The sequence below is a fragment of the Dermacentor silvarum genome, chromosome 2, assembly GCF_013339745.2.
Source record: "Dermacentor silvarum isolate Dsil-2018 chromosome 2, BIME_Dsil_1.4, whole genome shotgun sequence".
Lineage (NCBI taxonomy): Eukaryota > Metazoa > Arthropoda > Arachnida > Ixodida > Ixodidae > Dermacentor > Dermacentor silvarum.
This window is the reverse complement of record NC_051155.1, coordinates 29,078,701-29,194,650: the sequence shown is the minus strand read 5'-3', so window position 1 is coordinate 29,194,650 and position 115,950 is coordinate 29,078,701. Positions and strand designations below refer to the sequence as shown.

At 47.9% G+C, this 115,950-nt stretch overlaps 2 protein-coding genes and 1 non-coding gene across 3 annotated transcripts; 1 reads left to right on the top strand and 2 right to left on the bottom strand.

Moving 5' to 3' along the window:
- Nucleotides 1–45,001: 45,001 nt before the first annotated feature.
- On the bottom strand, nt 45,002–51,225 carry LOC119441394 (10 kDa heat shock protein, mitochondrial). The gene is made up of 4 exons (XM_037706018.2): nt 51,068–51,225; nt 50,654–50,815; nt 47,282–47,371; nt 45,002–45,215 (listed from the first exon to the last, which is right to left on the bottom strand). The coding sequence occupies exons 1-4, from the start codon at nt 51,068–51,070 to the stop codon at nt 45,165–45,167; spliced, it is 306 nt and encodes a 101-aa protein (XP_037561946.1). The 5' UTR covers nt 51,071–51,225; the 3' UTR covers nt 45,002–45,164.
- Nucleotides 51,226–51,540: 315 nt separating this feature from the next.
- LOC119441393 (heat shock protein 60A-like) lies at nt 51,541–88,447 on the top strand. The gene is given in 8 exon segments (XM_037706017.2): nt 51,541–51,690; nt 60,229–60,406; nt 60,584–61,015; nt 72,358–72,620; nt 74,094–74,314; nt 74,317–74,456; nt 81,183–81,518; nt 87,658–88,447. Coding segments are annotated over 7 exon segments (1,719 nt in total). The 5' UTR covers nt 51,541–51,690; nt 60,229–60,241; the 3' UTR covers nt 87,820–88,447.
- Trnat-ugu (transfer RNA threonine (anticodon UGU)) lies at nt 56,388–56,460 on the bottom strand. Its single transcript has one exon. It is a non-coding gene; the product is annotated as a tRNA-Thr (tRNA).
- Nucleotides 88,448–115,950: the final 27,503 nt, after the last annotated feature.

Here is a 115,950-nt window from a genome sequence, read left to right as displayed (position 1 = left end):
GCGCACAAACAAACAGGAATAGATCACACTGAACGACTGCAGACAACGACTGTCAAAACGCTGGCAGCGAGCGTATATACGCCGCAGCGGGCGAAGGTACGTGCGGTCTATCGCTTCAACGGAAACTGAGCGGCGAATGCACGGCGCATAAAGGTCAGAGCCGTGTGGAGATACGAGACGGTGCGGACGAGCGACGAGCGCGGTTGTTGGCAGCGTAGAAGTGCGCCCCCCCCCTCCCCCCCCCCCCCCCGCGCTCCTCCGGCGCTGGCTTCCCGCTTCCTTGCTTGCGCGTGGGTGATTGAGTGCGTTCGCGCTCCGTGATAGCGCGCGTCCCCGCACGCTTCCGCTCGGGCATACGGCGCGCGGCGAAGATTTTATCTATAGGGAACCTCACGGCGACGGCGACGGCAGAAATCCGGTAGAAGTGTCCATATAATTGCTATCGCAATAATAAAAATAAACAAAAATAAGCTTATTATTTGGTATGCTGCTCCTGCTGCGCTGAGATACACTCGGCTTCACTCGGGAGAGTTCCCTGTTTAGTTCCCATAGGGTGCCTCGATGCCAGCGCCGCCCTTCAGGGTGGAGACAACCCCGCTAGCGCCGCCATATTGAATCACACGAGCTCAGACCCGGCTACGCTTGCGTTCATAAATAGTGTTACTCGCGGCGTACTTCCAAGTGCTTTGCCTTGATGATGATTTTTTTATCGGTATCGCATCTGCACATCTTTATAACTAATAGCCGTTAACTCGTGGAAGGTCGAAGACGTAAATGTATGGCGCCGGGAACATGCCCCAAGTTGCCTAATTCAATCACATTTAATATGCCATGTGTATGTTTGAAATACGCACTATTTATTTTTTGCGCTTCGATGCTTGGTACATAAGGTTTGCGACCCCCTGTGTGTGGAAGTTTTTCTTTTTCGCTGTTGTATTTTGGTTTACACGTCACGCCTCCTTTACCGTAGCCAGCCACGCGCACACGGCGGTTAGTTTCCCTTGCGTTGCGCGTGCTCTTCGCATTCGTTGCAATTATTTGACGATATCTACGCGCAATTTTGCTTTTTTTGCCCACAAAACTGTGTGCTGACAGGATTAAGCTGGTGTAAAAATAACTGCGATGTGAAAATAAGGTTTAGTTAGTGCTGTAGAGAAAAATGTAACGTAACTTGTCCTTGCCAATCTTGCGTAGTACACACAAGAAACCAAACGATGCACCAAATACATTTAGTAATGTCTAGTACAGTCAATCATGAAAAAGATATGTACATGTAAAATTATATGTACTGTGTGGCGCCTGAAGGTTATGTTGAAAGACGAGATAAAAAAAAACTCGCAAGGTAGGCTCGACACACACAATTCGGAATAGGGATAGTTTTTTTTTAATTTATTCATTACATGGGGGGGGGGGTTCAAGTGAGTACATCAACCTTATTACACACAATATAAATCGAAAACAAGAATACAAACAAGAAAACGCAACTGCGGGTAATATTAATCAAGATATCCAGCCAGAATACATCAGCTACCATCGAATACGTCGCATCAGCCAAACATATCGATGGCGAGTACAGAACATTTTATAAATAACCATTAGAACACTGATAACTACATTGAAAAAATAAACAACACTGCATACATATCGCGTACAAAAACCTTAAATGAAACTAAGACAGTCAAATACAGATTAGCAATGTTTTTCACTTCGAAAATATAGTCCGTGATGATGTAGGGCTGTTGGCTTTAACAGACGGCGCCCATCCTGTCGATTTTCCTCGTACTGGTCCTCTTCAAAGTGTTTCTAAGTACAAGTAAAACAACAAAAGTGATTATTGATATGAAAAGTTGCCTTGTAAATACAGAGAGCCCATTACAGTGCTTAATAAATTTTCGCAGAAGTAATGCTGTATTACCTCGCTTCACACGTTTCGAAGAAATGCACAGGCTACAACAGACACCATGCCAGAAAGCGCCGAAACATTTTGGTCCCATGATGCCCCTTAACTTTACTACACCTGGGCATACCGTGCACAGGCATTTAAAGACCGTCACAGTACCCACTACAATCGGGAATGAGCACGAATGACCATCGGCTTACGAGCACCACGCTACAAATATATTCGTCTAAAAAATCAGCTATATAACGTAACAACCTGATATCCGCAAGATATCTGCTGAGAAATCAGAGAAAATCACAATGCTTCGCTTGCCACGTACACAACAGCCGCTCTCCCCAGAAGAAGCACTGCGGTGTTATTTAGTCCCAAATAACCAGTAGCGAAAAAAGAAACTGAGGAAAAAAAAAAGAATCAAGAGACACACGATGTGTGCTTCCCTTGAAAAAGTAAATAGGTGGTTTACATGACGATTTGTAGATAATGTAAGACTATTTCGCGGCGAAGCATTTTCGTCAGTCCTTAAAATAGGGGTACTACTCGCATAGACTGCGCCGATCAAAACGGCAAAAGCCTATGTGACGCGCGCTCGCAAACCATAGGCTACTCAGACAGCATCGGTGCAGTGCTTAGTTCGTGAGCGAACGTAGGTACGTGAGCGAGGATCAGAGAATACTTTCTTATTTAAATGAAAACCGCGGTGCGATAGTCTGAACTTTCTTGACACTTATCTCGCAAATGTAGGAGCTATCCGTTGCCTTCCAGTGATACCGCTTTACTTGGGCTTCCCATCTCTTCCTTCGCTCTGGGTCCCGGGGAAGCGTAAACAACGAAGCCCTTTACGCGTCGATCCGGTGCACTTGGGAACACAACAGCCCGTCATGTCGACTCGATGCACTTGACAAGCTTGTCATTCATGCGGCTGAACACCGTCTAGCAAGTAGAAGCGTCAGCGAAGCATCCGCGCGCACTGTGTCTCGAACTAAGCACCGGCACCAAGCAATCGCTCGCTGTGATTCAAGATGGCGTCGCAGCGAGAAAGCGGCGGCGCGGGGTCGGTCAAAGGATTGCACCACCCTGAACGGCGGCGCTGGCATCGAGGCACCCTAAGTTCCCATAAAGTCCCTTGGTGTAGGAAAGTACCGCCACTCTTTGTACTCTGCCGCCGGCGCGCGACCTCCTCGCCTCCTCCTCGCCCCTCGCGAGTCCCCTCCGCGGCAGACTGTCTTGCGCCCGTTTTCCTGCACGATGATTGGTCTCCCTGCCGTTGCCCTTAGAAACGAGCGGAGCTTGCGTTTTGCTTGTGTTTTGCTTTTTCGTTCGCGCCATTTTGCGCCTCAGCTCGGCTGGCTCGGCGTATAGTGAACGTCGCACGCTTACACTGAACGCTGTTTCGTGCACTCTGCTGGCGCTATGCCGTGCTGCTGCGCATATAACTGTAGCAAGAAGCGTGATGATGGCTATGCAGTTTTTACGACACCGCAAGGAAGGCGTGATGGCTTGCGCAAGAAGCAGTGGCTGCACAATATTGGCCGGAAGAACTTTGTTTCGACAAAGAACAGTGTTGTTTGCAAGGTAAGGCGCCTTTCTTATTGCTCGTATTAAAGCATCGCCTAATACTGCATTTTTTCAATTCTTCCGGCCTGCTCATTAGCGTTTTTGCTGCGGCAATTTGTACGCGTTGCATAAAAATGGGGTTCTCCTCAGAATGCTGAATATTCTGCTGGGACTCCATCACCTCGCACGTCGTCAACTCTTATTCAATCGGAAATGGCATATTTGTACACTAGCATTGTTTCTCATTCTGAATATTATATGATACTCTTCTACGTTATCTGTATCTTGTCAAATAACGTTTTTTGCGCGTGCATGAAAATAAAGCATCTTACTGACCATTCTTTTTGTTTTTTGTGTGATAAAAATGTTTCTCTGATGTCTAATCAAAATCACAATTTTAACTATCCGCCTACTACACAATTTAACGGTATGTTGGTGTGAACTATCAAAATACCTTTTCCAGAGGCGTTTCTTTTGCCTAAAAATATAGAATGCTTTCTCCCATAGGTATACCGATTATTTTTTAAGCTTCATTCACACCGACGCCTAAAGAATAATCTGTAAGTACCTTTCCTCAGATTCTGTTATTGTGGGTGATGAGTGGCTGCCGGCACCGTTTCATCGCACTGAAATTGCGCAACCGTCCTATTCAATGCAGAAACCACAGCGCAAAAGCTACTTTGACATTGAGACAAACACGTGGACGGACGATGCTCTCGACAGTAATTCATTGTAAGAAGCCACACAGAATATAATACCTGCGGTGCACATGCGCGCACATACAAGAAGAAACTGCCAAACACAGAGCGATCTGCCACAAGCAATACTAGATCAGATGCAAAAAGTAAAACAGCGTATCGTGTTGCAGAAAAAATAACTGGAATATAGAACTCGCCTCAAAGCTCCTTTGACATCAGTGTGTGTCATTTATACGGCTTTAAGATAAAAAAAACCTCCTCATAAACGTTGCCTTCAGCATTCTCCCATGCTGTTATCACCATTTTTCAAAATATTCTACGCCACTGGGGCGCGCAACTGGCCCAAAATAATGCGCCTCCATCGAATTCTGCGGCCCGTTCGCGGGAGCCCAGGTGCAATAGCGTGCCGTGCGCAGCGCGCGCAGCCGGCGGGCGAGGAGAATTGAGGAGGAAAGCGCGCGCGCGGAGGAGAGTGTCGCTACTTTCAAGATCAAGGGGTTTTAAGTTCCCAGCTCTCAGCGCTCCATCTGGTGGCGCCGCCCGCAACCAACCCAAGGTAGGCAGCTGCTCAAGGGTCGCCTCCTCTCCTCCCCCTCACCTCTCACCCCTCCTCCCCCACCAGCACCGCCGACACGCAGGAACTCCGGCGCGAGCTCGCCCTCTTGCGAGCTCAAAACGAAAAATTAGCCAGCGAGCTAAACTCGCTCAGAACCCAATTCGGTACTCCGCTCTCCTCAAGCGAGGAAGAAAACATGACAGGGAGCTTCCTACTCCTATAGAGAGTCGCGTCGCGGCCCTGGAGACCCAGGTGACCGCGATTGAAACACAATTGGCTGACCTCCCCAAAATTATCCACGACACCATCGCCCGTCAGATGGACAGTGTTATCCCACAACACTGACACAAGCCGTAACTGACACAAGTTACGGCTAGTATCACAACACTGACACAAGTGACACAAGCCGTAACACGCATTATCCAAAAATGGATACAAGACAATCCGCGCGTCCTTAAGCGCGTAGGGCACATCATGCAGGGATGATAACCGCCCTTCAAAATTTAACAGGGTCATTCCCGATGAGTCTGAGTTTTCAGAAGACCCCTGCACGTATGCGCCGGGCACTAGCGGGCTGGGCAGTGTTAACAACGTAACCCCACCCTCCGTCTCCGACCATGGCCCCAACCCTAAGTCGCGAGCCATAGCAACTCAGCCGCTTACACTAGCACAGTGGAATTGCAGAGGTCTCAAGGACCGCAAGAAGCGGACTCATCTCCGCCTCTACCTTGAGACCCTTGAGTTCCTCGTCGCCGTGGTTGCCCTTCAGGATCCCGGCGCCGGCGTCACTCACCAACTACACTATATTTCAACACAACCCGCAGACATGTATACTTGTGCATAAGGAATATACTGCGCAGGAGGTCACACTCCCCACAACACCATCTTTCTCGTACCCGATGGTGTCGGTGCTGCCTCTAAAGCGGTCTGACCCACCTGTACACATTCTAAACATTTACTGCCCCCCGAAACTTAAGAGCGTTACGTTCAGCGAAATTTTCACGCAAGCCATGGAGGTGGCGGGAAGGGACCCCCTCCTGATCGTCGGCGATTTCAACGCCCCGAGCAGGCTCTGGTGGTACCCCCGGGAGGACACGCGTGGGAGGAAGCTTGCGGAACTTCTTTCCACACTTGGACTCACCCTCCACTCTCACCCCGCCGTGTAGGCAATTCGATTCAACGAGACACTTGCTCGGACCTCACAATAACACGCAACATACGCCATGCCGAATGGCTGAATACAGAGGACACTCTCGGTAGTGATCACTGTATAATCAGCACAACCATCTACATGCGTCCCCTGAAACGCCCACTAACACAAACTCGTGTGCCGGACTGGACGACTTTCCGCACCTCTCTACCTACGTAGACCCCCTCCAGTCGGGCTACGACACCTGGTCCAAATAGCTCATGTCGACACTCAGACAACACGAAAAGCAGATACAGCTCACGGACACATAAATGGACGTGGACAATCACCTCCTTCATCTTTGGGAGGCCCGCCGCAGCCCCACCAAACGATGGAGGAAACAGAAACATAACAGACGCCTCAAGAAGCGCATCCTCGAACTCACACAGCAGGCCGCGGAATATGCCGCTCAGCTAGCCGACTACTAACCGGGTGGACCGGTGCAACACGGCTGCGCACCAGATGTCTGGCCGCAACACGTGGCGCCTGTTACGCGCTCTCATCGATCCAACACAAACACGCACGGAAACCCAACGCCACTTACATAGGGTCATGCACAACTTTGCAGGAACGACAACACAGCTAGCGCATACGCTCAGGGATCGATACCTGTGCACCACAAAGAACCCCCGGACGGCCGCGTACTCGTATGCAGGCAAAGAGAACACGGAGCTGGACACCCCCTTCCAGCTACACGACCTCCGGGCGGCCTTAAGTAAGATGAAGCGCGGCACCGCACCCGGGCGCGACAAGGTTACGGTCAAACTCTTGGCCAACCTTCCCGACAAAGCCTACGCCGCGCTCCTCAAATACATCAATAACATATGGGACGGTGAGACTCCTCTCCCTCTCGACTGGAAGTGGGCTCTCGTGACCTTCATCCCAAAGCCCGGCAAACCTATTGATGTAGAGAACCTTCGCTCCATCTCCCTCACGTCTTGTGTCGGCAAGTTGATGGAGACGATGGTGCGAGACAGACTATCCGACTTTCTCGAAACACAGCACATTTTCGCGGACACCATGTTTGGTTTCCGCCCTCAAAAGTCAGCACAGGATATGCTTCTGCAGCTCCACCATGACGTCTTAGATCATGTCGAATGTGCCCACAATGACAAGGTGGTCCTGGCCTTGGATCTTAAAGGCGCATTTGACAACGTCAAGCACGAAGTAATCCTAGACCACCTCAGTTACACCAACTGTGGCCACAAAACATTCAATTACATAAGGCAATTTCTTACAGAACGCCAAGGCTACATATGTATACAAGATGCGGAACACGAACCATACATAATCAGCTCGAGGGGAACACCTCAAGGCGCGGTCCTGTCTCCCCTCCTCTTCAATTTAGCCATGCTTCATCTTCCCTCCAAATTGGCTTCTCTGCCTGGTATTCATCACGCTCTTTACGCGGATGATATCACAATCTCGGCCACGCAAGGTAACCTGGGCCACGTGGAGTCCTGCCTGCAAGCAGCAGCAACCGTAGTCGACGACTACGCAACCTACTGCGGACTCCAGTGCGCCCCAGCTAAATCTGAATTTGTGCACGTACGTTCCTCCCCTCGGGACACAACTCAGCTACGCATCATTCTCCCCTCGGGACCGATCCGGGTGGCCAAGGAGATCCGCATCCTTGGCTTCTTCATACCCCACCAACGCAGGACCGACACAACCCTGGCCAAACTTCGCAAGGTGGGAGACCAGGTGGGCCGCATGGGCCGCCGGGTCTCCAACAAGCGGGGCGGATTACGAAGCAAGGATGCATTGCGGCTTGCCCATGCTTTCGTAACGAGTAGAATCTTCTACTCGACCCCCTACTCGCACCTGCGCAAACACGATGATGACCAATTGGAGGTCATCCACCGGAAAGTCATCAAGCGGGCTCTCGACCTCCCGGTCACCACGTCCAACCAGAGACTTCTGCCCTTGGGCTTGCTGAACACTTTCCGGCATCTTCGAGAAGCCCACTTAGTCAACCAACACACGCGTCATGCACAGATCGACCCCGTCCGGTCGCCGCGTTTTGGACCGGCTACACATCAAACACGACTACCACATTGAGGAAAGGGTGAGAGTGCCAGAACCCTGGAGACGCGCACTCCGGGTCCGACCCCTTCCCCGCAACATGTCCATATAAGACCATACCGGTCGTCGCCAGGCGCGCGCGGAAGCCTTGCAGCGACACTATGGTCACCAACAACACGTGTACTACGTGGACGTTGCCGGCCCACACCATGGGGGGTGGCACACGGCCGCAGTCGTACACAACACTAACACAGTTAACCGGCTCACTTTCAAAGCCTACAGCGCAACACAAGCGGAGGAGATTGCCATCGCTCTGGCCATCACTAATCCCACGTCAAAACACATCATCACCGATTCACGAGGGGCTTGTCGGAACTATGAGCTGGGGTGCCCCCCCCCCCGCTTGCCCGGCGCATACTGCAATCTAGCTGCCTATACGTTGATCCAACTCCGCGTAACCTGATTTGCCCCCCCCCCCCCCCCAGTCACCAGGGACTCCAGGGAAACGAACAGGCCGATCAGGCAGCCCGCGCACTCTCTCCCCGGGCTGTCTCCCTGTCCTTGGAAGCCTACTCCCAATCAGAAAATCTGGCCCTTTCATTCAAAGAAATCACCGATTACTATAAGGAGGAACAGCGGCGTTGCCCGGCCCCTTGTAAGGGACTAGATCGCGCTGACGAGCGCCTCCTCATCAAAATTTTTACCAACACTGTACTGTGCCCGGCGGTGCTGAAGCATTTCAACCCATCCTTTGACGGCACGTGCCAGTTCTGTGGGGAGGTGGCTGATACCTTCCACATAGTATGGGCGTGCCAATCAAACCCATCTATCCCCCCCCAACCCCAACCCCACCAGAGAGGACTGGGAGGCAGCCCTGCTCGGCTGTCAAGACCTCAAGACCCAAATGGCCTTGGTTCAACGGACGCGGGCGGCGTTGTTTGCCAATGGGGCCCCGGAATAGGGGCTCCACCTAGTACTGTGAGGGGACGACTACTTTTCCCAGAAATATGCACCCAGTGCACAACCTGGAAAGAAGAAAGGCAAGGGCCAAAGCTCTCCTGCAGGAGATAGAACAGGACAGAGAACATGCGGCTTTTGTAGATGCTGCATGGGTGAGAGGAAAGAAAGCCTTTACGGCAGTAGTAGTAGATGCAGATATACTCACTCGGGATGCTATTACAATCATGACTAAAGAAGCGACAGTGGCAGAACAAGTAGCGATAGCATTGGCTTTAAGGAATAATAAGTGGACGCGAATTTACAGTGACTCTAAGATGGCTATTAGACATTTTACCAAAGGCTTTGTAACCAAAAGGGCTGGACAGCTGATCGGTGAGATGGACAGCCAAGGGATCGAAATCCGCTGGTTTCCTGCACACATGGGGTCTGTCGATCCATCTCGGAGGAATTTGAACGAGGTGGCTAACGCAGCTGCACGAGGATTTACTATCCGTGCACTACGCGACCAGGACCCCAATAATATGCTGGAGGAGAACAGGGACCGATTACTTACATATAATGAAGTCACGAAGTATTATTACATGAACAGAAGGGAATTCCCAGTGCCACATGCTAAGCTCAATAGAGCTCAAGCGGTGACTCTGAGATTGTTACAGACAAGAACTTATCCTAGTCCAAACTTTATTAACAAGCTATATCCAGAAAGAGAGGTACCAATCAATTGCGAGAAGTGTAATGGCATCATTACTCTGGATCATATGCTTTGGCAATGTCCTGTGGCTTTCACAGACTGCGACAAGGAAAGAGACTGGTGGCGGCGAGTGCTTCACAGTGGAGTGCCTTTAGATCAAGTACAGGCCGTCCAGAAGGCCCACGACACGGCGGTAAGGTTAAACCTTACTGTCCCGACGTGGGAGCCGCCTGCGTCATCCTAAGGGTTGATCTTCAGGACCTGAATAAAGTTTATCATACCATACCATACCATACCACCACTAAACACAGCGCACGGCAGAGATCTGTCCCCGTCGCAGATCGCTTTCAAGATGGGGCCTGCGCAGCCGCGCCATACGCAACAGCTGCCAGAGTAGAACCCCCCCCCCCCCTCACAGGACATTCACAAAACACGCGAACAATGTAACCAGAAGGAATCCGACCTTTTGTTATAGACAACCAGATGAATCCAACAGGAGACGAAGCCAAGGAAAGCCTACCAGAAATTACCTGTGGTTTTAACTGAGATGGAGAAATTATAAGCTAGAGGGAAATGAAAGTGGGGCAAAAAAACAACTTCCCATCGGTTGGAGCCGAACCCACTCTTTCCAATGCGATGCTGTGGCGGCTGTTCTGCCGTCAACTTCCTTGGGTATTTGTGTATGAGTAGAAGGACTGACTATGGCAGCCAGCGTCACTCATGGCTGTGACAGCGTATATATAGAACCTCCGTGTACGGTAAGTGAACGCTTGTGCGAAAATCCTTGCTGGAATTTTATGGTGACGCTGTCGCTTTCCTAGATGGGAAATATTAGCAACGAGGACGTCGCAGTAGCAGGAGACGACGACTTGGAGCGGTCGGCCCATTAAACCGGCGTCCGAAAAGAGACGGCGCGCGCCTTTCGGTATAATATCCGGCCTCACCCATTATACGAGGTCGCTTATCTCCGCGTGCTTCAAGTTGAGAACGCTGCTATCTGTGCACTTTGAACCTGATAAGGTCCCAACCTTATTAGTGGAAAGTGAAGGCGACCTTGTACTTGCTCGAGCGGATGTTTAAGGAAAGTTATCGAACGCACATGCCGTACGTCTGGGACTGGACCGATAAGACACCCGTGTAGGACACATTGCACCGGGGCTCAATAAAGTTTTGGGAACGTGGAAAGCCATAGGGAAAAAAATGACGAGCTTTTGGTATCCAGAACCATTTGAAGAAGCATTCTTGTGCTTCCAGAAAAGGATTTTATTTGTTTTTTGACAACCAATATGAAAAAGAAAACGGTAATCACTGATCATGCAGCTTTGTATTATTATTCTTCCTCGTTTTGCCGTTGCGTGCTTATTCGTCATTTTCACTGCGGGAGAGCAATTGGCTAAGTTTCTTTTTTTTTATTTCGCATGTATAGAATAACAACTGGAAACATTCCGCAAGAACCCATCTTGCCATGACTGTCCACGTCAATGCGATTAGCATTGAAACAATGTAGCGACACACAGTGTCGCTGAAGACACCTTTATTTACAATCTGTGCTGGTCATTCTGAGATTTACATTGCTTCGGCTATATGCGAGGATATACACGACTCCAGAATCGGCCCATTTTTTTTATGACACTTGTTCGTCGTACTTAGTTCGTCGGGGTCGGCCATGACGTCATGTCGACGACTGTATGACGATAACACACTAGCGACGATGGAATGACATTGTTGGAATGACGAATGACATTGTTGGAATGGGATGGCGACGAGTGTATGACGACGACTGTATGACGACGGGAAGCTTTAATTAAATATTTTTAATTGAAGAGATGTAAACGAGACAGACAGACAGACAGACGGACAGAAAGTGGCTGACGTAGGCTAAGAATGCTAATCGCATTGAAAAATTAAGCAGGAACCATCGGAGGATGATGTTAAAGTAAAGTGATATCTTCCCCGCAGATCCGCTGAGGTAGGTTGCTGCTAGTTGATGCAAAAAGGCGTGGGGGGTACTGTGACGTAGGGAAGTGACCATGCAACAAGACTAGAAACACGTAGCCGTATTCTCCCTGTATCTATGGTTAAATCAAGTATTAATATGTCCTGCTAGAGTGTACTAGAACCCTTTTCAGTGGCGCAACCGCGCCTCTCCCCCTAACGAGGTCCATTGAAACCACAGGTGAACTATTTAACAAACATTTTGCACGAGTATTTACAAAAGAGGCTCCACTACGCGAGTTACCCGACCAGTAATACTTCACCAATGCCAATCGATTATAATAAGCGAAGCTGGTGTTGCACGCGCAATCGAGAGACTGCCGTAGAATAGTAGTCCGGGCCCTGACGGTATCAGCAATAAGCTACTTAAACTAACATGCCACACGTCAGCCACTTTATTAGCACTCATATTCTAGTAGTCCTTGGAATCGGCTTGTCTTCCCGACGACTGGAAGATAGCGCACATCATTCCGATGTTCAAGTCAGGCGTAAGCTCGTGTTCTAACAATCATAGACCTATCTCGCTGACCTCAGTTTGCTGTAAGCTGTTGGAACATATCATTTACACGCACGTAATGTCTCACCTAAACGATAACAATCTGCTGCTTGAACAACAACACGGATTTAGATACAAGAACTCCTGTCAAACACAGTTATTTGAACTCTAGTAAGCGATCTTCATGACTCCTTGCATTCTTTGCACTACGATGATGCTATATTTGTAGATTTATCAAAAGTTTTTGATCGGGTGCCCCACAGAAGATTAAATAAGAAGGTTCGTAAACTGCAACTTGACGACAATACCACGTTTTGGATCGAAGAATTCGTGCACAGTCGCTTTGAACACGTCAAGATTCTAGAGACCGAATTATAGGCAAATGCCTTTTTTGTTCCTTGCACTCCTATCACCCCATTTTGATATATGAGAATAAATAGTATGGTTTTGATAGACAGGCGAACTCGTGCGAAACTCGTACATCGCGAAAGCCCCCTCGAGTTGAACTCGGGAACATGGCGGCCGCAGCCGCAGCCTGTTTCATCGCATCCAGCGGCAGCAAGCGTCAATATGACCGTCTGGACCCGTTTAACTACATGACGGACGTAGAGTTTCAGCGTCATTTTTGCCTTTCCAAAACGTCAGTGCGCTGGCTGTGTGACAGGTTAGGCGAAGGCCCTCGTCTTCGCCTATGCTTTCTGAGCACATACTGGTGTGATGAGGCGGCGGAGGAAAAGTTCGTGCGATCGTTTCGGCTCTCTCCAGCTTCAAGCGCTGTTCGTCCACCGCGCCCACGCCCCAGGCCAGGTCCGGCGGCGTCATCGGAGTACTGGGGCACCTGCGAGCACCTGGGGTTCAACCCGGATCAACCAACCTGCGAAGGCGAAGTGGTCACATTATATAGGCAGACTCAGAATGGACGCCGGGCTGCCTTCCGGTGAAACAGGTGCCGAAAGCAGTTTTCTCAGTTACACGGTACCGCTGCATGGCACGGGCAGAGAGGTGAAGGAAGTTACTTCGCCAACACGGACCGCCTCGGCTGTCCGAATGATCACCTCTCCAGGCGACAAATTATTTGGCTCACGTACTACGTGAGCAAAAGCATAGACATATGGCTGTTGAAGGAGATGACCGGCGACTTGTTTCCTCTATCGGAACACGCCATCGTCGACTGGAGGAACTACACCCGTGAGGTCGCGAGGGAGGAACTACTGGCGTGACCTCCACTCAGTGGCCCCGGGAAGATAGCGCAAATTGACGACTGCCTTCTTCGCGGCGAGCGAAAGTACAATGGAGGCTGCCTAATGACGGGCGACAACGTTCCGCCGAGCCGCCAAAATTACGGCGGTGTTAAAGATGGTGGCCCATGGGTCTTCGGCATGTTCTGCGCGACCAAAGGGGTGCTGCGACTTTTCGAGGTTGAACGAGGAAAGGCGGCGACATTAGGCGCCATTATTGCAGCCAATGTTCAACCGGGGACCATTAATATTGACGAATTGGCCGCATACAACTGCATCCCAAATTTAGTGGATGCTAATGGGGCTATGCATCAATCTGCATTAGGAGACAGTCAACCACAGCGTGAACTTTGTGTACCCTGTCACGCAAAGAATAGAAAGTTATTGTAAAAAAAAAAAAAAAGTGAAGCGCCACCTCGTCAGCGGTGGGTACACGGCAACTGTACCGATGCTGGAGTCCCACCAGAGATGGATGTGGTGGCACTCAACGGCCACGTGCGCTGCAAAATCCCTTTCTTGCGTTTGTTAGAAGCCACGGATCTCTCGGACTACCCAGTATAAAAATTATTTCTTTCCTGCGGTTGTTAGAAGCCATCGCTCGGCGCTATCCAGTATGAAGGTGCATCATAAAGTAAAAGAAAACAAAGCGTATTTTTCTGACCCTTGCATGAGTGCTTTCCGGCATTCCTGAGTGCCCGGTGCCCCAGTGTGCCACAACGGTAGCACGCTGGCACCGTCTTCTTGTACTCCCTGACGGTGCATTCACCGTCACCAGTACTCTACCGTTTTGACAGCGAGTTTCCGCAGTCATCGAGTGAGATGTGTTCATGTTTATCTGTGCGCGCGTGACACCGTGCTTGTTAATTTAGTTAGTAGATGAATTCTTACAAGTTCATGCGACCAATAAAACTACTATCCTTACTGCGTACATGCCAGATTATTTTAGCCTCGCACGCAGGCTGCGGGCGCGCTTCAATACTCTCAACACTAGGCGCCACCTCTCGGCATGGAATGCGGGTATGGTTGGTATCGGCGGACTAGCGTGTGTTTATTTGTGCGTGGCGCTTGTTTGTGTCGTTGCTACTCACGGTTTGAGTGAGTAGTAACCATGTACAAAAGCTACTCGTCAGGGCGGCATTGTGCTACGGTGGCAAGAAAGGGAGGTGTGAATACCGACGGCGCTTTCCTGCAGGCGCGCTGACCCCCTTGCGCACCGAAGCCACCAGGGGATATATGGCGCTACCGCTCGCGGCGCGGTAAAGCCCCTCGGCGCGGTAAGCATAGCCGCGCCGGCCTGCCGGCCTCGCCTTCGTGCCTTCGCCGTCAATTTTGGTCTCGTCGCCTTATTTGGGGTGTTTCTCGCGATACATAGCGTGTTGCACAGCGTCGTCGTGGCATTGCCAATTGCCATCCTAGTATTATTCACGAGGCCTTTCACGCTAGCTCAATCTGATCACCACCGCCTGTTTTCTTTTTTTTTTTTGCCTTAGGTTTATCGTTCGCGACATTTTTTTAATGGAACTGCAGTCTTGATACCACGTCGCATTCCTGCCCTCTTCGAAGATGCCGTGCCCACAGTACTTCCGAACTTACCAAAACACATTAGCAGGACTCTGACGAAAGAAAGAAAAAGAAGAGATGTCACACGCTCCACGGGTCCCAGGTTCGGCACGCAAACAACTCCGTTATAGGCAGTTCCGCCTGCTGTGACCCTGTATGCCTGGACCAGGGGCGGATCCAGGTTTTTTCTGAGGGGGGGGGGGGGGTCAGCTTCTGTCAATGATGATGATGATGATGATAGTAGCCTTTCTTATTTACCGTTTTTGCTCACGATAAACCCGCGTTTTATACGGCTAGAGCAACACCTGTAGCCCTCCGTGGTGGCTCAGTCAGCTCAGGCGTTGAGCAAGCGATCGCGGGATCAAATCCCGGCCGCGGCGGCCGCATTTAGATGGAGGCGAAATGCAAAAACGCCCGTGTTCTTGCGTTGTAGTGCAGGTTAAAGAACCCCAGGTGGTCAAAATTAATCCGGAGCCTTCCACTACGGCGTGACTCATAATCAAAATTGGTTTTGGCACGTGAAACCCCAGAAAGAGGAAGAAGACCTGTGGCGAAGCCAGGTATCGGTTTCTCCGAGCTTATAGGAAAAGGACGTTACCCAATACAACCATGTACTTGGCGGCTGCGCCTGATAATACAAGGTGTTCAAAACTAAGCTTTACGGTTTTCTTAAAATTAGGCACTGGGAGGCACGCGATGACCACCTGTGCAAATAAGTTGTGTCTAAGGGGGCACAAAGTGAGATGATAATTATCGCTGTGAGAAGCCCAACTAACTAAAATTGAACAATTATTTTTGGTTGACTGCAGTATGTGGGTATGTTTGTATTGAAAACTTGGAGACAGTCGTGTTTCTAAACGGTATCAGTCGGAAGAATTATTCTAGCGTGTCCGCGTGCTCCGAGATATCCGACTCCAAATTTCAATTGTCGTACTGCGCAGAGTTATCGAGTCGACGCGAGAGCGGTTTATGCCTTGCGTTGCTGTGGAAGGGAGGCATTTTGGACATTTTTAGGGCATTGACATCTTGATGGGTGGAATGTTGTCATGAGATTTGTGCATGACAATACCAAACTTAAAGCGGCAGTATGAAATATTCGTTAGCATAGCTAAAAAGGTTTCTGCTGTTGATGGTGCAGTTGTTGCTCTTGATTTCAATAAAACTTACAATACTTGGAAATCCGCAGTGTATTTATTTGCGTAGGCCAGACAAGGACCATGCCCGGTCGTCTAGTCACCATTACGCACGCGTACTGCCCTCCGGCTTCTCCGCTCGCGCCATTATCTCGGCATGGCAGCTGCCGCCATCTTTACCGGCTGCGCGGTCGCGTGTTACGACAGCGGTTACGGGTTCTTAGATTTTTTTTTTCATTTCGCCAGCCGTGAGGGGAAGGTGGACAGTTATTATCTTTGCCAATGCCTCCGCCCCGTTGTCAGACTAAACGCCGCACGCAACAGCCGCGTCACATCAGGGAGGAGCTTATTGCGCCGATCCTCACTCTCTTGCATGCGTAATCATGCGAACGACAATTAAAATTTGGAGTTGGATATCTCGGATCACAGACACGCTAGAAGAATTCTTCCAAGTGAAACTGTGTACAAACACGACTGCCTCTAACTTTTGAATACAAACATACACACTTACTGCAGTCAATAAAAAGTTAATTTTTAAATTTTGGTTAATTGGGCTGCTGACAGCGATAATTATCATTTCACTTTGTGTCCGCCTGGCCACATACCTGATTTGCGCAGGTGGTCTGCGTGTGCCTCCCAGTGCATAATTTTAAGAAAGCCATAAAGCCTAATTTTGAACACCCGCTATATCTAGCCTGTATTGTTTCTTAAAATAAAATTTGGGATGATCTTTTGCAGGTTCGTTATAAATGCGTAAGCACGGGTCCGTCTTTGGAGTTCTGTTGGGACACCTTGATTTCCTTAAGGAGATTCTTTGTGTTCGGCTGAGACACCTTCGTTTGCTTTGGAGGACTAACTCCCGTATTCTCAAACAGCCCTCGACTCGAAGCTCTTACTCCACTCTACCTTGTTGAGCACAGCGCCGCTTCTCGACTGATAAAGACGCGACCAGTCTCAAGAATTCCCGTGAATGATCATGAAGCTCAGTGACCACTTCTGTGGAGGGATGGCGGTGCCATCTTCTCTCTTGAGTCGTGATGGTGTGTTGACTAGAGGAACGTTCTTGAATACGGGCATAACGCTCCGCTCCAACGCAGCAACCACCACGCTGGTTGTTTACGATATGCGAATCACCGCGTATGAAGACTCACGACGCCACCTACAAGAATAACGATGTGGCGTAGTAGCCGAGAGCGCGAGCCAGCGTCTTCATGTTTTGTTTCCCACGCGACGTCATCCTTTTACACAAGGCGCGCATCTGCTCCCGTTTCTCTAACCACGCGACGCCATCCTAGGCCCGCGCACTGGCGTTGGCCGCTGACGTCACGCTCCCCCACTTCGCAGCCGCGGCTCTAGGCTTCGCCCCGCTCCGCGAGAACGCCCACTCAGATAAACGGATCCAGCGGGCTTGAGCCTCCTGTGCTTAATGTAGGACAATAAAACTGCGAAGTTACAATGAAAAACTTGTAGCGTACGAACTGCACTGTGCTCGTACTGGATATTGTCAACGTGTAACTGTGATCACAATGAGTGCTACAGTTAAAGAAAAGTTGCATATGCGTAGTTTTTAGTTTAGCTGTTAGTTATTATTTATATATGAACACTTCAGCGAGAGATCTCTTTCATTAGGCGGGTTGGTCGCGGAACCGATGACAGCCAATGAGGCAACCGTTGACACCCCAAGGGGAAACTAAGTTAATCAGGCGCGAAGGCGCTCGAGCGGACCTTGGCGTGCTTGGTAAAAGGGACGTCCCCTTGTTCATTCGACGCCACCGACGGGACGAGTAAGGCACGGCAGGCGCCAGGAGGTCCAAGGTGTTCATGAGAAAAAATAACTACGGCAACTTCCCGACACCACATTCCTATGGAATACAACTAAGCTTTTGAGCGAGCTATCCTTACTTCTACATGGCTGATAACACTGGTACTCGCGAAAAATACTTTTGAAGAATGCTGGTGGTCATATTTTTCTTTTGCGACAGGGCCGTCCCCCTGTCAGTGAGGGGGCGGGGTCAGGACATCCGGACATCCCCCCTGGATCCGCGCCTGGCCTGGACTACATATTCGACTCTCTGAGTACGAATAAAGTATTATTATTATTATCTTACAAGAGAAGCGGCGCTTGTCTGTTGACAAGACAGGGGAATGCATGCTCACCGGCAGACGTGGAGGCTGTAAATATACAGCAGGATGGAATGCCCAATCCAGTCGCAGAAGAATTGTTTATTATCGAACTTAAGCGACCTTTGGAACTGTGGTCACTGCAAAAGTTTAAACAAAACATTGCTCGTTACTGGACTGCAGAGTTTGCAATGAACGAAATGCCGCGCCTGTTGTGTTAACCAAAATGGTAGTGTTCTTCATTGGAGAAGGACTTGCCAGCTGTAGCATCTACTTGACTGGGCAGCTTCACAACGAAGCCGTTGTGGAATCTAAAGAACAAACAGAAGGGACCTTGGGGACCTTTTATATCTATCAGAACTATTCTACAAGCTGGTCAATGTCCTTGAAAACAAACTCACTCGTTTGCATGCCAAAGCTGTGGCAGAGTTTATGCAGTCGATCAATTGGTGATGTGCCAAAAATTGGTTACCTTGAGCATTCTGCTGCCCTGACAGCATCAGTTGTACGTTTTTATTGCGTAACAAGGATTCATTTTTTGCTTAAAGGTGTCATTCAGCAGGGCACTGAGAATAAACTAAAAGCACTGAAATATTGCGTGTTGTAGATCAAAATTTCCCATAGTTGTTTTCCTCACTTAAATAAACGATTTTATGACCAGATCTGTTGCTGTCTGCCATCATAGTAAATTGCTTATTTGAGCGTCGAAAGGACATGCTACAAGTCTGCAAGCGCTGGCACAAAGTGGTTTGTAGTACGTCGAGAAGTAATCGGGTAATGACTGCAGTTTACAGGTTGTACGTATGGCACGCATAGGGTGATTACTGCAGACCTCGAGGACGACGGTCGCATTTTGAGGGAGTCGAAATGCAAGGCACCCGTGTGCCGTAAGGTGTCAGTGCGCGTTATAGAACCCGAAGTGGTCGAAATTATTCCAGAGCCCCCAGCCCTGATCCTGATCCGGAGGGGAAAAAAAAGAAAAAAGACGCGTTTGAATCTATCGACGCAATGCGAACTGGGCCCGTAAAATCTGACAGGAGTAGTGATGTGGGCTGACAAAACGTTGATTTCATGATAAAGACGTATTCCATGACGCTCGCAGACAGCGTGCGATACCCGAGGCTGGCGATGCGCTCATTTCGGTTGCGTGCATTCCCGATGGATGGACGGACGGACGGACGGACGGACGGACGGACGGACGGACGGACGGACGGACGGACGGACGGACGGACGGACGGACGGACGGACGGACGGACGGACGGACGGACGGACGGACGGACGGACGGACGGACGGACGGACGGACGGACGGACGGACGGACGGACGGACGGACGGACGGACGGACGGACGGACGGATGGATGGATGGATGGATGGATGGATGGATGGATGGATGGATGGATGGATGAGGCTGAACCCTTTAAACCGGGCGGTGGCATACGCCACCTAGCCATGACTATTAACATATTTTGTACTTTGTGGTGGGTGAAATTTCACCCCTGCATTGATTTTATCCACCAATCAGATAACCTCCGTTTAGTTATTTCTACCCGCTTAAAGTCTATTTTGCCTTCACTGTCCCTAAACCCCAATGCTTTGAAAAAAATCAGCCCCGTTGCTTTGCACTGTAGGGTTAAGGCCTTTACAGAAAAGTATGAGGTATTCAGCCGTTTCCTCTTCCTCTCCATACGCACAGCACAACGTGTCTATACCTTGGTACTTGACTCGGTACATCTTAGTCCGCAATACTCCCGTCCTGGCTTCAAACAACAAAGAGCTTCCCCTAGAATTATCGTAGATGTTGTCATCGTCGGAAGAAACCTGCGACTCTACCCGCTGGTCTCCTTCAGCCAATTGACGTTCCAGCCGAGCCATTTTATCGAGTGGGCCTGGACTTGCTGGGTCCCTTTCCAATTTCCACGAAAGGCAACAACTGGATTGCAGTCGCTACGGATTATACCACTCGATTTGCAATTACTCGAGCGTTGCCAACCAGCTGCGCCACAGACGTAGCCGACTTCCTACTGTACGACGCCATCCTCCAACATGGTGCTCCACGTCACCTACTCACAGATCGCAGTCGCTGCTTCCTGTCTCGTGTGGTTGACGATCTACTTCGATCATGTGCTACTCATCACAACTTCACGACCTCATATCACCCTCAAACTAATGGACTCACCGAACGCTTAAACCGTACACTGACCTACATGTTTTCCATGTACGTTTCCGATGACCACCATGATTGGGACGTTGCGCTCCCGTTCGTCACATTTGCATACAACTCATCGCGTCATGAAACTGCCAGCTACTCACCCTTCTATCTTCTCTTTGGACGCCATCCCTTACTACCCTTTGACACCTTGCTCCCTTCTGATCCGGCCTCCACGTCCACGACTTCCTATGCGCAAGATGTCATCACGCGTGCGCTCGTCGCGCGCACAGTAGCCCGCGCTCGGCTCACGTCATCGCAGACCGCACAAAAGGCCATCTACGATCGTCGACACCGGGATACTGATTTTCCACCGGGCTCTCTCGTCCTCCTCTGGCTCCCATCTCGTCGTGTCGGCCTGTGTGAAAAGTTAATGTCGCGGTACGTCGGACCCTACCGCGTGCTGCGCCAGGTTACTCCTGTCACCTATGAGATATCTCCCTTGGCGTCCACCTCATCGACTGCCGCACCGCGAAGTGGCATCGTACATGTTTCCCGCCTGAAACTTGACAACTGTGATAATCCATTTTGATCACAACAAGCACCGGTACGTTGCTTCATCGGCCGGGGATAATGTCACGAGCAATGGCAAAGACAAAGACATTGTAGTGGGGCTGGGTCAGAGGCTCTCTTGTCAGACTGAAAACCTGCTGGAACCTGTGCGCTCTGTGCAGTCTTGACTAGGCAAGCGCTAGCCGTTCACGGTTAATTAAATACTCCCCGTAACAATATTTTCTTTGGCAATTTCTTGCTTGAAAGTTCTGTATGTTCCCAGTGCTGATTTCGTCTGCATCCCTGTTTTCCACAGACCCCTCTCTGTTTCCTTAACCTTTTTCTTAACCGCTGTTTCCTGGTTTGCCCCCCTCCTGCAGTCCAAATATTTGATTGACAGTTTTCTGGTCAGCTTCCTCCATTTTGTATCAACATTGCTCATGTACAAATAACTGAAAACTCTCCTTGCCCACCGCTTTTCTGCCATTTCTCTCAATCGCTCCTCAAGTTCTATCTTGCTGCTGGCTTCCCTGCCCTCGAATGACGTCCATCCCATGTCACCCTGTACCCCCTGATTTGGGGTATTTCCGTGTGCTCCTAGAGCCAGTCTACCTACCCCTCGCTGCTTAACTTCCAACCTTGCTCGAACCTCTTATCTCATGCACAGGACCGCATTGCCGAAAGTCAAACTAGGGACCATCACCCCTTTCCAAATCCCTCTCACCACTTCGTACCTATTGTAATACCACAGTGCCCTATTTTTCATCACAGCTGCATTTCTGCTACCTTTAGCCGTCACATATTTTTCATGTTCCGTTAGGTACTCAGCCCCATTGTTTATCCACACTCCAAGATATTTGTACTTATCCACCACCTCCAGCGTAACCTCCTGTATCCTATGCTCGCTGCCCTGATTATCATTAAAAGTCATGACTGCCGATTTTTCTTTACTAAACTTCAAACCTAAGCTATCTCCCTCTTTACCACAGATGTCCATTAATCTCTGCAAGTCTTCCTTGCTGTCAGCCATAAGTACAATGTCATCTGCACACATCAGTCCTGGTAATGACTGTTTAATCCATTCTAACGCTACTTCTTCGCCAGTAGTGCTCTCGCAGGGCACCGCTGTGACCTGCATTACTGACACCGAACTTCTTTCACTAGTACCCCTTCACACCGACTCACCAGCTTTGTCTACCACCACTGACGATCATGCTGCGTCCACTGCTTTAAAGGGCAACTCCGGCGATTTTTCGATGTCAACGTATGTCGATGAAATTCGCTGGGTCTGTTCCTCTGAATACCTCCGTCATGTCCTAAATAAAGCAGGCTTGAGAGTTGCACAGATTTTTTACAAATGAATTTAGTTTATTGCCTCGAGCACCCTACCTTACCCCCTCCTCAGTTATAGGCCACATTGTGTATGACGTCAGGAATGGTCCACGCAGAGCATGCAGACGACAGCGACGAGAGCGTGCAGGAGTCGACGATCGTTAGCTAGCGCTTGGCGTGAGATGTTGCTGTCGCGAGAAGTTGCATTCCCTGTGGACGGGCAAGTGATGCGGGGTGGCAAGCGGTGTTGCGTTGTTGGCTGCACGAACTTCAGCCCTCGCCATCCGCAAACACAGTTTGAGCCGATGCCGATCGCGTTCAACCGAGGTTAAGCCTATCACAGTGGCCAAGTTCGTGCGTCTGCTGCTGACGGACCAGACCCACTGATATGAAGGTAATTAAGCTATTAGGATGAGGAAAGCTGCTTCTGTAGTTCAGTTTTGACTATACGGATTTGAAATAAACCATTCCTCATTTCGTACAGTGCACACGCAAAAAGCGACAACACGACGCGCAATCAACATCCGTATACGTTGCCGTTCTCGAATGCGGTCAGTCGCACTCGCCGGCGCTTCCCTAAATGAAATGTGACTACGCAAATCTATGGGTGTACTATTACCTATTGTTATGCTGACATTATTTACCTTACGAGGTGCACTGTTTGCCTCGTATCCGAAATGGGCAGCAAGCGGAGGCCCCTTCGATACAGCATGCGTAAACAACCGTCTCATTCAGCTGCCAACGATGTCATACTTCATGACATCGGCGTTTCCGCGAGAAAACTATACATTCTCTAAATGAACGATCTTACGCGCAATGTCCCAATCTATATCTACTTTACGGAACACTAATTGTGTGCATGAAGAGAATACGAAGAATAAATAAGCAGGCTGCACAACGCTTCCCTACTATACGGTCTCCCGCTCGCTGTTTCGAAGGTGCGTGGTATCAGCGCGACCCAGAGTGATGTAACGGTGCTTACATGCACAAAATCGACGTGTTTTGATATGTTCTGACATTAACTGATGTCACCTATGAGCGGCTATCTCAAGCGAACGACGTACGAGTGGTCGCTGTACCTGCCGATGTAAACAAATGCACAGGTCGGTGCTTTGGACTGTCAGCGGCGTTCTTGTGGGATACAAATGCGGAAAGTCGTGCTCCACATCTTACAGTGAGCATGCGAAGCGGTTCCCTGAGAGGGGTAAAACACCTAAAATAGCAAGCAGCACGTATATCAGTGGTTAGGGCTACTCCGTGGTCTTCATGTCGCAGCGCGATATGTTGGGCGTGGGGGCTGGCTCTAGTGGTGGAGGACGGCGATTCGTGGCTATTGAATTCTTCTGAATCATAACTGCCACTATTTGACAGATCCGAATAGGTGGTGCAGCTTACATGCAATGTCACCCGAAGGTCCCCGAAGGTCCGGCGCGGTCACGAATAAGCTGAGCGTCTGCTCTTCGCCGGTTTCGTTCACCCCGCGGGCGAGACCGGCATGCATTGCGCGCCTTCCCCGCCGGGGATACATTCGTGACGTCACAGGCAGAGGTTCGCTCGGCTGCTTGCTCAGGTTTCGGTTTCGTTTTTGCGCTTTTTTGCTTATTTAAAATTATTTTCGAAATTGCGGAACAATTCTGCTATCAGGTGCGTCACAGGAGGGTCTCGGGAACCTAAATATTTTATTAGCTCGACATGGTCAAGAAATCGCCGGAGTTGCCCTTTAACGGCCGCGATAAATCCCGATCTGACTGCTGCGCAGAAAAAAGACCTTTTGGCCCTACTGCAGAAACACAGGGCCTTATTTGACGTTAACACCAAGATTCTGGGACGCACTTCCGTTGCTGTGCATCGCATCGAAACCAAAGGCACTTCGATTGTACGCCGTCGCCCGTATCGCGTGTCTTCCGCAGAACGAAAAATCATTGCGGACAACGTTGATGACATGCTTAAAAGAGACATCATTCGGCCATCGTCCAGTTCTTGGTCGTCTCCTGTTGTGTTGGTCCGCAAGAAAGATGGCTCTGTACGATTTTCCGTCGATTATCGAGCACTTAATAAGATCACGCGCAAAGACGTATATCCGATGCCAAGAATCGACGATGCCATTGACTCCCTGCAGGGCGCTGAATATTTCTGAAGTCTCGACCTTCGATCCGGGTACTGGCAAATACCCATGCACGAAGCGGACAAAGACAAGATAGCCTTTGCAACACCCGATGGACTTTACGAGTTCAACGTGATGCCCTTTGGTTTATGTAATGCTCCTGCAACATTTGAATGCATGATCGACACAGTTTTACGCGGCCTTAAGTGGAAGACCTGTCTATGTTATTTAGATGACATCGTTATTTTTTCTACAACTTTTCGTCAGCACCTTGAGCGTTTGGACGACGTTTTAACATGCATTTCTAACGCTGGACTCCAACTCAACACAAAGAAATGTCATTTTGCCCAAAAAAACATCAAAGTGTTGGGCCAGCTTATCAGTAAGGATGGCGTTCGACCAGATCCTGACAAGGTTGCTGCCGTGATTCACTTTCTTCGCCCGGAAAATCAAAAGCAGTTGAGAAGTTTCTTGGGCCTGGCTTCTTACTTCCGCCGCTTCATCAGTCATTTTGCTGCCATGGCGTCGCCGCTGCACAAGTTGCTGACGTCGGGCACTGCTCGCACTTGGACAGACGACTGCGAACGTTCTTTCCAAGCCCTCAAGCAAGCCTTGACATCCAACCCCGTCCTGTGTCACTTCGATGAGAACGCACCAACTTGTTTGCACACCGACGCTAGTGGCCATGGGATTGGTGCTGTCCTTCTACAGCGTGATACCACTGCACGAGAGCGAGTTGTTGCTTATGCCAGTCGCACATTAACGGCTGCTGAACAGAACTACTCGATCACGGAACAGAAATGCCTCGCAGTAGTTTGGGCCATACAAAAATTTCGATCTTATCTTTATGGACGCCACTTCACTGTCATAACCGACCATCACGCCTTATGCTGGTTGTCGTCACTGAAAAATTTGTCTGGACGCCTTGGTCGCTGGGTGGTCCGATTACAAGAGTACGATTTTGACGTTGTGTACAAGTCTGGGAAAAAACATCAAGATGCCGACGCTCTGTCTCGCTGCCCGCTTCCACTATTATCTTCGAGCACGTCTCTCCATTCCGCGCCACTTGATGAGACTATGTCTCCCCTTACGTTTATTACCGCTAGCTGTTACTGACACGACATCTTCTAATCGCGGCACGTTTGCCTCGTGTCAACGTTCTGATCCCTACTGCAGCAGCATCATCGACCGGCTGTGCGGTACTATTTCTGCACCGAATGCCCGATTACGTCGACAACTGCGACTATTTAAGCTCGAGAATGATGTGCTGCACCGCTACATTTACAACACTGACGGAAACCACTGGGTACCCGTTCTTCCACGTTCGCTGCGCACACAAATCCTTCAAGCCTTTCACGACGACCCATCTGCTGGCCACTTGGGTTTCCACAAAACGTACCACTGCGTTAGGAGCCGTTTCTTTTGGCCAGGCATGTCTACCTTTGTAGCCAAGTACGTCTTGCGTTCAGTGTCAACGGTGGAAACAACCGACTTCACCTCCTGATGGCCTTTTACAGCCCATCCCATGTCCCGAGACACCTTTTGCCATCGTTGGAATAGACTTGGTCGGACCTCTGCCCATAACGCCAGCAGGTTATCGTTGAATCGTGACAGCTGTCGGCCACCTCACACGGTACGCAGAGACGGCGCCTTTACGCTCTAGTTCGGCCTCAGACGTTGCCAACTTCTTTTTGGATGCCATTGTGCTGCGTCATGGTGCACCTCGTGTACTGTTGAGTGATCGCGGTAAGACTTACATGTCAACAATGATCGAAGAAGTACTCGGAGCTTGTGGCACAGTTCATAAGACGACATCCACGTACCACCCTCAAACAAATGGCTTAACAGAGCGATTTCATCGCACGTTAACGGATATATCAATGTATATCGGGCCAAGCCGCGACAACTGGGACAAACTTTTACCTTTTGTGACGTTTGCTCACAACACTGCTATCCCGCGAACTACAGGCTACTCACCCTTCTACCTCGTTTACGGCCGTTCGCCGACATTCGCCATCGACCCCACTGAACACAAGACGTTTTGTAGCCGTCTTGGACCAGCCAAAATGAACTAGAACGTCTACAACTATTCAAGACGGCTACAAGACGTCTTTATATGTACGTAATGAAGACGTCTTGCGAAGGATGGCTTGAAGGCGTCTTGTTAAGTTGTTTTAAGCTATCATCTTGCTAAGACGGCTAGAAAACGTTTTGTAAAAACGTCTGGAAGATATCTGTGCGGATCCTTATCCAGATATATGTATAAAATATGCATTTCAGTTCTTTCCGCAGCTTTATACGGTTGTTAGATATCTAGCACCCATACTGGTCACACAGCCGGTACTTAAAAACGTGCACATGCACTGCCTTTCTTTTGGTCTGTCATTTTACCATCCTGTAAGGTGTACATTTACATTAGCTGCACATGTGTCGTTGCACTGTAGGTCCAGTCGTAGCGTCTATACGTATTTCATGAAGAAAAAAAAAACATGATGCAAACGTAAAAAAAAATATGCTAGATTCAAGGCAGCATACATGCAAGACCCAAGGCCTTTAACCACGTTAATTGAGAAAACAGAAAAAGTGAAAAATAAATCCAACGGTTGTACGTGCCTAAACTATCAAGCATACCGTAGGTGGAGACTCCGGATTAATTCTGACCACCTGGGATCTTTAAGATACACATCAATCTAAGTACACGATCGTTGTTGGGTTTCGATCCTATCGTACCCGCGATCTCGAGCTCAGGAGCGCGATGCTATAGCCACTTAGCTACCGTGGCGGGTAACGGAAAACGTGTGCCTACGCTGAGCAGCTACGCAAATTTAGTGTGAGCGTTAATTTCAGATAGATGAATAGGTGAGTCCGATTATATATTTTTGTGGCAGAAGATCGCTCGAGTTATTACCTGCGCGGTTTTCTGCAGGCGGTCGCAATCGGCGTTTTTCGCACGATGCTAGTTCAACCTCCACGCCAGCGCGTTATTTGACAGTTTTTCGCTCCTACCGAAATCTGCACATTGAGCTGCATCACAATTCCGCTGTCAGCTGTTCAATCATGTAGTAAAAACTATAGTATCGCAAGTTCATCAATTCCTTATAACGCTTTTCACCGTCGTGTACTCCGAAGTTGTGAGACTGAATCGTTCATTTCATCGCTCTTTCAAATTAAATACCTATATACGCTCAAAAGCTATAGCTAAAATTGGCGGTATAAATAATTATGTGTACTTTGGGGGGAGAGCAGTATAGCATGGCATTTCACCTAGACGTGTTTCTTTTGCCCAATTATTTGCAACCACAGCACGGCGATTTTAGAAGTGCACCACATATTATAGTAAGCGTTCCTGGAATTTTAATACTGCAAAGTTTATTTGCGACCTCTTTGAAATGTTTTGAATGACCCTACTTTGTATATTTACTTGGAATATTTGTCACATACATAGAAGCGCTAAGTTAACCAATTGGTAACAATATGTAACAAGACCGATATTGCAGTTACCAGGCCCGAGCACGGTTGGTCCGCAGCTCATGATCAGTGCAGCCATATACAGCCGATGCGTGGCGGGGGTATTATGCAAGCGTCTACCAAGATCGGAGCGCTTAAAGCGGGCAAGCTGGCTTTAGCAATAAGTTTGCAGTCCACGTGTACTTATCACAACGCTTACAAGGACATTGCAAAAAAAGGCACATTCGATAATTAGCGGTATCTTTCAGAGCCGCGTATACTGCATCTATTTTGTCTGCTTTGGACGTGTTATTAGGTGCACATTACAAAATTGCGATATCGTTTAGTATTGCTATGTCGCAGAGTTGTAAACGTGATGCTTTCCAATTTTCGAGACTCTTTCGAAAGACAGCGCCGACATTAAATCAACATCTGCTTCCAGCCCATACATTATTTTACATTTTATTTTAAATGCTAGAAACGTCATCGAAATCGGTGTAGCGATTGCCGAGAATGTCGATTTCACCATTCCTAAGTATCCGGAGCTAACGCTGCAAGCATTCCGCATTTCAGTGCGAGCGCTCTGCTCGAGCGCGTTTCCGGAGTTTCCTTTCTCCGTGCAAACGAAAGGCTAACGGCGCCGCGACTGGCAGACATGGAAGGAGGAAGAGATTGGAATTTTCTACCTCCCCCATGCCCGGCGGCCCTGGCTGCATAGCGCCTCTTCCTCTTCACAACCACTCTCTCTCGGCGCCTCCAACTATCACGTGACGAAAGCCGTGAGCGAGGGCGTTGGTTTGGTCGCGTGAGCTCAACCTCCTTTTGCCGTTCTCTCTTGCGACCGTCCTTTCAATCTTTTCCGTTTCACATTTTTTCACGGCGGGAAGCGGCGCCGGTTGTTCGGGCAAGTCGGTTCGCGCCTGTTTTCGACTTTGAAAACTGGCCGAGCGTGCCGCATTTGTGTGGCATTTTGTGTCTTCGATGCGTTAACCAAGGACCCTTGCTGACCCTCGGAGTACGCGGCGTCGCTTCTTTGACTCGGAAAGCGGATCCTGCCTCGTCGATACGGAAAAAAAAAAAAAAAAAAAAAGTGAGTACCGCACGAAAGTGCCTTATTTCTGAGAATTGTTACCCCCAAATGCCCTTTGTATGGGCATGTCACGTTTGCGCGACGCGCTCGAAAAGTATACTGTGAGCTTGCCGCCGTCTTAAATTAAGCGTTGATACATGTTTGTCACAGATAAAATAATGCTTGCTTTTTCCACATTGTGAATAACTATTTTATGACGCGTTTTCGTGTTTTTCTCGATGATCCTTATAACGTGCGAGATGTAGCGCTGCACTGACAAATTTAATTCCTAATTATATTGCAGTCATCCATAGTCCGTGGAATGCGTTCGGGACAGTTAGTGACCCTGTGGGGGTGAAATGCTAAAACACCCGTGTACTTAGATTTAGGTACGCGCTAAGGAATCCCAGGTGGTCCAAATTATTCCGGAATCCCTCACTTTGGCGTGCCTCATAATGCAGATAGTGGTTTTGGCGCGTATAAGCCCCATAATTTTTGAACGTTAAGGAGAGTTAATTACTCTTGACAGGCTTATCACAGCTGCTGCTGTACGCATGCCGAAACTTTAGGGCTTCAACTAGTGTCGCTCGTTTGGCGATACAGAACTACGCTGCTTGCTCTTCCAGTGGCCCACCATTCCCGCATTAATATTGTTGGCGATCACGAACGCGATCAGGAAAACTTGCGTAGCCGACATGATTTGTTTGGCATGTTTATTGTTATTCAATTCCTGGTTGACGCGGTAGCGTCGTTCAAAAATATTTTGCCTCGAATCTTGATCCCCATTGTTCTCGCGTAAAATCGCGCGCTTGCTGTTGCGTGTTACTGCGCTTATTTGCAACGTGTTGTGTTTCAACTCGCATTGTACTGGTTGCGTGTGACTCACCTGTTTTATTCTTTTCATTTGCGTTTAGTGACGGTGATGTAACTGTGTACTGCGCATTTGGTCGAGCTACACTCACCCACGCTTCGAATCAATTGATTGCTGGTAGGCATTTCTAAAATATTGCGATCTTTGTGGGTGCCTGCTCATGGATGGAGACTCGGGAACACGCCGCTTTGCGCATAATTTTCTTTCGCGCTATCAATTTAACCCATAAATTGTGCATGGCTTAAATTCGCATCGGCGTTCCTACCGCAAGTCATAATCTGAATATGCTAAATCTCGCGGGCTGAAAACGAAACGTTAGGTGAACTCGTAACTAAAATTCATGAAAATCTGGGGCTTTACATGCCGGAAGCTTGATATGATTATGAAGCACGCCTTAGTAGGGGACTTCGGATGAGTTTTTACCACCTGTGGCTCTCTAGCGTGCACCCAATGCACAGCACACGTACATTTTTGCATTTCGCCCCATTCTAATGCGGCCGCCGCAGACGGGATTTGCGCACCTTCAGCATGCCCCATATCTTGTTTCCTTGTTTGTTTCTCTGGTTAAAGAAATATCGCCAGGCCATCTACGCGTTTCCACGCTGTTGTGTTCTTCTTTCGGGAGTTTTACGAGCCAAAACCATTTAGCCGACTAAGCCACCGCGGCGGGTCACGCTGTTGTGAATTGTTGCTTTGTTTGTTGTTTACCCGTTATTTTATCAGAGCTTTATGGGATCGCTGAACGCACTTCTCTGGAAGGGAAGGGAAATTGAAATTTTAGTGTTGTTACGAACGTTTAGCATAGCGCTATATATCGCTTTATACCGTTGCCGCGACGTTCTCAGGCACAAGTCTGGTTGGCGCATGCTCGCTAAGCTGCGCCAGTTGTACGCGTGGCGTGCTTTTTAGGCAATGCAAGCAAACCAACCGGTAGCTGGTGGATACGGTAGCGGCAATACTAGAACGGCATATGGTTAATGCTTGTTCATTTAATGTTCCAGTGGGAACCCTTGAGGTAACTGGATAATTAAATAAATTGAGGTATATGTACCTACTCGCCCGTAGCGTCAACCGTTGAGCAAAATCAGACACTTGCAGCGTTCTGTCAGCAAGCTGAAGCGCTGGAAAACAGAACGATGCATGAGAGAGTGGTTTCCTGTGATCCACATAACGATGAGCTTGTGTTATCGCAAGACTAATTATTTGCAACGCTGAAAAGGTCATTTCTTATTCCTCTTGTGCCCTAGACATGCGGAAATATAGTCTACAAGTCAGGCCGCCTTATTGTTCCAGAGCGGATTATGTGTCCATATACGTGGTGTCTTTTTTTTAGCTGTACCATTTTTTTTAAATTGCCTGTGGCAGATAGCACAATTATAAATCTTGATCAAAATTACTCGATAAGGCGGCCATTACGTTACGAGAAACCAATATGCTTTCCGAATAATTTACTTAATTGCGCTAATAAACAAACTACTTTGCAGCACATATTTTAATCGACGAATTGTAGCTAGTGGGTATGCAATGCATATCGACTTAGACCGAGATTTGAGGACTACGCTAGTTTCAATATGATAATTTTGAATGTGTCCACCTAAATGCATTGGCGTTCCAGTTAGTGTGTGCTTCGATGTATGAAACAGTGTTTTCTCAAAAATTAAGGTAAAAAACTGCATTTTTACTGCAAGTTTGATACCGCATATCTCGAAACCGCTGCCATCCTCAGAATTTGTTCCAAGTCGATATGCCTGGCATAATCACTAGCTACAATTAAAATATGTGCAGTGAGGTAATTAATAAAGTTAATTAGTGTAACTGTAAATTGTGCAATTAAACGTTTTGATTTTTCGTAGAATAGGCCACCTCATCGAGTAATTTAGAACAATTTGGACAGCACAATTGTGCTGTTTGCCACATGTTCTTAAAATTGTAGAATGTCAACCATGTAGAATGACAACATACCGTATGTTCTCATTCTACAAGGCTTTTTTTTTTTTTAGACTGAACCAAATTAAAAAAAAAAAAACATTGCATGTGGCAGATAGCACTTGGGCAAGCGCAATGGTCCATGTCATATCACATGCTTCAAACCATTTCGTTATTAAGCTGCTTGCTGTGTAACAAAGAGAGAGAGAAAAAGAATTATTCTTTATTGAGATGCTGGAGATGTTAGCCTGGCTATTCGCCTGACATGCTCTTCCAGGCGCCTAATAACGTAATGGTTTGAAGTAGTGATATGACTAGCCCATGGCGCTTGTCATGTAATTGTCATTTTAATTGAGTATGCTGTTACCGGTAAGCTGAACCAACCGCTGAGTAGGTTGAGCTTACCACTGAGGCGAGGATGACAGAAGGTGAATACGTCATTATGGCCTCAGTAATGACAGAACAAGATGTTGGCCTTCAGAATAACACACGGATGTAATGTCCTATCGTTTGCGCCTTTAAATAAATAAATTCTAAGTGTGACCTGTATGTGTGGCATATGTATTTTTGTGTCCTCATTAACTGATAGTTTGGACCGAAATTTTTTTATGCTGCTTCACTTGGTTCTTGACAAATCTATCTTTCCTAATTTAAACCACAAGAATGATTAATACGTAGAATTTTGCCGTCTTCAGTTTTTCTGCTCACATTGACTTCCATACTTCGCAACAGCTAGGATAATAAATTCAAATTCAGTGCTGCATCTGGCTATGCTTTCTCTTGGTTCTGGAGTTCATGTTACAAGAAAAAAAAACAAAAAAAAAAACAGAGGACGCCGATCAAAAAGTGGTAATAAGAATTGGACGCACGGAAGCCTTGTTCACAACACGAACTGCTCGAAACGACGACATTCTGCGTATGCAGGCGGGATATTGCCATCGTTGCGATACAGCGTTTTTCTGTAGTTTTTTTTTTTTTTTTGTAGTCTGGATAGCAAGGGATTCCAGAAACTCCCTTCAAATCCACTTTCCTTAGCAATGATAGAAGCCTTGACTCGTCGGTGGCATATTCAGCCTGCCACGTGCTCCGCAAGTGCAATTCAAACGACATTGTTTCTTCACTTCTGATTCATTTCTAATTGATATCTTTGACATAGATTTCATGCTTCAAGCACTTTCAGAATGACTGCTTTCGCTGATGTAAAGATAGTCGTGATTCGCGCAGGCTGTTCTGTATACAATGCTTGGAACATATCTTCTGAATCTTCACATCTGCCTGTTCATGCTGCAACTATAGTGGGCCTAAACGTGGGACATTGACTTCATAGGGTTTCAGAACAATTGCGATGGCCTTGCTCACTCAAGGGACATAGGCGAGGGTCGTGCGAGCTCGAGGGCGCGTGTGACCGGCAATGTGGCAGGCCTCAACGATATTTCGTCGAACGAATGAACATTTCCGGTTATGCGCACTCGGACGTAATCTCTGCAAGTCGTTGTCAGAAATCTGGTCGCCAGGATTAAAGCAAAAATTTTACAGCGATCCCGGCAAATTTGCTCTAAATCAGGACGCTCAGGGCAGTGGCGTATCAGGTGGGTGTGGGTGACCGGGCTTCCGCCCCCCCCCCCCCTCTCCAAATATGGCTTTTTTTTTTTTTTTTTACGGTCTGCGCCCTGCTCCCTTTTGTGCCTGGCACGTCGCCTATTAAGAAAGGCGCGTACCCTTCGAACGTGCGGCTATTATGGGCATTCGCGTCTCAACGCTTCTCCGACGCCTGGGAACTTAAAAGAACGAAGCACCGCAGTCAGGACGATCGCGATGCATTAGCTCCCCCACCCCCACCCTCGAAAAAAAATATCCGGGCTAAGCGCCTGGCTCAAATTACGTCGCGAACATTCTGAGTGCGGTTACCCCGGAAGTGTTTCATTCGTTGCGTATAACATCGTTCAAGTTGACCAGTGACCTCGCTTGGCCGCGCGTCCTTGAGTCGACGCTGCCATTCAACATGTCCCCAAAAGGAGGCCTTGTCACGTGTTCTGAAAACCTGTGACGCGCGGCGCATATATGTTCCTGCCTGCACGTTTCATCATGAACTGGTACATGTGGACACGGTGTAGAATTGTTTTTCGGCGCAAACTGCTACTACGTTTAAATCAACAAAAGATGCAATTTCAAAAAAGGGCTTGCAGCATGTGTATGATTTGAAAACGAAAAATGTCGCTTGCGACGTAGTTGCGGAGGACGTGGCAGCCTCCAACCTGGCACTGGCCTTCTTGGACAAGGCTGTTGTTATCGCCAAGAATCCGGATTTCACGGTATATCTCGGGGGCTTGCTACCGAGGCTACAGATAAGGCCGAATCGCAGCGATGGCATTATTGCATCTGCGTACGGAAGATACCTAGGTCGGATTTCTAACAGTTACTGTTTGCGAACAAGGTTGCGGTATAACTGAGTGGGAAGTCTTCAGTCATATGCAATAAAATATTTTTATAGCGAAGTTGAAGGAGGAGCCAAAATTACGTCACTATATTCATTACTGCCGTTCACTGCAATATATGCGCAATGTCGCGCACAAGTTTGAACTTGTACAGAAGAAAACGGCTTTTCGGCCAGCAGAAGTACTACATGGCCACGTGCTCGCTGAACTTCTAATAAAACAGCAAAGGAAACTTCGGCGTCCTTAACACACCACTTAGCATCTGTCACGATTGCCTTTACGATAGCTGCCTTCTGTTTCAATGTGATGATCTTTCGTTACCGCTTTTAGTTGGGTCGTCTCTAGCATCGCGAAACCGGCGAAACGGCGACGCGGTTGAATAGGTTGCACGCTGCGACACCAACAATGTTCGTCGTGTGCGAGCAGCACGTGGTACACACAGGGAGGCGTGGCCTCTGAAATTGCACCGGCGCAATCTCCGAGGCCACGCCTATAGCTACACTAACTAGTCTGCGCGGTGCCGCAGTGAGAGGAATTGCAATGGCGATCTAGAGTCTGCTTATGCGCAACTACGCGTAGTGGTGACAAGGACCAGTGTTCGAGGGTGGATTCAACGCAAATACATAAACGTTTTAAACACCGGCAACGAATGTGTGCTCTACCCTGCGGAAAGCAGAAGCGAGCCTGCAAGGGTCGGACATTTCTTTTTTCGGGGAAAACTGAAGTTTGGTGTATCTATTGGCAGGATAAGCTTACTTCGTTGAAACGAGGTTATAAAAACATGGATATCCTCGGAGATTTCAGCGGGAATGTCATTCATTTTGTTGTATACAATAATTTGTTATATCCCGTTTCGTTATAACGAAGTTTCACTGTAACATAATTGTTAATCTTTTGTCTAACCTTCTAATTGCAGGTAATCTGAGGTCGAGCATCATTGGAACACGCTGAATTTTCTGTGGGTGCATCAGCCTGTGGAAATGTCTTAGCCAGTTCCCTGAATCGTGAAGTGTCCAATTTGTTATAACAGCCAGCCACAACGCAAAACTCTAGGAGGTGCATTAGAAACATTTTGCTTATGTGGTGGCGTGTTACTGATTTATTAAAAATTCTTTGAAACCTTTGACCACTTTAGCGCTTCATTTGTGTGAACAATCATGCTTTATATTAAGCGTACGTGGCTTTGACACGTGTTTATCGCTTTTGTGGCTCTGCCAATATTTGAGTGTTGCTATGGTGGGTTGTAAGAAATGGGCCATAGGGATTGGTGCTGTCGGTAAAGCCAACCTTTTTTTCAATATTGCGAGGAATACGAACATCCTCATTGATTTCTCTATGTGGCAGATAAGAGGGAGACACTCAATTCCTTTATAATTAATGCTATAATGGAAGGGTGTTTTCTGTATCTAAATTCTTGTGCGTGCCAAACATCCATGCAAGGAAACATTCTGTATTAGTGTTGCAGGAGGCTTTGATATTATTCCATCTGCAAATCTAGATCAGTGTTGGCAAGGTAAGTAAAATGATATTGGGTCTTCCTGGACGTAATGGGCAGTGTATGCTGTTTCTAGCCAGATCACTGAAGGTAGGCAACATTTTGTTGGATAGTTGACATCGGAAGGAGACAGACCATCTGGATTGCAATATGACCTCATTTTAGCTTCTGGAGACTATTTAAAATGTCATATTTGTGCTAGTGCTTCCCCTCCCCTAGCTGACGATAGATCAGGTGTTGAACTAAAGTTTAGAGAGGTCAAGTCCGTTGTACTCTATTTAGTGTATATATTCGTACCATGTTTATTGCTTATTTGTTTCTTCACTTTTTTTTCCTCAAAGTGAAGATTTCGTAACTTTATGGAATACATTCTCTGTTGAAATAACCTACGTCGTGTTCAGATTTCACATCCTCTCCACTTTAGATCTAAGTATATTTCCACTGTCACTATCTTTTGTAAATACTATAAATACTGTGAAACAATGTTTAGGGCTTAGCTAGATACGAGCGACTAGAAAATGTCATGCCTTAGTTGACCAGTAGATGTTTAAAGCATTTAAAAAGTTTTTAAGACATCCTCAAAACGTCCAGGAGAACGTTTTGTAGCCGTTTTCAAAACGTTCCCAAGATGTCTTGCAAGACGTCTTCTAGCCGTCTTAGAGACGTCTACAAGACGTCTTGTAAAACGTCTGATATCCCAAATTTGGCGGTGCATTAGACGGTCTTAGAGACGGCTACAAGACGTTTTAAGACGTCCGACAAAATCTTGGTAAGATGTCTTGAAGAAGTATTTAATATCTTGCCAAAACGTCTTCAAGACGTCTTGTAAACGTTTAAAATGGCTTTCAAGACGTCTTGCTTATCTTGTCAAGACGTCTTGAAGACGGCTTCTAGACCAATGTGTGTTCAGTGGGGACGCCACTTTCTTATCTGCCCCAACTAACACCTCGGCCAGTATACCCGATCAGTTCGTCTCGCGACTTCACGAATGTCGTGACCGTGCTCGATTCAATACAGAAGTCAGTCAACTAGACCGCAAGCAACGTTACATCTCTCGTCGAGACGTCTCCTTTCGTCCTGGAGATGAAGTGCTCCTTTGGACACCCATTCGTACACCCGGTCTGTGCGATAAGTTTGAATCGCGCTTCCTTGGCCCCTACATTATTAACAAACAAATATCCCCAGTGAACTATCGTGTTACTCCCGTCGAGGTTTCCTCGGACCATCGTCATCGTGGTTCGGAGATCGTTCACGTTTCGCGTCTCAAACGATTCGTTCGGCGTTTCCCTCCTGGCTAAGTCGCGGCCTGGCTGGCCGCTTGCACGCGCGGGGAAATTAGTGTGGGCATTATTCATACACTTCATATTCTCATCTGTACATACTCATCATCACCATTCTTGGTCTGGTGGTGGGGCTCTCGCTTGAGAGAATAAAGAGGAGAGTGACCGCCTAAACGTTGTCTCGCAATATATATATAGAAACTTTATTTGACTGGCAAATAATGCCACCGCACCAAGGGCACGTGGCCCTATAGCGAGTGGGATACATTGCGTTTAGAATTTTTAGATGGGGGAATACCCCAGTCTGTATTTTGCGCCAATCGGCGGCCTCTTCCCCGCTAAGTTGTGGGTGAGGCGGCGGGTATTTTCTGCGGACTCCGCGCTGATGAGCAAGGGTGTCTTTTACATTTAAATTGATGGGATTTTGCGAGGGATACTGTGAGGGGTTGGGGTTCGAAGAGGACGCCATCGCTCGATTACTAAACGCTCGAGCTAATGCGTTAGCCTGTTCGTTCCCCTGTACCCCCCGCGTGTCCCGGGCAACAGAGTAGGCGATGACGGTGGTGGATCCGATTTGGGGATTACCCCGAGGCTAGCCGCAGTCACGTGCCCCTTGAGAAACATGCAACATGTCTCCCGGTAGTCAGTGACCACGACCGAGTCCCTTTCCGAACACTCCGCGTGAGCGAGCGCGATCGCCACTGTTAACATTTTGGCCGAGGTGGGGGAGCCCCCCGTGGCCGACGCGGTAATTTGCTGCTGGCTGATCGCGTTCACGACTTCCAGGGCGTACCTCCTTTGGTAGCCAGAGGCCCGGTAGCCCCTGCATACGCAGCTGCGTCGGTGTAGTACGTGTTGTACCTAGCGTTATTGGACTACATCGATTGAATAAGTTGTGCGGGTGCTTTGCGCCTTTCCTTGTTGTACTCGGGATGCATGTTCTTGGGAATTGGAGCTACTGTAATTTTGGATCTCACCGAAGGAGGAGGTACGGCCTGTTCGGTGAGATAAATCGGGTATGCTGGGATATTAAGTCGAGCCAATATTGCCCGACCAGTTTTTGTAAAGCTGAGGCGCTCCCTCTGTCGCATCAGAGTGGCCTGCCTCAGTTCGTCGAAAGTATTGTGTACTCCCAAAGCTAGCATGCTGTGATGTGTGGTGCGCGACGGTGATATTTGTGGTGTGCGACAAGGTGCGGTGCATTTCAAACAAGCAGACGACAAGGAGAGCGCGCGCCGCTCTACCGCGCCGCGCCGAAAACGACGACGCCGAAGACCGGTCAGCGCGTGAACACGCGGCACAAGAAAAGAAATCAAAAGAAAAAAGCCAATCCAATCACAAAAGAACACGGAGCCTCGAGCAGCCAATGAGAAATCGACGAATCGACCAGAGCAGCAGAAAAAGGAGCCGCGCTGGCAGTAGGGAGAGGAGTTCCAGAAGCGGCACCAGGACAAGGTCGGCCACCGGATCGGGAGTTGAAGACGGCCGTCGGGTTCCGGACCCGAGCCACCAGGACTTCACCCGGCCGGGGCCTCCTGCCAACCCATTCCTGGGCGCCGCCACTCCATCCGTTCGAGAACTGCTGCCCGAGGCCGGCAAGCGTCTGCGCCCGTGGGCAGAACGAGAGCTGTCGGGCTACGGGCCCAAGCTCTACGACCAGCTGCCCGGTCAGAACGCCGCCGCCGTTAACCCCTGCTGCCAAGCCGCCTGCCTTCCCGGGCATCGCCACCCTGCGCGATAATCAACTGCTGCTGCCCGAGGCCGGCAAGCGTCTGCGCCCGTGGGCAGAACGAGAGCTGTCGGGCTACGGGCCCAAGCTCTACGACCAGCTGCCCGGTCAGAACGCCGCCGCCGTTAACCCCTGCTGCCAAGCCGCCTGCCTTCCCGGGCATCGCCACCCTGCGCGATAATCAACTGCTGCTGCCCGAGGCCGGTGAGCGTCTGCGTCCGTGGGCAGAACCTGAGCTGTCGGGCTACGTGCCCGAGAGCCACGATCAGCAGCTGCCCGACCAGAACGCCACCACCGTCGGCTCGTGCTGCCGAGCCGCCTGTCTTCTCCCTCCGAGCCAGAGCTGCCACGCTCTGGCAGCCTGTACGACGCTCCGACACGTCTTTTGGTGAGACCAACACCGCTTATCTCGTCGTCTCGTCTCCGCTTCGCCGCGTCGAGACTGTAGTGCATACGCACACTCGCAGCCCGCCCGAACTTGCTTCATAACATTAGCGTTCCAGCTACGTGTTTTCATGTTATCATTGTGTGTTTGTTTTTATGTGTTAATTTTTGTTTCTAGTTTTATTAAAAGTTTGTGTGTTTCCCAACCAACGGCTTTGTCCTCGATTGGGTTCTGGGAGGCTTCGCCTCAGAGAACCGCCAGAAAATATTAGACAAAAGAACCTGCTCATCACACATGCCCTCCGTGGAGGTACATTTAGGCAGGCCCAGAGCCGCCTTGAAAGCTGTTCGAATTATCGCGATGGCCTGCCTTTCCTCTTCCCTGTTCAGGACTTGGTAGGGCAAGCCATCTGTGATTCGACTAATCACTAAGGCCTGTACGAGCCTTAGGGTATCGATTTCTCGCATTCCCGCCTTTCTATACGTCACTCAACGTATCATTTGGGCTATGTAGTGGGTTGCGGATTTGAGTGTTTTGAGCATCTGTGCTGCTCTCCCGTCGCTCTGAAGCCACAAACCCGGAACTCGCATCGTAGGTACCTCTCGGATCATTTGGCCCTCAACCACAATGTTTATCGACCCTCTGGATTTGTAGCCTTTCGCGTGTATCCGGATGACCTCGGATTTTTCGGGCGCGCACTTCAGCCCGCTCGTTCGGGAAAATTTCTCCACAGCTAATACCGCAGTTTGAAGCGTGTATAAGTGCGATATAAGATCCTATCGCGCCCTGCGGCGCCGTAAGCATGCTGTAGGTGTGAGGGAAAGCACGAGCTTGAGTCTAGAAGGATGGTGACTTCATGGGTGCGGTCCTCGCGCTCGCCCAGTGTTGTGTGCGAAAGGGGAGGAGGCAGGGGCGTAGCCAGAAATTTTTTTCGGGGGGGGTTCACCGGCCCGACCGGGGGGGGGGGGGGGGGTGCAAGCTTCTGCTTTCCTCTAGGTCACGTGATCGATAATAAATAGCGGTAGTGTAAGCAGACTCTATACATGTATATCACAGACATGGGACCGCCCCCCCCCCCCCCCCCTCGCGTGTGCTTGTGAAGAAATTAAGTAAAAAGTAAAGTAAGCTCAGTAAATACAGTAAGTACGACAGGTACAGTGGGCGTTTCGAGCAACGGTCTCTCATCGCGCCACTGAATGGACCAGTGTTCGAAAACGCATCAACGACCCGTTCGATCGGAGAAGACATTATTCATTGTTAATTTCCGTTAAGCGTAGATGGCGTCGTCCTCGTCGGGGCGAAGTGCGTTTCACAAGTCAAGGACGGCTATGCGCGTGAAAATGCACGTGTGACCAGGCTATACCTACTCCCATAGCAATAGCTTGTTCGCTGCGTCTTTGCGCTAGAAAACTTAAATAGGCGCAAAAACGCGTAAGATGTTTTTCTTTTTTTCGAAGCTTTCGTCGCCCTGCTCCCTCATACGAGAGGGTTGCATTTCCTGCGGCAAGTGCATGGGCCGCTGTGTCTTCCGCTGTGTGCGAGCGTGCAGCCGTCATTTGCCTTTACGTCAACAGATACGAAATTGTACAGAATATTTCACCGCTCAGCACAGATATGGCATGCGTACGCATTTTAAGTAGTGCGTGCAACTCATTTCTGCTTCACTTACGCTGGTGCAAACAGGAAGCGGCCTTGTACCTCACAGAATCTCGACTGATTGGTGTACTAGTGATGCAGGAATGAACTCCGGTATTGTTCAGTGCATAGTACACATAACCAATTTCTCAGGACGCGTGAACTCCGACGAGAACTGTCAGCGCCTGCAACAAGAGTTTACTTACGCTGTACTGCGCACAGCAGTAATTCATGCTTGTCGGCTGTCTGTTTCGTGCATTCTATTGCGAATCGGTGGAATTTCACTGCTGTCATCAACCCCTTCGTGTGTACATTGCTGGTTTGGGATTCCACAACAAAACAGCAACTACCAGCCTTCCGTAATTGCTGGTTTGGGATTCAACAACACAACAGTAATTACCAGCCTTCCGTAGGGGCGCAATCGCAAACAACAGATGTTTCTCGCGCAGACTAAGCCTAGGTTCACACTTGGAAAGCGGCAAGCGGACGGAAAGGCCAAAGCGGGCGGAAAGGCCGAAGCGGCCGGAAAATTTTTTCCGCGCCTGTCCAAGTTGTTCACATCTGTTTTGCTACCGCCGCGGCCGCCGCTGCCGTTTTCGTCCAGATCCATCTAGTCTGCGTACGTTTGTCGGCGTGGTGGCGCTCATTATTGCATTATTTCGAGCGGTATGTTCATTCTTTGACCCACGTACCGTCATCAAAAGTGATCATTTTACGCAACTTCGCGTGTCATCTGCGACCTTCGGTAATTTCCTCGTTGGCGTTCCGTAATTCTCCGCACACGGGCGCGGTAGCGCTGAGTCACAGGTTGGTGCCTAGGCGTGATAATATTTCTTTAATAGCTTTTATTTACAAGTTGTAATAACATTTCATCATTTCGTATTGTCGGCGCCTCCAGGACACCAAAGGGGCAACGGGAACACCACAGCTAAAACCCGGGCTGGCCCTTGTGTTGGGGCTCGCCAAAGCCTGCGCGTCCTACGTGAGACCTACGCTCCCAATCTATCGTCGCGACGAGAAAAGCACCCCGCGACTTCTGCAACATACCGTACACATGCGAGGAGAATTATGGAGCGCCAACGAGGAATCTGCCTAACTATTGTCTGCCATGGAAGTGGAAGAAGAAATGGCTTTTATAATTCTACCTACTTGTTTTCTAGAAATGGACAATAAATAAACGGAAGACGTGGACACCTCGGAAACGGCGGTGGTGGGTTCGCCTGGCTTTGCAAAAGCGCGAGAAGTTGGGTCACGCCAAGGCTTCGTTGCCGCACCTCCGGTCGCGCGACGTTGAATACTATCGCGTGTATTGCTGACAGTACGTTTTAGTGCCACTCTTGTCGTAGAGCAAGGGCTGGTTCTTGATCGCGTCGATCAGCATTACAGCCTACACTTTTGGTGCCATGGTTTTGGTGCCCGGTGCCATTTTACGACCGGTTGTTTACATGCTAGTGTAGCTTCCAGTGAAGCAGAACGACTTTCCGCCGCGTTTCCGCTTCGCCATGGCGAAAAATGAGACCGATTTGGCTCGCAGCCTGTATTTCTGCCTGTTTTGCCGCCTAGGCGGGCGGATTTTTGCAAGATTTTGCCGCTTCCTACAGCTTTGAGACCAAGTGTGAACGTAGCCTAATATCCTGCGCTAGCGCGGCCTAACCGGCACCTGAAGGGAAGCGGCGGAAATGTATACCGGAGATTTCGACCACCTGGGGTCTTTAACGTGCAACCTAAATATAAGTAAACGGGCGTCGAGCGTCTTCGCCATCTTCTAAAATGCGGCTGCCGCATTTGTTGCTTCATTTGTTGCGCATTTGTTGCTTCAGAATGCGGCCGCCACATTCTCGCCCAAAACTTCACAGAGTGTGAAAGCCTTGACAAACACCGTGACAGTTTTTTCCATATGCAGACATTATTCGCTGTAAATTACCAACCCAAACGGAAGCGCCCAGGAATTAAATTGTGATAGTAGCACCGGTTTCATGAATTATGTCAGCGCGAAGCGATGAAAACAAAGGGTGGGTAAGTAGGGGGGGGGGGCGGAAAAAATTTCGGGGGGGGGGTTTGAACCCCCCCAACCCCCCCCCCCCTGGCTACGCCACTGGGAGGAGGCATATATAACCCTGTGGAAGGGGTGGGATGCGCTTGCGGTCTGCAAACTGCGTGTGGGGAGATACCATGTCGCTAACGTGGACGCGCCTTCAATTCTGGCGCCGTGGACACCATAAGTGGTTCCATCGAAATCAACGCGTCACTCTGCTTACGAAGGTCCCTGTCACTATTTGCATCTGGAATATGCAGAAATGGAATAAGTAATCGCTTATTTGAATTCAGACGGAGTTTATAGCTTCTTTTCAGTTGTATGTTGTATTTCGCTGAAATGCCATTGTCAGGTATATCGTTTTCTCAACCTAGGAAACAATTTACTGTATGCAGTCCTCACCCTTTTCGAGTTATTTTGCATCAAGGAGCTCTTTCAGTGAGTCGATCCATTTGAAACCGTACCGAAACACGATCTGCGGTATACGCTTGCAGCTGCTGGTGCATGGCTCTCATGCAGTTTTCGGCGCAAGACACTTCTATAGGGCGTTTTTCACAAGTAGATTCATCTTCGATGATTGTAGCCTCTTCAATGTTTTCAATATTCACGCCGTATTCAACTGTATGCAGTCCTCACCCTTTTTCGAGTTATTTTGCATCAAGGAGCTCTTTCAGTGAGTCGATCCATTTGAAACCGTACCGAAACACGATCTGCGGTATACGCTTGCAGCTGCATGGCTCATGCAGTTTTCGGCGCAAGACACTTCTATAGGGCGTTTTTCACAAGTAGATTCATCTTCGATGATTGTAGCCTCTTCAATGTTTTCAATATTCACGCCGAGAGAAACGAAAAAGAAAAACAGACCTACCTCGCTAAGGTTCGTTTTGTAAACCGTTAGAACGTGCTCCCTGCGGCCCCGCGTCTGTTTGAGAAACTAAAAGTTGCGGCGCTTTCTCACTTACGGCGCTGAGGACCTAATTCACATATAATAAAGAATGGAAACAAAAAAGACCATGGAGATTTACTAGAATGAGAATTAGAAGGAAAAATCTGTACGATAACATGAAGGGACGTGTCTTGCCATTTGAGGCTAGATCCGAATGCCTAAGGACAAAAACATACCGGAGCAAATATCTGCAACTAGATGAGGCAGGTGTATGCTGCAGAAAAAAATCTGGAGACCACTCGGCACATCCCAATGGCACGTGAAGGTATTCACCCATTCAGACCCGTAGGCAACGTACACCTTCCTGAAGCACTTGGATTTAAAGTGGACGGAAGCATCAACCAGTCAGTAGTCGAGTTAAGCTTGAGACGTTTAGGGTATTGGTGAAAAAAAAAAAAAAAAAGCAGGGAAGAGGTCGCTATCACCGGATCCGTTACATGCATAGGTTGCGGTACAAGGTAGAGAAGTTTTGAGAAAGAAAAAACAATTAAGGGGATGTATACAAATGTGCTAGAAGGCAAAGCATGCACAGTATACCCGATTAAATGAAGCAAGCTATGCGACCATTTGTCACCGCCCCGTTTCACCAGCACTGGTTGCCCATAACTGATACCAAGTTCAATTTCATTATGTAGCAGTACAATACTCCTTTGAAATAAAGCATGGCCAACCAAATTTTACATTTACTTCGTTATACTGAGGACCAACTGTGTTTTCACTAGCTTGCATTCTTGTATCTATATAGCAACAAGTTCACTTTTCGTACATTCACCCTCATTTGTTAAAAAAAATTTTAGGACTGCTTACGTGTGGGAATGTGAAGGCATTAGTCTTTTTGATGAAATGTTTTCAGTAGATGTGTTTGACATGCATTGCAGTTCTTTCTGCTGATTCAGTGTGTATGTTTGCGCATACTTTGGGCCCTTGGCCACAGACTAGCTAATTCTTTATACACTCATGACGTGGCGTTGACAGTCCATCGCAGTAGACACGGCACTGATCAAAACGGAAGAGCAAGTCGCGCACAGCAGGCAGCGCGCTCATTTTATACATTCATGACGTCGCGCCATCTCCTCCACATTGACTGCAATGTGACGTGTGCAATGACGCATGCACTAGGCACACCAGAACCGTGGAGCCGCTGTGGCATCGGGGAAGCGTGCCCGTCTCGCACCCTGGAGGCCCGGGTTCGATTAGTACCACCTAGACCGAAATGTGTCAACCTTGCTTTTCAAAGCAATCAATTTACTTTGTTTGTAGGAACCTCCCAGAGAAATTTGATGTCAATCCGAGCATTTTAAACGCATTTTCACTCTTTGGTCCGTGGGTCATTTTTGATACCATCACTCAGTCACGCCGGATTTTTGCATAGTGGGGCACATAATGCCTTCTCATTAAAACGCTTCAAACTCCAAGGAATGTAGAGGGATAGGCCATAACGTCTGCATTGCGGCTCAACACAAACAAATAAAGAAAAAAATGCTCAACTCTTTCTGACTACTGTACATGGTGGTGGCGATTTATTATGTATAAAAAGAACGAAAAAAAAAAGGCAGTCTGGTCCGAGCTGCACACCGGGTGTGCTCACTGCCACATGAACAGCAACACGCTATGAGACAACACTATGGACAGGCGCGGGTGAAGACAGCTGGCAACCATGCTCAGTCGGTCCACTTGCCCAACACATCACTGTCCCGAAAGATGTAGAACTCCTGCACGAAAGAAAATGAAGCTGGTCAGAGCTGTAGTCCCCCCCCCCAAGTCTAGCCTCAATGGCATACAGTTTATGGATTCCACAATCTGTCAGAAAGCTCTTTTCATTGTCTGATTAAGGTTCAGTGTTCTATTTAAATTTTGAAAAACTTGGCACACTTTGTTTGAAGAAGAAAATTTCTGCATTTTCTTCCCTCTGGGAATCATGTTGCTAGAATGGCTTGTTTTTTCTACCATGCTCTTTTGTTTTTTAAGTATTGGTGTGCAAGCTCTTTCTTGCTTCAGTGACATGATAATCTTATTTGGGAACTTCTGTAGTAGTTCCAGTAAGCAAGATGTGATGTTCTTTAGATCAGTGTAAAATGAATGAGCTTGAGGTAGTGGCATAACTAGGCATATGCATCTGTTTCACGTACCGGCGATGCAATTGAGTGAACATTCCTAGAATGAGGTAACAACCGTGGAAAGTAGACATGCTGACCCCAGCAAAAGGTATGCTCTGAAGTTATATATATTAAAAAGGTTACCCCATATAATCAGTGTGTCACATGTGAATGTAAGAAAGAAACCGGACTAAACCAACTTGTTATTGTACAGTTGTAATTTGACCTCAGTTAATTTAACTTTTTGCTTAATTCAAATGAACTGAAAAGTCCTGGGAGAGAAGCCATATTATGATATGGAAAGAAAACTAACTCAGTTCGAACTCGAAACGCATGCCACTTAATTTAATCCCCACCGACATCCACAGGCACCTTCTCATGCATGCAGTGGGTATTATAACGCTTGAAAACACAAGAAATCCAGCAGACGATGACACTGCTTCCCTAGATACGAAGCTGTTTAATTTTCATTCATTTTGTTGTTTGTTAATTGGACCTTTTGGATAATTTGACCAAATCTTGCAGTCCTGCCAGGGCACAATCAATGGGAGTCCACTGCAACGAGTGGAAATCTACACCTCACTGACATAATACGACACTTGTTTGCCAAGTGCGTGCTGCTGCCACGATACTATATGCAGAGATGCTCAACACCCAAGTTCCCTGACATACGGCTTTCCTGCACAACATATTGGTGGGAGTAGGTTTGTTGTAGCCATGCAGCTACAATGAAAGATGGCAAGGATGCTACAGTGCAAAGCCATGAGAGGGCTTAGGCCTGAAAACACTGCACAACTGAACATTCATGGTAACTAAAGCCGAACATCAATCTGACAAGTCACTGCAAGGCACTAGTACACCTTCTACATCAGCTATGGCACTAAAAAAAAAACAGCTATAAATGCCTTCTGCGAGTTTGCCATTTCCTCTGTTTTCGAGAGCACAGCTTGCAAAGTTTAGGCGGCAGTTTGCAAGGACGGAGTTCGCTAACCGCACAACCTTTCTGGCCCAGCACATACATCTTGCTTTGACAAACAGTACTCACTTGCCTAGTAAAAACTTCTATGACACAGAACAGAGAAAGTGCAGTTTTTGGGCTACACAGAGCCCCCCCCCCCCCCAACATAGATGCCTTGGGCCTGCACACTGTTTGGTTCTGTGACAGCACTTGTACAGGTGCTCAATAAATATGCTGGCCACAGAACTGTGTGCGTGTGCATAAATGTGTAGAGTGATCACTCGGACAAGCCAGAAGCGCATAGCTGTAGGAGATTACATGCAGCCATTAGCGTAATCAATGCATTCTTACAGCCATTAGACGTCCTGCACGCATCGTACAACACGAGACCTTGTGGACGGTTCCTGTTTTGGAAGTTCCTAAAGTAGCATGGAGAATGTGGTTTTTCCTTGTGCTATATGAATAAACATCAATGCTTTACACCAGAAGCCATGCTTCTGGAGCAACAGTTGAAGCAGCCAGCTTAGCTCTGCAGTAGTGTATTCAACCAAAATGCAGCAGAACTGGGATTAGATCCAGTCACAGAGTGAATTTTTTTTTGTTCCGACTTTTTCCCCTTCAACATGTGGCTCATGTTAGTCATGCTCATATTGCTGTACACCATTTTGAGACAGTGAAGAGCCCATCGCATGTATCGCTGTAAAACAGGCAGGACGCTGCTTACCTTGTTTTCAATCTCCACCTTTGTGCCACCATACTCAGGCAAAAGGACCTTGTCGCCTTCCTTAACAGCCATTGGGATGGTCTGGCCAGACTGCAACATGCAAAATAATTATGACAGGGTGCTAGGCACAAGTTGACACTCTCATTGCCTTGCTCAAAGGTACACAAAAACCAACCCTTACTACGAACGAGCATAAGACACTTCTCTCAATGCCAGAAGAGGGCCCAAAATTCCACTACTTATACTACCACAAATTGAAAAGTAAACTTTTTCACTCAAAAGGCAAGACAGGACCCAGTGTTTGTGAAACTTACAGTTCACAATGTATAACAATGTAGCCCTCGATAACAATCTTACTCGGCAGCCATATGGCCCAACCAGACACGTTTTCCCCAGCCTACCCATGTTTCCGCTGCTGCCAAAACAGTGAGGCACTACTGCAACAATATGTTCTCACATTTCCTATTGCACAACAGCCTCTCTGAAATCTTGCTCTTTTTATCCTCGGAAGTTTCTGTGCAGCAAAACATCACATTACAATCACTTTTTCATCTGGTTACTTCGCCACACACCATCACGTGTTATTGCTAGTCCTATTTAAAGCATTCAAATATTCAATATTTAGCTGTTAAACAAGCAACATCTGGTGCATTGTGGTGATGAAGGAAGACATGTAAAATTTCCAAGTTCTGCAAGGACTGCAAAATTGTGAACATTTTTTTAATATTAGTTTACTGCACAGTGTGACGTCTGTAATTGCACTCCAGCTCGAAGCACTTGTGCTGCGAATGTAACCACTATTTGACCAAGTTTCGGCCATGTGGCTGCGATAGCGTCGACTGTCAGGTGCAGTGTCTGCAGTGCCGTATTAGATGGAATAGCCAGTCTAATGAACCGTGAGTAGGTTGTGTAAAAGTGGCATCAAGACAGCAGAGCATCTCTTTCGAAGCAACACTGGCCCCGAAATGACACCAAACACAGCTGGCGTGCAAGAACATTAAGAAATGAACAACCGGGCTGGTGTTGTCTTGAAAGTTCAGATGCAGGAAGTTTTATTTTCATAGTGTCACTACGAAGAAATGTCTTTTAACAACGCTCACAAACTATTTTAAAAGTGCAAATATGCTATTATATACGAATGCATAATTGCAATGATCAAAAAATGCTCCGATATGTAAATTACGAAACAGTGCAAATCAGAATAGGAAGGAAGGCAGGGCACTTGGTATGCACTATGTCATAGTGAAGCAAAATAGGAACATCCATGTATATTGTTTATTTACTGGTGAAATACTAACTGGCCAAATAATAAATATTTATGAAATAATAAGTGTACCCAGATAAGTTGCCAATACAGTTCAAGAGGAATAGTTGGGGGCCCAGTTGACACAGATGTAAAGCTAAATAAGTTTCTTTAATTCCCTTGATTTCATTTTTTAATGTTGCAACTCTTTATGCATTTCTTAGCAGTATATGTATATATCCGAAGGCTCCATTCCCAAATAAAAGGTAGGAGCAGCATCTGTCTTGCTAATTTTCTGACCGCAATCTGCATGGTATTAAGTAAAAGTGAGTGTTTATTAAACAAGGGCCATGAATTTGCAATAACTTAATGCAAGCACAGCAGGATCACTTCAGGATCACTTACAGGTTCGTTTCTTTAATTCAATTTTATTTTCCAGCATAAATAGATATGCTAGTGGCCACCTTCGCAAAAGAGCTACATGCTTTATGGGGCGAAGGTCACGCAGGCCGGCAACATAGCATCAATGATATTAAGCATGACCGAGACAGCAGACTGGAAAAATTCCATGAAACAGCATTCCTACGGAAAAAGAATGAGTAGGAAGTGAAGAATGCTGGCAATGAATCCAGTTCACCAGCCACCAATCTCTGTTTCGTGTGGGAAAACAGTTTTGGCGACTTCTCTCAACAAACTAGTAGATACGCGAGTGTTCCAACTAGCTGGGGAACGAGTTGCTTGGAACCAAAAGACGTGCACGCAAAATGCATACAGGAATTTCCTTCGCAATATCCTAGAGTGACGAGAAAAAAAAAAAAAAAAAAAGCTTTTCTAATGCAGTTAGTGCAGTTGAACTGGCTTTGTCAGGTAAATTCCTGCAAAATTTCTGAACACAAACACACCCTATACGACCTAACTGGTTGTGTGCTACTGCAACTGGCCCAAGATAATATAATTATCCTATATTTCAGTGGATAATTGAACAGTGGATCAAAAGAAAGGAATTGCAAAAAAGGAATGATTACATTACACCGGCACTCTAACCTAACAGTGAAATTATTTATAGGAACTTGCGTGGCACAATTTCATGTATGATGTACGTTGCTTATGTCCCAAGACTATAGATGAACACACTAATGATGAAACAGTCCACGTCATGGCATCATTAACTTGGGAAGTGCAGAGCCAACCGACTACTATCCTCCCGAGACTCGAATACAACTATGAGACATAATCGCTCACCAAGCTACTTTTTTACTGTCTACTGTATGTTACACACATGAAAAAGAGCTTAGTAAAATTTAAATGCCAAAAGCTTCATCACCATGTACGTGGAAGAAGTAGCTATGTCATCATGTTTGCTATGGTAAAAAATTCACTTCATCGCTTAAACACAGAGATAAAGCAGGAACTACATGCCATGTTGCTGCTGCATGCTGGATTTTCATGCAATCTCAAAGAATTCTAAACACGCTTCAAGGTTGCTTTCTGCCGTCTGTGACAACACGCAGGTCTAGACCAATTTAGTGTCACATTTTTCAATATCAGGTGACAAGAATGAGAGTCAACCACTTCCTTACAGTTCCACATGCACTTGAATTTATATGCGGGGTGATTATTTTGAGTAATTGCTCCAGAATGAATTTTGAAAAATAAAACAAATGAAGGCAATATATCGTACAAGGGGTCTTAGGAGGCTAGACTGCCGACTCGCTCCGTGTCCAGATTCTGCAGTTTACAAGCTCATCCTAACCACGTTGGGAGTAAATATAGATGTTGCCTGGGCTCGGTTGGGCTCCTCGGTACCTCTTCCACAATTGTCAAATGAACACTTTCATTACGCGATCTTTTTTCACAGCAATCGAAGGGCACGCAGAAAGATGAGCCTGCACAGACACTGGGACGTTCGTGCTCCTCTCCGTCACGTGAGCCCTGACCGATGCCGTGCTCCTTGCGGCCAGAACGAAGTGACTGGCCTGCACGCGCTGTTACTACAACGGTCCGACTCCGAGACACTTTGATGTACGGCTCAAACATGCGAGCGTCTTCGCCTGGTAGCCAAGAGCAGATCGTGGCACGTGCCGAGCCCGTACCACTCGTTGCACGAGCCACGGGCGTGCACTACTCACGTCTGCGCGGCCACCGGGTCCGACAGCGACGACAGTAGCGCTGTGCACTTTGGCCTGCGCCTTCTCCGGGATCATGATGCCGCCCTTGGTCTTGGCCTCCGGCACGAACCGCTCCACCAGGATGCGGTCCAGCAGCGGGATCAGGCGCTTGCCCACACCGGCCTGAGCGTGCGGACAGACGAAACGGTCAGCACGTGTCACAACGTGGTACTACCGAAAGGTCGGGCCTGCACTGCGCGGTCGTCGGCCACCGCTTCGGCACCGAACCGGCTTGGATGCAGCGGCTACCAACGAGCAGCACGAGGCGAACGAAGAGCAAAAAATAAACGCCATCCGGCGCAGACCAATGCGTTAAGAAATGCCACTGTTGTCGCTACCGACAATGCGGTGCGGGCGCTTTGATGCCCAACTTACCATTATGAAAGTTTGCGTACGAGTTCGACCAGCGAAGCTTCGAGAAACCGTAAACCTAACGGCGGCAGCCCGGCGTGTGCTGGCGGAAGGACGGCACGGGCGAGCACATGGTTTTCAGGGACGCAACGGCGCATGCGCACAGCAGCAGACAACCTGAAAGAATTTTCAAGAAATCAGAAAATACTGTTTTACAAATACTAAAAATAACAATTATAAAAATAAATTGTCTTGGGAATTACTTATTTGCAAGAAGCTTTGGAAATAAGGAAATATATTTATCGGTAGTACCTTCTAGAACTTTGAGGCCCCAGAACAGCATAGTTTGTTACAATCATTTAAAGTTTAAAATCTAGCTTTTAAATATTATCTAATTTTCTTGACATCACACTGCTAACAATTACAACCGGCACGAAAATTTCCTGATAGCTGTTTTCTTTTTGTAAGAGTTAAAACTTCTGTATGACGTAGACAGAGTATGCTGCTTTGGGGCCGCTTTTAACAACTTGCCTATCGCACGTCGTATCCAACAGTGCCAAAGAGCACCGGAGCCGGCGTGGAGCAGCGTAGGCAGCAGCCGATTACAGACCAAAGTCTTGGGCATTCCTCGCAACGTTTTGCAAACAGTAAGTACATGGGAAAGGTCGATCGTTCTCTGCATTCTTTCGCGTGTCTAGCGATTGACGCAGGCTGCTTTCTGCAGCTCCTGGCGGTGCGCGTGCTTTAACTAGCCCTAAACCCACGTGTAGTAGGCGCCGGCGTGCCAGTCCCTCGAGCCGGGCCACGGCGCCGAAAGTCATCGATGTTAGTAGCTTCTAAGAACTCGGCTTGTTGCCGAAGCGCGTGTGGGCATCGTCCTCATGTCGAGCACATCCGCGCCCGTGCGATTTCGCGAGGCAGCGCGATGTTGCGGCGTGCGTTGCTCGCGAAGGTGGCTCGCGCAACACGGCAGTGCAGTGGCCGCCGGTTCCTTCTTCCGTGTCTAGAGCGCGGGCAAGTTGCCGCCCAAGAGCTTCGTCTGGTGCGCGGATAGTGCTAAACCTTTCGGGGGCAATGCTGAAACATAGCGGCCCGTGCTCGAGTCACGGTTTCGGGCGCACTAGCTGATGAAATTACTCTGCATCGGAGTCCCTCGCAGACAACGTACTTTAACTAGTAACCGCTCCGTACAGCGTATTCGACGCCGATTTAGGTCGACGGGCCCGACTCGAGAGATTGCATGCGGATGCCTTGCCGTCGCCTGCGATAAGGGAAAAAAAAAAAAAAAAGTGATCAAGCGCAGCCGTAACGACTGCGGAGTGCTCTTTGCTTAACGAGCACGCCTACGTTAGTGCTGCTGTGCTCTCGGAGCTAGCAGTCGAGTTTCGAGGAGTGATAACCCTTCTCTGGCGATCTTAGTGGTTGCTGCATGTGCCTGGTTGTGTCGCATGATTTCATCGTTTCTCATTATGTGCCGTTCAGGGTAGGTTAATTGGAATAAATTTATGCTAAATTAGCATTTACCTGTAGCACAAACGAGGCACATACAAAATTTTCATTGGCCTGGGTTTTTTTTTCTTTTAAAAGTTACCTCTAAATATAGAAATTTCATCACTTGTCCTCTGTGGCTTCGAGCCAATGCTTTTGTGATAGCTCCAAGCAACGCTGCATGGCTGCAACGCTGCATCTCTGGTGCTTGCAGATTGGTTCAGATTAGTTTAAGCCTCCTATTGCGACCCTGAATCACTAAAATCATCTAATGACTGGCCCGCTAAAATGGCTTAGTGGTCACATGGTGGTGTGCTGCTTAGTGTGACATCACAGGTTCGATTCCTATTCGCATTGCAGTGGAGGCAGAATGCGTGTGATGTATCGGTACATGCTAAAGAAACCTACGTGGTGTTTAGCATCATCGTGCTAAAGAACCTTGGGCCGGCAAAATTAGTTCAGAGCTCTCTGCTACAACCTCTCTTATTGGCCAGGTTGCTCTTGACCATTATTTTCCATCAGCCAAGTGAAAACACTTCATAATTGCACTTGAGCAGCTGTACGTTGGCAGGCCGCCACTTTGAAGGAATTAGTGGCGATGGCGTCGCACTGCTGGGCTCGAGATTGCAGGTATCCTGGCCACATTTCAATAGGGGTGAAATGCAAAAGTGCTTGTGTAATAAGATTTAGGGGCACATTATAAATAAAAAGAACCAGTTGGTCAAAATTAACCTGCAATTCCCTACTACATGCTGTAGTAGAGGCATGCTTATTATGAGGCACACTTCCTCATAATCAGACTGTGGCTTTACCATGTAAGAACCCAGAACCTAATTCTTACTTTCAAGTAATTTTTATGGATATATGAATAGGAATGTATGGTTCATTAGGTTTGTACAAGATTGCATTTTCGAATTCTTGATTTAGAAGTACTTCCCTTGTCCAGCTTCAGTTAATTGTGCTATGCCAAATATACAAAATCTGCATGTATCCTCTTCCACACAGCAGAAAGAGCTGTAAATTGTCTAGTGAAATATTTCTATTAAAACATAATTTATCATCGGGATGTTGGTGCCCATTTAAGTCATTTTGTTAAGTTTTTACTGTTTACAGCTCATAATGGCAGATGTTGCCATGCATGTTTAGATAATGGATGCTAATTTGTGCCAAGAGAGCTGCAGGAGCTCAGACTTGAGAAATGATTCCTCTAAAATGTTTCGTCAAAAACACCCGTACTTATCTCACATATTTCATGCAAAATTTTTAAAAATTACCATTTTGTTCGAAATGTCTTGCGAAATTGGTCTTTTACAGAAGGAATTTGGTTGAATATTAATTCACAGAAATAGCAATAAATTGATTGGCCCACCATGTTTCCTGTGCATTCTAGGACGATATGTTGTAGGGACTTTTAATTTTCCTTTATTTTTAATAATTGTGATGATTGGTCAATCTTGGTATAACAGCTTCACGGCAACATCCAAGCCGATAATGATGACCAAAAGAATGTAAAATGAATTGACACAATGTACGGCCCCAGAAGATGCTGAATTCTTGGTGATTGTGTTATAGTAGTTACATAGTATATATATATTATTGTTACAATAATTCTTGATTTGTTGAAATTTCTCACTAGCTTAGAGGTAGAGTATTGTACAAAGAACAAAAGGGGGGGGGGGTGTATAAGAAAACTTACTCATAATTCAAATGAGTGGCAGCCAAGTCATTGCTTATAATATTAAGTGCATGAAATCCAATGTTGGACAGTAGTTTGCAATAAGTCACAATTAGGTAAATAATCGGTAGTTTCGTCTTAGTGAAGCAAGAAGCAGTTGATCTTCTTTTTGGCGTTTTATGTGCCAAAACCAGTTCCGATTATGGGGCAACGCCATAGTGGAGGGCTCTGAATTAATTTTGACCACCTGGGGTTCTTTAATGTGCACTACAACGCAAGCACGTGGGCGTTTTTGCATTTCGCCTCCATCGGAATGCGGCCTGGATTCGATCTCGTGATCAGCAGTGCAATGCCTTAGCTGATTGAGCCACCGCGGCAAGTGAAGCAGTTGATAGCCCATAAGACAGTCTCGCTGTTTTCACGATGTGTACCCATTGCTGTGAATGTTGATCGGCACTACCACAAGGCGGCACCACTGACCCACTTGTGCATTCACAGTTGCGGTGCTTGCATGGAGTTCTGTTTGCCATGGAGTCTGGCTGTGGCCAGTTGCACATACTTGTCATAATCATCGTCCGCCTATTTATGCCCACTGCACGACAAAGACCTCTAATCCAATTGCCCCAGTCTTGCACCAGCAGATTCCAAGTTATGCCTGCAAATTTCCTTTATTCAACCCCCTTGTAGTTCCCTGCCATCCTCTACTGCACTTCCCTGCCCTTTGCACTCATTCTGTAGCCACCAATTATTGGTTATTTGCCCTGCTTACATGGCCAGCCATTCTTCCTCTTAATGTTGGCTAGAATATCGGCTTTTCGCTTTTGGTCTAATTCAAACCGCTTTCTTCCTGACTCTTAGCATTACGCTTAAAATCTTTCGTTTCATCTGTCATTGCGCTGTCCTCAACTTCTTCTCAAGCTTCGCTGATCCCCAAGTTCCTACCCCACATGGGAGTACGACGGCGTTGACAACAGTTCTGCGCGTTGCTGGTGCTGCTGCATGTCCAAGTTTATACAGCTGATAAAACTACTATCCTTACTCCATTTGGCTCTCTACTAAGTTGCTATCGCAATTGATGCTTTGCCTTTCGGGCGAAACTGCGACATGCTTTTTTGTGCATATCTGTGCACTGATTGCTTGTGTGTAATTCACTTGAAGTTGGTCAGCCTGGTCATGCATGCTTGGGCAAGAAAATGGTGCGAGGGATAGGATGAACTAGAAGGGACAGTGCAGGTGCATTATCTGTGTTTCTCATTGTCAGTTTTGACTCTCATACTACGTTCCTGATTCAGAACTCTTGATTGATGCCTGCTTGGTAATTTAAATGAATCTCTGGTACCTGCTGTGGTAGCTTATTTCCTACAGCGTTGCGCTGCTGAGCGGTCCTTGGTTTGATCCTGGCTATGGGGGAAATGCTCATGCACTTGATTGCTTGATTTGCTTCGTCACAGTACAGCGTAACAGCAGGCGGAGGGAAAAGCCGTTCAAATGACGGCGTGAGGGATCCTCATCTCCCACTTCAGTTTAGGTACACATTAAAAAACCCAGGTGGCAAAACTAATTCGTAGTTCCTGCTATGGCATTGCCTCATAATTAGATTGTAGTTTTACCACATAAAACCCAATAATTCAATTACTTTTAAATAAAATCTCTGGTTCCTTGGTACCGAAAATATGAACTGAATGTACGAGTGGAGGTAGTTACATTGGTCGCGCTGGCTACATCTGAACAGAAGTGATTCAGTTTTTCACGCGGGACTCTTGGTAGTACGCCAGCTTGAAATTTCCACTAGTATTTGACTAATAACTGGAATGACCTGGTTGCTGATGCAAGGTTGCAGATAGCTTGCATATATTACTCTCCTTAACGCTTTCCCTACCATGGGAAAATAGGTGTTTTTGTATGTTACGGCACATGTTTTCTTCTGAAGGAACTACTGCGCTCAATATTTAGTGTAATACGTAAACAGAAAGCAAAATGAATGCACTTTTCACGCATAAAAGTTTGATTAACGAGATGAACGAGAAGAAAGGAAACCGAGGGGCCCAGTTATTATTAATCATATTATGAGAAGCCAACAAACAATGACACCAAGGACAACATAGGGGAAATTACTTGTACTTACTAATTGAATTAAAGAAATGATAAATTAATGGAAATGAAAACGGATGAAAACACAACTGTCCGCAGGTGGGGAACGATCCCACGTCTTCGCATTACACATGCGATGCTCTCACCATTGAGCTACCGCGGCGCCGTCTTCCCATCCACTTTCTGGGGTATTTATGTCTTACAACTAGAATTAACCCTGGAAGTGTTAGCCAGTGCCACCACTCACAAACCTAGGCGGCAGATGTGGAACATCCTTTCTGCCGCAGGCGTCACGAGTACGTGATCTTTTTGGGTGAAGGCAACTGGTCAATAAACCCACATATGCTACCTGAAGGCATCAATATTGCCGGATTGAAGCCTCTAGTGCATCTAAAGCACACAAAATTTATGTATAATACACTGCTCTGCATTATACTATTATGTGTGACTTTTGCGAAATCCTTGTGAACAATATAACAACTTCACGTAAGACATAAATTGATAAATAAAATTTGTCCGCTTCGGATGGCCTAACGGATGTAGTTTACAGAACTGTGATAACTGTTTTGGTGCAGGGCTACAAATTTGTAAGTGCCGTGCTTCTATTTTTTTTAAGACCATACCAATTTTTGAAAATTCCTTTGAAAAATTTCAGGCTTAAAGTCAAAATTCCGCTTCCAGCAGTCACTAGAATTTAACTTTCACAAATGCAACACATTTCATTAAAATCGGTCCAGTGCCTAGCACACCAGTGTTCCTTATGTAAATCAAATGGTGCAAGGCGATCGAGCCTCTTTTTGTAACAATGTTATCAGGTTCAACGTAAGGTATGATACATGCTCCTCTAGTGCAAAATAAAGCCTGATATGCCCCTTCTATCTCTTCTGAAACGGTCTTTTAGTTGCTCCCAGCCTGTTCCAAAACAGCAATATACCTGCTCCTAGGAGTGCTCCAAGACAAACTGTATAAGTTCCAGCCCTGTGAGGCGGGTGCCATTAGCCGTGTAATTCTTCTTGCAGAGCAGGTCATCTTGGATAACAATATCGTACCTGCCATTCCTCCCGATTCGCCTGGGATACTCCCTATTTTTGACTGAACTTTCCGATTGTACGATCACTATCTTATCTCTCTCGAAAAGTGGTCTCTGTTCGCGCAATAATGGTTTTTGCAAAACCGGCACTGCGGAATCTACAGCCGCATTGTAATCGTCAGCATCACCACCAATGGCCGCACTAGCACTGTCGGTATCATCAACTAAGCAGCCGACCACGGTGCCTAGTAAGCCAACCAAATCCAGAGCCAATGTAGCTTTTGCATTTCATGCATGCCTATGCATGCCTTCCTCCTTGGTGCATCTTGTTGTTGCTGCTTGTGTGTATGATTAGTGTTGGCTAGGCCATCTGTGTGCAGTGCAGCGTGTAAAGTTAGAATCCTCGTGTGCTTGATGCCATGGCACTATCAAAGTCCAAGAAAAGGTATCTGCAGAAGTTCTTGCAATCTTATACTTTTGAATTTCCCAGCATTTTGATATAAAGAAAAGGAGAACATTTTGCATTTTGTGCAACGTGTGGATGCGACGTCAGCGTGTCACACGGTGGCAAAGGCGACTTGAAACTGCATATTTCCATGGCGAAGCATCAAAGCTATGTTCGCACCGCTGAGCAGCAAGGCAACATCGACTCGTCGAACACATCCTGAAAGTTTGAACGAAACACCCCCCCCCCCCCCCCTGGTGGCGCAAACAGTCTCCCGATTTTTGATCTTGCCAGATTGGCAGGTATGCAATATTGTAAAGACTGGAAAGTGCAACAGCAGTGTGGGTGATGCACTGTTTTGCCCACATACATCTTGTTGAGGGCTAAAACAGCACAACTGAGTTAAGGACATGAAAAACGCATTTAACAGGACAACTCTTTTCTCATGATGGGCATTTTTCTTTGCGTCCTTGTTTTATCGTGTTTTAGCTTATGCTAAGGATTCATGTGCTTATACACCAACTGGCCCACATGTACACCCTCCTGAAGTTATAGTAATCCTGGAAGTTTGTTTATATGTCACGGTACAGGTTCCATGCATCAAACCTGTCTTTCTGAAGGCAGCCACAACTTCAATTACAGAACATTTTCATAACTTTGATGCATGTTTTTCTGCAAGGCGGTCGCTTGACTATAGCGGCGTGTTCATTTTTGCAAACATCATGTACAAGCAGTTTTTTTTTTTTTGTAGCATGTAGTCGACATGGAAAATGTAGAAATAGCTCTATGAAGAAACCATGCGCAAGAGACAAGCCCCAGATAATGGAGCTAGCACTTTGATGATTTCAATGACGGGTACTGCCATTAGTTGGCCAAATGTGATCTTAATGTTTTGTGATTGCTCACTGGTTGTGCTGTTATTCCTCTGAGCAGAAGACTGAGTTCTATAATGGCAGTCAAGCTTCACTGTGGGGTGGGATTACAATAAAGTGCATGCGTACTTAACTTTAAAGACGAGCAGCCTGTAATTAATCTGATGCCCTTCGCAATGGTGAATGTCGATGCCCTTCTCAAGTGTTTACTCAGGTACAGGGGTGGGACTCCTGCGCTAAGCTGCGCCAAACACGGAAAATTGACCGAAATTGTGCCACGCTGCACCAGAACGGCTACGGCACGTGTGCTCCGGCAGTGGCCTCAAACAGCGAGCTGATTCGTTTTCCGAAAAAGAGTGCAGGTGTTCACATTCCGCACACCGCTGACGGCGCTTCCTGCACAGTTTCTTGTAGTTTTCGGGCACTTAAACTGGACTTTTTGGCGCTTCGGCAAGTGGCTGGCGCGCGCGCGACCCCTCCCAGCTGTTGTCGCTGCTGTCGGAACAGCCAGGGCGGCTGTATTTAGAGTGTACTAGAATATGGTCGAGTAGGCCGAGCTACAGTGTACTAGAATTCTAGTACACTGTAGCCGAGCGGCGCGGTGCTCCCAATTGAGGCGCAACACAACGAAAAGTAGGCTGAGGGCACTGCGAGCCAACTAGAGGTTAGGGAGGCACGCGCCACAGCGGGTGGACGTCTCTGTCCCCCGGGCCGGTATTACCTAAAACGATTCTAGTTTGTAAGTATGGCTTTTTTGGGCTAGTTGGTTATATACATCAGAGGTGGTCATAGCGTTAGAAGACACGGACAAGAATGAGAGAACAGGACGAGCGCTAACTTTCAACGGAGTGTTTATTTTGAGAAACAACCGTATTTGTAGGCCCGCATACAGAAAAGGCCCAATCATCGCACATGAAAACCGGCCGCATCCAGGAACGCAATTTCATTTGTAGTCAGAGCAACTGAAGGGGAGCTGATGCAGCTATTGCTGGCCCTCGCTGTCAGAGTGGCTACACGAGAGGTTGTTGAAGCCTCGCCCTTTTGGGTACCTAACATGGCATAGACATTATGCTGGAGTTAATAGGGCATCAAAATAAAAGAAAATGCACTCCTGATGTGAAAAACAATAGATGGCAATGAGATGGGCTAACCTTGGACTGTACTGGAGTCTGGAAGATGTAAACAGGATACAAGCTTTAGTCAGCCCTTGAAATGGCTTTTTGCTTGCATCACCCTCGAAACTGTTTTTCTGTCTTGTTGCTGAAATAAAGTGACTTGACTTGGTTGTGACCAGAGTGAAACGGTGGCTGCTTGGGCTGGTCGGTGAAACATTACTTCAGGCAAGAAAAACATTTTTTACTGCTTAAAAAACACAGAAGAAAGGGGACAGGACAGAGCACATTCCTGTCCTGTCACCTTCCTTCAACCTTTTTTTGCGCACCAGGAAAGGTTTTCCTTATTTAAAGTATGACAAGGCCTTGAAGGTTAAAGATGCTGCTGTTTAATGCTGTACTGGGCAACCTTAATTGTTGCAACTGTGTGAAAGTTATCCTCGAATGCAAGATTTTTTTTTTCTCTTTACAGCACCGAGAGCATCATGTACCGCCTGTGCCGTGTCGTGCCACCCATGCGCGGAGCCCTGGGCCAGAGCCTGCGCCGCCACTATGCCAAGGACATCCGCTTCGGCCCTGATGTGCGCGCTCTCATGCTCCAGGGGGTGGACGTGCTGGCCGATGCAGTCGCTGTCACCATGGGACCCAAGGTAGGATTCAGGGTTGTGGCTATTTTAAGTCGGAATACAGGATGACAGCGGGGCATGGAAAAGGTTAAGGAACCTCAGTTTTTCAAGTTAATCCTGTGCCCTTCACTATGGCATCTTTTGCAGCCTGTGCTTCTTTGCCATGTTCACGCTTACTAATCAGTCAAATCGATAATGCAGGGACGCAACGTGATCCTGGAGCAGTCGTGGGGTAGCCCCAAGATCACCAAAGATGGTGTGACGGTGGCCAAAGCCATTGAGCTCAAGGACCGCTTCCAGAACGTCGGGGCCAAGCTGGTGCAGGACGTGGCCAATAACACCAATGAGGAGGCCGGCGATGGCACCACTACGGCCACAGTGCTGGCAAGGGCGATTGCGCGCGAGGGCTTCGAGCGCATCTCCAAAGGGGCCAACCCCATTGAGATTCGCAAGGGCGTCATGCTAGCTGTCGAGAAGGTTGTCGAGGAGCTCAAGAAGCTCTCCAAGCCGGTGACCACGCCTGAGGAGATCGCTCAGGTTGCCACCATTTCGGCCAACGGGGACCGATCCATTGGCGACCTCATCTCGGATGCCATGAAGCGCGTTGGTCGGGACGGTGTCATCACTGTCAAGGTAAGCTTAGATCAGATCTCGGCCTAGTGAGTGTTTGCTAAAGGACACATTGCCTGCAGAGAGGGACAAAAACCTCTACATGGGTCATTGTCAGTTACATGGATGACACACCAACATTGTCATTTTTGTTCCTGCTTGTGGTCAGTCTTTTTAGCGGTAAACATGGCTTACATGAAGGATATATGGTTTGCTGCATTAACACTAGTTGAAAAAACTACAGACAAGTCCCCTTGTCAAAACGGTAGCTCCAGGGACAATCCTTGTTCGAGCACTCTTAATCACTTCAAGCCTCCATCTTCCCGTGAACTTCTCTCTTGTATGTTTTTCTTTGTGTTAATTCTTTTATTTCCCTGCCGTGCCCATGGAGGGAACACTTTATTCTTTCTTTGTTGTGTCGCATAAAGAGCTGCGTTTGTTGCTGTGTGTGCACTAACACAGCACCAATGTTGAGATCAGTTTGAACTGTTTTGAGCATGCTGCTTCTGTTCTGTGCATCGCTGCACAGGCGGGGGACTGCTGTGCGCTTGCTTAAAACCACATGGGGAAAATCTCGAGGAATTTAAACAGTTTTTTGAGAAAATGCCCACTGATTTTCTTTGATCTTTTAAGACCAAGGCATTTCAAAGTACAGTTAAACCTCGATATAACAAACTTCAATATAACTAAGTATATTTAACTTTTCGTAACCCCTTGTCTATAGAACACCACATATTTATTGACCCTTTTCGCGGAGCAGTTTGTTTTAGAGAAACGAGATGGCGCTCACGGCGGCGCGCCATACCTCTCCTCAGCGACCGCGCACGAATACGAAACCATTACTGCTTCTACCTTGCTTCTGTGCGATCAGCTGTCGGAAATGCAACTGAGTTTTCACTAACACACTGTGCTCCAATCATGCTTGATTGAATCATGTGGATTGAAGACGTGTGCAGTAGTTGGCTGCAAAAATAGTGACTGGCATGTTAAGGAATAGAATGAATCGGTGTGGCCAAGTTCGCGGACCGCTGCTGCAACTGTCTGAACGTGTTACCGGCACTTCGTGATGTACGGCTTTCCTCGAGAATACAGAATTTTGCTCATCCGCCAGCCTTATATCGCTAACCTTCAAAGAAAGGGCTTCATCCCCAGAACGTCGGCAAGAGTTAGTACCACTCGTCAAAAAATGACAAAAGAGAGTAGCGCCGTTTCCTGTCATAGTAAGTTTCGCGCACGTTATCTATATCTGTTCCTAATGGCAGGAAAGCTTACGCCCACTCTTTTGCCGACGTATCTAGAATAAGTGAATGGGCACACACTTGAATATATGTGCACTGTATACGCACAAGTAATGACGGACTACACCGATGGCGCACGATGGTCGAAGCTAAATGTTTCGTGACGGTCCACACGAGTAAGCGAGTTACTAGCTGTAATATATATTTGCTACAAGGTATTACAATGTACAAAATAGCTACGTTTCAAGCCTTGTGCGCAGCAAGAACAAATCTATCGGAACTGAGCACACCTGCGAGCGATTAGGCAGAAAGTAATCAGATAGTGGCCGCACCGAGGAACTTTACTGAGTCAGAAATTGACAAGCCACTGCTTCAAAATATTTGCCGAATAAAGAACAAAGAGCAAAACACACTACTCCTGACTGAATTCATGAGCGGAATGTTTGGATAGCTTGGAATACATATCTAGCCCCGGTTTTAGAACAAGCACCATATACGCTGCTTGCCCCGTTTGGACATAGCTTAATCAGCTCCAAAAGCGCTTTTGCATGTTCTCTGAAGCTGTGATCAAAGCTTCGTGTCGTCCACCTAGTCACCGTCTACGATATCTCCGAAAACAGAGGTTTTCTAAGCCGCGCCGGCGTCATACACTTCCATTGTAAACAAGGAGGCAACGGAGGCAGTTGAGGCAAGCAATGGACGTGTCACCACGTTATCAAACATGGCAGCGCCCACGGGACCGCCGCGAAAAGGGTCAATAACCTCGATATAACGAAGCGTGTTACGCGATTCAATATACCAAAATTTCACTACCGCCGCAAAAGAATGCCAAGATAGTAAATGGAAACTTTCGAGGACGCAGATGGTCAAATGATTGAAATACAAGTGGCTGCTTGCGAATGCACCTCTAAAATCGCGCGCCGCAGCAGCGTAATATTCCATATAAAGTTCAAGTTCGATAAGATCTTGTCGCACCCCGCGCACTGTGTGCTTTAGGTGCGAGTGAAAGCGTGGAGGGCGAGACAAAAAAGATGATTGCTCGGGCAGGAAGGTGTGAAGCAAAGGGAAAGAGGGGAGGGGAGCGAGCTAGCGGTACCGTGATGAAGCACTCGCACGGTAGTAGGGGTAAGTTCGCGTGAGTCTCGATGACTGGCGCATGTTTCGGCTGTGGCTGCGCATGGCTGTAAACGCGGGTGAGCACATAGGCAGCCGCGCACCCTGCTTTAAAGGTAATCTGCCGAGCGCGACGCCATCAGCTGCGGGGGCAGAGTAGCTGCGAAAGCGTGGCTGGCTTCGCTTCATTCATACCGCCGATGTGAATATAGCATCGACGTGGCATGAAACGTATCATTCGTTGTCGACACAAAATTTAAGAAAATGAAATGTTTTCTATTCAAGTTTGCTTTTTTTGACTGCCTGATAATTTGGAAACTATTGCGGCCCCTTCCCATACAAGGAAAATTGATGGGCGACCTTACTTATTTGCATGACAGGTCGAATTATAATACAATGAAATTTCGATATAACAAAGCAAATTGCTGATTTACTGACTTTGTTATATCAAGGTGTAGTTCGTCTGCACCAACGAAAAAAGTGTGGAAGGGTGGAAAGAAAATTAAGCAATTACGATAGGACACTGTTAACTGAAGCCGTGAAATTATGAAAAGTGACAGATGAGGGAAATTGCGAAAACAGAAGCCCACTAGCCATGCATAGATCACATTGAGCCTTTCCAAAACTGCCTGCAATATTCTCGGTCACTTTTGTGTGCACTGGAACTGGACATGTCGGCGACTACAGGCAATGGTGTTACTGGCACTCTGCCAAGACAGACTGCTTGGAACCGAGTCGAGAGGATTGATCCTAACCCAATACCGTATTTACACGATTGTAGGTCGACCCATTTTTTCAAATTTGGCAATCCAATGTTGGGGGGCTCGACTTAGAATCGAAACCGAACTGTGTACCGCTAGTAACGGCAAGAGAAATCAAGGGTGCTACGGCGTGGTTACAACTTTGCACCTAGGTTTTTATGGTTATGGTAGAAGCGTAGCGTAATAATTTACTGTATTGCATACATTTTGATTGCGTGCACCACGAGCGCACGGCTCTTGTGGGAGCATCGATCATGGAAGAGCCGCCGTTTAGGGGGTATTGGTAGATGACGGAAGAGCCGCCGTTTGGGGGGTATTGGTAGCTGGCGGAAGAGCTGCCGTTTGGGGGTATTGGTAGTTGGCAGAAGAGCCGTCGTTTGGGGGGTATTAGTAGTTGGCGGAAGAGCTTTTCTTTGAGATACGATTGTTTTCGACGGCCGCGCGCATCTGTCACTTCTGCTGTTGTGCTGAATCGTCGCGCCTGTCATGAGTGCCAAGAACTTTCAGCGCTCGTTCTCAGCAGGGTTCAAACGGGCTGCTATCCTCCATGTTGAGGAAACTAACAACTGCGCATCGGGATGCAAGTCTGGAGTCAGTGAACGTGTGGTGCGGCAGTGGCGGCTTCAGCGCGAGAAAATTTGGCCTCTGGCTACTGTGTGCGGGTGGGTCCTCTGCGTGGGGGGCTGTACCGCGCCATGTCGTGGTGCGGTCGTTCGCGAAGTGTGGACTCACTTTTGATGACGACGTACTGTGGGACCGCTGCAGCTATGACGGCAGCAGTACCAGTGAGGTCAACTGTAGTGACGATGAGTAGTCTTAGCAACCCCATCAATAAATTTCCCTTGTGTGAAATTCACTCGCGTGGTTCCCCCCCCCCCCCCCCCCACACACACACACAATTTTTTTTTTTTGAGACATGCAATTTTGGGGGGTCGACCTACATTCGAGTCGACTTACAGTCGTGTAAATACGTTTTTTTTTTTGGCTGTTCTGAACCATAACTAATCGTAGAATGGCCTTGCTATTATAGGATTTTGCCTCACGAATCGCCTGCTGCAAACATTTTGCAAATATTTCTAGTATAAGCGAGTTGGAAGTACAGTAAAACCTCATTACTACGAACACCACATTAACAAACTTTTCGGAAATCGCCTGCTGACTTCTTATGGTTTCGATGCAAAAAATATTCCAGAATACCCAACTTCAGAATACCCAACTTCAGAATACCCAACTTCAGAATACCCAACTTCAGAATACCCAACTTCAGAATACCCAACTTCAGAATACCCAACTTCAGAATACCCAACTTCAGAATACCCAACTTCAGAATACCCAACTTCAGAATACCCAACTTCAGAATACCCAACTTCAGAATACCCAACTTCAGAATACCCAACTTCAGAATACCCAACTTCAGAATACCCAACTTCAGAATACCCAGCTTCAGAATACCCAGCTTCAGAATACCCAGCTTCAGAATACCCAGCTTCAGAATACCCAGCTTCAGAATACCCAGCTTCAGAATACCCAGCTTCAGAATACCCAGCTTCAGAATACCCAACTTCAGAATACCCAACTTCAGAATACCCAACTTCAGAATACCCAACTTCAGAATACCCAACTTTTCTGAATAACAACCGTTATTCATTTTCCATGTCATGTTAACGCCTCAGTACTACGAACTACTATTCTAAAATGTGGGGATTTTTCGATTTCCATGTATCCTTCACGGCCGCTGCTACGGTAGGCTAGCAGACAAGGCACAGAACGCGGATGCCACGGCACATGGTTTCGGAAAAACTGAGATTGCATGTGATAAAAAAATGGCTGGAGATTTTTGTTTTTTGTTGCTCTTTGCAGACAAGTGTCGCCTGGAAACAAGGGTACTTGTCTTCCTTCTTTCGTCCTTTCTGTGGCCATACTAGCTACGCGGGTGGACAAATGTAATCTCTGTATTCGCGGGGATGCCTCATGGTCGCACTTTGCACTTTCTGGATGTTGTCGTTGATGCGTGCTTGCACATTGGAATAGTTCAGATGTCCCCCTCGAGTGAGACAGTTGCGGTGTCCACGGCAAGGAATGTGAAAAACAAACAAGAAACGAATGCATGCTCCGCCCAGACAAGTGTCGCGTAGCAACGGAGACTCGTCTCGTACTTTCACGCTTCTTAGCTAGGCGCGCGGAGCGATGTAAGTGCCGTGCTCGCAGGGATGCCACACGGTCGCACTTTGCACTTTCCGGATGTTGTCGTTTACAGATGCTTTTTTTTTTTCTTTGGAATACTTCAGCTGTCCGTGTCGAGTGAGACAGTTGCGGTGTCCACGGCAAAGAATGTGAAAAACAAACAAGTGGAGCTTTCTTTTCGTCAGCACCTTTCTCAGCATCTGTCTTTAGTGCGTCATCGAGATTTCACTGTACAATCGAATCCCTCTACAACGAACGCGGCTACAGTTAAATTTCCGCCACAATGAAGATTTTCGGTTTCCCCGTCAGCTGCCCATAGAAAGTAATACAAAAAAAGTATCTTCATAACGAAGGCGTTTTCTTCGGTATTTCCGCTTCAACAATCTTTTTGAGACTGAAACTGGGACTGAACTGAAATTGGAACTGGCGAGGTAGTCAAATTAGCCCTTCCAAAGCTGTGATGATCGTATGTCTGCCTGAACGAGGTTTTCGGGAATGAAATCAAATTCAAAGTAGTACAAATTAGAGCCACTGCAATCCATAGCCACGTGGGCTCATCACGTGCCTATGTGAGACTGCACGGGATCACCACAATCGCTGCCGTTTTCTCTGTGGTTCTGCCGAAGTGGCTACGCCATTAAATTTCTCTCGAGGCGGAGGCACATATGATTGCAGAGGCAGAAGGCGAAAAAAAAAAAAGAACATTCGCAGTTTCACCCGGAAGGCGAAGCATCCATTGCGATAGCAGATTAGTACACAACTATACGAGCTAAGGATAATAGTTTTATCGGCCGTATAAACTTGTAAACATTAGCTTAATAACAAAATTACCATGACCATGAACACGTCTCGCTCAATGACTGTGGAAACTCGCTGTGAACATGCTGGAGTGGAGCGCGGCAATAGCAGCGAGCAAATTGACCGCCGTGTGGTCTCTCGCTTCAACACAAAGTAAACGTCGAAAGAGCACCGCATACGAAGCTACCGGCACTAGTTGCACTTTGCTGACATTGCAGATCGCTTTCAGGGGACAGGGTAAGCCCTATACTCCCCATGTGTTTTTGGGCATATTGTGGTGCAGGTTTTTCAGCACCTAATAGAGATATCGTCCAGAGGTTGATGTCATTTTGTTCAGTACTTTCTCTTCTACCTACTGAAACAAATAAGTTTATTATAGAAAAAAGTGAATTATTAAGGATTTTTTTGCTTCCCAGACATGCTTTTAAACCAATTTTTGTCAATTTTCTTCTTATTTCACAAAAACTATTCATTGTACAGCCTTAATTTTGGTTCGGTATATTGCCACATAACCATTTACTTTGCACACAAAAAATAAGTATGCTAGCTTTTGTCATATTGAAAACAATTGTACCGACATAACCGAAATTCTTGTTTTGAGAAAACTGACTTTAAATAATAACTTCAATCCCACGCTTTGCACTCTGAAAAAAATTTGACCCATTTATTGAGTAGGAGCCAGCTGCATAGTAATCATCTTGGTCAGCTCCGCGCTTCTTTTGCTGTCGTTTAGCTTCCCGAGTCTGTTTTGTTGCTTGATGCGTTGTGCTGTCAGCGCATACGCAGCACATACACCAGAACCAACGCTACCAAAGCTCAACACATAGAAAACACTTGAAAAGTGGGAAACAGCGTCTCAGGCTTCTCTTGGCTAACAACTCGAACACTGTTCCCATACAGCTTTTTCTTTCAGCTAAAATTAGGAAAACTGTAGGTTTTTTTGCAGAATAACGCTGAAACAAAGCTACGAAAACACAGCGTGCGTAGAAAGGGGTGTCGCTGGTCGCTTTGCTTTCAGAACGTTTTTTGGTTGATATAAATTGCGCAAAATGAAGTGTGATACTGAAAAAGATGCAGACGAGAATGTACTTTCATATTTAGATAAAAACAAAAAATCGCTTTTTTTTTTTTTCATAATATTCGCTTACCCTGTCCCCTTAAGATACGGCACCCGCACGGCCATGCTGCAGGCAGCAGCCGCTGTTGTCAACACGATGCCAACGTCTCGTCATCTGGGGAAAATGACAATCCGCAAGACACTCCGGTCACTGCTTTGAAAGTAATGGATCCTTTTGACCTCATCAAAAAAAGTTATCAGAGCCTGCGACAATGACATTCTGATGGCTCTTTGACTGTGAGACTCGCGTAACGCATTTGTTTGCAGTGAAGCGTCAGAAATCTAGGCTGACCGACTTCTGGAAATAAAACTTCCTGTAGGCGTAAGCTTAACAAGATTTCTGACTTTGTCATTAATATGCAGTGAAATTGTGATAATTCAAACACCTTCATTGCGGCGGTGCATGTGCCGCAAAATAAGTGCTTCGCGATCGTCCGGGCACGCGCATTGGTTTTGGCATCGGCCACAGTGTACGAAAAATGCTGTAACAGCGGTGCGAAATGCATTCTCCCGTGAAGTTGACACTTGATTGACCGCCTTCGGTATGTCTCAAGCTTTGCATCCACGCCATCGCAAAGATTTCCCAGGCGATGGTTTCGGTTTCGTTCGCACGTTTGGCGTACGTATATACATACTCATTTCGCGTCAACGAAGTTCCGTCACAACGAAATTTTTCGCGTGTTCCGTGAATTTCGTTGTAGTGGGATTGACTGTAGTTACTGCACCGATGCACGACTTTCTCTCTACTTTCGTGTCTCCACAACTGGCGAAAACTACAACTGCGTCGTGATGCGCTTATCAGGACTGGTGATTGCGTACTTCCAGCATTTCGTAGTTCCAAATTTGCCTCTGCACCGGTAAACTGAAGTGACCACCACGTTCGAGTGCAACATAAAATGTGGGAACATTACAGGAGGATGTATCCAATGGGAACATAATGCATAGAAGTCAATGGGCTTCAAGTCAGGACTGTGAAACCGCAATGTAATATTATCCTGTCAGTGGATATAAAGAACTAGATTTATCTCGTAACTTATAAAATAAAAACATACCGGCCTATTGTGGGCAGCAGACCGATTTTGCCGGACTTCGCGAGGACTGAAAAATAGTCCGAAAAACCGAACAGCCCGAAAAACTCGCCCCCCCCCCCCCCCCCCCCAAGAAAAAAACATTGAGGCTGAGAGCGGCTTCAGAAAAAATGGCGCAGTTTTGCCCAAAAGGCGGAGCATCGATTGCGATAGCAAATTAATAGACAGCTATACGAAGTAAGGATGTTACTTTTATCAGCCGTAGAAAGTTGTAAATATGCGCTTACTAACTAAATAAGCACGGTGTCACGCGCGCACAGGTTACATGAACACATCTCGCTCGGTGACCGTGGAAACTCGTTAAAAGACTGGAGTGAGAAAGCGCGCCAAAAGCAGCGGCAAATCGACCTTTGCGCTGTCTATTCTCTCGTTTCAACGCGAACGTCGGAAAAAAAACGCATACGAAGCTACTGGCACTCGGCGCACGCCCTTTGTACCCATCGCAGATCGCTTTGAAGATGAGTCCCCCGTGGGCGCACACTTCGGCCACAAAGCAGATCGCTTTCAAGATACGGTGCCTGTGCGGCAGCTCCGTCGGCAGAAGCTGCAAGAGCTGAATGTAGGTTCCCACCGTCTCCGTCGCCTTCTCCCTGTGCCCCGCGAGCGAACAGTCTGCGTGCTTCCGGCCGCCTTCCTCTCTCGCGTCTGCGAGATTAAGTTGCAGTTGCTGGCTCACCCTTGCAAGCTTTCACCTGCACACAGCATACGGCGCAACTGAACTTTAAAAAAATATGTATTCCGCTAAGTGATTATGATAGAGCTGAGCTGACCAAAAAAAAAAAAGCAAGTGCCACTTTTTGGAACGTTTTGTCGGCCAACGAAGAGCGGGAATGGCCTCCGAGACCGGAGGATAGCGTGCGTCTACTAATTTTCACGGCTATACAGGAGGCCACTGGAAACCAAGCCAACGGAAAATTTAACATGGCGGCCCCTAAGATCGGGCAGCGTGGCTTGGAGCGAGCGATTTAGTCCGGAAAATCGAACATTGACACCTAGATTCGTCTGAAAAATCGGTCGCGAAAATGCCTTAGCTCTATGGGAATCCTGACGGTACATCTATGAAGTCCGGAATATCCAACAAGTCCGAATTTTTGGAGTCCAAAAAATCCGTCGGCTGCATTAGTTTCTGCAAGGCTCGACACTCATATGCATGGCAGTTAAATACTCAAACATCCGAAAGCTCCCGCATCCTTGCATTGAATGCACTGTTGAGCAACACTAGTCTGCCTCACTGCCTCATTTAGCTGCTCACAAGCAGTAGGCACTCCTCCATAGGGAGCAGACTTCTTTCTCTCTCACTGCGGTGCGCCGAGCAGGCACAGGCGCAGCATGGCCTCGGAGATTGCAGTGGTACAATCTTGGAGGCCATGCCTAGGTGTGCCCAGCCTGCATCAGCAACACCATGCAGTGCGAATATGCAATACCAGTGCATCTACTTTCCTCTCTCTGTGGTGCACCACATAGGCTGTTGCAGCTAGGCATAACCTCTGAGATTGTATTGGTGCCGGTGCAATCTTAGAAGCCACGAGCTGGGTGAGCCAAGCTGGTGCAGCGAGGTTCGATGGCCTTCGCTATCACATCGCACAGTGAAGCCACGTGACAGCAGCAGATCAGCTTCGTAATCAGTGAGCCATAGGTGTTCGCGGGGCACACCACATTATGTGCCACGTTCAGTTCAACCACGATGATAATGCCGTAGTGTACAAGCTGTTCTCTTTGAATGCGTCGCCGGTTTCGTGACAGTATAAGTGAATAACTGTCACATAGGAGCAGAAGGCAGCTATCATAAAGGCTGTCACATCAGGTGCTGAGAGGTCGCCTGATGTACTGGCCAAAGATTCTTTTTTTTTTTTTTTAAATTTTATTGCACACGTGGCTATGTAGCCGTTCTGCGGGCTGCTAAGCAGTCTTCCTATTTTGATGTGTACAGTTGTGCATTCTATTGGCTTATATGGCAGAAAAGGGCAGTAAGGGATATAAGAAAAAAGGCTGTTTCGCCTGAAAGGCGAAGCATCAATTGCGATAGCAAATTAGTAGAGCTATACGGAGTAAGTAGTTTTATCGGCTGTATAGACTTGTACACATTCGCTTACTAACGGAATTAATAAGCATAGTGTCAGCGCGCACTAGCAAACAGAAATAGATCACACTCAATGGCCGCAGACAACCACTGTCAAAAGGCTGGCATGAGCAAGCGCGGCAGCAGCAGCGAGCGAAGGTTCATGCAGTAATATCGCTTCAGCGGAAACTGAGAGTCGAAAGCACAGTGCATGCAAAGGTAGATGCCGTGGGCAGATCGCTTTCAAGATGCAGTGCGCGCAACCGCCCGCAGCCGCACGAATTACAAGTATCCAGTTGCTGGCAAAGTAGAAGCCGCACCCCCTTCCTCCCGCGCTGCCTTTCCTCTTTTCGCGTGTGAGATAGAGTTGCCAGTTCCCCTTGCCCCCTGTCGCAAGATACGCAATTGGTGCTGCAGCACGTTGTCCCCCCCTCCCTCTCTCCCATCCCCCCACGGCCTTTCGCATGACGGAAGACGTCGCATTTGCTCTCTGTGAAAGAGCGCGTCCCTTGCGCATTTTCACTTGGACATACAGCATATGGCGCGGGCGACGGTTTTATCGCCCTTGGACTTTATAAGGAACCTCGCAGTGACGACGACGACAGAAATCTGTTTAGAGGGTCCATCATTGCTATCGCAATAAACACCAGGAGATTCCTCAAGGGTCATGTCACATCACCATGGCATTCTTCAGTGGGACTGTCTCGTGAGACTAAGCCTGACCGATGAGCATTGACTATCTGGAATGTCAATGACTACCTAAGTAGTAACAAAATTGCGTTATTTGAAATGCTGCTTCATTTAATGTTTTTCGTGGTCCCGACAGCAGTGCATTTATTTCAGACTGGAAGATTCAAAGTGCAAAGGAGCCAGAGTTAGTCCAGTACAAAGTGGAAAGTGGGCAATTGGCACAGGACTGCTTGGTGCAACATTTGCAATGCCCTTTGTTTTTCTTTGTAATTAAACGTGCACTCAACGGTCAAACACTTTGTGTGTAAAATGATGCAGGACGGCAAGACGCTGATTGACGAGCTGGAGGTGATTGAGGGGATGAAGTTTGACCGTGGCTACATCTCTCCCTACTTCATCAACACGAGCAAGGGGGCCAAAGTTGAGTTCCAGGATGCGCTGCTGCTGCTGAGCGAGAAGAAGATCTCGAACGTGCAGGCCATCATTCCCGCCCTGGAACTCGCCAATTCCCAGCGCCGGCCTTTGGTCATCGTGGCCGAGGATGTGGACGGCGAGGCACTCAGCACCCTCGTGCTCAACAGGTGACTTGCTTGGGCACCTTTCGCTTTGGTCAAGTGGTGCCTCTGCTGGCGGACTATTACTTGCAAAGGTGGAAACAGTTTCATGTGGTTGTGTGTTAGAATCAGATACGTTCAGATAGAATCGGATATGCTGGTATGTTGGGACATTTTTTTTTTTTTTCGGCAGGGTTTGCTTTGTTTGTTTCGTCACTCAGTGCTGTGCAATAGTATGCTGCTGTTTGTTTTGGTGTATGAGTACAGTTACATACATCGAGCATGCGTAATCATTCCCTTTGGTTAGAGGAGTTTTCACAGGGTTGCACTTGTTTTGAACGCACTTGGGGGCATTGAAGGGAGTTGTGGATTAAGATGGCTCGTGCCAAAATCATTTTCTTTTTTTCGGGCAACATTGATGGGCTCTGACTCTAGTTCGAATTGACCTTGGACATTGGTTTATAGCTTGGTGCACACCATAGACCCAGTGTCTACAGTATACAGTCAACGTCCGATTTTTCGGACTCCTTAGCAGCTGTGAAAACGTCCGAAAAATCTGCGCAGTCCGAAAAAACGAGTGCATGCGTTTTACTGCCCCCAAGGGTTCAAATCGCCATAGGTACGTCCATAATAGTTCTAAAGGCCTGCCACTACACTTATTAGGCGTACCGGGGCTCGTACTCTGATAGGAGAAGGCGGATGCACGCGTGTATAATTAAGGAATACATACCGTGTCCCGTGAAAATTGCCCGTTCCCACTCATGATGTTTCACTGCAATACTCCGCATATGCTTCACCGAGTAACACTGCTGTATTGAGGCGAAGCTGACTTTTGGAAACCGGCATCATACAACGTGTACCGCCTTTCCGAGCTTCCAAGCCATTGGCGAGGATTACGAAGGCAGAGTCGGCAGCATTGCTAACAGTGGCGAATTGTTTCAATGAAAAACATGGCACCGAACAGCAAAAAGCTTGGTAGCCAACATCGAAGTAGCTAGGCCTAGCCTTGCCGCGGTGGTGGCTATGGCTGCTGGCAGATCTGCGTGCAAAAGTGCCAGTTCGAGGCAGCGAGATAATCAAAATGGCGGCATTGATGGCTTTGATTAATGCAGTTTCAAACTTGCGGTCATGGCGAAAAGTCCGGAAAATCAGATGGCGAAGGCTTTTTGTGTCCGAAATTTTTGGACATTCTTATTTATACATTGACTCTACGGGGTGCATGGCGGTGCTGCGAAGGCGTCCAAGTTATGGGGCATCCAGAAAATCGGTCGTTGACTATGTCAGGAACTACTTGTGCTAGGACAAAAATCAAATTTTTTAGAATCTGCGCATCAAAATACTCGAGGTGTGTAAATTTGGGGAGATCTATTCACAAATGAAAATGCTGGCTCTCAGGTGTAGCATCCCCCTTGAAAGGAGCGACTGATGTGTCTGTCACGTTGAAATTACTAATGGCAGTGGCCATGCATGAAATTAGTCGAAACGCTTCTTCACCTGCAGGCTGAAGGTGGGCCTCCAGGTTGCAGCAGTGAAAGCTCCAGGTTTTGGGGACAACCGTAAGGCAACGCTACAGGACATGGCTGTGGCAACGGGTGGCATTGTGTTTGGCGACGAGGCCAACCTGATCAAGCTGGAGGACGTGCAGGCATCTGACCTCGGCCAGGTCGGGGAGGTGATCATCACCAAGGACGACACGCTGCTACTCAAGGGCAAGGGCAAGAAGAGGATATCGACCGCCGGGTGGGACAGATTCGCGACGAGATCGAGCTCAGCAACTCGGAGTACGAGAAGGAGAAGCTGGGCGAGCGCCTTGCTCGCCTGGCTAGCGGTGTGGCGGTGCTGCGTGTTGGCGGCTCTAGTGAGGTACGTGTGTGGTTTGTGCACTCATACCTTAGCTTGGGGAAGCTTACTGGGAATTGGTGTGGAAGTGATATCACTGGAGATTTTTTTGAAAGTACAGCTGTAGAGTGGGGTGGTTTCTAACCTTAGTGACTGGCATTTTCAGTAAAGCTATAAACAAGCAAAAGTAGCATCTACCTTTGAAGAATGCTGCCGTGGCTCTTGCTTGGTTTTTCTTGTCATTTTCGGCAACTTGCCATGGCACGATTTGAACAGCTACCATGTTTCTACGTGGACAATTCGTTATGTTGGCCACCATGACCTTTAGCGAACGATTGATGGAATTGCATTTATAATTTGGGGTATGCAAATCAGGCTATGTGTTACGATCAAGGGCATTGCATTTTTCATTTGTGGCCATGAAAATCCAGTGCACTTTAGTATTGAGTAACTGCAGTACCTTGAGATCTACGACATCGTAATAACGCCATAAAACGCTGGCTATCATTAATAAGGGGAGACACGGGTCTTCTGGCCCAAAAAATCTAAAAAAAATCGACTTTTTCTAACAATTTTTTTCGCAATCTAGACGTCCTAGAGAAGCTATTGCTGCAATATTAACGCGTTCTGATGAGTACTTATTTTATTATTGCGCTCTAAAGTCAGCTTCATCACCGTTTTTGCTCGCAAACGCCCCTCGAAAAGAGGCGAATTCAATGCCTTCGTCTACGCCAACCGTTACCCGCAGCGCGGCCATTTTGGAATCATTCGAAACCTGGATTCTTCTACATTCCGTGTTCAGCGGGAAAGAGGCACTTAGTCTGGCTACTGTGAAGGTACACGCTTTAGAAAAAAGGGGGAATACTCGCACGCCATTGGCGCCTTTGTACCACGTGGGGTAAATCCTGACCTCTGATTGGACGACCGGGAGTTTCATTTCTCCGACAATGCGAGACGCCATTTTAGACGTGGTTTGGACGGAGTCTAGTGCGCCGTAGCAACGCAACGATGGCTGGCGGTCGACGGAAGTTCGCGACGGCTCATGCCTTCGGGAAAAAACGCAAGCGACGTTCTCGGATACCCCAAGTACCTTCGGATGAATCGGCAGTGACGACGACCAGCACAGCGGTATGCGCCAGCGAGCGTACGGCAGCTACCGAAGCTACGGCCGCGCATGCGATGCCTGCAGTCAATGACACGTCGAGGGCAACGCGCGTCGACACGCTTCTCATCACAGAAGTCGAACAAGTGGCAATTGAACGTCGTGCGGAGGAGGAACGACAGAAGCTGTCTTCGTTATCAGCAACCCGCCGAAAGCAGTCGCTTATCGGAGATTCCCCGGAAGCGGCGGCGAGCGGGACCGCGTTTACGATTCTAAGCCTAGCGGCTCTAAATCAACTGCTTCGGTGCGCGAAATGCGAATTCTGCCGTGGCCCCTTGACCGTGACAAAGGGCGACCAGGAATATGGAGTGGCCGTAAAACTAGTGGTGAACTGTGCCATTTGCGGCGACATAAGCACCGGATGGAGCTCGCCAAGAACAGGTGGGAATGCGACCTGCAACCCTTTCGAGGTGAATGTGCTCGCGGCTCGTGCTGTTATGAGCACAGGCAACGGACAGACTGTACTAAACGATATTTTCGCGGCTCTCAACATTTCCTCTCGTGGTATGCATACCAAAACATACCAAGACTACGTAAAAAATAAGATGAACCCCGCCGCCCTGAACGCATCCGCGGGTGTTATGACCAAGTGCGCGGCAGCTGTGAAGTCTATTTATTCTGAACTGAACTTTGGCAATCCCGGAAACATAGCAGTTTCGTTTGACGGGACTTGGCTGACTCGTGGACACCTGTCACACATTTGTGTGGGAACTGTGATAGAAATTTTTTCTGGCTATGTGCTGGACTTTCAAGTTCTCTCCAACTTCTGTCTGGGATGCGAGCTCGGCCCCAAGGATGATGACCCTGAATATAGTGAATGGCGAGTTCGACATAAGTGCCAAAAAAACACTTCGAGCAAGCCTGGCCAAATGGAGGTAGAGGCTGCGAAAATTCTGTTTGGCCGGTCATTGGAGAAACATGGACTCCGATACACAACTATGTTGTGTGACGGCGATAGCCGCGCTTTTAACAGCCTTCAGGAGGAGAAGGTATATGGCTACATAGCAATTTCAAAGGAGGATTGTGTAAATCATATGCACAAACGGATGGGTGCTGCACTCCGAAACCTCCTGCAGAAAAATAAGGGAGAAGGTAGGCCAAGCCTTGGTGGCAAAGGGAAGCTTACAGGTGAGCTTGTGGCAAAACTCACAAATTATTATGGCTGGGCACTCAAGGAACACCAAGGGCATATTGAAGAGATGGAGAATGCTGTCCTTGCCACTTATGACCATGTGACTTCCACCGATGCAAAGCCAAATCATTCACGGTGCCCAAAGGGTGAAGAATCGTGGTGCACATACAACAAGGCTGTGGCAAGGCAGCAGGCTCCACCTAAGCATCGCTACAATCTTCCTGCACATGTTGCAGAAGCCCTCCTGCCAGTGTATACTCGCCTCTCTGACCGAAAGTTGTTAAACCGATGTCAGCGAGGTAAAACTCAAAAACTCAAACGAGAGCCTCCATTCGGTCATCTGGTCCCTTGTGCCTAAAAGCAAACATGCCTCACTTTTCACTGTGGAAACTGCTGCTGCTGAAGCAATCACCAGGTTTAATGCTGGGACAAAACATGCCTCTGAGGCCATCTTGAAGGAGCTACCCTTGAGCCAAGGCAGCACAGCAGCTCAAAGATGTGCTGAAAAAGACCAGCACCGGCTAGTCGCATCTGACAAGAAGCACACCAGAGCAGAAAAGTTCATGCATGCCATAAAGAAGAGGTGCATGAAAGAGAATGATGGTGATTATGAGCCTGGTGGCTTCTAGTGCAAGGTGGACATGAATTTCTAGCTTCAATTGCTAAGAATAAACCTTGATCATGTCCTGGAACTTCTTTTTGCATTTTCTCAAAAGCTGCATTTCTCCTATGACACATGCTGTTGCCCACAGTATCTTTTCATGTAATAGTCCGATTTCAATTATTCTTGTTGCATTTAAAAGCTTATGAGTTTCTACACACAACAAAACTAATAATATATGATATCCTTTATGCAGGAATTTTTTATGTGGCAATACAACAGATAAGAATTTTCAGCTTCATAACCCTCATATTAGATATGGCTATAACTTTTGTAACAATTGAGCTAAAATTACAGTGATGGTCTAATTGTGACCTCTGATTGTTCTAGAACATGCAAATATAAATTTTTCTCTGATATTCTGTGGTAAAATTGTTGAAAAGTTGGGCAAATTGATTTTCAGAAAGTATTAAATATCTCCAAAATGACTTGACATAAGAAAAAATAGATTGCATATATGCTTCTAGCAGGCTAATGTATACCTTGCCTGAACATTTCGTTTGTACAGTGAAAGCTCGATGATACGAATCTCACGGGGTCACGAAAAATATTCGTATTAGCCGAAATTCGTATCATCGAAACACAATTAAAACTACAGTCGAATCTCGATAATTCGAACTCGAAGGGGCCCGGAAATTTGTTCGAATTAAAGGGACGTATTTTTGAAGTATTCGTGCACCATAGCACGATGCATGAATGGTGCGAGTCGTGAAATATCGCGGCGCGCAAGCGCATAGCAAGCGCGGGCCACGAAACTGCCCACGCCGGCTAACCGTCGCTTCCCGATAACGGCAGAAAGCGAAGCTTCAGGGAGCGGGCGGCGCCGGCACACGGGTGCGCGCGGAGACCGTCGAAGTTGAGGGAGGAGGGCGGCATGGAAGTGGATTTGGCCGCGTCAACTCCGCCGCTTCGGTGGCTCCCCTCGCCCTCCCTCTAAACTCCCTCGTAGCACTCTCACCTTCGACTCCGTGCGCACATCTCCGCGCGCGCCCGCCGCCGTGCTGGCGTCAGCTTATTTTAGCCGCTCCCTGAAGTTTCGTTTTCTGCTGTTATCGGGAAGCGAGCGTTTGCAGGCGTGAGCAGTTTCGTTGGCCCGACTGCGCGTCCGCCGCTGCTTCCCTCTGCGCTGCGGCAGTGCAAGGTCAACATGTGACTAGAAAATAGAGAAGGGTTCACTGCCATTTTATCCGCGTGGCTGAGACGTCGGCACTAGTGTGTGCTAGAATATGGTTGTCTAGAACACTCTAGTCGGCACGTACACGCTTGTTCCGGCGCGATGCAGAAACGGCGACCTTGCAATTTGAGAGAGGGTGAAATTTCCGCCGCGGGTTCTTTTTTATTTTTTCCCCTGTTCCTTCGCGCGCGGCATTGAGGGGTCTCTCCTGAGCTTTTGCTCTACGGCGGTGTCGGAGCAATGCCGGTCGGAGGCGCCGCCGCGTGATTTGGCGCGCTGCTAGAAGCATTGTCGGTGCGCGGTATGTTCGAAATAAGCGTGTTCGAATTAACGAGATTCGACTGTAGCTAAATTAAAGAGTGAGAGATGAACTCACTCAGGCAAATGTACGTAAAAAGCATTTACTTCTTGAAGAAAAAGTCTCTAATGTCCTTCTATCTCGGTAGACAATCCTATCTCGGTAGACATAGCTCGCTGCGACTAGGTAAAATGGCGCAAACACAAAGAACGCGGCCCGAAGCACAGCAGCCACTCCGTCCGATGGGCGGCCGCCGAAAAGGAGGAAAAGTACAAAAGCGCCACCGCTTCAAACTCTTCGCGCCCAGTCGCGGAGTCCGCGCTGTCCGGCGCCGCGTCCGCACCAAAAGATAACGGGAGAAAGCGCGTGACTGCGCGCTGTTCTCTTTCGCGGCCGTCAGTGGGGCGGCGTTTATTCGTATCACCCGACGCAGGCCGAAAATCGATTCGTAACAACCGTTCTCTAGCACGTTGCAAAGTAATGGGGCTCGGCCGGGACCACAGAAAAATTCGTATCATCCGGAAATTCGTATTAGCCGTGATCGTATCATCGAGCTTTTACTGTATATGGCAAAAATTAAAAAAAAATTTCGAACACCAGTGTCTCCCCTTAAGATCAACTCTTTTCTACCGAATAAATAGATTGTGTTGAAAGAATGCTGCTACACCAGTCTAAACTGATTCGGTGCTGTTCTTTAGGCCAGGGGTTCTCAAGTACGGTCATCCCAGGGAACCCTGCTAAGCTCCATAAAGTGCCAAGGAACCCCCCCCCCCCTCCCCGAATTAACCGAATGTCGAATTATCGCGGGTATCAAGAACACAATAAACAAATGCTTCACTACGTCAACACGCTTTTATTTACTCAATGAATCGTCAAATCTTGTTTCTATTTAGCACAAGACCAGTGCGGAAGCTGAAATTCTCTTCGTCTCATGACTGATTAGTGCTAGCAGCGGCGAAAGCCTCGCGACATCCTTCGCGGCGCGCGTTTTCATCTGAGACGCGCTTTGCACACCAACGGGCGCACATCTCGATGTTTTTTTCGCCATTCAGCTGCTCGCCAACAAATTGTCCGTCCATCGCGATTTAGCCGGTGCTCTTCATCTTCGACAGCTTTGCACTGAGTCAAAGCGAAACTACTGCTTGCCGCAACCGCTGCGGACGAAACCGCGGCCGCTATCGACGCGATCATGGACGGCGACTTTACGGTTCAGGGCCGCGATTTTGTAGCGATGCCTTATGACTTATTTTAGAATAGTCTTATCATCAACCGCTCACGGCCGGCTGATCCCGTTGATAACGCGAGCGGACCGTCGCTCTGACCACTGACAAAGCGCGATAAGCGCGAAAAGGCATTATTACATTAAAGTCATCACTACAAAATACCGGCCCTGAAGGCAGGTGGCTGACGCACGCACGAAGTCAAAACGAAACTACCGTTTGCTGCAAGAAGTGCGGACGAAAGTGCGGCCGGTCGCTATCGACGCTGCCATGGGAGGCGACTGCGCAGTTGTGAAGGCACGCAGCCGACGCGCGCATCGAGTGAAAACGAAACTACTATTTGCCGCAACCGCTGTGGACGAAACTGCGGTGGTTATCGACGCGATTAGAGATAGCGACTACGCACTTACGGAGGCACGCGGCTAGCCGCCAACGCGGTGTTGCGCGCGGCGATAAACACAAGAATAAAGGCTTTCAAGGCACAATTAGGCACGAAGCGCTTCGGCGTTGCTGTCAGTCACGTGCCGCGTACGATCGCCGCTGAGGACCACGGCGATGCGGACTACGCCGATTGGTTTCGGTTGGACGCAACGCCGTTCTTGCTCTACTGCGGTGCGCATTTGGGGCGCTCCGCGCATTTTTTTTCCCTCCAACGTATACGTCAGTGCGCACACTATCGGCACCGACCCTAACTACAAATAGGAGAAACGCGCATGGTGGTAAGCTACGGCCTTCGAGATTCAAGTGTGAAAGCTTAGGCGCGCTGCCCGTTCTCAGAGTTTGGGTGGCTAAAAGCTGCTTGCGTTTTTATTGCGCAGTTCGCGCGTTGCTGTTACGCACTGTGATGTGCTTTTTGACACTCGGGCATGGGTAATGGAGGTTCTTTCGATCGAGCGCACCTCGTGTTCGCCGTTTTAGACACTTGTCGAGAGTGGGACCAGGGAAAATTTATCAGTAGCTCGCGGAACCCCAAGCAGGGGCCTGCGGAACCCGTAGGTTCCGCGGAACCCACTTTGAGAACCCATGCTTTAGGCTATGGTGAGGTGCATTAATTTCTTCACAGGCACGTTTCACGAGTTTGTTTTCGGTCCTTGCCCACGCAGGTGGAGGTGAATGAGAAAAAGGACCGAGTGAACGATGCGCTGAATGCGACACGGGCTGCTGTGGAGGAAGGCATCGTGCCAGGTGGTGGCACTGCCTTGCTGCGCTGCCTGCCCGCACTGGAGAGCATCAAGACAGACAACGAGGACCAGCGCACGGGTGTAGGCATTGTGCGCAAGTCGCTCAAGCAGCCCTGCATGCAGATCGCCCAGAATGCTGGCGTCGATGCGGCTGTTGTTGTCCAGAAGGTGGTAGAGGGTAAAGACGACTTCGGGTACGACGCCATGCGCAACGAGTACGTCCAGATGATTGAGGCCGGCATCATTGACCCGACCAAGGTGAGCAAGAGTGCCCTTCACTGCCGGTTTTTTTGAGAGCCTGAGATAGGCTTGCATGACTCCTTCACTGCGAGACTGTGTGTTTGTCCCACTTGCACCAAGGAGGGGAAAAGCTCTTGAGAGAAGGACACAACACACACAGGATATTTATTGCTCCTTGTATACTATAATGTAGGCATGTACGAATAGTGTACATATTTTAAGTTCGAAGTGAATAGTGATTTGTAATGAACATTTTCGAATTGAATACAGTAGAATCTTGGTGATACAAATTTTTCTTAGGTACCAGCTGATTCAAATACATTAGCTTATAATGAGCTCCATTTCAAATGCTGAAAACCGCTTCTCGGGCCGCGGCGGATGATGCAAACAATCGAACCACTGTGCGCCAATTGCATTCCAGTTGCCAGAGAGACCTATCTATGTCTCCACCACCACCCTCTATTGCTTTGTGCTATATATTGCGTCTTGTCGGCTGTTTTCAAATACCTTGCAACTTTATCGGGAGCCGGCAATCACATGCGACCCAGTCTTGCTGCATCAGCAATATCGGCGGCATTCGCTTCTGTTGAGATGTGCTCCTAGGCTGAGCCAAGCGAGTATAAGCAACACGCATCCCAAACTGAACTTTTATTCACTCCGAAGTTCATGAAGAAAATTCACGTGGTTCCTCGTGCATGCGCTCTTCTTGGCAGTGCGCACGGAAGCGCTGTTTCGCGGCGCTACACTTCCATGGGTAGCCTTATCCCTGTATTCTCAACCTTTCGTCATCCTTGGCGCTCGATGACAAATACAAAGTTTCCTACCTTAACACCTGTCGGATCGCATGATACTAAGTAGCTTCACTGCTAGAAGATTCCGTTGTGCAAATGATGTCCTTATCACCATCATTCAGCAGCTAGGACACAGTAGCGAAAGAAACTCGTGATAACCAGGCAGCTCTTGTAGCTCGCTGCTGCTAAAATGTACACGAAACAAGTGCACCAGTGATTACATTTTGCATAAAGACACACTGTAAGGCAAAATTCATATATATAAGGTGGGGGGGAGGGGGCCGTGACGTTGAGGCTAAGAATTGTGGGGACAAAAACCTTGCCTTATATTCGAATAAATATGGTAGTTTTCTCTAGATGAACGAGATGGCGCTTTTGGTGGCGCAGCTTCTGTTGCCTCAAACGAGAATGCACGAATGCAAAACCATTATTGCTTCTACACTGCTACTGTGCGATCAGCTTTCTGAAGTGCAACTGGGTGATTGCTATATCACTGTGCTCCATTCATGCTGCAAGATGGGGAAAATAATCGGATGTGACTGCACCGAGGAGCATTACTGAGTCAGAAGCATGACAAGCTGGCTGCTTCAAAGTGTTTGCCAAATAATGAACGAAGAGCAAAAGACAATGATCCTGATTTAATTTAGAAGTGGAAAGTTTGGACAGCTTGGAATTTATTTATAGCCACACTTCTAGTACAAGCACTGTATACGCTGCTCGCACCCTTGGAACAAAGCGTAATATGCTACGAAAGCACTTGCATGTCCTCTGAAGCTGTGACCAAAGTTTTGTCATTCACCGAGTTACCACCTACGATACAGTAAAATCTCGTTACAAGAGACACTGTTATAAATACACTCGGTTATAAGAGACATTTGAAAATAGTTTAGTTGGTCTTCCTATATTCACCATGTTAACAACCTCGCACACAAGAGACATGGTTATAAGAGACACTCGGTTACTAAGGACAACTTTTTAGGTCCCTAGAGTAACTTCTTCAATATTTAGAAGAGACAGAGCTCAGACACGCTCACGCAATGCGGCCGACGTACCAACCGGTATGCGCTACAATTTTCATTCCCTTGGCTTGATGCTGTTCAGTTCCGCAGCCGGATGTCATTCCTCGCATGGTTGCGAGTACCATTTGCACAGAACTTTCTGTCATTATGCTTCTATAATCACTGTCCCGCTCCCACACCGATTTTGCAACAGAGTAAGTTGTAAGTTGAGGCTGACGAACATCTAAGAGCACTTCAAAGGTATTGTGAGCAACAGGAAGGCTTGCAAAGTGAAGTGCTTTACCTCCAGAAGTTGGGAAGGAAGCTAATGCAGTCTGCAGTCACTAAAAAACAGACTACAATGAATGACTTCTTTAAGCCATCCTGAACAATTTCCTGTAGATGTGGTTAAACTCAGTTTGATGCTGAGTCATCTAATCCAACTCTTCTGTCCGCCTCCTCAGTGTGTTTAGAATTTTTTGTTGCTAGAGACCTTGGATACAACAGACATGTTTCCCGGGTCCCTTGAGTGTCTCTTGTAATGACGTTTTACTGTATCTGCCAAAACAGAAGTTTGCTGAGCCACATAGGCATCAAGCAAATGAATTGTAAACATGGAGGCAGCTGAGGCAAGGAACATGTGCATCACATGTTCAAACATGGTGGTGCTCAAGGAGGTTTTAAAAAAACTTGCTGGAGTGGTAGCCACCGCTGCTTAGCAGCTGAGGTGAAACCAGAGCTTGCCTATACTTCACCGCTTAAAGAGGGCCGCGACAACTTAAGTTTGCTCAAAACGCAATTGCTTTTAGTCGGTTATTGTAAATTCTAGGCCCATTGGAGAATAAAAAAAAGATTGTCTTGTTGTCTAAAATATTGCCTTTGATGGCGTACAGACACCATGATGTGCCATAAAATTTTACAAAATATTTGGGATTCTTTCTAAAACTAGTGACAGAAAGACTAACAATATTTGTCTGGCAAATTTAACCATGCTAACATTGTTTCGTGCCTATGGTAAGATGCCGAAGGTCCAGCTTGCTTTTTCGACGCCATCGCCACTACACCAATTTTTCTGAAGCCTCCTTGGTGGTGCCTGCAGGATCGCCGTGAAAAGAGCCTATACCAAGGTGGTGGCGCTGCATCAACAGAAAGCCTCGCATGATTGGTGCGATAGCATCTCCCGAAGCCCAAGACAACACACTGAAACCGAATATTTGTTACGACATAAAGGAAGGTCTTAGGATTGCACGGGGGAAAAAAAAAACTGGAATTTTGAGCAACTCTGCCGTTTTGCTGCGACGTCTGCCCTTAATTTCCCGATTTATTTTAGATTTCTGGGTGATAAAAGTTTCAGACACATTTTGTGGCTGTCCCAAAAGATTCCTATCGAGATTCTACTGTAGATGTTGTGCAAGTAAGTGGCTGCAAACTTGCATGTATAACAACTACTGCATATTCAATTTAACAAGACCACTAGAACTCGTTAACTGAATGTCAGATACGAAGAAGTTGATGAATAACAAAGCATGATGCAACGGCCTTTGTGCAGGTAGGAAGTTTACGAGAACACAATGCAGCAATTAAAAATGTAGACTATTGCAGTGACTAGAGGAAGTGCAAACAAAGGATGGAGCCCTACCAATGCTTTTATTCTGGGTAGACATTCCTGTTACAATGCCCCTTTTCACTCTTAGTATGCTTCACAGCACGAAAGATATGCTCACCCGCATAGCACAACTGTATTGCGGCAAAGTTGAATATACAGAACCCATCATTAGTCAATATACGCGATTTCGTGAAAGTTTGATTCTTTTCTATTTTTGTTATTTTTTAGAGGGCTCCCAAGTGTTTATTATCTGAAGTAATATTAGGGGAAAAAATCTGAAGGAAAAAGATGAGAAAATTGTACTTTTCTGGAGTGCTATTGAGAAAAATCTGGTAGAAAGTCGGGCTTCGCGAGGTGCCATTGCACCGCTGATAGCACAGCTTTCTGTTTGTGCAATGCCACTTAGTGCCATCATAAAGAGGACAGATTGGAGCTTCAGGTAGCCGCAAGGCCTTATTTCTCTATGCAAAACAAAAAGCAAGAGGCAACGCAAAAGAGGAATACTGGTACGTATACATATAATGGTGTTGATTCGAGAGCAGAATGGGTACCAAGGGAAGAAAAGCACAGTTGCAGAGAAATGGGCGGTGTGATGAAAAGAGAAAATTTACAGGCATAGATGGTGTCAGCTGATGCAAGGCAGGTACAATAATTCAAGATTGCTGGGATAGGCCTTTGATCTACATTGGAAACTGATGATAGTGATTCTGAGTAACAAACATTTGTAACAGTGACAACAAAGTCAACTGAGTGTGTGGCGCTATTTAACACATCAGGAACAAATTCTGGATGTGCAGTGCACACAACACAGCAAACATGCAATTGCAGCCTTGACAACTTAGCATCTTGGCTTGGTTCAGCTTGTCCCATGGTTTGGCTGCGGTCAGTGGCTACAGTAGTAATGGATTTAGTAGGACATAGCAGTAGTGTGCTTCACTACTTTTGGTTTCGGGGAGGTGCTATCAACATATCAAACATAGCTCTTGCTGCTAATCTCAGTCGCACTGTAAATTGTCTGAAATTTTGGTGGTCCTGATATAGTCGAAGCTTGGTATAACAAACACTGATATAATGAAGTAAAACCAAAATAATTCTTGCTAATATCAGCTTGTACTTAATATAGTATGGTCATAATAAATAGTGAGTTGACTGTACCGTGTCTATGTGGAGAGTGGCAGTGCTATGAAGCTGTCCAAATTATCGGTCGGTGATTATGCATGGGTCTACCTCTCGTTTGTCTTTGGTTGGTCCTGGACTGCCTTCTGTGCATATCACTGGCATATATTACAGCAACAGATGCTGCTTGCGTGAGCGCCTCTTGCTGCATGAAATGTGCCAGTTATTGCTGTAACTGCTTTGCACATTGATCGCAGCTCCAAATATTTGCTTTTGGTGCTTCTTGACTGGCACAGCATTTACATCGGCAATTGTTCATTAAAGTGTACAGTGAACCACAAAATTTCAATCAACATGGGATCCGAGAAAAAGCTTAATGTCTCCACAGTTTTGCCATTATGTGCAAACATTGTGATGCACTGTTTGAGTGGACACTGTTAAAGGTTGCTCATAAATTCAGTGGATTCCGAGATTCGTGGTCCATAAACTTTCGTGATTGACTGAACAAGGCACTGCTGCTGTCAGTTTGCAGTGTGACTGCTTATGCTGAAGCCAAGGTACCATATTTACACGACTGTAAGTCGACTAGAATGTAGGTCGACCCCCCCCCCCCCCCCCCAAATTGCATGTCTCAAAAAAAGGGGGGTGGGGGGGAGAAAAACCACGCGAGTGCATTCACGCAAGAGAAATTTATTCATGGGGTTGCTAAGACTACTCATCGTCACTAGAGTCGACCTCACTGGCACTGCTGCCGTCATAGCTGCTGCGGTCCCACAGCACGTCATCAAGTGCGAGTCCACACTTTGCGAACGACTGCACCACGACATCGCGCGGTACAGCCGCCCACGCAGAGAGGACCCACCCGCACACAGTAGCCAGGGAGGCCAAAATTCCTTGCGCTGAAGCCCCCACTGCCGCACCACACGTTCACTGACTCCAAACTTGCGTCCCGCTGCGCAGTTGTTAGTTTCCTCGGCATGGAGGATAGCAGCCCGTTTGAACGCTGCTGTGAACGAGCGCCGAAAGTTCTTGGCACTCATGACAGGCGCGATGATTCAGCACAACAGCAGAAGTGACAGATGCGTGCGGCCGTCGAAAACAATCGTATCTAAAAAAAAGCTCTTCCGCCAACTACTAATACCCCCCAAACGACGGCTCATCCGCCAATTACCATACCCCCCAAACGACGGCTCGTCCGCCAATTACCATACCCCCCTAACGGCGGCTCTTCCGCCAACTACCTATACCCCCCAAACGGCGGCTCTTCCATGATCGATGCTCCCACAAGAGCCGTGGTAAATTAATACGCTACGCTTCTACCGTAACCATGGAAACGTAGGTGCAAAGTTGTAACCACGCCGTAGCGCCCCTGAGTTCTCGTTTCTCTTGCCGCTACTAGCGGCACATGGTTCGGTTTCGATTCTAAGTCGACCCCCCCAACATTGGATTGTCAAATTTAAAAAAAATTGATCGGCCTACAATTGTGTAAATACGGTAGTGCACCGATCGACTACTTTGGCGTATGCATTGGACTGTTGCTAGCAAGACATTGGCACGAGCCAGCAGCCATTAGAAGAAATGGTGATGAAATGTCGTGCGCTTTGGACGCTGCTTATTAGTAAAGCACTGGTTGCTCTCTTGTGCAGGTTGTGCGGACAGCGTTGCTGGATGCATCTGGTGTGGCTTCTCTTCTGACCACAGCCGAGGCTGTCGTTGTGGAGCTTCCGAAGGATGACAAGGCTGACCCCATGGGTGGCATGGGAGGTGGCATGGGTGGAATGGGAGGCATGGGTGGCATGGGCATGTAAAGAGAAAGTGACGACCAACACCCTGCCCGGCTGCTAGAGGAAGCGCAGCACCACAATCAGCTCGTGAGATGCCTGCAGTGACAGCGGGATCTGGTCGACACATCCGGTGGAGCATCTCGGTTGAGACTGGTCCGAGTGCAGTAGTCGTGTATCATAGGGACTCGCTGCAGAGTATTAACGAGAGCTGGAGGTTTGGCCTAGGCTTCAGTTAAAGTCTGCCCAAATGATTTTTTTTTTCTAGCCTGAATATATTAAACGTATCGCGTAGTGAATGAGCAGTGATGAGTGCAAGATTCAAGAGCTTGCAAGCAGCTCGGCATTGCATGTACCCTTGAGCTCTGCTGTCGGATGTGTGCAGCATGTCAAGAGACTGATTCTGGTGTTTCACAGTGCCTCCTCGGATGACTGCTGTAACAGTGCATCGACATCGAGAGGACACCCCGTGTAGAGACTGGAAAACTGGGTGGCACATGTTTGGGGCCAGCCTTTTCTTTCCATTGTGCATAGTATATCTGTTTGCATCTTCTTGGCTCCTCTGTGGTGCCAGGAGATGCTATCCATTGTTTCGCTCCGTCATTGTTCATAGAGAAAAATGTAATAAATATGCGTCTCCTTTTTCATGTTCATAGTGCTTGACTGATGATTATGTGTGCACCTGTGTCCATTGTACACAGCATAGATTACACATTCTTTTTTTCGATTACATTATGTACACTCCATGCATGTCAATACCACGACAGCACAATGGCACTAATAGCGACTGCAAACATGCCTCGTGCGGCTATATAATTGCTATCACATTAAAGCATTTATTTCCTTCTGTGAAGAACATCAGCAGCAACCTTAACGAAGTTAATTTGAGGTTTTAAAGTTCACAAATTTCCAGTACACTGCTGCTGGATAGTATCATGACAGTAATCGTCTATGAACAAATCGCAAAAAAAAGTCGGACCATAATAGCGTGGTTATGAGCATGTGCGTGCGCGTTGCAGATCGCATCGAGAGCAATGCATTGGCATGACTCGCGGCGTCCGAGATTAGCGTGTTGCGTCGCTCGGCGTCGTAAAACTTGGACGCCATGGCTGACCGCGCTTAGTGCCCGCAGCCGTCATCAGATAGCGCCCTTAAGTTAAAAACAAGTGCTAAAAGATATTCGACTTATAAAAAATGTCGCAGCACCGCCAGAATGACGCAGCACTGCTAGCGATAGCAAAAAGAAATTGCACGAAGGTTTGTAGGTTTATGGGCATCACGCACGCTCAGGCAAAGATCTCGCTCAATGAACAAGAACAGTCGCAGCGCGAGCCAATGCTTCGCACCGTGCCTCGGAAACTTCAGTTTACTCGACTGCCAGCACTAGAAGCGCTGGAACAAAATGGACATCAAGGCACTAACCATCTCAGTTCGCCCTGTGCTCTCGCCAAAGATTAAGGGCCCATTCACACTTGCGACTAGGCGAGGTCGCGCGACCAGTCAGTCGCAAATGGTCGCTTTTCTCGAAATGCGACCGTTTCGGGCCAGTCGCTCACTGCTCGATTTTTCAGTCGCCGAACAGCTGAACCAATCTGATGCGAAGGAACAGGACGTCTGTATACGCAGACGTTTATTTTACGCGGCGATGACATTTCAAGCAGACGTGAACGGCATATCGTGATACATTTCGGTTTAGCGACTCGTCGGTCGCATTTGTAAGTGTGAACATCGTTCGTCTTGAGTAGTTTTCTGGTCGCCAGTCGCAATTGGTCTCGCGACCTCGCCTAGTCGCAAGTGCGAATGGGCCCTAACTCGCTGGTACGGCCCGTGGCCCTCATGCGGAAAGCCAGGCGCAGCTACAGCAAGGGTAGAGGAGACCAGTGCCTCCTCTATGCTTTAGTGCCCGGCCAGTGCCTCCTCTATAGAGGAGGCACTGAGGAGACGCTTATTTCTGCTGCCCAATAGGGAGCACGGCGCCGCGCCAGGGGTAGTGGGCACTGGGCGATGAGACGAAGGGATGACAAGCAAAAGGAGTCTCGTCCGATCGTGGAGGAGGCCGGTGATGAAAGCGACGGCCGGCAGGGTGCGGGCGCTTAATTATCGAAGCTCTCCACAACCTCTACGAGAGGCTGTGGTATAGTGAACTAGAATGTCTTCTAATGGCGCGACCGCCTCCGCTGGAGAGGGCCTCGAGGGGAAGAAAGATGCGGCGGCGCTGTAGTCGGCCGCACTTGAAAGCGCGTCAGCTTTCAGGCCGTCGCGCTGTTAGGATAACCACTTCGTCCGGCGTTTTCGGTGGGTGAAGTTTACCGCCACGAAGAAATGCACAACTAGCAAGGGACAAATAAATGCTTTTGCTTCTGGTTTTTATTCTTTGCAGCTTCGTTATGCATATGGAAAAATTCAAATAGTGTCGCTTGCGCGTGTTGTAGTTGTGGAATCGTCTGGTATATAGGGACATAGCCGCAATACTTCACATTTCGCAGTGGTATTCGTTGCAGTTTTCCTGGCTTATTATCGACACTGTTTTTATACGAACGTGCAAAGCGTAAAATGAGTATTTGCGAACGCTTACCGCGATTTTCGAGAGCGGCTGCGCTGGATAGCCGAGTGCAATATGCAGAGCGTCCGAACAATCATGCACCAAGATTTTAAAATATGCAGCTGCCACTTAGCTTGACAGAACCAATGTAATGTTGTTTGCCGTCACCCGGAGATACCCAGATTATTTTTTGCATTCCGCCTAATTACATAATTAGTATTAATTAATCAACTTCTCAAATATTACAATGAGATCAAAAGTGTCAATGGGAAAATTGAAGATCAACATGACGAACTCTCGAGACAGGTTTCTGTTGCTCAATACGTGCTACATAAAAGTGTGTTTTCGAGCGTGACAGAAGCCCGCGAACACGCGCGAAATTGCCGAGCGACTGGCCGCTCGAGGCACTTCGCGTGTATTTGCTGGTAGAGTTATGAACAATTAATAAACAACAAAGTTGTGATATAGCACACCAATGCACTTTTATTTACACAATATGCTCGGTTTTCAGTAGACCACTGTCCAACGGTTTGGTATAATTACTCTCATAAGCGACTAAGCTTCACGTGTTGGTACGACTTTCTCCGCGCTGCATCACGAGACTTGTTTAATAATAATAGTATATGGGGTTAAAAGTGCCAAAACGACCATCTGATTATGAGACACGCCGTATAGTGGGGGACTCCGGATTAATTTGGACCACTTGGGGTTCTTTAACGTGCACCTAAATCCAAGTACACGGGTGTTTTCTGCATTTCTCCCCCATCAAAATACGGCCGCCGTGGCCGGGATTCGACCCCGCGACCTCGTGCTCACAGCCCAACACTGTAACCACTGAAGAACCACGGTGGGTGAGACTTGTTTACCCTTTGATATAAAAGTGGAGCAAGCGTTAGGAGGAAGCGTTGGGGTCCCGCTCGGAATTGTAACTTCAGCTTCATTGATCATGTGGACATAATGCCTCAAGATAAAATGCGTCTTGAGGTGCAGTTCACAAACAGCTCAATCAGGGTCCAGCGGCTTGTCAAGCCTGTGGAGATTTCGCTGCCAAACAAGCCCTTGCTTCAACAAAGCTGATTCTTGGGCTAGTTGGTACGGTTTCCTGATACTGGCAAAGCCTTTAGCGCAATTTTAAAAAAAGACAGGGACGTGACAGAGACACAGGAAAGCGCTATCCTGTGTCTCTGTCACGTCTCTGTCTTTTTTGAATTGCGCTAAAGGCTTTGCCAATATGAGGAAGCCTTTGGTGTTCATCTTTCGGAGCGTAAAAAAGCGATAACTTGCGCTCCTGGGCTGTTCTTGCATAGCCGGTTGCGCAGCCTTGCGCGTAACAGTGCTTTAACCGCCTCTTGGGCGGCATCATAAAGACTTACGCAGAAAAAGGCGCGAAAGAAGCGACGTACCGCGACGACGACATCGAAAAACAACGTGCAGACGCAGAAGCGGCGCAAACTAGCTTAAGTGCGGGCCATGACAGCGCCGCCGCTACTTTCTTCCCAAGGGTACGCGGCGCGCAATAGGGATGCGCCTCCGCTCGACCCACTATAAAACATTCTAGTACACTGTAGCTGTGGAGAGCTCGGAGGTGGGGAGGCGACGGGAACAGGAGGTCGCTGGGTGTCGTTACAGGTAGGGCCCTGTTGCCTGTACCCCTTGACAATTTGAAAGTGGCGACACTCTCCTCCCCGCGCCGCTTTCCTCCCCGATTCTCCTCGCGCGCCCGCTGCGCCATGGCACATTTTTTCTCTTAGTTCCCGCGGACGGGCTGCGGCATTCGATGGAGGCGCGTGGCTTTTGGGCCAGTTACGCTTCCCAGTGATGTAGAAAATTTGGAAGAATGGGGATTACAGCATCGAGAATGCTGAAGGTAACGTTTATGAGGAGGTTGGTTTCTTCTTAAAGCCCTATGAATGGGGCATACTGGTGTAAAAGGAGCTTTGAGGCGAGTTCTGTACTCCAGACATTGTTTCTTCTACATGATAAGATGGTTGCGCAATTTCAGTGCGAGCAAGCGTGCGCTATCATGTGAACACCCCCTGTCATTGGTTGTATCCGTGAGGAAACCAAATAATAATCGGCACCTACTCATGCGTGCGTGCCAGCCGAATTCCAAGCAAATTCAAGAACTGAAAAAAAAATGTGGTTGATCCCTCTTATATAGGAATCGGTATAGAACACGAAAGTGAAACGTGTCTTCACAGAAGTAGTGTAATGTTTATTGCACATTGATATATAATGTCTATTGGTGTTTTGTGGCTAAAGCGCCCTTAGGCGTTGATGCACCCACGCTGACGCCTGGTGGCACGTCTCCTGCATCACGACTACCACTTCGATGACCATGAGCAACCGTCGTGCATATGGAAGCTGCACTACGCTGCACACGCTAGCACAACGCGAAAGACGAAGCACGTAACTGACACACTAATACAACGCGCAAGACAAAGCACGTAACTGAATCGTCACCGAGTCAAATCAGCGCGTACAGCGCGTCGTAATTGCAGCCTCCGCGATCAACTTCAGAAACATTTTCAGAGCTAATTGCGAAGGCCACGCTCCGCTGTGCTGAGTACGGTGAACGCCACCTAGGTGGCGTTGGTAGTGCTTCTTGATGCCTACCAACGCCGCCACAGTTGGCGGCGTTGGGAATCTCAACGTGTGAACTAGAGTGTACTAGAATATGGTCGAGTGGGACGAGCGGCTGGGGCGGCGCATGCTTTGCAGTGAGGCGCCCGACGTGGAAAAATACTGTGGCGGCGCTGCGATCGAACTGGATTGGGCCGCATCAAGGTCGCGCCGTTGGAAACTGCTGGCGATACTGCTCGGCAGGGTCAATCGCACTACTTCGCGCGCTGGTATTTGCGTTCAGACCTCTCAAATGGTGTTCATAATCGAATATGACATGTATATATGTCTTAAGCACAAATGCCTTTCTTTCTCTTCATTTTATTTTTAATGCCGCTCGGTGATTGCCCGTGCATTGCGGCCGCAGTGTCATCTTTCATTCTACTATGTTATTGTACGGTTCCCATTGGAGAACAAATATTTTTCTCGTTCTTCAAGCAGCATGTATCTCTCGTGTGTATTGTTCCGCATATAGTTTTCGATCAGTAGGTCTTGCGGAACGCAAACGGAGAAACATATGTAACCTTCCTGCTTGCCGCTTCAAACAAGTAAAGCATATCTGCCCCATCCGGCACCTTGTACTCAGATTTCTTTCTTTTTTGGGGGTTTTTTACGTGCCAAAACCAGTTCTGATTATAAGGCACGCCGTAGTGCAGGTATCCGGAGTAATTTTGACCACCTGGGGTTCATTAACGTCCACTACAACGCAAGCACACGGGCTTCTTGCATTTCGCCTCCATCGAAATGCGGCCGCCGCGGCCGGGATTCGATTCCGCGAACTCGTCCTCAGCAGCGCAACGCCTTAGCTAACTGAGCCCCCGCGGCGGGTACTCAGATTTACGGGAAGCATTGTTATTGAAAAAAACAAAACAAACTGCAGCGCAACATTCTATTCGTAACAGAATGCGGAGTAATGGGTACGGGGTCATTTATCGCGGTCGGTGTCATTCTGGTGTCATTCTGGAAATTCATTTCAAGTGCATGCGTTTTGCAACCTCACCGGCTACAATTCGTAAATTGCAATATGTGTCGTAAAGTAATTAACTAAGAAGTTCATTAATCAATTTTGGTAATAAGTTGAATAGGTGTTTCGATTCTCGTGCTACTAATGTCCGCCTCTTCGAATAACCCAGCTCATCAATGAGAATTGTGCTAACTGCCACAGGAGATTTTTAAAAATCCCCTAAACCTTAATTTTGAACACCCGGTATCGTGGATATACGGCGTTGCGCTGCTAAACTGGAGCTCGCGGGTTCATTCCGTCGCTGAATTCGATGGGAACAAATGGAAAACACTCGTGTACTTCTATTTAGGTGCACGTTAAAAAGCCCCAGGTGAGGAAATCCAAACCGGGTGCCTCATACTCATATCGTGGTTTTGCCACGTAAAACCCACAAATTTGTTTGAACTAAACAAAACAAAAAAAAAAAAAAGACAGGTGGCTGCGTTCCTCGTCTTTTTGCTAGGAGTGTAAACAAAATAAATTATTCTCGAGTCTGATTTCCGAGAAAAACATTTACGCTTATCCTATATTTCATACATAAATGTAATGCCATTCCCAAATGTCTGTCCGCTCAACTAAGCAGCTTGTATATTATAAACGGCTGCTTTCAGTTATTCGACGCACTATCATAACGACAATAATGAAGCAATTAGAGAAACGGCATACCTCACATACACGTACAGATATGTGTAGATCTGCTGCGTTCGTTCAAGAAGATAAGTGTGGTACCACATGGGGCACCCAGTTTTAATGGGTTGCAAAGATGGTGAGACTGTCAAAAAAAAGTTTTCCTTGCCTGAATCAAGTTAGCAGATTTACAGGCTGCCCCAAAACGGGGCATTTATATTGAATGACAGCTTATTACACTTATTAGCAGGGCTTATTAGCAGCTTATTAGCCGGACTTATTAACACCCCTGCGTTAATTTTCTCAGGAACTGCGCCTCCGCGCAACAGCCACAACTCTCCGGCAGCACAATCATTCGGATTAACAGTCCGCACTTGCATCGGTCTCTCACCTTTGAGACTGCAATAGTGCGGTTATGCGTTACATTCGTACGGAAACGACTGTTCGGCGTCGTACAGCATATCAATAACATTTTCATATATATATATATAGCAGCTTATTAGCAGCTTATTAGCAGCTTATTAGCCGGACTTATTAACACCCCTGCGTTAATTTTCTCAGGAACTGCGCCTCCGCGCAACAGCCACAACTCTCCGGCAGCACAATCATTCGGATTAACAGTCCGCACTTGCATCGGTCTCTCACCTTTGAGACTGCAATAGTGCGGTTATGCGTTACATTCGTACGGAAACGACTGTTCGGCGTCGTACAGCATATCAATAACACTTTCATATATATATATATATATATAGTTTTAATTGCCTGCTATGAATATTATTTCTGCGAATGAGAGTTTTATGTGCAGTATTCACTAATACGTGTGTTTCGTATGCAAACGTGCACGGTCGGGAGTTCTCACTGCACCATTTGTACCATTCTCAATGTACCCTTTGATTTAATTACGTAGAAATACATCGGTCATTCTTCGCGCCACGCAGCTAATAAACCTGGTTTATTTCACTTTAATATTGTTTTCTTCGATCATTGTTCCTGATCAATATCCACCGACAAGAAGCGCGCGTAAAATGACACGCTATCAATAATAAAATTTTCGTACGTAGCTTCATGTTGCAGAGATGCCAGTTGCTTTTAGAATACAGTGTTAAAAACAATGGTTCACTTGTCTGAAACTACCTTTGGTACCCGCCGTCAAGAGTCATGAGCGCACCAAAGCAACTAAAACATAAAAACAAATGTACTACACAGACGTTCTGCGAGAAAAACTGGGCGCCGCCAGCGTCCGCGTAGCGAACGCGCGCTCGCTAGCAGACGACGCGCTTGACAACGACAGCAAAACTGAAGACGACGCGTTGTATAATCCATGCCTCAAATATATATGTTTGGCAAGATGGTGTAAACATAAATTTGCAGTTGAAATAAAGCACTATTTTAAGAGCGTACTATGCGCAATCGGCCTCGGCGCCCGCAGCGAAAGTGCGTTGAATATGCCGCGGAGCGCGTCTCCGCCCCAATCCAGTTCGCTCGCAGCGCCCTCGCAAAATTTTTCCACACGCGGCGCCTCAGCGGGAGAGCGCCGTTCGGCCCACTCGACCATTATCTAGTACACTCTAGTGTGAACTCTCTCGAGTGAAGCCGAACAGGACGGTCGTGGCCGAGTGGAGCTCAGCGCAGCAGCAGGAGCAGTGAATAAGTTCAATTTTTGTTTATTCTTATTTGGTTGATAGAAGTGTTAGGGTACCCGAGCTATCTATATATATTGTTTTTCATGCTTTTTTAGTTTCTTGGCTAGTTTGGTAGGACGTTAGTAGGTAGCGAATAGTTCAATTTGTTTAATTTTTTTTTTTTTTTTGGAAGCGGGTTGTGGCGCACGTGTTGCATGGTGAAAGCTGTGTAAAGCGGCAGTTTTAAACCGCGTTAGGGAAGCTAGCGGAGGTAGCCGGATAGCGAGTTTGCCGTACGGCTTACCGTGGGGCCTTGATCAGGTATTTTATTGGGATTTGTCGTTAGGTGGACGGGTGGACAATGGCGCGGCAGGCTAGGAAGGACAGGGGTGATGACGAGCTGGTGCAGTGCGAGGAGTGCAAACGTTGGTGTTATTTGGACGAGACGCACTTCGCCAGTTTAGCCGACGCTGAGGAGGCTAGCTTCGCGTGCAGGTCGTGTGAAGGATTTAAGGGAGCTGTGCGGCGGATGGAAGGGAAATGGGCAGCCAGTGTGGAAGAGCTCAAAGGGGAGCTGAAGGTGGAGCGAGAGCGGCGAATTGAGCTCGAAACTCGGATCGGCGAGTTGCTTAACAGGGAGGGGGCCGAGGCCGTCCTGGTAAAGCGAATAGCTGGCGAGCTACAAGAAGAACGGGAAAAGCGGGCCGTGCTGGAAGAGCGGGTGGAGGCGCTAATGGTACAGGCGGCGCGTAATCCCGGGTCAGCTCAGGCGGGCGGCGGGGACAGCGCGGGGACTCAGGCAGAGGCATGCCATGAGAGCAGGGAGGGACGCCTAGGGGCCGTTGAACAGCAGGCGAGAGCCGGCGGCAACACGGCGGTTCCACAACTCTACAGCGAGGTAGTGCGGCAGGCTTCGGGTGGGAAGGGACGAACGGCAGGGAGCACATCGTCACGTGTCAGTGGCGCAGGGCGGGTGGAGAACCAGCTAGCGCGAACTGGAGGACGACAATCGCAGGCGGGAGGCAAACGTCTAGAGCGAAGGGTCCTAGTGGTGGGGGACTCCAACGTAGCTAGGGTTAAGGAGGGCGTCCTTACAACAGTGAAGGCAGACGGGCGGGTGAGGGTGGAGGCCCAGTCAGGGAAGTGCATGGTTGACGCAATGGCAGAAGCTCAGAAGGTGGTATCGGACAACCTCGAGCATGAACATCTGGTCGTTATCCATGCTGGTCTCAACGATGTGCTGAAGGGAAGGAGCCAGAACCTAAACGGACAGTTAGAGGTTGGGTTGCGTAAACTCAGAGAAACCTCTGCGAAAGTGCATGTGACCATATGCACAATCCCACATGTCCGGGGCCAGGCTAGCGCGATGGAATGGAGGGTGCGTGAGGCTAACCGGGTCATTAGGGGTCTGAGCAGACCACTTGGGTACGGTGTAATGGAGGTAAACCGGGAAGTGTACGAGTCTGGCTCCCAGCCTTTTGCACAGGATGGCATTCACTACAGTGGTGCCACGGGCGGGAGCGTAGGTAGTAGGATAGGGCGCCAAGCTACGGCTTTTTTGGGGGGACCCAGAGCCCTAAGACCACCAGTGTAGACGAAGACGGACCCAGAGAGGCTCCAAGATTCAAGAAACGTAGAATCGGTAGAAGAAATAGACGTAAGCACCAGGGGCAAGGTCATTCTGACATAGGTTACATTAACATGCAAGGTGGCAGGAATAGGCTGAAGTGGGAGGAGATAGACGAGCAACTAAGGCAAGAAAAGCTGATGGTATACGGGTTTGTGGAGACACATCTTAGGGACATGGAGCAACCTCCCTGTAATCCTGACTGGGAATATTGCAATAGAACAGAGGGCAGCAGAAAAGGGGGTGGAATTGGTGCATTTATTCATAAAAGTATGAACTGGCAAAGGGTCAAACAGGAATGCAAGGAGCATTTATGGCTAAAAGGGAAAGTTGCAGGAGAGCAGACACTCCTTGGCTTTGTATACCTGTGGACAGGAGCAAATGCCAAAGAGGAAAACAAAAAAATGCTGGAATGCATATCAAGTGACATTAATGAGCTAGGAGAAGGGTGCGAGATTATTATACTAGGAGATATGAACGCACACATAGAAGACATGGACGGGTACACAGACTCAACAGGCAACATGATGCTGGATATGTGTGAAATGCATGACTTAGTTGTATGCAACAGTACTGAGAAGTGTGAAGGGCACATAACATGGGAGGTAGGGAGCCTGCAGTCGACGATAGATTATGCACTAATGTCACATAGGATGCACGATAGGCTAAATGTAATGAGCATAGATGAATATGGCTCCAGAAGTCTAGGTAGTGATCACAAACGTATTAAGGTGAGTTTTAGAAGGGAAATGAAAGTAGGTAGGAGGCAAGATGAACAACCAGGTGGGATATTTTACTCGGAAAAGCAACTTGAAATAGCAACCCAGCAAATTGAGGAAGTAATTTCAGAGGATACAAAAACAGAATGGACATATGCAAATTTAACAGGACTATTTGAGCTAGAGCTTACTAAGGTACGAGTCAGGACAAAAGGGAACAGAAGACGTAAACCCAAGAGCTGGTGGGATGAGGAGGTTAAGAAGGCCATAGAGAAACGCCAGGAAGCATCCAGGGAACACAGATATTCAAAGCAGAGGGGTGAACCAGAAGCTGATGTAGGCAGAAAATGGAACAACTTCTTAAGCTGTAGAAGGGAAGCATTCAATTTGATCAATGAGAAGATCAGAAGAAAGGGGAGCCAATGGTTGTCAGAAGTAAACAAAAAGGATAGAAAAGCAGCGAAGAAATTTTGGAAACATCTCAACTCCTTGAGTAATAAGACTAGCCTAGAGCAGAGGTTTATAGTTACAGCTCAAGGTGTTCGACTAGAGGGAGATGAGGCAATGGAACATATAAGAACAATGATGACAGAAAAATTTAAAGAACGAAACATAGCATGTGCTCAATCAGGTGAGGATGGACTAGTCAGTGCAGTGGCTCCACTGGCACAAAGCGAGTGGGAAAGGGCAGAGAAGAGGGTTCCTAGTAGCACGTCGACAGGTCCTGATGGCATCCCAATTATGTTGATAAAGACATTGGGCCCAAAATCTAAGAAAGCATTAAGAGAGGCAGTGAGCAAAATGATAATGGACGGTAAAGCCCCTGACGGGTGGAGACTGAGCAGGATGAGCATGATATATAAGGGAAAGGGGGACAAAGCCGACATAAACAACTACCGTCCCATAACAGTGACGTCAGTGGTTTACAGGGTGGTGATGCAGATTATAACGGACAGACTGCAGGCATGGGTGGAGAGCGAGGAGGTGCTGGGGGAACTACAAAATGGGTTCCGAGAACAAAGAAGGTTAGAAGATAATCTGTTCTCATTGACACAGTGTATTGAAATAGCAGAAAAGGAACACAGGCCCCTATGGCTTGCCTTTCTGGATATCAAGGGAGCCTATGACAGTGTAATCCAAAAGGATTTGTGGGACATACTGGGCACTCTAGAGGTGGAAGATGGAGTAAGAAATCTTTTAAAAGATATCTATAAAAGTAACAGGGTGCTTATAAAATGGGAAAACAAGGTATCTGGGCCTATAGAGATACAGCAGGGGCTTAGGCAGGGGTGCCCTCTGTCACCTCTGTTGTTCATGCTGTATTTACAAGGATTAGAGAAAAAATTAGAGAGGAGCGGACTTGGCTTCAACCTTTCCTATTCCAAGCAGGGAGAATGGATTAAACAGTCATTACCAGGACTGATGTATGCAGATGACATTGTACTTATGGCTGACAGCAAGGAAGACTTGCAGAGATTAATGGACATCTGTGGTAAAGAGGAAGATAGCTTAGGTTTGAAGTTTAGTAAAGAAAAATCGGCAGTCATGACTTTTAATGATAATCAGGGCAGCGAGCATAGGATACAGGAGGTTACGCTGGAGGTGGTGGATAAGTACAAATATCTTGGAGTGTGGATAAACAATGGGGCTGAGTACCTAACGGAACATGAAAAATATGTGACGGCTAAAGGTAGCAGAAATGCAGCTGTGATGAAAAATAGGGCACTGTGGAATTACAATAGGTACGAAGTGGTGAGAGGGATTTGGAAAGGGGTGATGGTCCCTAGTTTGACTTTCGGCAATGCGGTCCTGTGCATGAGATCAGAGGTTCGAGCAAGGTTGGAAGTTAAGCAGCGAGGGGTAGGTAGACTGGCTCTGGGAGCACACGGAAATACACCAAATCAGGGGGTACAGGGTGACATGGGATGGACGTCATTCGAGGGCAGGGAAGCCAGCAGCAAGATAGAATTTGAGGAGCGATTGAGAGAGATGGCAGAAAAGCGGTGGGCAAGGAGAGTTTTCAGTTATTTGTACATGAGGAATGTTGATACAAATTGGAGGAAGCTGACCAGAAAACTGTCAATCAAATATTTGGACTGCAGGAGGGGTGCAAATCAGGAAACAGCGGTTAAGAAAAAGGTTAAGGAAACAGAGAGGGGTCTGTGGAAAACAGGGATGCAGACGAAATCAGCACTGGGCACATACCGAACTTTCAAGCAAGAAATTGCCAAAGAAAATATCTACGATAATTCTAGGGGAAGCTCTTTGTTGTTTGAAGCCAGGACGGGAGTATTGCGGACTAAGATGTACCGAGTCAAGTACCAAGGTATAGACACGTTGTGCTGTGCGTGTGGAGAAGAAGAGGAAACGGCTGAACACCTCATACTTTTCTGTAAGGGGCTTAACCCTACAGTGCAAGGCAACGGGGCTGATTTTTTCAAAGCATTGGGGTTTAGGGACAGTGAAGGCAAAATAGACTTTAAGCGGGTAGAAATAACCAAACAGAGGTTATCTGATTGGTGGATAAAATTAAGGCAGGGGTGAAATTTCACCCACCACAAAGTACAAATTATCTTAATAGTCATGGCTAGGTGGCGTATGTCACCGCCCGATTTAAAGGGTTCAGCCTCATCCATCCATCCATCCATCCATCGATGCCAGCGTCCCTTCGAATGCTGGCATCGAGGCGTCTTAGTGCTGAGACCACCGAAGCGTTCACTGTTGGTGCGCGTTATTGTCATAATGCAGTACTTCTCTTTTCTGCTCGTAGGCGGCGGCACCGCCCCGAGCAAGAGCGCGGGTACACGGAGGAGTGTTAGATATATAAGGCGCGTCTGTGTAGCTCTCTGCAAATGCGTTTGTGGCGCAATGGGTTAAACGCTCGGCGATCTATCGTCGCGCACCGAGAGGTCGTGGGTTCGATTTCCAAATTTTGCATGTTTGTGGAACTTTTTCTTCTGGTTACTTTCTTTGTATTGTGTTCGTGTACATTGTAAGAACGTCATTCCGTATTTCCGTATGACGTATTTCCGTGACGGAAATACGTCAGTGAAGTTTTGGTGGACCCCGGCATAAAACACTTTCGTGTTAAAAAAAAAAAACGATGAAGACTAGCTAGCGCTCATCACCCGCAATACGACGAGTATACCTGCCAATAATTTTCAGGGCCTGCGTTCATTGTATATGAGTGATTGAAGGACACATCGAAGTAAGCTGGAAATAAAGTTCCTCTGAGTGGCGCACCGACGAAAGGGGGGGGGGGGGGGGGGCTCGGCGGTTCTAATCCCCCTCCCCTGAGGCCGAGTTCGGTGCTCTATCTACGCTATTACTGACATTCCTGAGTTCTCCCACTTCATTAGTCCTAAGTGACCTCCTCAGACGCTGACACCACTCACTGCTGCCACGACCGTTCAGGTACGAGCTTCAACGGATGACTACGTGCACTGCTCTGCAGACCGACTTCTTGGCCCTATCAAGCTCTTGCAAGACTGAGTAAAACGCTGAAGAAATAAGCATCGTCATCATCCTTGGTGCCATTAGGCATTTTATTTGCTATTGGATTCCTCTGGCTATATTGTAAAGTATGTTGTAAATAAAGAATGAAAAAAAAAAGCAAGGAAATTGCATATTATGCAAAGTGCTTGCCCACCCCCCTCCCCACAAATCCTGAGTGCGCTACTTGCTCCTCTGCAAGCCACTACTTCGATTTTCAGTAAAACAGGCAATGGATCCTAACACTCACGAAAAGTGCCATCGAGAGGCTGTATATCTTCGCACATATAATTGTTCACAGCGGAAAGCAGAATCTACAGTGCTGCCTTACCGACTGCATAACGACGTGCGAGGTGATGGAGTCCCAGCAGAATATTCAGCACACTGAGGACAACCCCATTTTTATGCAACATACAAATTGCGGCTGCTAAAGCGCTGAACAGGCCAGAAAAAAAAAAATTAAATCACCGCCCAAGCACTACGTACAGACAGTTAACCAGCGAAGCTGAAGCGTGCGGCCGGGTGTTTATCACTGGGTTAATCCCGACAGCACATTAAAGTATTTCTCAAATATTGGTTACGTCTTTGTGTTTCCTGAAGAGGTTAAACACACGTTCGGTTGCGACGGAAAAAACGACTTCACTGAAGGTATGCCCGCTGCAGTAGTTTTCTTCCGCTATCAATTCACCTTGAGCCGCCGTCGGCAGCAGTTGGTGTCGCCCCAGTGCTGTCGTTTATACTGGTCGGATCAAGTTTCATAACATTGATAATCACACCGGGCAGCGTGGAGATGATCAAGAGGCACATTGCTTACGCAATCTTAGAAAACTGCCAGATGAGTTTCTGCGTCATATTTTTCTTTGTTTCCAGCTTCGCTTCCAGCCTAAATAGGTGTTCGTTATCACAGATCACACTGGTTTTATATGTGTCAAAGCATCGAACATTGACATCACATCTTCATCACAGTCAATCGGCTTATACACATCATGTACGTTCACAACCATTTCCGCAAAACATTCATGTACAGGTCGGCCTTTAAGATCATAGTGTTTCTATGCCAGCAGACTACGCCAGACTGCATGGAGCGCGAGTAAAGAGATAACGTCCATCTGTTGATCACGTTCAAGCGGTAAAAACGAATGCCATGTGAATTGAGGGGTTGTCTGTCTTTATTGTTCAGTCAGTCAAATAACTTTATTTAAAGGCCCTGCGAGTTTGTGGGACGGGCAAATGGTCCCGCCTCGGTGACGGCCAGGAGCTCTTGAGCCCTGGCGGCTTTCTCGGCCCGCTGGACAGCCCAAAGTTGATCGTCAAGGGCAGAGCTGAGCAACACAGTCTCCCAGCGCACGCGGAGGCGATCGCGAGAGGCTGCATCCCCGTTATTGTTTGTTATGCCTCGACATTCCCATAGCATATGTTCCAGATTGGCTCTAGAACCACAGTTTTTGCATTTATCTGTCTTGCACATGTCTGGGTAAATGAGATGTGAGATCGCCGGGTTCGGATAAGTTCTGGTCTGTAATTGCCGCCATTCAACAGACTGCTTTTTGCTGAGCTTTTGGTGAGGTGGTGGGAAAATGCACCTTTGCAATTTGTAGTGTTGTGTGATGTCATTAAATCTGGTCATACGATCCTTCCATTCCCACTCCTCTCCATCCTCGTTCTCAGGAGACGCTAAGGTGCCGGCCCTATTATCGGCCGTGACTCGGTGCGTAAGCCTTCGAGCCACGTCATGCGCCGTCTTATTATTATTGCTGTTCCTGGCGAGGTGTAGGTGTGAGCGGGTGTCCATATTAACTAAACATCATTTTCTTGACTTTTGGTACCTGCCATTAGGATTCGTAGTGCTTCAGGAGAGATTAGGCCATTAGCGAAATTTCGTACTGCCGCCTCAGAGTCACTGACTATTACGTCCGCTTTGGTCTGAGATAGTGCTAGCGCAATAGCTATCTCCTCCGCAGTCTCGATGTTTACTGTGCTTGCCGTAACGCATGTTTGTCACTTCTTTTCATGACCAATTACTACGGCTGTAAAGCCGCGCCTGTGCTTGTATCTAGCAGCGTCTACAAATACTGCGTATTTATTATTCCCAAATTTCTTTTGTGTGACCATTGCTCTGCTTTCTCTTCTGCCTTTATGGTACACGAGATGCATGTTCTTTGGTAATGGGGGAACGGTTATCGTATCCCTGACACCATTCGGGATGTCCACTTTGGTTCCGTTTTGAGTATGGTACCCAATACCTAGTTTTTCTAGTATGTGTCTTCCTGTCTTGGCCCTGGAAAGGCGTTCGTACTGCGCTATCTGCTGCGCCTCTATGAGCTCATCTATTGTGTTGTGCAGGCCTAATTCTAATAGCCTGTCGGTACTAGTGCTGATTGGTAGTCCTACGGCTTGTTTATAAATTTTCCTAATGAGGCATTCTAATTTAATCTTTTCTGCAGCGTACAATCTAAGGTAGGGTACGACGTATATGATCCTGCTGATAACGAACGCCTGTACCAGTCGGATCATGTTTCCTTCCTTCATTCCACTGTGTCTATTGGCTATCCTTTTGATCAACCTCATAACTTGAGTTACTGTCCCTTCCAACTTCCTAATGGTTTCTCCATTGTTGCCTTTTGCTTCAATGAGCAGTCCCAAAACTCTGATTTTATCAACCTTAGATATGGGTTTATCATCGGCAGTCTTCAATTCTATGTCCGTTTTTAGATTGTCTGCCCCTCTGTAGCTGTTTGGTTTACGGCCCCTGCGAGTTGGCCTGTACAATTATAATTCTGATTTTTCCGCCGAGCAAACCAATCCGGTTCCCTCTAGGTATTGTTCGACTGTTTCAATCGCACTTTGGAGTGTCTGTTCTATCTGCCCATCATTACTCTCCTTTACCCATAAGGTAATGTCATCGGCATATATAGTGTGGTTAAGGCCCTCAATTTCTTCTAGCTTCGCTGGTAATCCGAATAATGCCAGATTAAACAGCAACGGTGATATCACTGGCCCCTGTGGTGTGCCGGCGCTACCAATCTCAATCTCTTCCTAGACGAGGTCTCCCACGGTGATCTTTGCCTTTCTGCCGGTTAGGAAGTCACGAACATAATTGTATGTTCTCCTTCCTAATCCTAGCTCTTCAATGCTGCTGAGTATTGTCTGATGTGTTACACTGTCAAATGCTTTCTTTAAGTCTAAGCCGAGGATGGCTCTAGTGAATCTGCCTGGGTTGTCTATGATTTGGTGTTTAAGCTGGAGCATCGCATCCTGCGTCGAAAGATTCCTTCTGAAACCCAGCATCGTGGTAGGAAATGGGTCCCTGTCCTCGAGATAGTTCGTTAGTCTCGCTAGGACTGCATGCTCCATCAGCTTTCCAACGCAAGATGTGAGAGATATAGGTCTCAGATTCTCCAGCTGTAAGCGCCTGCCTGGCTTAGGTATTAAGATGACGTGTGCAGTCTTCCATTGTTGTGGTATTTTGCCGGTTTTCCAGCATTCATTGATATATTCTGTCAATTTTGTTATAGACTCATCATCTAGGTTCCGTCTGGTCCGGGTGCTGATTTAGTATTAAGTTTTTGCGAGGCTCCCCTTACTTCTGCTTCACTAATTTCCCTGTCAAGTTCGTTGTTTACTACTCCTGTGTAGTCTGGGTGTATAACCGGTCTAGCCTGGGAGATATATTTCTCTTTAATCTCCTGTAGAAAGTCTTTTTCTGAACCTCCATAGGCATGAATTACCTTGTTAATATTTTCCTTGCATATCGCCATAGTTTCCTCTGGGTGTAGCAGGTACCTGCGAAGGTTCCATGTTTTTGCTAGCCCTAATTGATTGTCCATGTTACTACATGTCTCCTCCCATTGCTGCTTACATAGCTGTTGTGCATGCTGCTCTATGTCTCTGTTTAATCTGGCTATCCTCCTTCTGATTGCCCGGTTGTGTCTCTGACTCCTCCATCTCCTTTGAAACCCTTCCTTAGCCTCCCACATGTGCAGGAGCCTGCTGTCTATGACTTCTAAGTGCGCTTCTGGTGGAACTATTTGTGTAGCCGCGGTTACGTCTTTCGTTAACTGTTCAGTCCAATCTGCGATGATTTTAATTTCCCCGCTGGTATTCTTTCTAATGTTCCGGAATTTATCCCAGTCGACAATTTTGAGCTTCTTGCCTTTGTGTTTGCGCGGTCCTGCCCTGACTGTTATTTCTATTATTCTGTGGTCGCTACCCATATCTTGCTGTGTATTTATCCACTGCGTGTCGCTTATGTTTTTTGTGAAAGTAAGGTCTGGCGTAGTGCCGATGCAAACACTGTTCCCTCTCCTGGTAGGAGCTGAAGGATCGGTTACGAGGGTTAGACCCTCTTGTTGCGCGTCTAGCCAGAGGTTTCTGCCTTTGGGACTCTCGAATTTATAGCCCCATGCCACGTGTTGAGCATTAAAATCTCCTCCGATTACCACCGCACGATTACCCGCTATGGCGAGCGTTTTACGAAATAGTGTTCGGAATTTGTGTTTTTTACACCGCGGGTTACTGTAAACGTTGAGGATAAAAAGGCTATCTGCTAATATCCGTGTGGGTATAATCTCTATTAAGATATTGTCAATATCCCTTATTTCCGTGTCGTGTTGCACGACCGTAAGGTTTCGCTTTACAAGAGTGGTTATGACCTTCGTCTCTCCTTCGGCACCACTAAATGGTTTGTAGCTTGATAATTTTGCTATTCCGTGTGTTTCTTGTATCATTATATCTGGGCTTTCTTTGTTAATCAGATGCTTCTGTAGATTGAATCTTTTTCTGCGGTATCCCCTACAATTCCATTGCCAGATCCTGTATGTATCGCGTCTATCCATGGCGGCGTTACAGTTTTCCTGCTCCCTCGGTTAGTACCGGGGGTTTGATGTAGGGCTTGCCTGTAGTTTTGATGGGACCACCCCCACTGGATTGTGGTCCCCGAGCCGCTATTCTTGTTTCTATATCCGCGATGCGGGTCACTATCCAATTAAGCTGCTGCTGTATTTGTTGCATGATTCTTGCGCCCATTTCCTCTATTTTTGCCTCGATTCTTTGCTCGACTTTTTCCTGACACTCTGGAAGTGCACTAATCGATTTGGTCCTTTTCTCACTGTTTCCCACTGAATCTTCCGTGGCTTTACGTTTAGTCGGAGTTGCTACATCCTCCTCCATATCTATTTCTCTTTCCTCCGTTACACCTTGTGTCACTTCTCCGTTTTCTGCCATTCCTTTCCTAATTCTGTTATTCTCCTCTTTGAGCTTTCTGTTCTCCTCTTTTAATGCGGCGTTACTTTGATTATACTGTACCGTCATCTGCCTAATCTGTGCTAATTCTTTCTCTAGCTCCTTATTTTGCTTTGAGAAGCAGCCTCGGCCCCCGCGCGCGCCCCGGAAACTGCGTTCGCCCAGCTCACCTGTAAGGGTCCACCGGGGCCATTGCTGGAGTGTGCTTCTTCTTTGTCACTGTGGGATCTGTTACGTGACGTTGAGCGGCCCTCTTCTCTTCTGTTGAGTCTAGGGAAGGATCCCGATCTGTCTCGTCCTCGAGTATCTTGGCTCTTGTCCCTCTTGTATTCTGACTGTTTTCCGCCGTATGGTCCTTGGCTGTTCTGATATGTCCCCTTTGTTTCTTTGGCATTATGGAGACTGCGCACTGCCTCCGCCTCTTCTTCCCTTCTGGCCCTCACCCAGCGGCGTTTCTTCACTAGGTACGGTAGCTTGTACCTGGCCTCACATTTGCGATCCGCCGTAGGGTGATTCTTGCCGCAGAGCTTGCATTTTGCTGCACATTCGTGGTCTTGCGGTGGGTTTTCACTTCCGCACCCTCTGCATACCTTGTCGTTGGGGTTAGGGCAAACGTCGGCTCGATGGCCTAGTCGTCCGCACTGGTAACACATGTCGATCCGTTTTCTGTAGAGCACACATTTGGCTAGTACGCACCCGTATTTCACATAGTTTGGGACGTAGTGTCCATCGAATAAAATGATGACATTTGTGGTGTTCCCCATCCTCTTGGCCATAAGGATGCCCCGATTCTGCGGCCTCACCAGATTCTCCCATATGTCTTTCGGGGATTCTTCCAGGGATATCTCCCGTATTATTCCTTTAGATGTATTCTCCGGGGCGGCTTCATACTCGCTGGTGTCGAATTCTTGGTTGCCTATCTTCAAGCTGGTAATATGCCTGTATTTTGCAGCACGATCGTTGGATTACGTACTGACCACTAAAATGTTCTGCTTATAGTTGACACACACGATGTCCCCTTCTGATTCTCCTCTGGGAATTCCAGCGGCATTACGCACACATCCTAGGCGATCGAGTCCGTAGTCGGTAAACTTAAAGCCACCACGTGGAGGCATGATTATCTTGTAATATTCCTTCGGCAAATTGGGCATTTTGCTCGCCAGGATGACTTGCCGTACTTTCTGGGCCTTAGTGCACTTGTTTCTAGCCAAAACCTCGCTTAGGGGGCGTTTTCCTTGGTCTTTGTTTCCGGGAACTCCGGATTCCACGTTGGCTTGCTTGCCTTTCCCGTCTTTATTGTTCTCTGCAATATATTGATATGGAACAGCTGCTGCCACAGTGTGGCTACACTGAGGAGAAGGAAGACGACGGTTTCCCCGCTTGATATAGCGTGGCCATTTTAGCCTCCGTTATCTTCCCTGTAAATAAAGTCTTGGGCATCAGTTACACGTAACATTATTTGGTGGAGGTGCGGACGTTCCCCCTACCCGTCATGGAGCTTCGCAGCGGTTGCAACGGTGCCCCTGAAACATTGGCTTCTGCTGCCGGCACTTCATCTACGCAAGCGTCTCCGCCTGCAGCTCCGACCTACGTCACCGTTTCGCCCCCTAGGGATCCTAGTCGGCAGTCCTGATGTCGACGACTGGCTCCGCTTATACGAACGTGTCAGCACCGGTCACAGGTGGGATCCGAGTGTTATGCTTGCCAACGTTCTTTTCTACCTCGACGGAGCTCTACGGGCATGGTTCCAGACTCACGAAGAGGAGATCTCGAGCTGGGATCTCTTCAAAGAGAAGCTCCACGACATTTTTGGCAATCCGTTCGGTCGCCAACTCAATGCCAAGAAGGCCCTTGCCACACGTGTTCAGACGTCGACCGAGTCCTACGTGTCCTACATTCTCGACGTCTTGGCCCTTTGTGCTAAGGCTGACCCGAACATGCCGGAGAACATATCGGAGAACACATCGGAGAACATGTCGGAGAACATATCGGAGAACATGTCGGATGTCTCCAGCCAATTGACATCGCACCCGAACCCTTTTTTTGTCTCTATCTAGACCTTCTTGAACCTTGTACTCTCTCGGATTCCGGAAATAAATGGGTCGCCGTCGTTACTGATTACGCTACGCGGTACGCAATCACCAGAGCCCTCCCGACCAGTTGTGCTACTGACGTTGCTGACTTTCTTCTCTACGACATCATTTTAGTGCATGGTGCTCCGCGCCAATTACTCACTGACCGTGGCCGCAGCTTTCTCTCGGCAGTCGTCGAGGGCATCCTCCGCTCCTGCTCGACAAAGCACAAGTTCAGCACGTCCTACCACCCACCGACCAACGGCCTCACGGAGCGCCTCAACCGGACCATCACCGACATGCTTTCGAAGTACGTTGCGGCCGACCACCACGACTGGGATCTTCATGTACCATATGTGACGTTCGCGTATAATTCATCGCTGCACGACACCGCCGGCTATCACCATTCTATCTCCTATATGGCCGATAACCCACGTTGCCCTTGGACACTTTGCTACCATCGCCCGCACGTTCAGCCACTGAATACGCCCGCGACGCGATCGCACACGCCGACCACGCGCGCCAGCTCACCCGCACCCGTCTCGAGGCCTCACAAGAGCATCAGAGACGCCTCTATGATTGCCACCATCGCGACGTGCACTTTTCTCCGGGTTCTCTGGTGCTTCTGTGGTCACCCATCCGCCGTGTGGGCCTTTCCAAAAAGCTGCTGTCGCGCTACGCTGGCCCATACCGTGTGGTGCGACAAGTGACCGATGTCACGTATGAAATAATCCCCGCCGACCTCTCAGCGTCATCGTCAGCTGCAAGTGACATCGTTCACATGGCGAGACTTAAGCCATACGACGCACCTTGCACCGCGGATGTGTGCTTCTACTGCCGGGGGAGATGATACGGAACAGCCGCCGCCACAGTGTGACTACATAGAGGCGAAGACGACGGTTTCCCCGCTTGATATAGCCTCGCCATTTTGGCCTCCGTTATCTTCCCTGTAAATTAAGTGTAAATAGCCTTGGGCATCAGTTACACGTAACAATATCTCTACGACATCACAGAGTTATAGAATTGTTACAATGAATGAAAATATGTTCAATAGTTTAATCTGTGACTGCTCCTTTCTTTCTTGGGAAGACAAATAAAGTAAATCAAATCAAATCTTTGTTGCACAGAAAGCATTTGCTTCCCCATGGCACATAAATCCCTCTTTCTCCTTACCGCGTTTTAACAGGCAAGGCCCGTGTGAAGCTTGAATACAACATTTAGCCAGCTTCACAGGCCTAATGTCGCGAAGACTAATGAAACAGCGGAGCTGGGGGCTTATACTAGCTATATACATATCAGCTTTAACTTGGCTTATACTTAGCTTTAACTTTGCTTTAACGCCGGTTTGTCTATCCTCACGATGAGCTTCTTCGTAGCGTTGCCGAGATGCAGCTTCTCTCCCTGTAAACTCTGGATCTCTAATCCAGTTTTTGCTTCAGCAACCTTTGCTCGGAATTCCGGATCTGCGCGCAGTCGTTGAAGCCGCTCCCGAGTAGCATCATGACGCCGTTGACGCCGCGCCGCTTCTTCGGGAGAAAGCTGCTTCTTCGTCCTAGCCATGCTCACGGCAGAATGACGCCAGCGCACGCTCTCTTCAGCTCAGGAGAACCCTGCACGTCATGGTTACGTCAACACTTCTCTCTTTCTGTTAGCTCCGCCTCAAATTCTGCTTGGCGAACACTCTCCCTCGATCTTTTCATCACTACGTCAGCGCCACCCTCTCTTTAGCTCCACCCACCTGCTGCTCAGCGCGCGCCTTCCTCCTCTCTCACCCTCACCGCTCTTTGAACACCAGAGCCTCTGCTGCTGCTCCTGCCTCTGCGATCTTTCTCTCCTCTAACTATCAGTCCCACTTCCCCTCTGTGCAACGCGGTTGAGGTGTCCTCTATTGAGAGACAGTTATCGCGTTGCACTTAACCCAACATTTCGCCCCCTTTTCCACAAGAATCTCACTCCACGGCGCTGAGCCGTGCTCCCTCAAGGGCTGCAGAAGATAGCGCCAACATTTCCCTTTCCACACGAACCACTTACTACTACCACGGCGCGTGCTCCTCAGCCAGCTGCGCCGATTCTTGGCGTACGCTCGGCGCGGCTCAACGTCGACTTTAAAACAGCTCCGCTGTTAAAACAATGCGCACCCCACGCACTGTGATAATCGATGTAAGCGAAGCTCTCGATGCTATTTGCTTTGATTGACAATAATCATTGTTCTGCTTGTCGCTTCAGGTCGGGGTGCTCACCACGCTCGTCGTCTTTCATGCATGGCACGCGTGGTTGCTTTGCCTTTTGTCTTCGAGCTAGCACGCATTCGCTGTCTGCACCACGTTTCGCTGCGTCGCGAACACGCTCCTGTTCCACGCGACGTCGCGTGACAGACAGGCGAAGTGGGCGTAGCCAGACAACATTGGACCAGTAGCAGAGGGCTAATGGTGAAAAGGCGGCGAATAAGGAATGATTAGTTTTCTTTTGTGCAGTTTAATCATGCATAATCAGTGTGTACCCGTTATATCAGATGGGGAGCTATCGCGGTTTTCGTGACGTAGTGTGACAGACAGGCGAAGTTGGGAGTGGCCCGGAAATGTTTTAACCAATCGTGGAGGCTGATTGCAGAAATTGGAATCAAAACAGTTTGGAATCATTTTACGTTATAGCGCCCCAGCTGTGCAACCGACGTTGCCGGCTTCCTGCTCGAAGACGTCGTAGTCGAAGACGCTCGACCATCATGACTGGGACGCCGCTCTGCCATAAAGAAAGAAATTCAACAAGAGGGGAGACACTCGGCAAAAACTGGCAACAGGAAACACGTCACCATACATCACGCTATACTTTTGATGCCGAACGTTAGCTGCCGCGAGCATCGAAAAAAAAAAAAGAAAATGAAATTAAGTTAACAGATATTGATTTATTTTTTTAAATTCTTTGCCGCGAAAACTAAAACGCTTTGCGTATGAATGAACTTGAGGTTTGCGACTTATTTTCCTTGCCTTACCTAGCTACAGGTCAATGACGCGCCAGATACATGCGTCATCCGCCAGACACTCACCCGAGGAGAGCGAGGACGGCTGCGCACGCGTTTGAGCGCTCGCGCGCGGCGACCCGTCTGTCTCCTTTTTTTAAAAATGTAACCTGGTTTATTGGGCTCTCGGCGTATTCTTGCGTTCCTTCTGCACTGGAACAAGACACCACTGCACTATTGGACTACGGCAAGGTGAGAAATCTTGTTTCACAGTCTACGACGCAATTAGGCTTACGGCACGGGACCGAGACTTGTTTCCGACGCTTCCCAGGGAATTATGGTAACTTATTTCGGTTTTTGAGCCACACTGGCCGCACAGGGCGCCGTGTCGCAGTTATCGAGAACTCGGCCGTGGTGCGTAGTCTAGTGCATCTTGCTAGGAGAAGTTTATGCCGCTTTCTCTGACGCCAGAGATTACTAAAAAGTAATTTCGTTACCCGCCGGGGTGGCTCAGTCAGCTAAGGCGTTGCGCTGCTGAGCACGAGGTAGCGGGAGCGAATCCCGGCCGCGGCGGCACATTTCGATGGAGGCGAAATGCAAAAACGCCCGTGTGCTTGCGTTGTAGTGCACGTTAAAGAACCCCAGGTGGTCAAAACTAATCCGCAGCCCTCCACTACGGCGTGCCTCATAATCAGAACTGGTTTTGTAACGTAAAACCTCTGAAAGAAAAAGTAATTTCGTTACTTTCTGGGGTACTTTTGATGCACGCTGGCCGCACAGCGCGCTGTGGCGCAGTTAGCGATAAGCAGCTCGGCCGTGGTGATAAAGTTAGTTTGGCGTGTAATGAATCTTAGAGGGACAAGTCTGTGACGTTTTATTGCGATAGCAATTATATGGACACTTCAACCGGATTTCTGCCGTGGCGGCGCCGTCGCCGTGAGGTTCCGTATAGATTCCAAGGGCGATAAAATCGTCGCCGCGCGCCGTATGCGCGAGTGAAAGCGCGCGGGGGACGCGCGCTATCACGGAGAGCGAACGCACAGCGGAAAGCAAACGCGACCGTCGCGCGAAAGGCTGTGGGGGTATGGGAGGGAGGGAGGCGGGGCGACGCTTTGATCCGGCACCAAGGGCGTATCTTGCAACCGGACGCAAGGGGAACTTGCCACTCTATGTCCCACGCGAAAGCAAGAAAGCGGGAAGGCAGCGCGGGCAGGAGGGGGTGGGGTATCTTTTCCTCTGCCAACAACTTCTCCTCTGCACAATTCCTCTGCACTTTTCCCGGCGGTGGCGGTCGCCCACACCGTCTCTTATCTCCACACGGCTCTGACCTTCGTATGCGCTGTGCATTCGCCGCTCAGTTTCGGTTGAAGCTGACACCGCGCGAACCTTCGCCGGCTGCGGTGGTTGCGCTTGCTGCCAGCGTTTTGACAGTCGTTGTCTGCGGTCATTCAGTGTGATCTGGTCATGTTTGCTTGTGCGCGCTGACACCACGCTTGTTAATTCAGTTAGTAATCGAATGTGTCCAAGTTTATGCAGCCGATAAAACTACTATCCCTACTCCGAATAGCTGTCTGCCAATTTGCTATCGCAATTGATGCTTCGCCTTTCGGGCGAAACTGCGACTTTTTTGTCGCATAGGAAAGCAAGCACACCATGTGCCATACGCACAAACTGGAACGCCGCCGCGGCGGCGCAGGCGAGGATGATGATTTAAGGGCATCCTCTTTGACGTGGGGCGGGGACATATAGCCTACTTGATTTAATCAGGTATGCTATACATGTTTTTAATGCAGCATTTTAACAGCGGAGCTGGTTAAGCTCTTGGTTAGACCGCGTAGTGCGAACAAAAAACTGCGCTTGGCGATGACGTCACCGCGCGCTGCCTAGCAACCACCTCGCGGATCGGCGTGTGCTTCGCCTCATCTCCGTGCCGTGCAGATGTTGCCTTGACATGGGACGTTAAGGAGAGGGAAGGAGAGCATCTGCGCGGCGTGCGGTATGCTCGGGAGATAGAAAGAGAAAACGAGAGCGAGAGAGAGAGGAAGAGAAAGAAATTGTAGCAGCACCAACGAGGCAACGCACCGAGCTGCTGCCGACGCCGTACGCGTTTCCACGTTTCCCCGCGTTCGGGCCGAACGCGCGCGGTGTCCGTGACTGCAGCAGGCACGTCTGGCGGCGGCACGACAGGTTTAGTCCAGACACGTCCCGGGAGCAACACTCCATTTGCTAGTAGGTACAGTGTTTGACCGCTGGCGCCACGCTGCGCCGCTCGCGCGTACCGCGTTTCTAGGTGGTTCCGTTCACCGAGGGCGCTCGAACGCAATCATATGGTCTGCACGAATGCAACGTTTGGAAGTGTGGCTGTATGGCTGCAGGGGCGGATCCAGGTTTTTTCTGAGGGGGGGGGGGGGGGTCAGCTTCTGTAAATGATGATGATGATGATAGTCGCCTTTCTTATTTACCGAAATTCACCGTTTCTGCTCACGATAAACCCGCGTTTTATACGGCTATAGCAACACCTGTAGCCCACCGTGGTGGCTCAGACAGCGCTGCGCTGCTGAGCACGAGATCGCGGGATTCGCGGCGGCCGCATTTCGATGGAGGCGAAATGCAAAAACGCCCGTGTGCTTGCGTTGTAGTGCACGTTAAGGAACCCCAGGTGTTCAAAATTAATCCGGAGCCTTCCACTACGGCGTGCCTCATAATCAGAACTGGTTTTGGCCCTAGAACCCTAGGGCCAAAACCAATACCAATACCAATACCAAACCAATACCCTAGAAAGAGGAAGAAGACCTGTAGCGAAACCAGATATCGGTTTCTCCGAGCTTATAGGAAACGGACGTTACCCAATACAGCCGTGTGCTTGGCGGCTGTGCCTGATAATACCGAGTGTTCAAAACTAAGCTTTATGCTTTTCTTAAAATGAGGCACTGGGAGGCACACGAAGACCACCTGTGCAAATAAGTTATGTGGCCAGGGGGGCACAAACTGAGATGATAATTATCGCTGTGAGCAGCCCAATTAACTAAAATTGAACAATTATTTTTTGTTGACTGCAGTAAGTGGGTATGTTTGTATTGAAAACTTAGAGGCATTCTTGTTTATTACTGCAGTCAATAAAAAGTTAATTATTCAATTTTAGTCAATTCGGCTGCTGACAGCGATAATTATGATCTCACTTTGTGCCCCCCTGGCCACATGACTTATTTGCGCAGGTGGTCTTCACGTGCCTCCAAGTGCCTAATTTTAAGAAAACCATAAAGCTTAATTTTGAACACCTGGTATATCTAGTCTGTATTGTTTCTTAAAATAAAATTTGGGATGATCTGTTGCAAGTTCGTTATAAATGCGTAAGCACGGATCCGTCTTTGGAGTTCTGTTGGTACACCTTGTTTTCTTTAAGGAGATTCTGTGTTCGGCTGAGACACCTTCGTTTGCTTTGGAGCTCCAACGCGGCAACCACTACGCTGGTTGTTTACGATATGCGAATCACCGCGTATGAAGACTCACGACGCCACCTACAAGAAGAACGATGCGGCGTAGTAGCCGAGAGCGCGAGCCAACGTCTTCATGTTTTGTTTCCCACGCGACGCCATCCTTTCACACAAGCGCGCACAAGGTGCTCCCGTTTTATT

Bases quoted from the DNA above. Each gene is read 5' to 3' on its own strand.
- LOC119441394 (XM_037706018.2), bottom strand. The intron at 47,372-50,653 runs GTGAGTAGTGCA...TGCATGTTGCAG, and splicing joins GACCCGGTGGCCGCGCAGAC to TCTGGCCAGACCATCCCAAT. The intron at 45,216-47,281 runs GTAAGCAGCGTC...TCTTTCGTGCAG, and splicing joins AGGTGGAGATTGAAAACAAG to GAGTTCTACATCTTTCGGGA.